Below are 139536 nucleotides of genomic sequence, written 5' to 3'. Positions count from 1 at the left end.
TCTCCTCAAGGATTTTGATGGATTCCTGTCTCACATTTAGGTCTTTCATACATTTTGAGTCTATTTTTGTGTGTGGTGTAAGTTTCATTCTTCTGCATATGGTTGTCCCATTTTCCCAACACCATTTGTTGAAGAGACTGTCTTTTTTCCGTCGGATATTCCTTCCTGCTTTATCAAAGATTAGTTGACCATAGAGTTGAGGGCCCATTTCTGGGCTCTCCATTCTGTTCCATTGATCTATGTGTCTGTTTTTGTGCCAGTACCAGACCGTCTTGATGATTACAGCTTCGTAATAGAGCTTGAAATCCAGAATTATGATGCCAGCAGCTTTGGTTTTCTTTTTCAACATTCTTTTGGCTATTTGGGGTCTTTTCTGTTTCCATACAAATTTTAGGGTTATTTGTTCCAGCTCTGTGAAAAAAGTTGATGGTATTTTGATGGGGATTGCATTGAATGTGTAGATTGCTCTAGGTAGCATAGACATTTTCACAATATTTGTTCTTCTAATCCATGAGCACGGAACTTTTTTTTTCATTTCTTTGTGTCTTCCTCAATTTCTTTCATGAGTATTCTATAGTTTTTTAAGTACAGATCGTTTGTCTCTTTGGTTAGGTTTATTTCTAGGTATCTTATGGTTTTGGGTGCAACTGTAAACGGGTTGGACTCCTTAATTTCACTTTCTCTGTCTCATTGTTGGTGTATAGAAATGCAACTGATTTCTGTGCATTGATTTTATATCCTGCCACTTTGCTGAATTCCTATATGAGTTCTAACAATTTTGGGGTGGAGTCTTTTGGGTTTTCCACATAGAGTATCATGTCATCTGCAGAGTGAGAGTTTGACTCCTTCTTTGCCAATTTGGATGCCTTTTATTTCTTTTTGTTGTCTGATTGCTGAGGCTAGGACTTCTAGTACTATGATCAAAAGCACTGGTGATCGTGCACATCCCTGCCGTGTTCCCGACCTCAGGGGAAAAGTTTTGTTTTTCCCCATTGAGAATGATATTCACTGTGGGCTTTTTGTATAAGGCTTTTATGTTATTGAGGTATGTTCCCTCTACCCCTACACTGTGAAGAGTTTTAATCAAGAAAGGATGCTGCACTTTGTCAAATGCTTTTTCTGCATCTATTGAGAGGATTACATGGTTCTTGTCCTTTCTTTTATTAATATAGTGCATCACGTTGATTGATTTGTAGGTGTTGAACCACCTTTGCAGCCCAGGAATAAATCCCACCTGGTCATGGTGAATAATCCTTGTAATGTACTATTGGATCCTTTTGGCTAGCATTTTGGTGAGAATTTTTGCATCCATGTTCATCAGGGAAATTGGTCTGTAATTCTCCTTTTTGATGGGGTCTTTGATTTTGGGATCAAGTAATGCTGGCTTCATAGAAAGAGTTTGGAAGTTTTCTTTCCATTTCGATTTTTTGTTGGAACAGCTTCAGAATTAATTCTTCTTTAAATGTTTGGTAGAATTCCTCTGGGAAGCCATCTGGACCTGGGCTCTTGTTCGTTGGGAGATTTTCAATTACAGCTTCAATTTCCTTGCTGGTTATGGGTCTGTTCAGCTTTTATATTTCTTCCTGGTTCAGTCTTGGTAGTTTATATGTCTCTAGAAATGCATCCATTTCTTCCAGATTGCCTAATTTGTTGGCATATAGTGGCTCATAATATGTTCTTTTAATTGTATTTCTTCTGTGTTGTTGGTTGTGATCTCTCCCCTTTCATTTATGATTTTATTTATTTGGGTCCTTTCTCTTTTCTTTTTGATAAGTCTCACCAGGGGTTTATCAATCTTATTAATTCTTTCAAAGAACCAGCTCCTAATTTCGTTGATCTGTTCTGCTGTTTTTTGGTTTCTATTTAATTGATTTCTGTTCTAATCTTTATTAATTCTCTTCTCCTGCTGGGTTAGGCTTTATTTGCTGTTCTTTCTCCAGCTTCTTTAGGTGTAGGGTTAGGTTGTATATTTGAGATCTTTCTTGTTTCTTGAGAAAGAGTTGTAATGCTATATACTTCTCTCTTAAGACCCCCTTTGCTACATCCCAAAGATTTTGAACAGTTGTATTTTCATTTTCATTTGTTTCCATAAATTTTTTTTCAAGATTTCATTTATTTATTTGACAGAGAGAGACACAGCAAGAGAGGGAACACAAGCAAAGGGAGTGGGAGAGGGAGAAGCAGGCTTCTTGCTGAGCAGGGAGCCCAATGCAGGGCTTGATCCCAGGACCCTGGGATCATGACCTGAGCCGAAGGCAGATGCTTAACAACCGAACCACCCAGGTGCCCCTCCATGAATTTTTTAAATTCTTCTTTAATTTCCTGATTAACCCATTCATTCTTTAGTAGGATACTCTTTAGCCTCCATGTGTTTGAGGTCTTTCCAACTTTCCTCTTGTGATTGAGTTCTAGTTTCAAAGCATTGTGGTCTGAAAATATGCCAGGAAAGATCCCAATCTTTTGGTACCAGTTGAGACCTGATTCGTGACCCAGTATGTGATCTATTCTGGAGAATGTTCCATGTACACTCTAAAAGAATGTGTATTCTGTTGCTTTGGGATGGGAATGTTCTGAATATATCTGTAAAGTCCATCTGGTCCAGTATGTCATTCAAAGCCCTTATTTCTTTGTTGATCTTCCTCTTAGATGATCTGTCCATTGCAATGAGGGGGGTGTTAAAGTTTCCTCTTATTATTCTATTATATCAAGATGTTTCTTTGATTTTGTTATTAACTGGCTTATAATTCGCTGCTCACTTTATTGGAGTTTAATGTATATATCAAAAAATAACATATTCACCTATTGCAAGTATACAATTCAATCATTTTTAGTAAATTTATAGAGTTGTGCAATTATCCAACAATACAGATTTAGAACATTTCCATCATCCCCAAAACTCCCTTGTGCTCATTTGCAGTCAGTTCCTACTCCCAGATCCAGATCAGGCAACTGCTGATCTACTTCTATCTGTATAGATTTGCCTTTTCTGTGTATTTCATATAAATGGGATTATACAATATATAGTCTTTTGTGTCTAGCTTTCATTTAGTATAATGTTTTTGAGGTTCATCTAGGTCATGTGTGTATCAGTACTCAGTAATTATTCCTTTTTATTGCTGAGTAGTGTTCCAGTGTGAATACACCACATCTGGTTTATCCATTAACCTGTTGATGGACATTTGGATTGATTCCTGGTTTTGGTATGATGAATAATGCTGCTATGAATATTCATGTACAAGTCTTTGTGTGGACATGTTTTCATTTCTCTCAGTAGATACCTAGGAATGGAATTGCTAGGTCAAAGGGTAGATTTATTTTTAACTTTTTTAGAAACTGCCCAACTGTTCTCCAAAGTGGCTGTACCATTTTACACTCCTATCAGGAATGTATGAGGGATCCAGTTTCTCCACATCCTTGCCAGTACTTGTATAGAACATCTTTCCCATTGAATATCCTTGTCACCTCTACCAAAAATAAATTAACCTTACATGTGAGGGCTTATTTCTGACTCTCAATTCTAGTCCATTGGTCTATACATCCATCTTACTACCCACACCACATTGTTTTGATTACTGTAGTTTTGTAGTAAGTTTTGCACTCAGAAAGTGTGAGTCCTCCAACTTAGTTCTTTTTCAAAAATTTTTTAGCTATTCTGGATCCTTTGTATTTACACATTGGTTATAGAATTAGTTTGTCAATTTCTACAAAAAAGGCAGCTGGGACTTCGTTAGGGATTGCGTTAAATTTGTAGATCAATGTGGGCAGTATTACCATCTTAACAATTGTAGTTTTTTGTGAATTTCTTAGGATTTTCTATATACAGGACCATGTCATCTGTGAATATAGTTTTATTTCTTTTCCAATGTGGATAACTTTTTTTTATTTTTTTACTTTTTGGCCTTGTCACACTGTCTAAAACCTCCGGTATAATGTTGATAAAAGTGGCAAAAGCACACATCCTTGCCTTGTTCCTATGGAGAAACATTCAGTCTTTCACCATTATATATAATGTTGACTGTAGGTTTTGGTTAGATATACTTTATCAAGTTGAGAAAGTCCTCTTTCATTCCTAGCTTAAGAGCTTTTATCATTAATGGATGTTGGATTTTGTCGAATGTTTTTTTCTACATCTATTGAGATGATCATATGGTTTTTGTCCCTTATTTTATTAATATGGTGATTTACCAGGGCGCCTGGGTGGCTCAGTTGTTCAGCGTCTGCCTTTGGCCCGGGTCATGGTCCTGGGGTCCTGGGATCGAGCCCCGCATCGGGCTCCCTGCTCCATGGGAGGCCTTCTTCTCCCTCTTCTGCTCCCCCTGATTGTGTTCCCTCTCTTGCTGTGTCTCTCTCTGTCAAGTAAGTAAATAAAATCTTTTTAAAAAAATTGTGATTTACCTTAATTGATTTTCAGATGTTAAACGGACCTTACACTCTTGGGATAAAGGCCACTTGGTCATGATATAGAATTCTTTTTATATATTCCTGAATTTTATTTGCTAATATTGTGTTAAAGACTTTTGTATCTACATTCATAAGGAACATACAGTTTCATACAGTGAGTTGGGAAGTATTTTCTTCTGCTCCACTTTATAAAAGAATTTGTGAAAGATGGGTACTATGTCATCTTTAAATATCTGATAGAATTCACCAGTGAAATATTCTGGAAATGATCTTTTTTTAACAGGAAGATTTTAAGTACGTACTATTCTTTACTTGCTATAGATCTATTCAGATTTTCTATTTCTTCTTGATTCAATTTTCATAATCTATATCTTGCTAGGAATTTGTCCATTTCAACCAAGTTATTGAATTTGTAATGTTCCCTTACATTATTTTTATTTCTGTAGGATCAGTAATGATTTTGTAATTTATATTTTCTTCTTTTTTTTATCTTGGTCAGCCTAACTAAAGATCTGTCAATTTTGTTAATCTTTTTCAAAAAATCCCAACTTTTTGTTTTATCGATTTTTGTCTCTGTTGTTTTTCTGTTTCACTTATTTATACTCTAATCTTTATTTTCCTCGTTCTCCTTGCTTTGGATTTAATTGGCTCCTTTTTCCCAGGTTCTTAAAGTGGAAGCTTAAGTTATTGATATGAGACCATTTTTCTTTTCGAATATAGGTGTTTAAAGCTATACATTTCCCTATAAATGCTTCTTTTGCTGCATCTCATAAATTTTGTTCGATATGTCAAATTTTCTTTTTTATTCAGCTCAGAAGATTAATAATTTTCCTTGTGGTTTCCTCTTTGACCCATGGGTTATATCAAAACGTGTTGTTTAATTTCCAAGTACTTGAGGATTTTCCAAATTTCTAGCTATACTTCCAATCCACTATCAATTCAGTGTTGTCTAGAATATTAATTTGGGACTATCGTGAATGTACTTCCTCTTTTTCCTTTTTTTAATCTTAAGTTGTTGTTGTTGCTATTGTTTAGATGACAGAAAATTTTACCAATGTATCAAATCACTCTTACTCTATATATTTCTTGCAAAGTCTCTTGGATTTGTGTCTCTTCTTATTTGTGTATTGCCTCCAAAATGTTTTAAACCTTTTTTTACTATGAAAGTTTCCAAATTTCCAGAAAAGTAGAAACGATAGTACAATGAACAGCAATATATCCCTCCACTTACATTTAACAATTGTTAATGTCTTTTGAACAGTTTGCTTTATATATTAGTTTAAACCATCTGAAATCACTCCATTTATCTTTTCATGTGTCCTTGCCCCCCCGCCCCCGAGTTGTTTTTTGATGTGGGTCTTCTTATGGTGAGCATTTTGAGGTCTGGCTGCCTGAGAATTTTTTTCACATATGAATGACAACATGGCTGGATGTAAAATTGTAAGTTCAAAATTATTTTATTTGAGTACTTAAATATTATTCCACACTCTTCTTACACCTCGTGTTGCTGCTGAGAGATCTAATGTCAATCTAATACTTTTAGAGTTTTCTCTTTGGTGTTTTTAGATTTTACCATCTGGTATCTTGTGTGGGTTTTCCCTTCTCTCCTTTATTTTCCACTCTACAGCCCTTTCAACCTGAGGTCATTCATCCTTTTTATTTTTTTTAATTGTATTTATTTATTTGATCATTTGTCCTTTTTAAACCTGAAAAATGTGCCTGTTGTTTCTTCAAATATACTCTTCTATCCCTTTTCATTTTTTTCCTTCTGAATTCCTGCTATGGATGTAGGCTTTCTACCTCTACCTTCCTTATCCTAACTTTCAGTTTTTATCTCCTCAGTCTTTAATGCATCCTTCTTGGAGTGTTTCTCAATATGATAATCTCAAAATAATTTAGTTTTCATCTGTTATATATCTCACTTATTGTGTTCTTTATTTCATTATTATCTTCTTCATACCTAATATTTTCACTTAGTTCTTTTAAATTTTTCTTGTTTTTGTTTTATACTGCTAATCTTACTTTTGTATATTTATAGAGCTGATACGAAATCCTTGGTCCACGTGTACTAACACTCCTGCCTTCATCCTCCTGTTTCTGATGTTACACCTGGTGCATTTTATTTTCCTTTGGTTTAATTTTATGCTTTGAGTGTCCCACTAGTTAGGCTTGTGAGCCCTTATTCCCTGAGGGTATTGTCTACTCGGCTCCATACTGCCTTTTGGGGAAGGACAGAACGCCACTCAGTATCTGTTAGGCTGTCAAGTTCAAGGAGAGAACAGGGACTCAGATCTGGAGTGAAGCACCGCAGGTATCACGCAATCACATGGCATCCCTTCTGCTTGTCTTCACCTAGCCAAAAACTCCTTGGGTCTTGCTTTTACTTTCCACCCTGCCCTGGAAGGAAGCTGCCTCCAGGGTTTGGAAGGGCCAGCCTGGATATTTAGAAGGCAAAGGGTGAAGGAGTGAGGATATACTCAAAAACAGTTGTTCCCCTAATTTATCAATTCTTGACCCTGACCGGGCTTTCATGCGGCTCTGAGTTCCTCCCCATGGACACCCTGACCAGTGGCCTAAGCCACTGCCTCTGCAGTTCTGCAGTGAAAGGCAAGCCATGTCTGTCCAATGCAAAGGTGTGGGAGAAGCAAGAGGTGAAAGTCCATCATTTTTCTTCTATCCTTATGATCACTGTCACCGCTGCCTCAGGCTGCAGCTACTCTACACACACACACACACACACACACACACACACACACACACACACGCAGACACACACACAAACCACAAACACATGCAATCTAGTTCTAAACAGCCTTTTAGCTCCCCAGGCATTTCGTCTTTGTTGTTACTATTTCCTGGATTTCGCATTGCCCTCTATAATTCCTCCTGTGTTTAGTTTGGGGAGGAAGCCAGCAGCCTAAATGAATTCTCATTTTGGCAGGAACTGGAGCAGCCAAGAGATGCCTATTAGTCAACTCAAAGGAGAGATAAACTAGACCTTTGGATAGATAAGGAAGAGAATAGACTGGGCCTAGAGATACGTATTTGAGAGTCGTCAGGGCATATGTGCTTTTTCAAGCCATGAGCCTGGATGAGATCTCCTGGGGAAGGATTGTAGATATACGAGGCACCTTTTGAAAAATATACCCCTTACTGTAAATAAAAATTTAGATCTGGCTTGTGTATCAATCTCTTATCAGTGTGGTCAGTGTGAATCAGTCCTGGTGAGACTGTTCACTTTGGGGACCCCACAAAATTCAAGTGTCTGGTCCAGCAAATCTAAAGCTCAGACTCTGACCTCTAGGGTCTCCATGGTCATGTACCATCTCCTGTCTCCACCACCAGACTCCCTCTGCTGATATTTCCTGTAAAATTTTAACTTCCTGAGATAATGTGAGTAGAAAAAAGGGTGTTTATGAAAAAGTTTTGGCAAGTCACAGGTTCTAAACAACTGTAAAATACTAATCATTCTAACTCTCTCTCTGAGCAGGGAAATAGGTGCTCCCATTATCACAAGAAACTCAAGGACTTCAGGAACAGCCCACTCACAGGCTGAAGAGCTAGGAATCCGGGGATGGCAGACGGAAGAGCAGTGCCTGTGTGTTCTAAGTGATTGGGGGTGGGGGTGCCCAGGAGTTCAGGCACTCTCCAACTCAGCCAGGAAGTTAACCGAAGGGTGAGGGAAGGCAGAGGGAAAGGAGAATGTACAAAGACCAGTGAGTAGGGAGGCCAGAGACAAAAGCCGAGAATAGCTGAGACCTGGTAGGAAAGGGAGGACACTCCAAATCTTAAGATCTCCCAACATAAACCTTCACTACTCTGTGATTTCCTAAACAGACCTTGTCCCCCAACCCACACCATCAAGCCCTAGCTGAGTTTTGGTCATGATCAAAACCAACCCACTGTTGAAATCACAACCTCTCAATATCCCACTTGACCTCCCACCCCTCCAGTTTTTACACCCTTTGTCTCACAACACTTGCTCTTCAATCTTACTGAGGCTTCTAACCCCTTGATGACAGTGCACAAGTACTGATAGAGCATCTACTATGTGCCAGGCATGGTATCAGTTGCTTTCTTTCCTCATTCCCTCCCTTATTCAACTAGACTCAACTGGACTCCAAGTGGCATCACTTTACCTGTCTCTGCCCATCCTCTCAACCTGGCCCCTCAACCTCCTCTGCACCTGCCCCAAACAAGGGAGCAACATTCAACCACAACGATCCTGCACTGCAAGGCTCATTTACCAACACACACAAGGCATCACACATAAGCACACACACTCAGATAAATGAGCCACTAATGTCCTGGAAGAATATTCACAGGCTGCTTCCTGAACAAATCATCCTGACCCATCTACCGTTCTCAACCTGTTCCTGATCCTTCAGACTCTGTCTCTAGTTTCCTGTTTTCCTGTTCAGAACCACAACTCACCCTTCACACCTGGTTCAGGCAGATAGCTTCACTCCAAAACACCATCTTATTTAGAACCTTTACTCACCTGCTCCTATTTGCTGTCTTCTCTGCCCACCTGCCCCTCTTCACAGGTGCCCTTCCCATCTCGATGCTCCTTCTGGCCCTCTCCTCACCCCTGTAGCCTGCCATCCACCTCACCAGCAGCTCTTCCTAAAGTCACCAATAGCCTCTGGTTGCCAAATTCAGTGGACTCTGCAGTCCTGCTGTGGCCTCTCTGAGGCATTTGACACTGTAGACAACTTCCTTTTTAACAGGGAATTTACAGAAGTCATATGTAAGTATATTCTCATTGTACCAGAAAAAAAGAAGAAATCAAACCATACCAATGTATATAAAGAGTAAAACTCAGCCTTAGCCCTCACCCCTACTTGAGCTTCCTCCTGCCCCCAGACGTTAACTATTATTAACAGATTGCTGGGGACTCTTTAAGGCCTGTTTCTATTTATTTGCCTCCATATATATTGACTTGGACTATTTCTTTTCTTTTTTTTTTTAAAGATTTTATTTATTTATTCATTTTAGAGAGCGCACGAGCACACCAGCGGGTTGGGGGGGTGGCGGGGGCGGGGAGGGAGAGGGAGAATCTCAAGCAGACTCCCTGCTGAGCGCAGATCCCAATGCAGGCTTGATCCTACAACCATGAGATCATGACCTGAGCCGAAACCAAGAGTCGGACGCTCAACTGAGTCACCCAGGCACCCCTTGACTTGGACTTTTTCTAACATATAAATTGGATCGTGCCACATAGAGTTCTAGCTTGCTGTATTCATTTAACTGTAGTAGCAATTTTCCATGTCATTACACGTAGATCCATCTGTTCTTGATTTAAACTATTCCATAGTGTGCCATTGTACCGATAATCCATCGTTCATTAAATTGTTGCCCTACCAATGAACATTCAAGTTGTTCCACATCTGAATTCTACAAATTGTGCTGCAGGCTCCCACTTGCAGGAGTATAGCCTTCTAGATACTGAAGAAGGGCCCTCCCACTACTAAATAATGAGAGGCCACACAAGACATGATGTTTTTGCTGGGCTCACCGGAAAGGAGAAAAATCTCGAAAAAGAAAAAAGAAAACAAATAGAAATATCAGTTATATACATACTCTTCTCTCAATTACATATAAATTAGGCACAGAAATAAAAGTATAATCCAGTGTCAGTGGAAGAGATCAGAAAAATAGAGAAGACTGCAGCCCATGCAACACACTTGAGCAGGGAGAAGCAAGCCATAGAGCTACCACAAACCAGCATGAACAAATCTCATGACTGTGAAAAAGCAAACTGCAGAAAAACACCTTCAGTGTGACTTATAGAAAAGTCAAAATTAAATAGAACAACATATTGCTTAGGAATGGGTACCAGGTTGGACCATATGAAACCACTTAATACGTATATGGTAAACTCTAAAGAAAAGTAAAGAAGTGAAAACACAAAAGCCCAAACACCTTAATGTCCTTGGGAATGAAAGGGGCTGGGATCTGGAAAGAGCAGCAAGGATTTCAAAAGCTGTGCTTTACTAACTGGGTGGTGGATCCTCTGATGTTCATTTTGCTTTTATTCCTTGCATTTTACACATATGTAATACATATTCTTCTGTATTTAGTCAGTATTTAATAAGGCCATATATTTAAAAGAATGAAAGGAAATATATTTCAGTGATATTCGGTGCTGCATTATGGGCATTTTGACTAAATGTGATTTTTCTCCCTCGTCTATATTTTTATACGTCATAAACGTTTTGTACAGTGAACATATATCACTGTTATCACATATATCAGAAAAATGTCTCCTAGCCGAGTTGGAAAGTTGGCAGCAAAAGGATTAATGTTTTCAGAAATGAGCCTCATATTGGAATATTAAAAAAAAAGAAAATTTAGGTGAGATGTTTTACTAGCCTTCATATAGAAGAAGGCAGCATGTTTTGTTTTGTTTTGTGTGAGGGTGATGATATCTACTACCTACATTATTGCAGTGATCCCAAAGTGATGACACTTTGAAAATCTTACATAGTATTTATAAGTATTGATTATTACTATGAGAAATGAATAAAAAAGACTAAGCAAAAATTGTTCAGACAGAATTTATTGAGCATTCTATAACAGTAAGACTTGGGAGATTTTGTAGATATTAACAGGATATAGTATAATACCCTCCTCTAAAGACTTAAAAATAATTTATTATGGACAATTTCAAACATACCCACAGAGCACATGGGTGGCTCAGTCATGAAGCGTCTGCCTTTGGCTCAGGTCATGATCCCAGGGTCCTGGGATCGAGAGCCGCATTAGGTTCCCTGCTCTGCCGGAGGCCTGCTTCTCCCTCTCCCACTCCCCCTGCTTGTGCTCCCTCTCTTGCTGTGTCTCTCTCTGTCAAATAAATAAAATCTTAAAAAAAAAAAACCCAAAAAGTGGGGAGAACAGTTTAATGAATTCCCATATGACTATTACCCAGATTCAACAATTACCAAAATTTTGTCAAACTTGCATCATCTTTTCCTTGTGTGTGTGGTATATTTTGCTGCTGCTGAAGTATTTTAAATAAATTCTACACTTAATGCATTCTAAAATATGTAATGTTTTCTTATATAGACATAATTCCATTATCACATTTAACAAAATTAACAATAATTCCTTGGAATTCCCTAATACTAGAGTCATATTCAAATTTTCCCAGTTGTCTCAAAAAGTCTTTTGGGAGGGGCACCTGGGTGGCTCAGTCAGTTAAGCATCTGACTCTTAATTTCGGCTCAGGTCGTGATCTCAGGGTTGTGAGATTGAGCCCTACATTGGGTTCCACGCTCAGCAGGGAGCCTGCTTAAGACCCTCTCTTCCTCCCCATCTGCCTCTTCCCCCACTTCCTCTCTTTAAAAAAATGTATTTTTTGGTAGTTGGTCTATTTGCATTAGGACCCACATAATGCATTTGGTAATTGTGTCTCTTAAATTTCTCTTAGTGTGGAGCAATCTCTCTTTTTTGTTGTTTTTGTTTATACATTGGTTTTTAAAAAAGATTTTATTTATTTATTTGTCAGAGAGAGAGAAAGAGCACAAACACAAGCAGGGCGGGAGTGGCAGGCAGAGGGAGAAGCAGACTCCCCGCTGAGCAAGGAGCTTGATGTGGGACTCGATCCCAGCACCCTGGGATCATAACCTGGGCCGAAGGCAGATGCTTAGCTGACTGAGCCACCCAGGTGTCCCTGTGCATTATTTTTTTAACTTTATAAATACCATGAGAAAGACTTCATCGTATTCATTTTATGTGCATAAAATAATTTACTTAAGCATTCAGGGTATGATGAAGTATAATCTTCCTCCAGTTTTTCATTGATAAACACCGCAATAAAAAAAACACTTCATTGAGTACATTGAATATTAAACACAGATTAGAAACAGCTTAAAAGAGAAATAGTAAAGAAAGAGCTGAAGGAATTACTTTAAACACAGCAAAGAGAAACAGGAGAAGAAAAATGTGGCAGAAGATGTAAGAGCTATGGAGCACAGAATCAAAGAGCCTGTCATTTGTCTAATTGAAATCGCAGGGGGGCATTATGCAAAGAATGCAGTAGAAGCAATATATGAAGAGAAAAAGGAAGAGTATTTCAGAACTGATGAAATAAATGAACTCACAATACAGGATGTACCATATAATAGCAAACAGGATAAATAAAAAGAAGTCTGCCCCAAATGCTTATAAGGAAACTGAAGAATACTAAAGACAAAGGGAGAGTTGTAAAAAGCAGCCAGAGATTAAAAATTCTTTTAAGTTCAGTTAAAAACCTTTGTAATCTTAAAATTAAATTGGAAACATCAATATGAACTCATGGCTTACTTTTCTTTCTAAATAATAGGTATAATAGGTATTTTCTAGCTCTGTTCTCTGTAGAAATGACAACCCAGTAGCAATAAGTACCCTCAACAACCAAAGTTTGCTCTTTAAATACCATTTCTCACTAAAAGGAACGAGGGCTCCCTGGAGAAATGGCTGATGCCAGTTCTAGGGACAGGAAATATACAAGATGAACCTGGGAGATTTCACTAACTTATAAAGTAATAAAGTTGTCAATGACTAGCAGAGTAATGTTAAAAGGACACAGGAGCCAACCTGAAGGAATACTGGCTAAAGATGGGATAATCTCAGCATCAAAAATAATAATAAATAATAATGACTGCATATTAAGCACATGAAATATACAAACTTCCATAATTTGATAATCTCACACACACCCCCTCATTAATTACCTTGATACATCAACTGCATTTCAATCAAGCAGTTGATGAAAAGTTTCTAACAGGTTAATTCCATCTAGTAAATGGAGGAGGAATGATAGAATTAGAAGGAAATCACAATTTCACACCCTCTAATTCAGTAATGGATGCATTTAACATCAAAGCTCAATAACCCAAACACATGTGCCTCTTAGCATAATGCAATAGGAGTGCCAGCTATGACAGCATTTTGCCAAAATAATTTAACCTAAATCTAATCAAGGATCTAGATAGAACTACCAATTTATGGGAAATACAGGAGCTAGAGGAACAAGTGAGATGACATCATGAGGAAACAATCAGATAAATCCTGACTCTTGGGATATTCCAGAACACAAGTGGCCTATTTTTATCAGCAAATGAACGGCACAAAAAAGGAGGTGGAGTGGGGCTGTGATCAATGAAAAGAGACTTAGCAGACATACCAACCAAATGCACAGTGTGGATTTTGTTTGGATGCTGAGTCAAACAAACCAACTGTAAAAAGACCTTTCTGGAACCATCAGAGAAATTTGAACATGCCCCCTGTGAGGAATTAGATGATATTAAGAGATTAACATAGAAATAAAGCAAAAGGTCCTTAGCTATCAATGACACAATATGATCTGTATATATATCTGGAATTTGCTTTCTTTTTTTAACTTTTTTAAGTAATCTCTACACCCAACGTGGTGCTTGAACTCACAACCCTGAAATCAAGAGTAACATGTTCTACCAGCTGAGCCAGCCAGGCACCCATGGAATTTGCTTTAACCAGCTGAGCCACCCAGGCGCCCTATTTTTTTTTTTTTTTAAAGACATGGAATTTGCTTTAAAGGCTCCAGCAAAAACAAAACCAAAAAATGCCCCAGGGAAGGGGAGGTAGACTAGAGGAAACACTGTTGACAAAATATTGTTAACTGTTGATGCCAGGTGCTGGGAATGTGGAAGTTCATTAAACTCTTTTCTCTACTTTGGGGTACGTTTGAAATTCTCCATAAAAAAAAAAAAAACTTTTTAAAGGCCATCAGAAAGGAAAGTCATATCACCTACAAATAAACAACAATTAAGCTGACAAAGTTTTGTCAACAGCGAGAGTGGAATAGAGAAGATAGCAAAATAATATACTAAAGGATTAAGAGGAAATAACGGTCACGATAGAATTATATATTCAGCAAAACTACCTTTGAAGAACTAGGTGAATATAACAAAAACTGAGTTTAGCACTAGTAAATCTGTACTGTGGGACTGCTAAAGAATGTTCTTTCAGGAAGAAGGAAAATAATCCTAGAAGGAAATCCAGAGACTCAAGAAGGAAAGGTGAACAGAGAAATTGGTAAACATGTAGGTAATGGGGCCTGTATAAAATAATTCTAGTAATGCCTAGTTCATGGGGTGTAAAAACAGACTTAAAATACCGAACAATTAACAGCATCTGGGAACATGGGGTGTCTCTTCATTTATTTTGCTTTTCTTCTTTTCTTCTTTTAAGCATTGCTTAAGAGTTGTCTTCATATGGGTGGTGCACTTTTTTTTTAAGATTTTATTTATTTATTTGAGAGAGAGAGAGAGAGAATGAGAGATAGAGAGCACGAGAGGGAAGAGGGTCAGAGGGAGAAGCCGACTCCCTGCTGAGCAGGGAGCCGATGCGGAACTCGAACCCGGGACTCCAGGATCATGACCTGAGCCGAAGGCAGTCGCTTAACCAACTGAGCCACCCAGGCGCCCCAGGGTGGTGCTTAACCAACTGAGCCACCCAGGCGCCCCAGGGTGGTGCACTTTTCAAAAAATTAATTTAAATCCTATAGTATTTCTTATTTTTTATTGTATAAAATATACACAACATAAAATACCATTTTAACTATTTTAAGTGTAAAAGTACTGTATTTTATAGTTTCTAGTTGCTATTGGAAATAGCATATTTTGATTGACATTTATGTTTTTAATCACTTACTACTGGTATGTGGGAGAACTGTTGATTTTTGTATGTTGATTTTACATTAGCCACTTAATTCTCTTGTTATAACAGTTTTTCAGGGACATCTCTTTTCTAGCGACATAATAACAACAACTGCAAATAATGATATTCCGGTTTCTTCCTTTCCAAAAATTACACTTTCTTTTTGTCTTGTCAAAGTAGCACAACAATGCTGAAAAATGGCAGCAATAAAGGACATTTTTGTCTTGGTCTTATATTTTATAGGACTGCCTTCAACATTTTACCATTAAGTTTGCTGTTGATTTCTGGGAATTTCCTTTTGTTAAGGAAGTTTGGGTTTTGTTTTTTTTTAATGTGTTGTCTTTCTTTCTTTCTTTCTTTCTTTTCTTTTCTTTTTTTAAGATTTTGTTTATTTATTTGACAGAGAGAGACACAGCGAGAGAGGGAACACAAGCAGGGGGAGTGGGAGAGGGAGAAGCAGGCTTCCCGTGGAGCAGGGAGCCCGATGCAGGGCTCGATCCCAGGACCCTGAGACCATGACCTGAGCCGAAGGCAGGCGCTTAACGACTGAACCACCCAGGCGCCACCTTGTGTTGTTTCTATTAAGTACTTATTAGCACCTCTCTAGCTAAGGGCCCCACCGTCCCCCCAGCCTCTTGGTTTTGTCTCTCTTTTCCCACTCTCTGGACCATACATCATAAAGATCCTGGGACCAGGCTGGCAAAGTCTCTTCTTTAGAGGGTTGGCAACAGGGACACTCCTACACTTTAAAATTCCCCCATCCCTTGCATCCACCACACTGTCCCTTGGTTATTCTACAATCTCTCTGAATATGTCCACTCTCTCTTTTCCCAGCCCCTTAAAAAACCCTGACGCTCCCTAGACCTCTGCCTTTGGTCTGCCTCTTGCTCGTGCTCTCTGGACAATCTCAGCTACTTCAGGCATTTGCACCATTGCGATGTGACCCCAGATCTGCGTATTTAACCCCAATCTTCCCCATAGCTCCAGAACTGTATACTACTAGTTGCCCAGTCAGTACACATCTCCCGCAGGATGTCCCTCCGACCTCACAATCCACAGGTTCAAACTCCACTCGCTTTCCCTGACCATCACCGCACCTCTCCTCTCCTGTATTCCTGAGTTTGGGATGTCATACATGAGAGAAGCGTGGAAGTCAGCTCATTTCTCCCTCATACTTGCTCCCCACATTCTGTAGCTTCTGCGAACCTTCCCCTCAGAGCTTACTTCACACTCCCCGCCCCGCACGGAGCAGAGCCGAGCTGAGCGCGCCCCCTGCCGGTAATTTTCAGAACTACAAGCCCTTCTAGCGGCTGCTCTCCCAGAGTGGCTGGCCTGAACAGGGCTTCTTGGACTCTAGTGTTTCGGCGGGATAAGGTAGATTTGCCCCAATCAGCAAGGCTGCCCTTTGGGGAGGTCGGCGAGCAGCGAGGATATTAGTCATCCCCTCCTCTCCCAGACGCTGGCCATCCTCATTGCCCCCATATTTCCACACAGCCCCTCCACCCCTTTCCCTCCACTACTCTTCCCTCCTGTCCGGGTTCACAGCCAGGATGGGATCTCAGGAAGGCAGGAGCCCCTCTTCTCTTGGGCTCAGCTGTCCCGAGCCAATGTAAGGTAGACGTGCATCCTGCTGGACCAGACACTGGACAGGGATGGATCTCATCTTGCTTTTCAGTGTTTACAAAGAAGTGCCCCTTCCGATGCAGCCCTGAGGATATGCAGCTTCAAAGGCACCCCTTCCCCCTGAATGGAGGAGGGTGGGGCTGCAGCTCTGAGAGGGGAAGCCCTGTGCCAGTTTGAGAGCAGGCTGGACTTCAGGCTCCCTAGCATGTTGTTAAGGTGTCCTGGGTTCACAGCTCTACCGCCTCCGAGGTCCCACAGAGTAATGGAGAAACAGAAATAACAGATATCAGAAGCTGGTGGAGGGAGGCCAACAGTTTGAGTATCGTTCAGAAAGTGGGATCAACCGGGCACGGTGGTTGGTTAAAGTCATTAAATTAACATGAATTGAATGCTCCCGAGCGTCCAGCACTTTGCAGAGTCCGAGGAAGAGAGGGAAGTAACTCCCAAGTTCTTCATGTGTGAGAAACTGCAGTGGGGACAGGGAAGAAGAGACTGAAGGGACTAGGGGAGGGAGATGATGGGCCTTGCGTGGACAAGCCGGGGGGAGCGAATGCGGCATCCAAGTGAGAGGCCCGGAAGGGAGCTGACACGAGCGTGGGAGCTCAGGCTCAGCCTCAGACAGCTGAGGAGACCTGGTGGGAGCCCTCAACATACAGGGGTAACTGCAGCCGAGGGGTGCGTGAGTGCCTCAGGGAGGGGGTGTCGAGTGAGGAGAGAAGAGGACCAAGGAGAGAGAAGCCCCAGGAGCACTGGCTCTGAAGGGGCCACAGAGGAGCAGGCAGACGGGGAGAAGGGGAGGAAGTGTGTGGAAACCCAGAAGAGAGAGGGAAGGGGCACCAGCAGGAAGTCCTAGGGCAATAAAGGACCCAAGAAGTGTCTACTAGACTTAGCCACAGGAGATGGGCAACACTTTTGCTGAACGGACGCCAGCAGAAGGTGTACTACAGTGGACCAAGAGTTTGGGGGTGAGGAAAGGGAAGCTATAAATGTAGGCATTGTTGGGGAAAGAAGAGGGTTGTTTGTTTTAATGGGAAAAACCAGAGCAAGGTTTGGGAAGGACTCAAGGAGTAGAGGTTGAAGATAAAGCACAACAGGGAGGGATAGAATAGGAAAGATAACAGGTGGCCCCAAACAATTTGAGCAAAAGTAATCTGGTTTGAGATGGGATGGAATCACTTAAATAATCAAAAAAAGGATTGGTTATGTCATATAAATGTCTAACAATATGGGATTTATTGCAAAATAATTGTCCAATAATAGGTAACTAATTGGAACAAACACAACCTTTAACAACATAATTTTAAATGTTTTGTTGTGTTTTCTTATCATAAAGTAATACATACTTATTTCAGGAGAAATCAGAATATACCACCAAATAAAGGCTCTTAAAAAACACCCATAATTCCACTCACCCAAAGTCACTTATACTGGTATTTTTGGTCCCAAATCCTTTTCTATGCACATATCATCATTCTGCAAGAACTCGGATCATAGCATGCGTATTAGGGTGTTTTATATATCTCCTGCTGTGGAGCAAATTACCCCAGTTCTTAGTGGCCTAAAACAACAGATATTTACAGTTAATCCTCATTATTCATGTATTCTGTATTTGTGAACTTACCCACTTGCTAAAATTAATTTATAAGCCCAAAATCAATACTTCAAATGCTTTTGTGGTCATTTGCAGATAGGTGCAGAGCAAGGAGAAATTTAAGTTGCCCTATACTCACGTTCCCAGCTGAGACTGAACAAGGTGATGCTCCCCCTTCTTGTTTCAGCTCTCATACTGTAAACAGGTATCCTGTCACAGTCTGTTTAGTGCCATGTTTGTCACATTTTTGTACTCTTTATTGATTTCCAACAAAATAGCCCCCAAGTGCAATGCTTAAGTGCCACCTAATGGTCTTCAGCACAGGAAAGCTTATAGAGAAAATATATGTTAGATAACCTTCGTTCAGACATAAGTTATAGTGCCGTTGGCCATGAATTCAATGTTAACAAATCAACAATGTATATTAATGTATATTAAATATGGTGTTCTTACACATAAAACAAGGTTATGTACTGATCAGTTAAAAATGTGCCCAGAGGCTAGCAAGAACCTAACTGTGTATGTCCCCTGGGAGTAAAAATTTCACTATTTGAGAAGTCAGTGTTCTTGGTGACTTCATGGAACCTAACTGCTGGGAAAACAAGCATCAACTGTGTTATCTCACAATTTCTTTAGGCCAGAATTTGAGAAGAGCTCAGTGGGGGAGGTTTTGGCTCCTGGTAACTCACGAGGTTGCAGTCAAATGTCAGTGGGCACTGTGATTTATCTGAAGGCTTGTCTGAGCCTGGAGGCTCTGCTTCCAGGATGGCTCCCTCGCGTGGCTCCTGGTAGGAGGCCTCAGTTCCTTGTCTCTCCAGAGGGCTACTTGAGTGTCCTTGTGACGTGGCAGCTCGATTGCACCATGAGAGCGGGGGGGGGGGGGGGGGGTGGCCTGCAATGCCATTTATGCCCTAGTCCTGGAAGTCTACCCAACACCACAAGCAAGTCCCAAAGTCCAACCCACACTCAAGGGAGAAGAAAGTCCCACCACAAAATAGATCTGAAAAAAATACAGAAGACACTAATAGTGTTCGTTTCCGGTGAGGACAAGAACTGGGTGGCTGGGAGATGGGAAGTGGAGGGGGGGTTTACTTTGTATCCTTTTTATCCTTAGACTGTTTAACAATGTAAACCTATTCATTACGCAAACACAAAGAAATTGAATTTTAAATGAATTCTGGACTACTCTTTTTTTTTTTTAATAAAATAGTTATTCTGTTCAGCTTGATTTTGGCCAAACTGGTTTCAGTCGAGCATAGTTTCTACAATGAGGTCTCTGGGAAGACAGGACTAGCCGGAGTGAGAGCAGAGGCTGAAATTCATGCTAAAGAGGAGGGAAGAAGTTTTGGGGCAAGCGTTGAGGGTATTCCCTTTTTAAGGTAGTATTTTCTCTGCGATGTGGAGGACTTTGGAGGAGGTGGCATTTACCTAAGCCATAGAGGACGGGATAGATGTGCCATGGTTGAGATAAGGGGCGATGGCACCCCCAGCAAGGGAATGTGTGAGCCAAGACGGACATGTGGGAATGAGAAGACACACCAGAACAGCTGGAGGTTTGCGTGCACATGGGGTGGGGAGGGGATGGGCACGTTGGGCCCAGTGTGTGGAGGGCCTTGAATGGCAAGCCTGGCATCAGGCTCTATGTAGAGGCAATGAAGTCATTTGTTTGATCAGAGCTGTGGTGTAATTAGAGCAATATTTTAGGAAGATCAGTCTGTGAGCTGAGTGACAGTTGGATTTGGTAAGGTCTGGGGGCCAGATGATCTATAATAAGACAATCTCAGTGAGTAAGGAGGTATAGTGGTGCAGTCACAAGCACAGACTCTAGACTGCTGGGGACCAAACCCTGGGTCCACCACTTCCTAGACGTGTTACTGAATCTGAGCTTTAAAAGGCTAATGGCATCTTTCTTATAAGGCTGTGCGAGGTGTACACTGGATCGGTAATTCTTGCACAATGCCTGGCACATTGCTATGGGAAGCACAGACCTGGGGCGTGATTGATCTTGAGCTTAGAAGAGGAAGAACGATGAGAAGGGCAACTTTTGGTGACTAATTAATGGAAGAAAAGAGTGAGGGGATACCGTGTATGTCTGTGCATGAGAGGGGGACACAAGGTCTCCCAGTTTCCTAGCAGCATGGCAGACCCATAAATAAAGCCAGGGCAGGCAGGTGAGGACAAGCTTTGGAGGGTAGTGAGATGCTATGTTAGGTTTGGGGTGTCGGTTTCACAGTGTGGGCAGGATTTGACAACTGAGAACAGAGGTCAGGACCGCAGATGTAAAGTGGGAGCCACCTGGAAGCAAGTGCGGCTGAAGATGTTGGGGGGCAGGAGAGAGCCAAGTGGATCCTGCTGAATGACTGCAGCAGGGCCGGGTGGGGGTGGGGAGTGGAAAGAGGAAAGAGACCATGGGAGAGGTGGGGAACCAAGAGAGACCAGAAGCCCTGGAAAGGAATATTTCAAACAGAAAGATGGGGGTCAGGAACACTGCCCGTCTTAGAGAATCTGGGAGGATGAGGGGTGAAGGGCCAGTGGTGGCCTTGGGGAGAGCAATTTCCCTGGTGGGGTGGGGGCACAAGCCATAATGCTATGGGTCAAGGAGGAGGGGAGGAAGGGAGCAACCGTGATTGGGGTGCATAGTATTCTTTTAAGAACCCCACCTGGGAGTTATCCTGTAGTTGCGCTCAACACTGGCACAAGAAGCATAATCATGGATGTTCATGACAACATGGTAATTTCAAGAAAATCAGAAGTCCATATGTGTTTGCTAAAAAAAAAGTATGGTACATCCATGTATGGAATGCTATGTAGCTACAGAAGAGAATGAGGCAGAAGTATATGAATTAAGAGGGTATAATCCTCAAGATCCATTAAACAAAAAAGGCAAAAGCAAATTATGTGTATTATCTGATCATTTGTGTTTTTTTTTTAAGATTATATGTTCTCTCTCTCTCTCTCTCTCTCTCTCTCTCATACATGCACTCACACGCACACACACACACACCCTTTCGGAAAAACACAAAGAAAAAGGTAAGGGAGGTTGCCCGGAGAGCCCGAAGACTGGGAAGGAGATTTGCTGTCTTTATTTTTAAATAAATTGCATATGACCTAGCAACCCCACTCCTAGGTATTTACCCAAGAGAAGTGAAAATTTATGCTTTTGCAAAAACCTGTACACAGATGTCCAAATAGCAACTTTTTAAATTATAGCCACCAGCCAGAGAGTGTCCAAATATCTATCAACCTCTAAGGGATATGCAAGCTGTGGTCCACCCATGCGGTAGAATTCGACTTAATGGTCAAAAGGAAAAAACTGTTAACACATGCAACAACATGAATGAACCTCCCATGCATTCTGCTGAGTGCAAGAACACAGATTTCAAAGGCTACGCATGCTCTAGCATTCTAAATACACAACATTTCTGGAAAAGGTAAAACTTCAGGGAAGAAGTACAAAGGAGTGATTATTAAGGGGTTGGGTGTAGGGGAAGCTGATTAAAAAGAGACAGGAGGAAATTTTGTAGGGTGATGGGAGTGTTCTATATCTTGGCTTTGGTGGTGGTTACAGGGCTCTCTGCATTTGTCAAAACTCATAAAACTATATACCAAAAAGTATCAGTTTACTGTATACTGTATCTGTTCTGCCCTTTTGTTTGTCTCAACTGACCTAATTCCAAAAGAAGAAACACGGCCATTCAGGTTACTTTTAATACTTCTGGATGCATTTTCAGGTTTCTAAATAGACAGCACCATGCCCTGGTATTTGGCCTCGGCCCAGTGGTGGCTGAGATAGGCCTGGCTTGGGGTGTGCGTAGGAATGCAGGTCACAGAAAGGGCTTTCGGGAGGGAGAGGGGTGCATCAAGGGGCCTTTAGCTGCGCTGGAGAGGGGAGGAGGGAGGCTGGCCAGAGCCCCACACCCGCTGCGGGGGGAGGAGGGCCCAGGTGCGGACGAGGCGAGAGGCGGGAGCCCCACTTTCGGGGGGGGGGGGGGGAGGGGGCGGGGTGTTTGAGAGGGCAGGGTGAGCTGTTCTGGAATCCACTGCGGGTGTGTCTCCCACCCCGCCCATTGAGGTCAGGGGGCGGGTGGGCCTGGCTTGGGGGCCCATGATGGCACAGATAGGCCTGGCTCTGGGGGTGTGTGGGAGTGGGGAGTCGGGGGCAGCGGCCAAGGCCCCAGGGCACAGTCACAAGGGAGTGGGAGTCGTGGCTTATCAGCCCCATCAGAGCCCTCCACATTCCAACTCCCCTCACCCCCACTGCTCCAGCTCACTGCCCGCCAAGGGGAGAGGGTGGAAATGGGCTCTCCCAGATTTCATTCATTTCTGCAGGCAATTGACCTCTAAAGCACTTCCCACTGGCCCCACCTCCATAGCGGGAGCAGTCAAGAGGGAAAGCGGAATAGTAAAAGCCTACACTTAACCACTGGCACTGTTCTTAGGGCTCTGTAGGTATTAAACCATTTGATCTTTACAGTTTGAGGGAAGGAGGTATTTTTATCTATGCCCATTTTACAGATGAAGAGACTGAAAGGCAGAGAGATTAAGAAACTTGTCCAAGGCCACACAGCTAGCCGTGAAGACTTGGGTTTTGAACTTGGGTAGGATTTGATTTCCATCTTTAAGATTGGCTTATTCCAGTGGAGGAGGTCTCGCTTGTGGAATTTTTTGGTTCTCCCTTCCCTTCCTTCCTCCCTCCCTCCCTTCCCTTCCTTCCTCCCTCCCACCCTTATTTCTTCCTGTTTTTCTTGGGTGGGTAGTAGGCAATGGTTCAGTTCTGGTTCATAATGGTTCAGTTCTGGTTCATAATGGTTTAATTCTGGTTCATAATGGTTCCAAGACAGAACTGTGGGCTGGTAGCAAGTGCGGCCAATGCTGCCTTCCCATGGTCCTGCCAGTGAAGAAAATCTCTCCCTGGGGGAAGCGGTGCCTGAGGGCTTGATGGCCAAGCCTTTCCTAAGAGACCCATCAGTTTAGGCAGTGTTTTCCAAACTAGCTTGGAACCCATTAATACTCATGAAACCTATTTGGAGGATCACAACTAGTATTTTTAAAGGAAAATTAGAAAAGAATAGAAAATACTAAGGTGCAGGATATGTACCAAATGCAAATATCATTTTGTGGAATTTCTATTTCAAATATATATACATGTACTGGGATCTGCTGAAAATCAACTTCTCATTATGACAGGAAGCCAAAATGATTGGAAAATACTGACTCAAGAATCTATTCCCTAGGGTTAAGAATCTATTTTCTTCAATTTATCATAACTCCTACATCCCCCTCTGTGCCATTTCTTTAAACATAGCTATTTTTTTAATTTCTAACAGTATTCACTACATTTTTTTGTTTTATTTTTATTATAGAAGTGATAGAAGAATACATTCTGGTTGTCCAGCATTTCAGGAGTGCAGAGTAATAGAACACTCGCCTCTCCTCACTCCACTCGGGGCACAGGGCTCACCCCTGGGAGCAGTCTGGTGTGCTTCCTTCTGGTCTTCTTTCATAGATGTGCAGGTACATGCATTCACGTGCATGTTATTTTCACTTATACTAAGTTAAACTATATGCACTGGTATTGGCATTTTTTTTCCACTTATCATATCTTGGAGATCTTTTGCTGTCCATTCCACATAAACTTATTTCATTTCTTTTAAGGACTGAGTGATATCCCACAGTATGAATGAACCATAACATACTTAGCCTCTCCCCTGTAGGCACCTTACTCCATGGCCTACCGCCCCTCCTATGAGCTTCAACTTCCCTATTATATGCACCCTCCTGTCCTTCCCTCCCCAGGGCACGTGTCTCCCTCATCCGGGCCTGGAAACACGGGGCAGCACCCCCAGCCTCCTGGTTCCTCCCTCCAGCCCCTTCTGTGTGGGTATTGGCCAGGCCCTGGCTGGCAGCAGCCACGGCCTGGCATGAGGAAGCCTCCAGGACTGGAAGACATTTGCTAAGGATGCTTAGCAACACTCTGAGTTAATTATTTAATTGGGTGAAACATCCATTAGGGAGGATTCTCACTTTCCAGACAGCCTGTGAGTAAACATGTCGAGAAGAGAAGAGAAGAGTGAGGTGTTGGCGAAAGCTGCCATTCACCCTGGCTCCTCCCCCACCCCCCACTCCCCAGCGGGGGAACGGGACCCTGAAGGACTCTGCCCAGATGTTTCCCCTGGCTGGGCCAGAGCAGGCTGGCCTCTGAGACAGCCTGTGTCCATGAGGAGGGAAGATGTGGCTCAGGGCCCCACTACTGGCACGGCCCGTATGGGGAAGGTAGTGTCTGGAAACCCACTCACACCAGGTAGCTCCGTCCACCGGGGATTTAATTTGAGAACCCAGTTACAGGAATGTTGGGAGAACGGAAAAGGGGAAGGTGAGGCAACTTCAAGGCAAATACTTGCAAGAAGCTTCTCCCCCCCCACCCCGGAGCCGGGCAGTGGACCTCCAGGTCAGAGCTATCACTTGGAGGGGCCAACAGCTGGGAGCTGGGGCCATCTGTGGGCAGTGTCTGGCAGAAGCCAGTGGCACAGATTAGATGCCACTGTGAGCAAAGAGAGAGAAGACAAGGAGAAATACTCTGGCCTTTCCTTCTTCCTGCCCTCCAGTGCCTTGCCCTGGCTGAACCCCACAGGAAACGAGTGGGCAGGGCAGCCTGAGACATATGACCCACAGCGGGGGCTCCCTGCATGCAGAACAGAGAAGGGGAAGGGCAGGAAGTGAGTGCCAGTGCAAACAGGCAGTGACCGGCACAGGAGCTGGGCAGCTCAGAGGCCGATCGTGGTGCTGGCTCTGCTGGTGTGAAGAAGCTTTCTTTAGGAGAAGGAGATGTAGGTTAGGGGCTACGCTGTGGGTGTCTAGGAGAAAAAGAAGGCCTGGCTTGCACTGGTGCCCATCAAGGCTCTGTGTAGAAAACCCCTCTGGGCATTTTAACCAAGGAGATATCCAATACAGAGAATCAGGCGCTTTCAAAATTGTTGGAGGGGCCAGAATAGCAGGTTCTAACCTGAACATCCAGGAATGATTTCCAGAAGGATTCTGAACTGACCCCGGTGGCACTACCCCCTCTGAAACCATCCCTTGAACTATGGATTTGAAGCCACTGTATCTGCAATACAGAGATCACAAAGCCAGAGTTGAGCCACTACTGCCATTGTCACCCCTGTCTTTGCCTTGTGACACCCAGAAGCTAGAGGATGGATCCTGGGAAGTTGCTGCAGAAAACAAACAAACAAAGAACTAGAAACAACCAGAGGCAGGAAATAGCCTCGGCCTCATACCTCCCTTCCAAATATCATGGTATAACTGACGGGTGGAATCCTTTTCACGTCCAGAACCCTAGCTGCAAGGGATTCTGGGAAATGCAGTTTTTCATTTTCCAACCTCTCCAGCCAAAAAGGAGGTGGCGTGGGAGGCTGAGGGAGCCCATCATCAGCGTCCACCACACCACTTGGGGAAAACTCAGCCAGGTGGAAGAAATGGTAGAAGACTGTGGGGCCCCATACATGTTGGGGACTCCAAATGGCACAACAGTTCTGAGAGGGACAGCTCACCCTTTGGGCTCCCAGAGTGGTAAGCTAACACATGCACATTTTAGAGGGCTGGCCGCCTGTGCCAGATCATTCTGCCCTCCCATGCACCTCAGGGGACAGGGCTGAGTACGTCCCCATTAACTCACAGAGAAACGGAGGCTCAGAAATAACCTGCTCAAGAGCACACGCCCATAAAGGGCAGAGCTGGGCAGAGAGCCAGGCTGCTTGACAGCAAAGCTCTTTGGCTGGGTATGAAGAGAGGGATGGAAACAGAGTAGATGGGGGGGGAAATGGGGGGGTGGCAGGAGGGGGCTGAAGGAAGAGCCTCCAGGTGAGGATCCCAGCACGAACAGACACACTGAAGGGTTTGGGCATAGTGAACATGGCCCACTGGGAGCAGGCGGTGTGGTGGCGAGTGGGTATTTTGAGGAGGAGGGCAGAGAAGGGACAGGCCATGTGTGGGAGGAGGCTTCCTGCTGCATAACACCATGAGGGACACTCAGTGGCCACAGAGGGAAGGGGAGCTGCAGGGCCTGGTACAGGGGCAGGAGCCCATGGGAAAGGGGCCGGAATGCGGAGGCAGGCACTGGTGAAGGAAAGAGCAAGGCCAAGGCCAGAGGAGAAAGCTGAGGCTCAGGTGAGCACCAGAGCACGGAGGGTCCCTTGTCCAGCTGGGAGCTGTTTTCTCCACCACCAAGTAAACATCATTTCTGGGCTGGAAAACAGCCACCATCAAGGGGGAGCACCGCTGTGCCGACAGCTATCCAGGAACTGAGGGTTCCTGCCTCATTCCTCCTCCAGAAAGCCTGCTTAGATTACCTCCACCCCGCAGTCCTGGAACCAGGGCCAGTGGTATGGGTGTATGGCCTGCACAGTTGCCCAGGCCCCATGCTCAGAAGGTTCTCATGTTTGGTTTAATGCTCTGCCATCCCCATCTGGAAATTCTCAAAAATTTTTTAACCAGGGGCCCTGCATTTTCATTTTGCACTGGTCCCTGCAAACTATGAAGTTAGTCCTGCCTGGAATGAAGAATAATTTAAGAAAGGTGTCCATGCATGATTCCTGGGGATGGGCAGTAGGAAGCTCCCTCTGGACCTTGCAGGGAGGGTGGGTTGAAGGCCTTGAAAGGAATTCCTCCTGTTGTTTGGATTTCATGTCTATACCCGATTCCTGCACCTCACACACACCAGGCATAATCCTTTATAAACCTGTGTGATTTCCCCATATCCTGGGCCCAGCCCTGCTGTAAGCTCTGAGAAGCAGGGCCTGTGTCATCCATCTGTTTAGTGGGTGTCGCCCCCACCCTTGACCCCTCTGACTCCGCAAAGGGCCATGCACATAGTGGGTGCTCCATGGGGCTTGCTGAGCTGATCGGAAGGCCAGGCTGGGATCCCGGGTGGACAGACAGGCCATCTCCCATGGTCCTCTTCAGCAGCCTAGGCAGGAGCACAGGGAAGTAGGGAGGGAGAGTGTGTGTGTGTGTGTGTGTGTGTGTGTGTGTGTGTGTGAGAGAGAGAGAGAGAGAGAGAGAGAGAGAAGGAGGGGGCGCATAAAACAGAAACAAATAAAGAGTTCAAATGTGAAACGATTAAAAAAAAATAAATCGAAGGGAGTGAGATAAGGCAGTGGAGCCCCTGCTCCCTAGTTAACATTCATTGGATTGAATAATCAGCCTTCATTATCTCAAATTGTCTGCATATTTGCCCTCAAAATGCTAATTTACAGTTGGCTGGGAGCAGTCTCGGCCTATTTTGACTAAAATATTATTTCACTTTATTGAGCATTGTTCTTAGCTGTCGGGCATCTTGCTTTGCGAGGGAAAGGAGGGGAAGAAATAGAGGGAGAGAGGAAAACATTTTCTATCAAAGCTCTGCCCCGCTCAAGTCTGATTATGGGCTCCCTGTTTTGCGTAGAAATGGCATTTCTAAGCCTCCAAGTAAAATTAGAGTCTTTATCATTTTCTTTTAGGGGACAGACAGTTTATCACTAATCTCAGAGAAGGAAATAGGAGAAATAATTTTTTTGTTTGTTTTACTGAAGGGGTGAAAACTCCTGCTCATCACTCCCCCGCCCCCCGCCCCCCCGCCGCCCAGTGCTGAGGCAGCCAGGTCCTCCTCCATGTTCTTCTGACCTCCAAAGGCCTGAATTCTCTGCCTCTTGCCCTTCTCTATCCTCCAGGCCCCAGGGACCAAAACAATGGTCACAGGCTACTCCTCACAACAGCTCTGGAGTTTGGCTGGAGTTTCCCAGAATCTCAGCTCTGAAAGTCTATAGATGTCAGCTCCATATTTAATTCTAGAATTTAGTTAGAAAGGCATAGGCTTCCTTGGAGCTAAAAGTCCATAATAGTCCTTTCAAGTCTTTGTTCACACACGAGCACAGTGTTCCAGACGGCAAGATGGGGCTCTGGGCTGGGTTTTCAGTGTAGGGATGGGCTGCACTGAGCCATCCACATTCTCCACCCCCACCCCCACCTCAGTGTCCCTGTGAATGGGGACAGGAACTAGCATGACCCTCATCTGGGTCAGCCCAAGGCTGGGCCAGTTCTGTGTTAGAGTCATGGGGAAAAGAACCTTAAAATCATTTTATCCCAACCCCCTGAATTGGATGACAAAACTGAGACCAGGAAGAAGTTAGTAGTCAGAGGTTACAAATCTAGTTCTGGGTCATCTTGGTGACTCGGATTACTGTTTGGAGGCTTCTCTCCTCTACCAGACTCCTTTCTGAATGCTCTTTTTGGTCAGCCATCTTTCTACTTTTTTTTGTAGTCTCTTCCCTGTCATAGTTCTTCTGTGGGCAGTGAATGGCCATTCTGGCACTCTGTGAAGCGATAAGTTTACAGATTGCTGGTACCTTCTACCCTGCTTTCACTGTGAAGGCTAGCCCAGAAGACAGTATGCCCAGCCAGCAGGCCTCCAGCTATCCTGCTCCAAAGCCATCCCCACCCCAGTCAGTCAAGCCTTCCCTCTCCTCCAAAGCCCAAGGAGGACATCCTCTTTTTAGCCCCTGAAGAAGCAGAAGTTGCAGGTTCCCAGGCCAAGGCCCAGGGTCACTGTGTACAGTTGGGCAGGTTGTACATTGCACAAGGGTACCTGGCCAGGTGGGGAGAGGGGCTGAGATCCAGCTCTTGCTTTCTTTACTGAGTCCTGCACCCAGCAAGACATGGAGCTGACTCTGCCCGGAAGGATGCCAGTGGGGCCAGCCATAGAGAGCTGGCTCACTTCTCTGCCCCGCCTGCCCAACCAGCTGAGCTCAGCCTTCTCCCAGCACTCTCTCCTTCTGAATTGTGCTGAGACTGAATGTGTTGCCTGGATTGAGATCCAGACTTGACATGTCCTGTCCCCTCCCCTGCCTGGGATCTGTGTGGTGCAGGGGGCCTTGCCCTCTGTGTTCAATAGGATTGAGACGTCCAGGCGCTGCCTCTGTCCACTCACGGCAGCCAGCACTTGTCCCAGCCTGGGTTTCCCCGCGCCCTGGTCATAACAGTTACTGCTGTCCTTCGGCTTCCTGACCTCCTGAGTCACTGGACTCCCAGGCCCTCCGTGCATGTCTCCCTAGCCAGCCCACGCATGGGACAGCAGCCTCTGCCCAGGCATAGGTTAACTGGTCAGGGAATATCATCAGGCATTTTACACAGAAGTTTTCGGAAGGCAGCATCACAATACAGCCTACAGGCACAACAGCCACCCACATGCACACAGAGCAGACATCACATACATACATCCCAGCCGGCACTGCACACACTGTGCAGACACACCCCACAGATACCACTTACCCTCACCCTTAGCAAACACTACAAACACACAGACAGAACCCAAGAGATACTACTTACACGCCCACACTCAGCAGACACACACAGCCAACACCCCCCGCCATACCAACCTACACTCATATCCAACAGAATCCACACACACCCTCCACTGACACCACATACACACACCTCCCCAGGCACACACACAACCATACACAGCAGACTCCACACACGCACCCCCAGCAGATATCACATACACGCCCACCCATTCGCACGTGCTCTGTCACATTCACTGGAGTTGGTGGCCATGCACCTGGTATGATATGAGAAAGCTGAGAAGCCCCCCCAGCCTACACCTGCACGCACGAGGCAGGACTGCACCCTCATAATTTGCCTGATGCGGTTACTAACCATGAGGAGGAGAGTCCCCTGCTTCCAGGACGCAGGCCCCGGGCTTCAGCCCAGCTCTATCACGGTAGAGACATGTGACCTGGATCACCCTCGCCTCAACCAGAAATAAGGCATGAGGACTTGTCCAGTCTTCAGACGGGCGTGAGGGCCCCGGGTGCTCACCGTATCGCATACATTGGGTGCCACCCTGGGCTGAGTGCTGCAGGCCAGATAAGGAATTCCGGGCCAGCCTTGCGCCCTGTCCTCAGGGAGACCGCGTCTGGCTGGAGAGAGACGCAGGGCTTAGTAACAGAGGATGTGAGAACAAACATACACCAGTTGTGCAAATTCACGCTCAGACAGAAGGCCGGAGGATTAAATGGGGTTCAAGGTAAAGCAAGCAACCCCGGGGTGGCCACTGCAGCTGGCCATGTCCAGAGGGAAAAATACGGACTTGGGGGGAGGAGGGTGGAAGATCCTGGGTCATTTATTCATTCATCAGCAAATTATTTATTCCGCATGCACTGACTACCTGGGCACTGTCTTGGAGGAGTGAGATCCCTGCCTTGGGCAGCTCTATCCCAGCTGGGAGAGAGTTGGGACCAACCAGGCAACGAGTGAGGGTGATGTCAAGGTGGTGTCAGGCTAGGAGGCAAATCAGCAGGTAATGGGCAGTGACTGGGGCTCCCTTTGGCCGGGGCAGGGCTCCCTTAGGGCAATGAGGGCAGGCATGAGTCCAGGGTGAGGCAAGGAGGCCCTCCCTCTTGGGTGCTGACCCTGCTTTTGAACAACGTTGAGAGGGAGCGTCTCCTTAAATCTGTGCCCTCTGTGGTGGTGCTTCACTTGCCTCACCCCAGTCACAGCCCTGTGCAAGGGTGTTAACAGGAGGGGAGGCATGTAGGCATGAGGTGCTAGGTCACTGTCCAGCCCTCTTACCCTGATTTCTCTCCTCCATCTCTGCTTCTGTGTTCATTCCTGCAGCCCTCTATTTACCCTGGCCTGGCCTCTGCCCGCAGCCCTAGCTTTCCCTCCCTGGGCCTCAGGGTGTGGAGGAGGCCCCGCTCCCTGAATCCCCTAAGGACTACAGCAGCAAGACTTGCCCCCACACAGAGAAGCCAAGCTTTGAACTGTCAGCTTAGGTCCAGGGAAGTCACTCAGAAGGCCAAGCCTCAGTTTTCCTGGCCTGGGGTGGCTGTTCTGGGAGAGAAAGAGGTGCATCCTGGAGGCCTGCATGGGAGGCTGGGAAGTGAAAGGGAAGAAAACTCACCCCAGCTGAGAACAGTCTTTCCCTGGGGGGGGCCATCACGCAGGCTTCAGTGGGTTGCCCCCAAAGGCTCCCATATTACCCTATTTCTCTCTTCCCCTGCACTGGCCTTTCTCATTAGGGATTTGTAGAATAGGCCATGTCTATTTCAGCTTGGAGCACTTGGGGCTCTGCACTCCATCTCTACCACCATGTTCAGTGAATGAATGACGGAATGAAGCCACTGCGGGGCCCCGGCCCCTGTGGACGAACCACAGAAAGCGGGCCCTGGCCCCCGCAGAAGCACTGGGAACCTGACAGTGGTTTGGGGTACATAGGGACTTCCCAACTCCCAGCTCCACAGCGGGCTCTCAGGGGGTCAAGTCCAGCCAGTCCCCTGTGGATCCTCCCTCACCAAGCTTAGAACAGGATGGTCTGGGGGTCTCGCTTCCCCAGCCTGGGGTGTGCCTGGGCAAGTTTGCAGCTGTTCCCCTCCTCTCTCTCTCTCCCCTGGCAACCATCGATGCCCTTTCCAGGGACGTTCTCCGCCTCCAATCCAGACGGCCCCGCTGGAGAGGGGCTCCGGGGATGCGGGGAGGGACGGGCGGGGAGAGGGTCCTGACTGCCTCCTAGGCCCAGGGTGCGGAGCGGGGCGCCCCTCCCGGGACTGGGCTGAGCCCTGGGCTTCGGCGCTAATCAATGGGCCGCAGCCGGCGGGAGGGGCTGGGCAGGAGGATTAGGGGCGGAGAAGGGCAATTACCCCCGATAGGCCGCGCTCCGGCTTTCCTCCCGCGGTGCGGCTCAAATGCCACATTTCGGATGCAGCGCCGCGCTCGGCCTGTTTGCTCGGGGAGCCGGGGCCCCGGGGCAGGAAACCAACTCGCAAGTGTATCGGAGATTAGGGCCCGCGGCGGCGGGGGCGGACGCTGGGCAAACACGCGGCGGCCGCCTCAATCCCCCGTCCTCGATTCCGCCCGCGGCAGTGCCGGCCGGGCCGTGACTCGGCTGCGTGCGGCTGGGTGGCGGAGAGGAGGTGGGGGGACCTTTGCGCCCGCCCCAGGAGAGGCCTCGCCGCTCCGAGGAGACGGGCACCGGGCGAGGGAGCAAGGCATTTTTTTCTTCCTTCCAATGTTAAGAATTTTGCACCCTTTCCTTAATGAGCGCACACGTGGAGGACCAACTCCCGTAAAAGCTGGCTTGGTACAAAAGGTCATGGTGCGAGGAAGGAGAGAGAGGGCACGGGAGGGAGAGCAGGCCGGAGAGGGGTCACGAGGCAAGGAAAGGGCGGAGGAAGGGGAAGAGGGAAGGCGAGAGGGGGAAACCTAGGCACGGACGCCTTTAGTCCCTCTGACCCTCCTCGATTAGCCTCCCAGGACCGGTTCTGACCCTCCCCTCTCCCTGCACCCCTAGTTCACCGTCTGCTTGCTGGGGTGAGGAACCCCTGGTTGGGTTTGGGGAAGGAAAAAGAGCCAAAGGTGGGGTTGTGAAGACGAGAGTGATGGGCCCCTCACCCGGGGGCTGGCCGCTTGGCGGCAGTGCCAGTGGTCCCAGGGCGGAGCAGCCCGGGGCCCGCGCAGGGCGGGACGGCGCCCCCTGGTGTCCAGGGGACGGCGCTGCTTGGCGGTGACCGCCGCCCCAACAGGCTTCCAGCAGCCCCAGGGGACATGTCCAGAATCTTAAGCCAGATCTTCCGGGGCCGCAGAGGTTGGAAGGACAATCTAGGACTCCCGAGCAAATCCTCTCCTGGGGTCCATAGGACACCCCCACACCAGCCTCTGCTACATCCCCAGCTAGAGCTCCTCCTGCCCTGCCCACCCAACTCACCCTCAATCTGTACTCTTTCCTGTTGCCTGAACAGACTGATCATTCCTACAAATGCCTTTGCTCAGGCTTCTCAGAGGGTCCAAATCCTGCCCACTTACCAAGGCGCGAGTATGTTCCAACCCTTTCCTCCAGAAAGCCCTCCAGGGCTTCTCCAGCTCAGAGGCTCTTTGAACCAGTTCAGCATCTGATTTGGTCTTAGGATCCCTCTGTGAGGGGCCTTAGCCATCTGTCTTCTCCTTGAAAGACAGGTTATATGTTTTGTTGGAACTGGGGATAGAATTTCCCTCCACCTCCAGACAGATGCTGGAGCTTGAAAAAACAGTGGACAGTCCCTGAGGCATCTGTGTCCACATGGGCCACCTGCCCTCAAGAGTGACACAGTTCCCCTCCCAGGAACCCTCACTGGTGCCTCACTCCAACGACTGGCTCCTCTGCCTCCAGGCCCAAACTGCTTTGGAATCGCTGCTCTTCTTGGAGGTTATGAAGTCCTTTCTCATGCCGTTGACATTTCTGAATCGAACAAACAAATCCTCTTCCCTGACCTATGTGCCCCTTTCTCTTCACCCTCCCCTAAGGTTTCTTAGTGACCTGCTGGGACCTCCAGAAGTGACCAGTCAGGCAACTACCAGTTCCAAGAGTTGAAGTGTTCTAGCCTCACCTCCAGAGAGGCTGTGGCTAAACCCACCAGGAACTAGCCCTCACTGTGGGTGGACATTCCAGCCAGGTAATCAACTTGTGGAGTGCAGTGCAGCAACATCAGCCAACATTCACATGAGCCTCTCTCTCATCCCAGAAGGTGCACATTTAAGAATCTCTCCTAACGAGTAACTTGCAGGGAGCACAGCGCCCGTAAGGATGCTTGTCATGAGGTGAAATGGAAAACCATTGTAAGGTCCATCAGTGGTGGGCTGGCTCAGTTAAGTATCTCAGTACGCTGTACAATCATTTATTAAAAGTGGGCCAGAGCTGGGGCACCTGGGTGGCTCATTCGGTTGAGCATCCAACTTTTTTTTTTTAAAGATTTTATTTATTTATTTGAGAGAGAGAATGAGATAGAGAGCATGAGAGGGGGGAGGGTCAGAGGGAGAAGCAGACTCCCTGCCGAGCAGGGAGCCTGATGTGGGACTCAATCCCGGGACTCCAGGATCATGACCCGAGCCGAAGGCAGTAGCCCAACCAACTGAGCCACCCAGGCACCCCGAGCAACCAACTCTTGATTCAGCTCAGGTCATGATCTCAGGGTCATGAGATCGAGACAGCATCAGGTTTTTCACTGGGTGTGGAGCCTGCTTAAGATTCTCTCTCTCCCTCTGCCCCTCCCCCGGCGTTCTCTATCATAATAAATAAATAAGGCAGAGTTTTATATATTATATATGTATATATATATATATGGACACTTAGTATGTCCAATGCATACTAAGTGAGAAATAAAGTAAGTTGAAGAATAGTGCTATTGTTTGAGTCAATGATTTCTGTAAAGTCATTGTAATAAATATGTGTGTTAGTTTATGTACAGAATAGAAATAAACTTGAAAAGTGATTATGGGAGGGCTTTCATTTTCTTAATGGTAATTTCAGTATTGCTTTTTTTTATGCAACATGTATATATTAGTTTTAGAATCAGAAGAGAACCTATACTGTCAGGACAGAGGGACCTTGGACACTTGAGGCTGGCAAGGGTTGTGGTCTGGGAGCAGGAAAATGGGTCCCCTATGGGGCACTGCCACTTCCCAGCTGGGACTGTGTAGGGTAGGGGGAGGGTTGCTTTCCCTGTCTGCACCCCTCCAGAGTCCAGAGAGGAATAAGACGAAAAATGAGGTCTTTTTCTTTTTGACATTTGGGGATCTCCTGCAGTTGACTCTACATTACACTCTTTCGCCTGGGAGGTGGGGGATGCTTGTTTCTCCCCCGCAGTTAGAAAGTGTTGCCGCCACCAGCAAGAGAGCAGCGGTGGTCGGCGCCCACACTGCATCCCTTCTTCCCCTCCCCACCCATACTCTACTGCCCCAGCGGGACACAGAGCCGTGCCCCTACTCCTCGACTCAGGCTTCATTTCCTGGAGCTTCTGAGGGGTCTGCAGACCAAACTGATCCTAACGTTTAGGCTCCTATATAAGGGGCCTTGCCGCGTCCCGCGCCCTTTCCCCGGCTGCCCAGACACCAGAGGTCGGGGTGCCACTGGCAGCCAAGGCACTGGCCGTCCGCATCACACGGTCTGCGCGCGCCCCCTGCTGCCTGCCGCGAGAGACGACACTTTCCGTCTGCCCCGCCCTTCAGTCCGTAGGTTCCAGGAGCCCCCCACTCTCTCACGTCGTGGGGCGTTCTCGAAGCCTCGCTGGGACCATGCCCAGGAGGGACAGGCACTTAAAAAGCAAAATGGTGCCTCCATGAATGGGATCAGCACCCCCTGAGGCTATCATCTCATTTCACAAGAGGCCTAAGTGACTTTCCTGGGTCTTGTCACACAGCAAGTTAGATATAGGACCTGACCAGAGTCTAGGTTTCCTGACAGCAAGTCCAGGCCCCTACAAGCTACTGCCGGGACGGAGAGCTTAAATTCTCCAGGGCACTGTACGAGGAGCTCCGCAGAGACTGAGAAAACTGGGTCCTGCTTCCCACGAGCCTCTAGCCCCAGAGTAGGTGCAGGTGCACAAACAGCCCAGTGACCAGCATCGTGCACCTATCTGTTCTGTCTCTGGGCTGAGCCTACTCAGGCAGTGAGCATTGACAGGACCCTCCCCAGCACCAAGTCCAGGTGTGGTCCCAGCCCGCAGAAACACCAGCCCAAGAAAGCTCTAGACACACCCCCAACCCCAGGACTGAGGCTGTGAGTTACCTGAGGTCAAGGCCAGAGGAGCTTGGAGGCAGGAAAGAGCGCCCCTCTCTTCGGTCATGTACTAGCTGCATCATCTGGATAAGTGGCTTACCCTCCTTTCTGAGCCTTGTGTTCCCTATTTGTAAAGAAGTATTGATTTTTCACGGGTTGTGATAAGGATTCCCTGCTATGATTTTGCCATATCCAGCACATAGCAGATGCTCCATACATCCCTGAAGGATCTCCAGTCAGTCCCCAGAATGACCTCAGTGTGGCCATTAACCCAGAACAGCAGTCCTTTGCAGGACTGTTTGAATAACCAAAAACTGGACACAACCCAAATGTCCTTCAACAGTATAAATGGAAAAATTGTAGTACCTTCGTCTTTGGAATACTCTACAGCAATGAAGAGTAACAAACCAGGGCTACATACACAAAACTTATAACCATAGTGCTGCGTGAAAGGGACAAGCTGAAGAATGATAAGTACGGTATGATGCTACATATCTGAAGTTTAGAAGCATGCAAAACACCTCATGCTATATGTTGCTTACATATAGCAACACTTACATAAGTAACTGTGGAGCAACTGCATGAGACCATGAATGGAAACGATAACCCCAACTGGAATGGTAGTTAACTCCAGGGAATGGGACTGGAGAGAGGCTCAAAGGGGTTGTGTATGTGTCTACAGACACATGTGCTTTAAAAAAGAAAAACTGAAGTAAGTGTGGCAGGAGCTACAGTAAAAAAAGTTGGATGGTGGCCTCTTAGGTATTTATCGTGTTTTTATCCATAATTTTCTTAGAGTTTGAAATATTTTATTATAATTTTGTAAATGGAGGGGAGGAAAACAATTGCTTACCTAAAATTAAGCCCTCTGATAACCTGCTTTCAGGAGCTCAGCCTGCTCATCTCCGCACTTGACCGTTCTCCTCCATCTTTCATCTCATGCACTGATGTTTTTCTTTTCCAACTAGAATCCACATGCATGTGACCCCCAAATCTACGTCCAGCCCAGGCACCTTCTTCGATCCAACACATTGTCCGGTGTCTCCACTGGCCTGTGTTTCTCAGACACCTCATTTTCAAGACATCCAAAACTCTCCCCTCCAATTGCAGGTTGCCCCACAGCTATAAAGACGTGTGGAGAGAAAATACACACCCAAGCATCTTGTTGAGACTTTTGAATGCTGATGATAAGGAAACAATCTTCCAAGCTTTTTCAACAACAGAGGTTTTCTACAAATAAAAATTAACCTGACAACAGACTTTCATCCACAATGTGAAATTCTAGAAAACGGCTATTAGAAACAATGAAACTTCTGCACATACAGCACCAAAGAGAGACCTTTAAAATAGTTTTGAGTAGAAAAAGAAGAAAAGGAAGGGAGGGAGGGAGGGAGGAATATATACACAACACTCTTTATATAAATTTAAAACATATATACAAAACCACCCTACATGTTTCACATGGATCCATAAATAATAACAAATAGCAAATACATGAGAGAGAGGCTGATCGGGGTGGGGGGGAGCTGGCAAGAGACAAAAAGAGGAATGGGGTCTGGATGGACCTCTGAGGGTAATGGCCATGAAGGAGTAGGAGAGTCAGCTCTCTGCTTCTGAGGTCTAAAAGCAAAAAAGAATCATTAAAAAAATATTTTTTGAAAAATGATATTAAATGCAGAAAAAAGATTGAGAATCATTGGATTAAATGATAATGCGAAGTGACAGTAGGGAGAGCTTGTAAGAACTTGAATTCAGGTACGTAATTTTGCTTAGAAAAGTGATGTTTCAAGTGATATGTGATGTGTTTGGCCCAAATCAATCCCTACCCAGAATTCCCAAGGAAAAAGCTGACACCCTGGTGATCTTGAACCAGAAACTCAAGCTCATGGCAGCCTACCTGGCTCCTTTTTTTGTTCTTTTTTTTTTTTTTTAAGATTTTATTTATTTATTTGAGAGAGAAAGATAGCGAAAAAGAGAGAGAGCGGGGGGGGGGGGCGGCGTGGAGGAGCAGAGGGAGAGGGACAAGAAGACTCCACACTGAGCACGGAGCCCCATCCCACAAACCCGAGATCATGACCCCCGCTGAAATCAAGAGTCGAATGCTTAACCAACTGAGCCACCCAGGTGCCCCTACCTGGTTCCTTAGGGGCCCTGAGAGGAGCACCTAGCCAACGGGGAAGACACTAATCAGGCTGATGAGCTGTTTCTTGCCCTGCTCACATCTCCTTCCTGATACCCACACGTATGTGTGCACAAGCCTCTGTTCTATGCCAGGAGCTGTATCTTTATTACTCATTTTAGATTTCACTAAATCCAACAAAGTGGGCTGTATTAGGTGAAGCTGATATCAGTTACATTCATTCATTTGGTTTATTCATTTAACAAATATTTGTGGACTGATCATTCTGTGCCAAGCTCAGTTTCAGGCACAAAGAGAAAAAGCAGTAAACAAAGCAGATAATCTGTGTCCTTGAAGAGCTTATATTCTTGTTGAGAGAGATAATAAAAATAAGTTAGTAAAATACACGTTTGCTGGATGGTGATAAGTACTACAAAGAAAAATCAAGCAGTACAAGGAAATAAGGAATATAGGACAAGGCAGAGAGAGTCAGGTCAGGGAAGACCTCATTAAAAAGGTGACATTTCAGCAAGGACCTTAAGAAGATAGGGAATGGGGGCGCCTGGGTGGCTCAGTCATTAAGCGTCTGCCTTCAGCTCAGGTCATGATCCCAGGGTCCTGGGATCAAGCCCCGCATCCGGCTCCCTACTCCGCGGGAAGCCTGCTTCTCCCTCTCCCACTCCCCCTGCTTGTGTTCCCTCTCTCGCTGTGTCTCTCTCTGTCAAATAAATAAAATCTTAAAAAAAAAAAAAAAAGGAAGATGGGGAATGCGCCCTACAGATATCTGGAGGACAAGTGTTCCAGGCAGAGAGAACAGAAGTGCAAAGGCCCTGAGGCAGGAGTATATTTGGCCAAGGGAAAGCCAGAGGCCGGTGTGGTTGGAGCAGAGTGTGTGCGTGCATATGGGGAGGGGGGTATTGAAGAGTAGTGGATGAGATTAGAGAAGTAAGAGTTGTCAAGGGCCTTGTCAGCCCCTACCTGGAATGACCTGGGGAGTCACTGGAGGATACTGAGCAAAGAAGTGACATACTCTAACCCGATTTACCAGAACTACGCTAGCTGCTGGGTTGAAGACTGGAGAGGGGCAAGAAAACAGCCAGGTAGCTACTGTAGTGATCCTAGCCAGAAACATGAAGCTTGGCCCACTGTAGCATCAGTGAAGGTGGTTGGATAAAGTCAGACTCCGGGTCTATTTGGAAGGTAGAGTCTTATGAGAATGACGCTGATGGATTGGATGTGAGGATGAGAGAAAGACTGGACCCAAAGCTGGCTGCATTTTTTCGCCTGAGCAGCTAGAAGGAAGAAGTTGCCACTTTCAGGGATGGGAAAAGCCACAAGGGGAGCAGGATGAGAACAGATGAGGAGGCTCCCTCTGTGACTGTGCACATGCCTGATGGACGCCTAGGTCTGTCTGACTTGCAAGCCCTTTCTTCTTTTGCTCCCCCACACTGCCTCCCCTGAGAAAAGGCAAAGCAAGCAGGGTCTGTCCTTGCCTCCTCTGCCTTCCCCCAGGTCAGCATATTCTGGGGAAATCATGCCTTCAAACACTGGGCTGTAGTTAGTTTTTAACCTGCTGTGGTCTGTAAGTTGGCTGCATCGTCAAAGATTCGTCCATTTAGTGAACAAGCATTATGAGCTGTCATTGTTCTTAGCCCGAAGTCTGGCCTGCCACTCCCCTCCCGTCACAGCTCTCCCATCCTGAGAAAGAGGCCACGGGATGTGTTTTGTCATCTGCTGTCATGTAGCTAACCACTCCCAAACTTGGTGGTTCAAAACAACAACTACTGTATTTGCTCACAACGCTGGGGGTCGGGAATTTGGGCAGAGCCCAGCTGTGATGTTCTGCTTCATGTGGTGTCAGCTAGGATTTCTTAGGAGGTTGCAATCGGGCTGGCTCCACAAGCGTAGGACCTAGGCAGCTGCACCAGGCCCCACACTCAGAGAGGCCCTGGGGTTGATCTAATGCTCTGCTGTTGCTATTCTTGAAATTCATAATCGTTTTTGAACAAGGGACCCTATGTTTTCATTTTACAGTGGGCTTCACAAATTGTGAAGCTGGTCTGGATTGCTATCAGATGCCTGGGACTGGAGCATTCTGGATAGCTCCATTCACAAATCTAGGGTCTTGGCAGGATTGGCTGGAAGGCTGGAACCTCTCTAAAACTCTCCACATGGCTAGTTTGGGCTTCTTCAATGGAAGCTGGATCCCACAAGTGAGCATCCCGAATGGCAACGGGAAGACTTCAGATCATAAGGCCCAACCTCAGAAGTTCCACAGTCACTTTCCCCACATTCTATAGGCCAAAACAAGCCAGAGGGCTAGCCTCGATCCAAGAAGAGTGGCTGGGGACATGGCAAGGCCTCCTTATAACAGATTATGTGGGAAGAAAGTATTATGACACCCATCTTTAGGAATATACCCTACCATAAGATATGTGTGTCCTGTCTGCCCAACAGGCCAGAGGAGGATGTGTTTTCTGCTTCCGCTCCTGCCCTCTCCCTCCCTGTGCCACACTCCCAACTGGAGCTAGCTGAATTGGTTTGTCTTAGATAGGGCAGGGATCTGTTTGGTCCACTTAGACCCTGAAAATGACTAGAGGACTGGCCTGGGCCAGAGAGTCTGTGAGGCCTGTTGATTACTTACCAAGTAAGGTAGTGGGAAAACGGTGGGCTGGGTGAACAGGTGCAGGAAGCTTGGGTTCATGGTTCTACCCCTTTCCCTCTGAGCAATGAGGACAATTGGAAGGAGGAGTCCAAAGCAAGTATAGAGTCTTGCTACTCCAAATATGGTCCCCAGACCAGCAGCACGAGCTTCACCTGGGGGTGTGTTAGAAACGCAGAAGCTAAGGAACCAACTCGGGCCTACTGAGTCAGATCTACAATTTAACGAGACCCCAAGGTGACCTGTATACATGTTAAGGTGTGAGGAGCTGATAGACTCTGGAACAGCAGTTCTCACCTTGGCTGCCCAGTTGGAATCGCCTGGGAAGGTTTTATAAGTCCTGATGGCCTGGCCGCACCCCAGACCAACTAAATCAGCATCTCAAAGTGGAACCTGCATTAAGATGTTTTGCTCCTCACTAGACAGTTTCCGTGGGGAGTGAGGAAGCCAAACTCCAAGCCCTTCCTGAGTCAGGACTCCGATATGCCTCTTCTCTGGAAAGCAAGAAGTCAGGGCTGAGCTTCCTGTGAGGTCCAACCCTCCCTCTCCTCACCAGGAGCTGTAGACGTTCATTTTCCCAGATTATACTCCAGACCCTGCAGGCTCTGGGTTCTGCCCATGTTCCCCCTTCCCACGGCTATCCCTATGTGTGAAGCCAGGACTCTAAGGGGCAGCTCTCCATGTAAGTGTGAACAGCAAACAAATCAGTCTGGACACAAACAAGGCACTTCCTAACAGGAACCTCAGTTCAGTGCTGAACAAACAGGCAACCAGAGCCCCCGCCCCACTCCCAGACCTCCAGCTGGCAGCAAGGCTCAGCCTCTGCACCTGGCCTGGAACGTGAGCTTTCCTGGGACTTCCAATGCTCCCTCCCACCCAGTTCTCTCCCAACCTGTCCCCAACCCTGGACTCAACCTCCCCCAGCCTTAGTAGGGTGTGGCAAAAGCTTGATGACAACCCCAGAAACCCACCTGTATGGATGAGGGGAGGTCTGGGCTGGTACTGCAGAGCCTGTGACAAGTCTGTTTTCTCCCTGCCCGACACCACCCAACATCTACCTGAAGACTCACACCATCACATCTCCATTTTCCTTTCTTCTGAGCACAGAAACCTCTTTCTAGATGGTTCTCTCATCCTCTCCCCTCTCCAACTGCATTGGCTTACAAGACACTTGGAGAGGTCACACACACTATAATCCAGTTCTTTTTATGTCTTTCCATTTCAACAATGCCCCTGAGTTTCTCCATCCTCAGATTGGGTTCTAATGCCCATGATGCAGAGAGGCGCTAAAGACATGGGCGGTGACTTTAAGAAAAAGAACCAATACCTTTGTTTGGTGTTGGAAGTTCCATCAGTTATGAGCAGTTAAAGCAAGGTAGTCCTTAAAAGAATTTATCCTCTTTCACACTCTTCCACTACAACGCTATCCCCCATTCACCCCAAAGGAAAAAGAAAAAAATCTCACCCCAAGGGCTATGGGCAGGGAACAGAAATCAATTCAATGAAACTCGATTTCAACCATTTACATTGACACCCTCATCACGGAATTTAGAGTCAGATGGACCTGGGTTTGAGTTCAGGCAGTTCACTAGCTGTAAAACAGACCACCTAACTCTCCAAGATGCAGTTTCCTCCTCTGTAAAGTGGGAATAACAGCATGGCTGTGGGGATCAAGAAGGCAGCATCAAGGGGCGCCTGGGTGGCTCAGTTGTTAAGTGTCTGTGTCTGCCTTTGGCTCAGGTCATGATCCCAGGGTCCTGGGATGGAGCCCCACATCGGGCTCCCTGCTCCGCGGGAAGCCTGCTTCTCCCTCTTCCACTCCCCGTGCTTGTGTTCCCTCTCTCGCTGTGTCTCTCTCTGTCAAAGAAATAAAAACCTAAAGAAAGAAAGAAAGAAAGAAAGAAAGAAAGAAAATAAAGAAAGAAAGAAAGAAAGAAAGAAAGAAAGAAAGAAAGAAAGAAAGAAAGAAAAGAAAGAAAGAAAGAAAGAAAGAAAGAAAGAAAGAAAGAAAGAAAGAAAGAAAGAAAAGAAAGACAGCATCAATATGCACCCTGCACAGAGCCTGTGGTAGCACAAGATCTGATAGAGGACCATCCCTCTTTCTTGGCCATTTCTTCAGAAACTGGAGGAATAAGGAAGATACAGAATTCAGTTCAGCAAATAGGTTTGTGCTTACTACGTGCTAGGCACTGTGGCAGGCATGGCTGCTGGCCAGAATGGCAGTGGAGATGCTGACTTGGGTCTTGGGTTGTCACGGGGGGTCACAGGGGCATGGTGTAGCACGAGCTGGAGCCTGAGTCCTGGACCCAGTTTTCCCTTTTGTGCAAATCACTCCCCCCTTGTTTGGGCCTCACTGTCCTTCCTTTTCAGTACAAGAAAGGGCTTTGGCTAGTTTGCTGCTAAGCGCCCAGCTCTAAAGTACTCTAAGCGGGTAGAAAACATACTAGTATCACCACATGAGGCTTGTTTGCCCCAGTCCTCATCCTTCCTCTCTGATAGTTCCTTCTTCCCTCTGTCTTCACCCATCCTTAAAGCTGGGAGGCCCCAAGAGGCCCCTACTAGCTAGCCCTTCTCTCTTCTCTCCCAGCATTTTCTGTCTGCCTAATCTCACCTACTCCTTGCCTTCATAAGCTTCCCTCTCTTTGAAGGTTATCTGCAGAGGAAAGTTTCCTCCAAGGAGCCTTCCTGGATCTCTGAAGTTATAACTACTCTCCATCCTTCCTACTCCCATAGAATCTGCCCCTTTAGTCTGCCGGTTGTGAATCACCCCGCCCCCCGCCCCCGTCATGAGATTGTGAGTTCCCAATGGGAAGAAACTGCATTCTTCATTCCTTTGTACCCCTCATTAACCCAGCACATAAAAAAGGCCTCAAACAAATAGATGTTTGTTAACTTCAGTCTAATTGAAGAGCCCAGGATTTCAGAGAAAGTCTTAAAAGCAGCATACATAAGAAAAAGTTAGGAAACAGTAGGTAACTGCAAAGTGCAATGTGTGCTGTCCGCATACACAGCGCCTCCCCTGTGTCACTGTGCATCCCGGCGAGAGAGGAACAAACAACCTTGTTTGCTCTTGATCTGTCAGGAGCAAGGGGATGCAGGAGGGGCAGAACAGGTGTGGGCTGGAGGGGAGGCAGCGGGGCAGGGGGAGGGGTGTGGGGTTTCCCTACGGTAGCCCCAGGCCCTCTCATCCTGTGGGCTGGGCTTCCCTCGGGCCTGATGTGCGCGGGCCCTGCATCGCAGCTCCAAAGACCTGCGCTTGCCCCACTTAGCACCTTTCTCCGGGATGCAAAAGCCACCCTTCGGAAAGATAAGAGAGGTGGAGAGACACCCTGCAGAAGAGAGGGCAAAAAGGAGAAAAGGAACAAGAATTCTTGAGGGTGTTGGGAGAAAGGGCAGCAAAGGGGCCCCCACAACACATCTTCTCCAACTTCCTAGGTGCCAGTGGCTCTAGGACCCTGACTAGGGTGCAGAATGTTGGTGTCTACAACTGTGCTTTCCCCCTCAATCCGGAGCAAGAAACCTGTTCTCTACCTAAGTGACATAATCCAAGGGCCAAGCCTAGCGGTCAGTAAACATCAGCAATTAGTGTTATTACCCTTTTCCCTCCTTTTCCTCCTTCTACACTTCAAACCTATAGGCAAGTATAGAGAATAACAAAAAGAATATCCATATGCCCACCACTGCATACTTTATCAAACATCTATACTACAGTTGTTTTAAGAAATTAAATGTCACAGGGGTGCCTGGGTGGCTCCATCAGTTAAGTGTCTGACTCTTAATCTCAACTCAGGTCTTGATCTCAGGGTCATGAGTTCAAGCCCTGAGTTGGGCTCTGCGCTGGGAAGAGAGAAAAAGAGAGAAAGAGAGAAAGAGAGAAAGAGAAAGAAAGAGAGAAAGAGAAAGAAAGAGAGAAAGAGAAAGAAAGAAAGAAAGAAAGAAAGAAAGAAAGAAAGAAAGAAAGAAAGAAAGAAAGAAAGAAAGAAAGAAAGAAAGAAAGAAAGGAAGAAAGGAAGGAAGGAAGGAAGGAAGGAAGGAAGGAAGGAAGGAAGGAAGGAAGAAAGGCGGGCAGGAGGAAGGAAGGAAGGAAGGAGAGAAAGAAAGGAAAGGAGACAAAGGAAAGAGAGAAAAGAGAAAGAAAAGAAAAAAGAAATAAACTGTCATAGAAAATGGGCAGCCTATGTGCCCTTCCTAGTCCTTTTCCCTTCTTCCTCCTCAGAGCTCATCCTTATTTTTTTAAGATTTTTATTTATTTGAGAGACAGAGACAGGGAGAGAGGGCGAGCACAAGCAAGGAGCAGCAGAAGGAGAGGGAGAAGCAGACTCTCCGCTGAGCAGGGAGCCCGATGTGGGGTCAATCCCAGGACCCTGGGATCATGACCTGAGCCGAAGGCAGACGCCCAACACACAGAGCCGCCCAGGCGCCCCTCATCCTTATTTTAATTGCCATAGTTTTCCTGCTCAGCAATCTTTATATGCTTATATCACATATTTATGCCTTAGGTTATCCATGTTTTAAACCTTTTTATGAAGAGTGTAGTGGCTTTGTAGTGTGTCAGCTTAGCTAAGCTAGGACTACATTTCCTGGAATTTCCTTCGGTGCATGGCTGTGGGCTAGGGCTGGCCACAGGAGAAATCTGCAGGATACTTGGCAACGGGAGTGAAGCCGCAGCTGCCTAGCTGCCTGTTTACACCGCGTAAGGCAGGCCCTGGGGTGGCTCGTGCATCATGACAGGTTTGCTGGCTCACCTTGCTGATGGGGGAGGTGGGGGGAAAGCAGCTGGGCACAAAGCTCCTTTATTTCCCATCAGAGCCTCTTCAGTTTCCCCAACTCGGGCGCGAGGTGCGGATTTAGTTCTAAAACAAAGGACCAGATTCTTCTGCAGGTCACCTGCATGAACAAAGCTAGAGGCTTACAGATAGTGTGAGACTGAGGCAGTTTCCAGCTCTCTCTTGCTCTTGCTCCTGGGTTCCAATTTGTCCTTGCTCCCCCACTTCACATCCATCCTTCCTTGCCAACTGCCTGTCCCTGGATTTAGTCCCCAGCCCCAAAGAAGTAACAATCTTATATAACCAGCTCCCACATAATTGGGTACAAATTCCCATGATAAAGTCCTTATTCTTTGTCATTCCTAGTCATCCTGCTTCTCAGATCAGATCCTGACTAATCCAGAATATGCTCCCAGACATGGTTTCCAAGAAGAACAGAACCTTAGTGAGTGGTGGGTTCTCTGAATTTGGTCTGGATTATAGAATTGATTCTGTGATCTAAATAGATTTAAAGGCATAAATGAGGGCGCCTGGGTGGCTCAGTCAGTTAAGTGTCTGCCTTCGGCTCAGGTCATGATCCCAGGGTCCTGGGATCGAGCCCCACATCAGGTACCCTGCTCAGCAGGGAGTCTGCTTCTCCCTCTCCCTCTGCCCCTCCCCCTTGTTCGTACGCACTCTCTCCCTCTCTCAAAATAAATAAATATTTTTTAAAAAATAAAGGCATAAATGACCCCTTACCAAGGATTACCAAGGGTTACCAGGGGTACAGGGATCATTGGTACTCCATGTCATAGAACGGGAGAAAAATGTTCTTTAAGTGATCACCTGTAGACAATTGTAATTTGGTGCATATTGAAGTCAGTGTTTTGATTGACTATTTGCTTGAATATAATTACAATAAGATTGGTGGATTGTTAAAATGCCCTGAAGAATTTGGGGAAAGAATATGATGAGTCAGGGCTTTAAATTCCCATCTCAAGGTCTGTGTAAGGGACCTGAAAGTTTCTATGGCTCACCAAAGAATTCCTTTTACAGCAAATGAGGAGCAACAATGGGCTCAGGCTCGTGGAATTTACTGGTCTTACCATGTTCCTCATCACCCTGAAGCAGCTGGCCTGAGGGAACAGTAGAATGGCCTTTTGAAGCCTCGGTTATGGTACCACCTGGGTGGCAACACCTTGCAGGGCTTGGGTCATGTCCTTTGAGATGCAAGATATTCTCTCAGTCAGCAACTGACATATGTTGCTGTTTTCCCCAAAACAGGGATTCATGGATCAGGAAGCAGAGGTTAGAAATGAGAACAGCTTCCCTCAATATAACACGTGGGAAAAAATGCTGCTGTCTCTGAAATGTTGGGTTCTGCTGATCTAGAGGTATTAGTTCCCCAAAAAGAAATATTTCCACGGGGAACACAGAAGTGGTTCCACTGAGCTGGACGTTGACACTGGACTTGCTACTTTGGACTTGTCTTGCCAGTGAATCAACAGGCAAAGAAGGTTATTATCCTGCCTGGAGTGACTGTCTTGACTTCCAAAGGGGAGAATGGGGAGTCTCTTGGTATTCCCATTCCTGTGATTAAAGTCAATAGCAAAACTACCACAACGCAATATAGGAAGAAGTGTTAGGGGTCCAGACCAGAAGCCAAGGTCACCTCACCAGGCAGGGAGTATGAAATGGGAAGCGGAAGAGTATTTATAAATACCAGCTAAAACAGTTGCGGAAGTGAGGATGAAACTTTCCTTCTTATTTCGATGTAAATATTTTTCTGTTTTAATAAAAATATGTCCTTCCCCTCCCCATTCTTCTTAAAAATAATTTTTTAAGATTATTTGTCAGTAATTAAGTTACAGGATATCACAGCAGAAATGTGACTCAGCTAGAAGAGAAATGAACATCACCAAAGTGTGAATCAAGAGACTTTGTAAAAAAAAAAAAAGAGAGAGGGAGAGACTTTGTATCTTCTCTGGGTGGGGAGCATTAAGAATACTTTTTCTTTCTCCATATGGATAACCAGTTGATCTCACACGTTTTCATTGTGCAAGGGATAGATGCATCATGTTAAGCAGAAGTGCAAGTTTGCTATTGTTTGCTTTCAAACTTTATTTCAAAGTTAAGCATAGTGAAAACGGGTATTTGTGGATGCCAAGTTGACCAAGGATGGACTATGGTGGCTTTGTATAGTGTCAACTTAGCTAAGTTGAATCTCACTTCCTAGAATTCCCTTTCCTGTATGGTTCTGGGCTAGAGTTGGCCACAGAAGAAATTTGCGTGACATTTGAAAAGTAGAAGTGAAGCAGCCATGTTTATTCTTGGAAGGTAACTATAGGGTCAGGGCTCTCCATTCTGTTCCACTGACCCATTAATAATCTATCATTATTCTGATATCACACCATGTTTATCACTCTAGCTTTATAAGAAGTGTTGATATTGGGTAAGGAGAGTTTCTTCATCTTAATTCATTTTATTCATACTGTCCTAGATATTCTTGGTGCTTCAGTATATAGTTTTTGAATCAGTTTGCCAAGTTGTGCAATTCCATAAATTTTAAAAATTCTACTTGCATTTAATTTTAAGATAATTTTGGGAAGAATTGTCATCTTTTGACATTGAGTCTTCCCATCCATATATTCAGATCTTATTCTAAGTCCTTCAATATTGCTAATCTTCTCTTTAAGCATTTTACACATCTCTTAAGTGTATTCCTGTGTATTTTATAGTTTATGATGCAGTTACAAAAGAGAGATATTTTCAATTACATTTGTTAATAATATTTACCTTTACCAATTCTTATATATTGATCACATTTCCAGAAATCTTTCTCTGTGGATTTGCTTAATTTCTCTGTAGATAATCATATTGTCTACAAATTCTTCCAACTCTTATTATCTTTCTTTTTGTGGCTTATTGTATTGGCTAAGATTACCAGTACAATGATAAATAGACACTGTGGTAATGGATATACATGTCTTATTCCTGACTTTAATTGGCACTGCTTCTGAAGTCTTATTTTTTTTTAAAGATTTTGTTTTTATTTATGAGAGAGAGAGAGAACACAAGCAGGAGGAGGGGCAGAGGGAGAAGCAGACTCCCCGCTGAGCAGGGAGCCCGATGTGGGGCTCGATCCCAGGACCCCGGGATCATGACCTGAGCTGAAGGCAGATGCTTAACGACTGAGCCACTCAGACGCCCCTGAAGTCTTATTTTTAAATATGATCCTTGCTATAGGTTTTTCTTTTTTTTTAAGATTTCTTTATTTATTTGACAGAGAGAGACAGAGAGAGCACAGGTAGGGGGAGTGGCAGGCAGAGGGAGAGGAAGAAGCAGGCTCCCAACAGAGCAGGGAGCCCAACATGGGGCTCAATCCCAGGAACCTGGGATCATGACCTGAGCTGAAGGCAGACGCTTAACCGACTGAGCCACCCAGGCACCCCTTGCTATAGGTTTTTTATGACTATCCTTTACCCTTTAGTTTGGTAAAAGGTGTACTTTTTAAATGAGTTGAATTTTATAAAATGTTTTCTGTACCTATTTAGATTATTATATTTTTTCTTCAATTGTTTATACAGAATACTACTTTGATGACTACCTTTACCCTTAAATTTACTAAAACTTTACTTTTTTTTAAAGATAAAACTTTACATTTTTAAATTATTGTAGAAATTGATCAAATGTTTCTTCTGTATCTATTTTTTTCCTTCTGTAGCTATTAAAAGTGTTATATATTTTTCTTTAATCTGTTAATATGGTATATTCCTTAAAAGATTTTATGATGTTGGGGTGCCTGGGTGGCTCAGTCATTAAGCGTCTGCCTTCCGCTCAGGTGGTGGTCCCAGGGTCCTGGGATCGAGCTCCACATTGGGCTCCCTGCTCCACAGGAAGCCTGCTAAGCAATCCGTCTCCCACTCCCCCTGCTTGTGTTCCCTCTCTTGCTGTGTCTCTGTCAAATAAATAAAATCTTAAAAAAAAAAAAAGACTTTATGATGTTGAAGTTCCTTACCTTTCCAGGACAAACCCTATTTGAACATGACTAATTATTTTTATATAAACTGCCAAATTTGAATTGCTAACATTTTATTTAGCATTTTAGCACCTTAGTATTTTGGATAATTGGTTTATGATTTTAATCTTGTAAACCATTTTTTCTGGTTTGAATATCAAACTTAACACTATCCTTAAAAATGATTTAAGTTAAAAAAATGATTTGGGTAGCCTTCCCTTTTTTCAACTCTCTGAAAGAGCATAAAATCAGGACTACTTGTTTTATAAAACTATTGGAACTGGATTATTTTTTGGGAGGAGGGGAAGTGGTTCATAAAATGTTAATTACTAATGAACAGTTAGTGGTATATTGTTTTCTATTTTTTCTAAAGTCAATTTTGACAATTTATATTTTTTTAGAAAATTACCTTTTTCATATAAGTTTTCAAGTGTATTGACAATGCTATTCATAATTGCTTACAATGAAATAATCTTTGTTTACCACCTTACGTCATCATTCCTTATAATTTTTATTATGCCTTTTCTCTTTTTACTCTTGATAAATCTTGATAGTGGTTTGCTGATTATATTATCTTTTCCAAAGAACCATTTTGGATTTTGTTCATCTTCTCCACTCTACTGTCTTTTTCTATTAACTGTATCAATTTTTTCTATTTCATTACTTTTTGTTTTTATCTGCATTTTTCTTCTATTTTTTTAAAGATTTTATTTATTTATTTGAGAGAGAATGAGATAGAGAGAGAGCATGAGAGGGGAGAGGGTCAGAGGGAGAAGCAGACTCCTTGCTGAGCAGGGAGCCCAATGCGGGACTCGATCCCGGGACTCCAGGATCATGACCTGAGCCGAAGGCAGTCGCTTAACCAACTGAGCCACCCAGGCACCCTTTCTTCTATTTTCTTTAACTTTTTCCCCTCTTGGTTTTTTCCCCACCTACTTATGTTCAACAGAATTCATTTTTTGCTACTCATTATTTTTATTGTTGCTTTTTGTTACAGAAAATTTTTTTAAGATTTTTATTTATTTATTTGACAGAGAGAGACACAGTGAGAGAGGGAACACAGGCAGGCTTTCCGCGGAGGGAGAAGCAGGTTTCCCCCAGAGCAGGGAGCCCCATGCAAGGCTCAATCCCAGGATGCTGGGATCATGACCTTAGCGGAAGGCAGACTATTAACAACTGAGTCATCCAGGTGCCCTGTTACAGAAATTTTTAAATATAAACAAAAGCATAAAAGAGTACTATAATGAAACTCCATGCACTCATCAGCCAACTTCAACAATTTCGATTCATTGTCAGTTTTGTGTTGGTCAATCACCCACCCCAGATTATTTTGAAGCAAATTCTGACACCATATATTTTCATGTATAAATAGTACAGCAGGTTTTTCTAAAACATATGGTATTATATTTAACCTAAAAAATCATTATCATACCTTTAAAAATACCATTATAATGCCTAAAAAAATACACCAATAGTCTTTATTTTTTTTTAAAGATTTTATTTATTTATTTGAGAGAGAGAGCACATGAGAGGGGGGAGGGTCAGAGGGTGAAGCCGACTCCCCACCGAGCAGGGAGCCTGATGCGGGACTCGATCCAGGGACTCCAGGATCATGACCTGAGCCAAAGGCAGTCGCCCAACCAACGGAGCCACCCAGGCGCCCACACCAATAGTCTTTAATGTCATTCAGTTTCCAAGACTCAAATTTCCTCAATTACCTCATAAATACTTATGAAGAGACATAAATAATATGTCTCTTATGACCCTTAAACTATAGGTTCTCTCTTCATCTTTGTTTTCCTTCCACTTTATTTATTGATGAAGATGGACAGTATGTCAAACGGACTGTCCCATGGTCTGGATTCAGCTGATTGCATCCCCGCGGGGTTTAACATGCTGCTCCGGCCACCATATTTCCTGTGAATTGGGAGTTAGAGCTAAAGACTTGATCAGATTGAGATTTGTGATGTTAAGGACCACAGATGATCAGGGCCACTATACCTTATGTGGTTGCTCTCTGTCCTGTCATTTTGGTTGTCTGAAGTTTTTTCTCTAGCAGATTCTTCAAGCAGAGATTGTGGGAACAGTATTTTCGTATTTTTTTTTCAGCCCGTCACGAAAACATCTTTAAGAGCAAATTCAAGAACCACGAAGTTGGGAAAGCTAACCTGGCCTACCATCCCCTTCTGGTTTAGAAGCACTCATCTCATTTAAACATTGGCTAAGGTTCACTTCTATGTCTACAGAAATGATAAAACTTTCCACATATATACTGCCCCCCTTTTAAAATCCTTTGCTGGTTTGGGGGCGCCTGGGTGGCTCAGTCAGTTAAGTATATGACTCTTGATTTGGGCTCAGGTCATGAGCTCAGGGTTGTGAGATCGAGCCCCACATCAGGCTCCATGCTGGGTGTGGAGCCTGCTTGGGATTCTCTCCCTCCCTTTCCCTCTACCCACCCATCCCTGTCTAAAAAAAAAAAAAAAAAAAAACCCACAAAAAAATAAAACACAAAAAAACTTTGCTGGTTTGGAAGCATGGATCGTATTAGTCTTTGTCCATGAACTTTTAAAAAGATTTTATTTTATTTGAGAGAGACAGAGAGAGCATGAACGGGAGAAGCAGATTCCCCACTGAGCAGGGAGTCCGATGCGGGGCTCAATCCCAGGACCCCAAGATCATGACCTGAGACAAAGACAGAGGCTTAACCAACTGAGCCACCCAGGTGCCCCCATAAATTTTTAATATACAATCTTAACTGTTATTTTTGCCTACTAATAAATAAAATTAGTCAATCACCTTAACAGGCCGCTGTTTAATATGCTCAATTTTATTATTGCTGTTGAAAGTTTAGTTTTCTAATTTAAAAAAATAATAATTGATAGTTGATGAAAATTTATTGCCAAATTAATAGATCTCTATGCTTATTTTTCTTGTGCCTCCTGAATTTTGTTTTTTCTTGCTAACCTACTCTTTAATATGCCTCTTATAAGGAAGGGTCTTTGGGTAGCCAACCAAGGCTGAATACTATTCCACTGTGTGTGTATAACCACATTTTGCTAATCCATTCATCCATTGATGGGTACCTGAGTTGTTTCCATGCTTTAGCTATTGTGAATAACACTGCTGTGAACACAGATGTACAAATCTCTCTTCCAGACTCTGCTGTCAATTCTTTTGGGCATAAACCCAGAAGTGGAATTGCTAGGTCATATGGTAATTCTATTTTTGAATTTTTGAGGAACTGCCATACCGTTTTCCACAGCAGCTTTACCTTTTACATTCCCATCAATGGGGCACAAGGGTTCCAATGTGTTGATGTTCTTGCCAGCACTTACCGTTTTCTGGTTTTTTTGGTAGTAGCCATCCTACTGGGTATGAGGTAGTATCTCATTGTAGTTTTGATTTGCATTTCCCTAATGTTTAATGATGTTGAACATCTTTTCATGTGGTAATTGGCCATTTGTACATCTATGGTGAAATGTCTATTCAGATCCTTTGCCTATTTTTTAACGGGGTTGTCTTTTTATTATTGAATTGTAATAGTTCTTTATATATCCTGGCTATAATTGGCTTATCAGATATGTGATTTGCAAATATTTTCTCCCATTCTGTGGGTTGTCTTTTTACTGTGTTGATAGTGTCTTTTTTTTTAAGTTTTCATTTACATTCCTGTTAGTTAAAATACAGTGTAATATTAGTTTCAGGTGTACAACATAGTGATTCAGTACTTCCATACAATACCCGGTGCTCATCATGACAAGTGCATGTTGATAGTGTCTTTTAATGTGCAAAAATTTTTTAATTTTTAAATTTTAAAGTCCAATTTGTCTATTTTTCCTTTTGTCACCTGTACCTGTAGTGTTATATCCAGGAAGTCACTGCCAAATCCAATGTTGTGAAGCTTTTGAATCATGTTTTCTTTTTTTTTTTTTTTTAAGATTTTATTTATTTATTTGACAGAGAGAGAGAGAGTACAAGCGGGGGAGCGCCAGGCAGGGGGAGAGGGAGAAGCAGGTTCCCCGCTGAGCAGGGAGCTCAACATGGGGCCTGATTCCAGGACTCTGGGATCATGACCTGAGCTGAAGGCAGACGCTTAACGACTGAGCCACCCAGGTGCCCCATAAATAACATGTTTAAAACAAAAACAAAACAAAATCAAGAGTTGGATACTTAACCAACTGTACCACCTAAGTGCCCCAGAGAGCTTTCTTGTTCCTGAACGTAAATATTATATAACTATAAATTTTCCCCTTAGTAGCATTTTCACTGAGTCCCATGAGGTTTGGTATGTTGTGTTTCATTTTTTTCATCTCTAAGTATATTCTTATATCCCTTGTGATTTCCTTTTTGATCTATTGTTTGTTTAAAAGTCTGTTACTTAGTTTCCACAATTTTGTGAATTTTCCAGTTTCCCTTTTGTTATTGATTTCTAATTTCATCCAATTGTCGTTGGAGGAGATGATTTGTTAGGGATCTATCTTTTAAAATTCATTGAGACTTAATTTGTGGCCTAACATATGGTCTAACCTAGAAAATGTCCCATGTGCACTTGAGGGAAAAAAAATGTGTATTCTGTTGTTGGGTAGAATGTTCTGTATATGTCTGTTAGATCTAGTAGTTTTATTGTGTTGAGTCCTCTGTTTCCCTACTTATCTTCTGTCTGGTTGTTCTATCCATTATTGTGACTGGGGTACTGAAATCTCCAACATTTATTGTAAAACTGTGTATTTCTCCTTTCATTTCTATCAGTTTTTGCTTCATATATTTTGATGGTCATTAGGTACATAACTGTTTGCATTAAAATTCTTGCCATATTGAAATTTGTATTAATTTAGAATGTCCTTCTTTGTCTCTTGTAACCTTTTTTGATTTAAAATCTATTTTGCCTGATATTAGTATAGCCACACCTGCTCTCTTGGTTAATATTTGCATGGAATATCTTTTTCCATTGTTTCACTTCCAATCTGTTTGTGTCTTTGGATCTCCAGTGATTGTCTTATAAACATAATATATTTGGATAATTTGCTTTTATCCATTTGTAAACCTCTGCCCTTTTTTCCCCTACATATACAGTAATACTTTAATCTTCAGGCACCAGGCCAAAGTGAAGAGGAGTTTTGCAAAAGACTAGGCACTTCTATTCCCCTACCCTTTGGGATAACAAATATGAGAACCATCCTTGTGAGGTGGTATCTCCTGATGGAGGGGACAGAAGTTGCTTTCACCTCTACTTTCAGCAAAGGGTACTTGTAGCTTCGGATGGCAGGTGTCAAATTCTGTAATACTTAACTTTATTTTATAAATACAACAAATGTAAAACTAAATAATGATGATATGGTATTTTAACCCAACCCAAATAGAAATTTCACAATTTGATAAGTCTGACTGAAATAAATGTTCAATACAGATAATACAAACTAATAAAAAGATCTGCCAGCAGTGAAATGGATAATAATAGAACAGAACATTACATTTATTTACACTGAAATCAAAGGACAGCAAATTTACAAAGGATACAGAGAATATGTAGATCTCACCTCTACAAAGAAGTAAACTAAGACTCAAATGATTAAGTGATGGAAATAGCTTAACGCAGAGAAAAGCTTGTGTCAAACCCTAGTTTTGTCTTTTCCCAGCTGCATGATCTTGGCTCTTGTTAATTAACTTCTCAGAGTTTTAATTTCTTCACCTGTACAAGGTAAATGTATTATCTAATTTACAAAGTGGCTATTAAGATTAAATATGATAAAATACCCAGCTCAATTTCTCAAAGCCTAATAACTGCTCAGTAATTATTATAATCTTATCCAAAGTCACAAAACCTACTGGTAGAGCTGGTACTAGAACCCAGGTGTCCTGTTGGTTAATGTGCTGCCTTTTCCAAGGTTGCACTGTTTCAAGGCTTACATTTAAGTCATTTTATTTTTTTTTAATTTATTTATTCATCTGAGAGAAAGAGCTCTTGTGGTGGGGAGGGACAGAGGGAGAGGGAGAGAATCTCAAACAGACTCTGTGCCAAGTGCATAGCCTGAAGCAGGGCTCCATCCCATGGCCATGAGATCATGACCTGAGCCAAAACCAAGAGTTGGTCGCTTACCCCACTAAGCCACCCAGGCATCCTTAAGTCATTTTAATTTTTTTTTAAGATTTTTATTTATTTGACAGAGACACAGCGAGAGAGGGAACACAAGCAGGGGGGCAGTGGGAGAGGGAGAAGCAGGCTTCCCACCGAGCAGGGAGCTCGATGCTGTGGTTGATCCCAGGACCCTGGGATCATGACCTGAGCTGAAGGCAGACGCTTAACAACTGAGCCACCCAAGTGCCCCATCCCTAAGTCATTTTAAAACTAAGGTTCAATTCCATTGGTATACATATGGATGGACACATGCATATGACTTCAACCTATTTGTATTCTCTCTGGAGGACATAACTAGATTAATTTCAAAGTTGACCTTTGATAATTAGTATTATGTTCATACATGAAGTACAGCACATTAATAGATCATTATATCAGTGAATTTGTGAGTCTCAAACAAGAAGTAAGGGAGATCCTATGAAGAAATGCTCATGTGGTGCTCTCCTCCCTACATAGTACCCACCCCCCCTTAATAAAAAAAAAAAAAGTTGCTTTTCTCCAGTTAGACATGGTAGACCATATTCAGTGGAGTATGTCTGACTATCCTTGGGGTAAAAACAAAGAAGTTCTTTCTCATTGGATGGGATACACTCTCTGTCTTTTGGTTGGAGAGTTTAATCCATTTATATTTAAAGTAATCACCAATAAGGAGGGACTGAGGTCTGTCATTGTGCTATGTGCTTTCTATATGCCTTATAGCTTTTTTGCCCTCATTTCCATCACTACTGTCTTATTTTATGTTTGGTTTTTTTGGTTAGTGAAATGTTTAAATTCATTTCTCATTTCCTTTGATGTATAACTATTTTCTTTATGGTTACCATAAGGATTACATTTATTTATTTATTTATTTATTTTTAGATTTTTTATTTATTTATTTGAGAGAGAGAGAGAGAGAGCACAAGCAAGGGGAATGGCAGGCAGAAGCAGAAGGAGAAGCAGGCTCCCTACAGAGCAGGGGGAGCCTGATGCGGGACTCGATCCCGGGACCCCGGGATCATGACCTGAGCCAAAGGCAGTCGCTCAACCAACTGAGCCACCCAGGCGCCCGAGGATTACATTTAACATCCTAAAGTTATAACATTCTAATTTGAATTTATACCAGCTTAACTTCAATAGTATAACAAAAACTCTGCTCCTTTACAACTTCATCTCTTTCAGTTGTTGTCACAAAATTACATCTTTATGCGTTGTGTGCCCAAAAACATAAATATTTTATTTTATTTTATTTTTTTAAAGATTTTATTTATTTGAGAGAGAGAGAATGAGAGATAAAGAGCACGAGAGGGAGGAGGGTCAGAGGAAGAAGCAGACTCCCTGCTGAGTGGGGAGCCCGGTGGGGGACTTGATCCCGGGATTCCAGGATCATGACCTGAGCCGAAGGCAGTCGCTTAACCAACTGAGCCACCCAGGCGCCCCCAAAACATAAATATTTTAAATACATTAGTTTCTTAAGTTATGTAGAAAGCAAGATTTGGAGTTGCAAACCAAAATTACAAAAATACTAGCTTTTACATAAAATAATTGTTTTTTCTTTAAATGTATCTATCTCTTAAATCGTGTAGAAAACAAAAAGTACAGGTACAAACCATTGTTACAACTAATTTTTAAATTTTTCTGTTTTTTAATCAATCAATACTTTCCTTTATAGCTTCAGATTTTGACTCATCCTTTAAATATCTTTTCCCTAACACCTACACAAAAATAAATTCCAGACCTAAATGGAAAAGCTAAAATAACAAAGAATTAAAAAAATAATAACAGAATATCGTCATAACTGGGGCAGGCAAAAGTTTCTTTTTAAAGGACCAAAAACAGATCATTAAACTTAATTAAAATTAGTAATTTCTGTTCATAAAAAAACCCAGCAACAAAGAATGAAAAGGCAGGCCACAGAATGGGAGAAGATATTTGCTTCTCTGTATATTGCAACAAGGAACTTGATCCCAAAATATCTATATCTATCTATATGTAAGTCATCTTACAAATAAAAGATAGTAACCCAACACAAAAATAAGCAAACTACTTGAACAGGCACTTCACATAAAAGAGGATATCCAAGTGGTTGATAAGTTTATGAAAAGATGCTGAACATAAATAGTATTCAGGGAAATAAATTCAAATTAAAACCACATTTTGCTAAACTCACAAAGCTAGCAACTTTGCTAACCTCTCTTGCTCTATTTACTTATGTTTAAATTGGGAATATTAATGTCTATCCTCAGGAATTTACAGTCTGAGGAGGAATAAGTGAAATAACAGAAAACAGATAACTATGTACTGAAATACAGTGAATCATGGACTGAAAATCCAGAGCTAGAGGGGTGCCTGGGTGGCTTAGTCAGTTAAGCATCTGCCTTCGGCTCAGGTCATGATCCCAGGGTCCTGGGATTGAGCCCTATGTCAGGCTCCCTGCTCAGCAGGGGAGTCTGCTTCTCCCTCTGCCTCTCCCTCTGCCCCTGCTCATGTGCTCTCTCTCACTCACTCTCCCAAATAAGTAAATAAAATCTTAAAAAAAAAAAAGAAAATCCAGAGCTAGAGATACAGCGACTATATTCTTTACCAAAAAATCAACACAAATAGACTTAAAATGTTCTTAAGCCTTCCATCTTAAAAGTTTTATCTTATTCTTTGTCAACTCCCCCTAATTCCAGGGTGCTTGCTCCTGCCAGATTAGCGCATTGCGAGTCTCAGTGCATAAAGTGACATAGCACTTTATCTTGGCCTTATAAATCTGTTCCCATCCTTTCACCTAACCCTTTTAAGAAGCTTAGCCCAGCTCATCTACTAATGTAAATAGCCTCTCTCCTCCTCGTAATGGTTACCATTTAGCTAAAAACACCATCTCATTTACAATCCCATCAGGTGAGTATTATTTTCTCACCGGAGAGATCATTCCCATTTTACAAGACATTGGAGGCTTGGAGTGAATAATCCACTTATCTGAAGTTACAGAAATGTTCAGTGACAAAGCTGAGATTTAAAGACAGGTTTATCCAACTTCAAAATCTACGTTTTCCATCAGTGTGCTCCACTGACCTCCAACAGCATGAGCTGTTACTGTCTTTGTAAGTCTGAAGAGGTGGGTCCTCGCATCCCTCCTAAGAGGCATGCTGTTGGCACCTAGGCACTGCCATCTGCAGCAGGGGGTCCTCGGGGTGGCACAGCCCCACCCTCTTAGAGGAAAAGCTCCTTAAAAAGAAATATGTTGGGGTGCCTGGGGGGCTCAGTTGGTTAGGTGTCTGCCTTTGGCTGGGGTCATGGTCTCGGGGTCCTGGGATCGAGCCCTGCATTGGGCACCCTGCTCCGTGGGGAGTCTGCTTCTCCTTCTGCCTGCCGCTCCCCCTGCTTGTGCTCTCTCTCACACTCTCGCTCTCAAATAAGTGGGAAAGGAAAGGGAAAGGAAAGGAAAGGAAAAGGAAAGGGAAATATGTTGAGAAATGGAGTGGTGTGTGTAGGATTTGGGAGTCAACAACTTTCACTTGATCCCCCCAGTGGCTCCTCTTCTGAGTTTGCATCCCACCCACACCCGTTCCCCAGAGCTGTCACTGGTGTCTCCTCATCTCTGACCCAGCACCCCCTGGGCAGACCATAGTAATCCTAGACCTAGGACTAGCTGGGCCACCCACTGATGATTTCACCCACAATCTCAGGTTCCAGGCTGCCTGGGGGGTTTGTCCAGAAGGTGGGGCCAGTATTTGTTGAAGTGGGAAGGAAGGCAGGGCAGGAGGCTGCTTTACCTCAGCCAGATTCCTCTAGTCCCTACCTGGCAGAGCAGACAGGGGCATGTTGTGTCCCAAACAGCTGATGCCTATTGACAATGGCATGGAACTGCCCTCGACCCGATTGAGTAGTTTCAATGTTAGCAATTAATGTGAGGAGGCAGAATGCAATAGGAGCCTGGGAAGCAAGAATCCCTCTGAGCGCCACAACCACAGCACAAGGCTCACCATGCACCAGGCTAATTATAAAGGCTTTACATGCGTTAACTCACGTAATCTAATCCGCACAGCAACTCCACGAGGTAGCTACTAGTATCACCCACTTAACCGGTAGGGAAATACAAACAGTAACTTGTAGTTTGCCCAAGAACAGCTAGTAAGTACTAATTATTCATCTGTAAAACAGGGATACAAATGCCGGCCCTAAACCTACACAACTCAAGTTTTGTACACAACTCCTATGCATTGGTAATAAAGAGTATTTCTTAATCTGGAACCGTTACTGTTTTTCCCCCTTCCACCTTTTGGGATATAGGAAAGATTTTTTTCCAGTGGGGCCCAGGTAACGTGGGTGCAGAAAGTTCCTGTAAAAAATCCAAAAGAAATTGGTAACCATGTTGGTGTCTCCAGGCAGGGGAAACTGAGTGGCTGGGCGGGGGGTGGGGGGGGGGTGGGGGGGGTGCCGGATGGGAAATTTACTTTTCACTGTATTTATCAAGATATTTGATAATTAAATAATACATTTTTTTTTTTTTTTTTTTTTTAAAAAAGGTCTGCTTAGTCCCAGGTGCATCTGGCCGGGGCTTCTGCTTCAAAGATGGCGCAAGGATAAGGCCAGGCCTGACGGCGCCCAGTGGTGGGGTAGCTCGCCCAAGATCACCAGCGAGCCACAGCGAGCTCAGGATCCTTTCCTGACCGCACCAGGGTGGGCATTTTAAACGCGGAGGGACGAAGGGAGGGAGAGAGTGCCCACCTTGACTTGGTGGCGCACACGGGCTTTGGAGGGTCGGGGCCCAGCCGCACGCCGGAGGCCCCCCTCTGCGCGGCTGGAATGAAAGGCCGGCCCCCCGCCCCGCCCCTCCGCTCCCCGCCAAATTTAAGAGCCCTCGCCCAGCGCTGGGGCTGTTCCTGGCCAACAAGTCTCTCTCCCTTAGTGCGGGGTGCTCCCCCTCGCCTCTCGCGCTCCCCGCACGGCTGCCCACAGGCCCTGGCTCCTCTCCCTGGGCCCGTCCGGGCGGGGGCCGAGCCATGCCCAGCCCGGCGCCGCGAGGCCGCCGGCCGCCCACTCCCCCTGGCGCTCGGGACCAGCCCCCGCGCTCAGGCGGTTACCCCGCGCCCCAGCACCACCCGGCCGGCCCAGGCACACCCCGCGCTCCCGGGCGCCTCGAGTCGTCCTTCTCCGTCGAGGCCATCCTGGCCAGACCCGCCCGCCCCGCGCCCGCCGTCGCCGCCCCGCTGTCGGTTCCGGCCGGCGCCGCGGTAAGGCTCGGCACGGCTCCCTCCCGGTTTCCCGCGACGTGGCTGCCAGCCTACCTGGGCGTGGGTCTCTACCAGCCGTGCCCCCAGCCGCCCGGGCCGGGGCTCCGCGTGGCTCACTTCTGCGGCCTCCAGGGCCTCGGTGTCACAGGTACGAGGTGCCCGGGCGCACACGACCTGGGAACTGGGCGGGGCGGCTGTAGCGTGCGGCAGTGGGTACAGGGTAGAGAAGTCCCTGAGTTTGAGAACCACGCACGGTCGGAGTGGGAAGGGGCCCTATGACCCTTGACCTTGCCGTGGAATCCGAGGCCGGAGGGGGACTGGCAGAGACCAGACCGCCGCCGCACGAGGCGACCGCCGCCGCACGAGGCTTCCGCCGCACGCACGCTGCGGAGGACGGCCGGGGTGTGTGTGAGCGCGGGTGCGGAGCGGGACGTGCGGGTCGGTCAGAGGGGGCTTCGGTAGGCCCGGCCCGGGGGCTGGGGCTGCAGCGCGTCCCCTCAGAAGGGATTTATAGAGTCTCTCGCCCCCTCCACACCCGATTCGGATAACGCTTGGTAGCGCAGACTCCTCGCCAAAGCAGCTCTCTTCCCAAACGAACGGCCCCGTCTTAGCTGGGAGAAGCGGCTCCTGCGGTGGTGAGGCTCAGCGAGGAGCCGTTAAGGAGCTGACAAATGCCCAGACCCCGGTGCCGCCCGCACGGCTCACGTCCGTGGAGCTTAGGCTCCACACTGAACTGCTCTGAGCCTGCTTGCATATAGCGCTCTTAGAAGGGGAACCTCGGGCTGTGGGGCGCAGGCACTTAAATCCCAATGAGAATTTAACTGTTGACCTAACCTTCTCCTCTAGCATTAACACCCACCTACGGGAGTTTTGGCCATTTTTGGCAATCTGATTCATGCTTCCCCACCTCCCCTTGAGGAAAACAGGAGCAAAGTTAGTGCAAGCCTCCAAGATCGATGTAGCACAGTCTTACTTGGTGCTTACTCCCTGGGCTCTCTCCCTTCTGCATTTCCATCCCTTTCTGCTGGGCATTCTCCACCCCACCCCACCCCCATTCTAGGCTCTCAACCCCATCTGAATTCTGCCCACTGCATCTGAGCGATATGCGCATAGCTCCAAGCCAATTTTCCCTAACTTCCTCAGACAGCTGAGCTCTGAATTGCAGTTTACTGCTTTATATTACAGTGATCTCATTTTCAAGTTAGTTTTTGCATAGTTATTACGTTCATACAGTTGAAACTTCAAAATGTTTATGAAGTTAGATGGAGAAGAGTTTCCCATAACATTCCTGTCTCCCAGTCACCTGGTTAACCCCATCCCCCAAGCAGCCAATGATACCAGTCTCTATTCTTGCAGAGATATTTTATGCATTTGTGTGTGTGTGTGTGTGTGTGTGTGTGTGTACACATATGCTCTTTAGGCTTAGAGCTGGCTCACTGCTCAGGCCTCTGGGGCATCTCAGACTGGGCTCCAGCAGAGGAACTTCAGGACACTGAGAGACCCCAAAAGAGGGTTCGGACTATGTTTAACTTGAAGCAGCTGGAAGAGTTGGAGAACGTGTTTACAAAGCAGCACAATCTTGTGGGGAAGAAGAGAGCTCAGCTGGCGGCCCAGCTCAACCTTACGGAGAATCAGGTGGGAGCAGGGACTCCTGTGGGACTAGGGCTATACCTGGGGGCCAACGCTGCTCTCCAGAAGGCCCTGGATGAGGTTGGGGGGAAGACATGGGCCTTCTTCCTCTGTGCCAGGCCACTGGGGGAGACAAGCCCTAATCACTAACACACTCCCTACATGAATGAGGAAAATAGTCCCATTTGAAACCACATTATGGGAACAACACACATTAATCCAGATATTAATCTAGAACTTTGTTTGCATGTTAAAAAAGGAGGTGATGAAATTCTGTTCAAGGGACTAAATATTTTTTTAAGATTTTATTTATTTGACAGAGATAGCAAGAGCAGGAACACAAGCAGGGGGAGTGGGAGACGGAGAAGCAGGCTTCCTGCTGAGCAGGGAGCCCAATGTGGGGCTCGATCCCAGGACCCCAAGATCATGACCTGAGCCAAAGACAGACGCTTAATGACTGAGCCACGCAGGCGCCCCTAAATACTAAAAATAATAAACATTCACTTGACCTCCATATTCTCCTCCAGCCACTACACCACTTTTCTGCTCTTTTCATGGGCAGACTTCCCAAGAACTTGTTATAGCCCCTGTCTCCATGTCCTCACTTTCCATCTATGTACTCATTCCAATATGAATTCTTTCCCTCCCATTCCATCAGAACTTCTCAGGATCTCTTAATGACCTCCATGTTTGCCAAAGTCAGCAGATGCTTTCCTTTCCTTATCTTACTCCCCACTTAGTACAGTTGACTACTCCTTCTCTTATTGACACGCACTTCTCTTGGCTTCTGGACACTGCATTCTTGGTTTTCCAGCTCTCTGGCCACTTCTTTGTCACCTCTGTTGTAGGGTACTCTTTGTGACCTCATATTTGTCCACCCCTCCAGCTGATCTCATTTAATCCCATGGTTTTAAATACCATTTATAAGCCAACAACTCCCAGGTTTGTACCTTAGCTCACTCCCTTTTTTTTTTTTTCCTCCCCTCTCTCACATGTACATCTACCTAACTTCTTGAGGTCTCCACTTGGATGTCTTCTGGGTAGGCATTTCAAACTTAAGTCTAAACCTCAGTTCTTGACTTTTTTTCTCTCTAGATCTGTTCCTTTCCCTACTCACAGCCCCACCATCCGTCCGGTTGCTCAAAATACCAAGTCATCCTAGATTCCTCCTCTCCCACTTCCAATCCATCACCAAGCCTTGTCACTTGTACTCAAATACAGCTGGGATCGCTTCATTTTTCTCCATTGCCCCTAGTTCATCCCGGTCCCAGCTCTTTTTGGATCATCGCAATAGCCTCCCAGCTGTCTCTCTGCATCCCCTTTCATCCATTCTTCACAAAGCAGCCTGGTACGCAATTCACTTGAGGTGCAAACAGGACTATGTCACATCCCACTTAAGAGCCTCAAAGCTGATACTCCTTACCCATAGCCTCCATGGTCCTGGGTGATCTGGCCCCTGCTGACTTCTGTCCCTTTCTTCCCCATCTCACTCTCAGATACCTCAGCCTCTTTTCTGGTCCTCAAACACCCCAAGCTTTCCTACAAGTTGTCTCCTGATCCAGCCTGCTTTTCTCTGTCCGCATTAAACTGGTCTCTTACCCTTTGAGCCTCAGCTTAAGTGCTGGTTCCTCAGGGAGGTTCAAACCCCCATTTGTGTTTTTGTTTCCATGTTTGTTATTTGTCTCTCATTTGTAAGTTCCATGAGGTCAGGGACCATACCTCTACTGCTCACCCCATATCACCATCACCTAGGATGGTGCCTAGTACATAATAGGAGCTCAATAAATATTTGGGTGAACAAATGGTGTCTGAAATTCTAGGGAAGGGTGTCTTGGAGGAGATGCTTCTTTTAGAAGAAAGAACAAATGTGGGCCCACAGAGCAGTGGGCACTGTGGAATAGGGGAAACCGTGGGACTGCTGGTCACATTCTAATCTCTGATCATTGCCTCTGATTGTAGGTGAGGGTCTGGTTCCAAAACCGCAGGGTCAAGTATCAGAAGCAGCAACGGCTGAAGCTGCCAGCTGTGTCTGCCATGGCTGCCTTCCAGGATGAGCCCTCCAGGAGCTCTGACGACAGCATCCAGAGAGAAGACACTGAGTCAGGAGTGGACAGCTAAGGACTGGGACAGAGGCTCAACCTAGGCTGTCTGGGAGCTAGTTCTTCTTGGGGGACTCACTAAAACTGAGCCTTTTTTCTTCATCTGTATAATGGGTGCACTGACAACTTCGTCCTCCCAGAGCCGACAGGATGTCTGTAAAGTTGTTACAGTGTGCCAGGCCCAGGCCTAAGTGTTCAGCAAGTGTTAAGGTTTCTAGGACTCACCTAGAGGTGGGTCCTGTGGGTGTGGTGCTTGCACCAGCACTGGCCTCTCCAGGGATTAATCTTTTCCTGCTCTGTGGAGAAGAGGCCTCCTTGAATCAGTGTCTGGACCTAGAAGCCTCCTCCCCACCAGAGATGGTGAAGTTGAGAGCAAAGAGGGGGGAAAGGTAAACCAGTTAGCCTCCTACCCCTCAGAGTTTCCCAAAGTTTTGTTTTGTCTGAACTGTTACCATTTTCAGGAGCTCAGCCCCAGCTGCCTACTTAGGAGCAAACATGCTACCCTGACTACCATCTTTTTCCCTCTAGCTACCCACCTTGGCACCTCTCCATCATTACATAAAATAGAGCACTTTGGCTCTGTCTTTGTCAAGGCAGGCATTTTGTCACAGACTCCTGTATTTCCATGAGATAGTTATAATTTCTCCCCCTTCAAGACCCTAACTCATGGTTCCCTTTCCTTCCCAGGAAGCTGCTCAGTTTCTAAGAAGCCTGCTGATAGCCTACTCCTGTGAGGCCAGTCACCAGCAATTCCAGAGCTGATTTTCTTTAATGCTCTACATTCCTGGGCAGGCCTCTGTTGACGGTATTGATAATCTAGAATGGCTTCTGGGTACTGAAGTGAGCTAGTGAAAGGTCTGCCCTGCCACCTGGTGGTGGGAAAAGGCACGGTCCCCACTGCTGTCTGCAGTGTTCTGAGGGAGAGAAAGGCAGGGAGCAGAGGTGGCCTTGGAAAAACCACATGCCTCCAAGTGGTGGTAGACCATCCTCTCCCAGACACTAGGCCACGGGCTTGAGGGAGGGCGGGGTCCAGCTTCAAGAGCCCTTCTCTCTCCCAGTCTTCAGGGAAATCCTTCCTAATGCTGGACCCAAAGTCAACTGTTAATCAAAGGGATCCAGCTGCATCTGCCTCTTCCAGCACCTGCCTCTTCAATTGACTCACTTTTTAAAAATAAAACAGTTAAGCTATTCAGCAGTTACTGGACTCTACCCAATCCCCCGATGTCTCCGTGAGACCATAACAGAAGCAGATACATGTCCTTTTTCAAGTAGCACAAAATCCATTGGAGGGCAAGGAAGCAAGGCATGGTGGTCAGGCTTGGCTGTGGGGACAGATGCTAAAAGTCAGTGGTTTCAGCTATGTGGGGTCCTGAATGAACAAGCCCCTCTCCTGTTCCCAGGACAATGTACACATGCACACTCCTGCATACAATTTCAGGGGTCCTCAGACTTGAGGTCCACCGTGTACCCCCTAACACCACCCCTAGGCTGCAAGGTCCCTATGCCCCTGAAGGGTCTGAGAGAAGCACAAGACCAGCTTGAAGGCCCAAGGAAAGGGGAATTCTTGCACCCGACCGAGAAGGATGGATAGGTGCAGTAAGCTAGTCCCTCCTTTCTGGTAGATCAGAGAGGGTAGAAGTCGGCCGGCTGCTGTCCCCACCCCAACCTCCGCCCCGACACACACACACCCCGCCCCCGCCTCGGCTGGGTCCAAAGAGTGCTTGACTCAAAACGGGCCAATGGGTGGACAGAGACAACAGGGCACATAAACACGAAGTGGACAAAGATACATCAAAACTATACACACACCCATAGGCTATGATACACAGGTACGTACGAAGACACGAAAAACCGCACAGATGTAAAAACACAAAGGCAGACCCAGCTGCATCCAGCCACCGAACCAATCGACCTAAACATGTAGATTAGATTCGGACTCGCTAGGGCGCAAACCCTCAAAACCTCAGACACACACGCCGGGGGCGGGGCCGGGAAGGGGCGGGGCCTCCTGGGTCGAGGCGGGGTCAAGGGTCAAAAGGCGGAGGCGTGCCCAAGATGGCGGCCTCCATGTGCGACGTGTTCTCCTTCTGCGTGGGCGTGGCGGGCAGGGCCCGGGTCGCCGTGGAAGTCCGCTTCGTAAACAGCTCTAAGGTGAGGCTAAGGCGGACCCGCCGGGAGCCCCCTACCCTGTCCGGCCTTGGAGACAGCCCCACGGGATCCCAGGCCCGAAGCCTAGAAACTCCTCTGCAGCTCGGACTCTGCGGCTCGGTCCCTACTCGCGGCCCGGGGGCTCCCTGTCTGTCCCCGCGCGCAGGCTTCCGGGGAGGTCACGCGGTGGACCGGGGGCTCCGAAGTCTCCGTGCGCGCGCCCCCTTCCCGCGGGACCCGGCGCGGCAGCCGGGAGCCCTGCACCCGTTGCTCCAGGCGGGGCCGGGGCGGGGCCGAGGGGGGGGTGGTGCCGGGCTTTTCGGGCGGTGCTGGGGGACTTTGCTGCGGGGCCGCAGGTATGGTGGGCGGGGATACGCTGAGCAGAGGGAACTGAGGTACAAAAAGGCCTGGGTCCTCAGGGAACTTTCGGAGTGAGATTTGGAAATGGGGTGTGGAGAGAGGCTAGGACCCTTCACGAAAGGCCTCGGAATGGTAAGGAATTTGAAACAGAGCTCGAAGCCCGTGGGAGCATTTGAAGCGTTTAAACAGAGGAGTGACATGATTTTGTCGTTATACTATTTTTGTTTTGTTTTGTTTTGGGTTTTTTTGTCGTTATAGTATTATGTTTTAAAAGTTAATTGTAGAAAAATGCTAAAAATGCATGTAAGGAAAGAGAAGGTAAGAATCACTCATAATCCTATACTTATGCAAATATGTGGACATTAAAATTACAATTTTAGAAATCGCTGTTTGATGCAGCAGTAAATCAACGTCAATAAACCTATTTCTAAATATTTTTAAGAGCTGTTTCAGGGGATGGCCACAGCGCATTCAACCAACTGCTTATTTATGGACTTTTATGTTGTATTTTATTTTTCATCCCTGAGGTAAAAGGTCTTGGAGCTCAATTTCTGTGCACACATCCTTTTGTTCTCTCCAGCAGAGTATTTTTTTTCCTAGTTCGCTTTGCCAAATTATATGTGCAAAATGGTATTGCTTTGTTTTCATTTACATTTCTTTGTTTCCTGAGGAGTTTGAATAATTTATCATGTGTAATGGCTGTGTGTATCCCTGGTCCCCCCCACAAGATGTCAGCCTTCTAGTCAGTCATCTGCTTCCTGCTCTCCCCAACCCAAGCCTTCTTTCCACTCCAGACACATCTGGAGCATTCCTCTCCTTCCATGATAAAGCAGCTCCCCTTTATCCTTGGCCTCCTCAGCCGCTCACATCTCTATCTGCACACAGGCCTCTGGTGTTCTTGATCTGCTCATAGTTTGATGGTGTCGGGGTTCCATCACTCCTAGCACGCAGAGATAGTCACCTTCCCATGCACTGCACCCCCTATCTCTCAGCCCCTCCTCTCTTCCCTTCTTCCTCTCACTTCATCCCTTCAGCCCCTCTGCTTGCCCAATTGTCCTGTCCCAGCCTTCTATCAAACCCCACCTCTGGAAGAACGAGCTGGCCAGCCTCTCCATGCCCACATCTGATCTGAAGCTGGAGAAGATCACATACCCACTTAGACATGGTGACAAGATGGATTGTCCCAGGCTTTTTGCATCTGTATTCATCAAGTGAGACTGGGTCTGTAGGTTTTTTCTTTGTGCTATCTTCCTCAGGTTACCACATCAGAATTATGCTTGTTTTTTGGTAAAATGGAGAAGCTTTCCATTTTTTTCTCTGTTACTGAATAGTTTAAATAGCATGAGAGTTACTTATTCTTTGGCTTGAGAGAGGTGGCTCATGAACCATATGGACTAGGGGCCTCACATGGTTGTTTGGACTATTTTCTCTATTGCTTCTCTGGATATTGGCAGGAGTGATCTTTCAAAAATTTACCAACTACTGTGCCAGGGACAGGACCAATCAGAACATGATAGTGTCTGACCAAAGAGGATGGATGCCAACCAGAATGCCATACTGGTGTGGGTCAGGCATATATCGGCACTGCTTCTTTCTCTAGGCTTTCTTCCTTTTGAATTCAGTTCTGGTAATTTATATTTTCCTAGAAAATCATCCATTTAGTAAAGCTTTTAAAATTTACTACATAGTCTTAGAATTTTGCACAAACTTTTTTCTAAAACTTATTTTTCAAGTTGGAACTATCTTTGCAAGTTTATGCCCTTTGCATTCAGGTTCACTTCTTTCCAAGCCTCTTGGTAATATTAATGAGAGCTGCTCTTCTTGAAACACTCTTATGTTTGGGGGATGAGTGGTTTTATAAAGGAACCAGCTCTGATTCTGTTCCCTTTGTTTTTGATTACTAAATATTTTCTGCATTTCGTCCTCTGGAAAGAGAAAGACATCGTTGTTTACCCAGCGTTGAGATTTGAGATTGTCCGGGATAATGTGGGTCCATGATCATCTCCCTTTGTCCCATAGAGGAAGGCTATCTTTTCGTTTTGCTAGATTGGGTCCAGTGCTAAAAGGCATGGAGGTGGGGTTCCAAGAAGACACCCAAGGGTACATCAACGGCTCTGCCCAGGGGTTTTGTTCCAGCTGTCCCACTCTGTGGTTGGAGCTCCCAAAGTTGTTCAGGGTTGAGATCTGTAGCTCATGGGTTGCTCAGGGCCATCCTGGTCTACACATCGCTGCTTCTCTGACTTTGGGAGGTGCTGCTATCTAGCCACAGTGCCAGTGCTAGAAGGAAACAGGGAGCTACCTGAGAGGCCACATGACGGGATGATTTACCGCTGTGTCAATCAATCCATCCCTCCCTCCCTCTCCTTCCTTCCTCTTTCTTTCTTTCTCTTCTTTCTCTTCTTTCTTTCTTTTTCTTTCTTTCTTTCTTTCTTTCTTTCTTTCTTTCTTTCTTTCTTTCTTTCTTTCTTTCTTTCTTATTCTCTTTCTTATTCTCTTTCTCTTTCTTTCTTTCTTTCTTTCTTTCTTTTTCTTTCTTTCTTTCTTTCTTTCTTTTCTTTCTTTCTTTCTTTCTTTTCTTTCTTTCTTTCTTTCTTTCTTTCTTTCTTTCTTTCTTTCTTTCTTTCTTTTCTTTCTTTCTTTCTTTCTTTCTTTCTTTCTTTCTTTCTTTCTTTCTTTCTTTCTTTCTTTCTTTCTTTCTTTCTTTCTTTTCTTTCTTCTTTTGTGACAGTTCAGTGCTGGCAAGGGCAGCAACCCTCTTCTCTAAGTGAACCGTGGGAGTAAGTGCCCCAGAGGGCCAGTAACTGCCTGGGTCCTGAAGCTGTCTCCTGAGTCCCTCTGCACCTCTTCATGTCTTATGTGATGTGTACAGTGCTTTAGACCAGAGCTCCTCAGACTTTAATGTGCATGTGAATCACCTGGGCATCTTGTTAAAATGCACATTCTGCTTCAGCAGGTCTGTTTGAGGGGGGTGGGGAAGGGGGGGCTGAGATTCTGCATTTCTAACAGTCTTCCAGATGATGCCCATGCTGCCCATCCATCACGTCATTTTGAGTAGTAAGGAGCTAAAGCTCATAAGGTACATTCACCTGGGCTGAGGTGCATCCTGGAAACTACCTGGTAGGTATTACGATAATATTTTTCATATACAAAACAGATGCAAAGAAACAATTGGCTCCAAGGTCACAGCAGGTAGTATTAGGGTTGGTGCTAGGATTCGTCATTCCTTTCAGTCATTCCTTTCCCTAACACTGAAAACTGGCTGGGTCCTGTGAGTACCCCACGGACCAGAGAAATACGGCACGTTCTCCCCCAAATTAGGCCTCCCTCTTCTGTGGTACAGGAGCCTTCTGCAACCCTGAGCAGCAGCCTCACTGCCAGGATCTTGGAGGGGCACATGGGTGACACCAAGAAGACTGCCCTGTCGTTACCAGCTCCCGGTACAGGAGCCTCGGCGCTCCTGCGGCCATTCCAAAAATTCTGCTCCTCTGGCTGACAATGGTGGCTCCCTCCCCATCCCAGTCCCTCTGCTCTGAACAGGCTGAAAGAAGTGTGGCTGAAAGTAGGTCAGAGCTGCACTTCCAGAGGAGGCAGTTATGGAGGGTGCTGACTTTGCTCCATGAACCCTCCCAAGGCAGAGGCCTCTCCTGAGAGGGAGGCGTGTGGGGGGTGATGCTGGGCAGCCCTCCGGGAGCCCTCGGAACTGGGTCCTTTCTCCCCTTATGGCCATCCTGTTCCTTCTGTGCCCTGGTAGGGAAAAGGGCTGTTTGCCACACAGCTGATCCGGAAGGGGGACACCATCTTTGTAGAACGGCCCGTGGTGGCTGCGCAGTTTCTCTGGAATGCACTTTATCGCTACCGAGGTAAGCACATCTCATCCACTCCTCCGGCTGCTGGGCCCAGCTGCCTTTGTGCATGGAAGACAGTTACATTAGCTGATGGCCCTGGGACTTCAGGTGTTGGGAGAAAAGTTCATCTTCCCTTGGAGAACCATGCCTGAGAACCATGCTTCTCTCTAGTCTCAAGGCATTTGGGGCTGGGAGTGAGCGGTAGAGGGGCTCTTCCAGCCTGCTCCCTCGGGGGGCTGTCGCTCAGGTGGAACTCAGTCTGAGCCAGAGTATAAGGGCCTGGGTGTCATGCTGAAGGGCTCTGTGCCGAAGTGCAGCCCTCCACCAAGAGGAGGCCACGTGGGGTCAGAAGCAAGTAGGATGCCCTTAGCTTTTCCAGCCGCATGCTTTTTTCACACAAGCTTAAGGCTAGAGACAAATATGAAAGGAGGGTCATTTGGCTGCAGAATGTGGGGAAAGTGCAGTCTGGGGGCTAGGAGGGAAGCCCCACAGACTAAGCCCCACTGGGAAAGGGGGGAGTGCCTGACAGAAGGGGTGGGACTCCAGAGAGGGAAGAAAACCAGTCTGCCTTGGAATGCATGTGAAATCATTCACTCATTCTCTTCTTTAACACAGTCGTTCATTCACTTACTTCCCAAATGTTCGTTGAGCACCTGTGTGCCAGCCACTATTTTTAGCCCTGGGGATACTGCTGCGAACAAGATAAAACATGGCCCCTTCTCTAAAGACACTCACATTGTCCTGTGTGGCTCTCTCCCTCAGCCTGTGATCACTGTCTTCGGGCACTGGAGAAGGCAGAGGAGAATGCCCAGAGGCTGACTGGGAAGCCAGGCCAGGTTCTGCCTCACCCTGAGCTGTGTGCCGTGCGCAAGGACCTCCACCAGAACTGTCCCCAGTGTCAGGTGAGCATCCCTGGGGAGTGCACCTGGAAGGGGGCAGGGGGAGGGGTCTTAGCCGAAGTTCTCTGTGAGGAGACGGGAATGACAACAGACCTGCTCATGGCCCCTGTGAGCCATGATGGAGGGGAAGACACTCAGAAGGCTCCGTTACTGTTCCGTTGTTCTGTCCTTCCTGTCCCAGTCCCACTGTCTAGAAAATAGGTCTGGTGTGAACTTACCCTCTTCCCGGGAGCCTGGCAGGGGCTCTTCCCTCTACCTGAAAGCTCTCTCCATCCCATAGTTTAACAAGGCTGGGTGCCCCTCTCACCTGGTGCACTGTGTGCCTTCTGCTTTCGTGATGCCACTGAGCTACTGCTCAGAGAGGGAACGCAGTTAGCGGAGGCGAGCACCACTGAGGGACATCTGCGCCTGCCCCCATGGCCAGATCCTAGGGTGCTGACCTCCACCCACTCCACCAGGTGGTGTACTGCAGTGCAGAATGTCGACTGGCAGCTGCTGAGCAATACCATCAGGTCCTGTGCCCAGGGCCCTCCCAGGATGACCCCCTGCATCCTCTCAATAAGCTGCAGGAGGCCTGGAGGTAGGTACCATTTCATTTCTTCTTCCCTTTATCTTCCCTCTCTGCCTGCCTGCCTGAGACCAGCAGACGCAGTCATCTTTCTGAAATTGCCATCCCGCAGGTTTTTCCTCCATCTTAGGGTTAAACAGAGGTCACATCATCTTCAGTGTGAGCCGCCAGTCCCACCACCCTCAGCATTTTACACACTCCCAGGAAGAGCCCCATTGCGCCCATAGGGATGTAAAGGCCTAACCACGTCCTTGCCAATGACTTCCTCTCTTTGGTTATGAAGGGAGTGGGCTGGAAGGATTCTCTGTAGCAGTCAGACTGGGCTTCCCTGAACGCAGCTACTAGGGAGGGAATTTCTAGGCGAAATCTTTTTCTTTCTCCCCAGGAGTGTTCACTACCCCCCTGAGACGGCAAGCATCATGTTGATGGCCCGGATGGTGGCCACGGTGAAGCAGGTGAGCCCACCCGGCCCTGCCAGGGAGGCCGGTTCTGACTTCGTTTGCCCCTTGGCCTCAGTCTCCCCCTCACCTCGAGAGGGAGTATTGCTTGGATGCAGAGCTCCCCCTGGACTGTGGAAATATCAGTAGCAGCTAACCATAGGTCTGGCAGGAGACTCTGATCTAGGAGAGGGCGTCCTGTGCGGTAGCAGGTCACGCACTCAGCTTCCAGGTGCCACTTTCTCAGGATCGTGCCTCGTGTGTCAAGTGAGAGGAGCCGCTCCAACCCCTTCTATTAACATTGAAGCTCCGCAGCCTCATCCTCCTGTTTCTGCGAGTGGTGTTGAACCGGCTAGCCTGGCCCAGCTGGGGAGATGGTTGGGTGCGGGTTCGGGGGGCGGGAGGGAGTCTCCAGGCCGAGGAAGGGTCTATCGAGAAGCTCATGTGTGCTGGTGTTTCCCTGATGGCCGGGGCTTCAGAATCACAGGCTATCCTCCCACCTGGGCACAAGGGGCAGCAAGGAGGCGGGTGTCCCTGAGTCCACGCGTGCACATGTATGCACGCACGGGCATAAATGAATGTGACTTTGAAGTATATTTGTTCTGCTGCAGGCCAAGGATAAAGATCGTTGGATCAGGCTCTTCTCCCAGTTCTGTAATAAAACAGCCAATGAGGAGGAGGAAATTGTCCACAAACTCCTGGGGGACAAATTCAAGGTTAGGCTTCTCCTGTGATTCCCCCACCCCCAACAGCCTTGGATGTTCTGTGGCTGCCTGACAGGAGCTCCACATTTGGTCCCTTCCCACCACAGGAAGAGGTTAGAGCCTGGGGCCAAAAATCTATTCAGAGGGCCTATATTCCTGCCACTGTTTAACTTAGTGACCTAATATGGACCAAGAGTTGAGAAGTGGGGTGATGACAGAGGAAGGAGAGGTTGGGTGCCCTGACATGGTAAGGCGGAATCTCATGATAGGATAGCAACGGGCAAGTCAGTTATAATGGAAAACAGAGGGCTGGGGGTCCACAGGGTGAGGGAGCAGCGTGAAACAGGATTTTAGCTGCCAATGTGCTGAGTACCCGCTCCCACCCAAAGATAACACGTTCTCACTGAAGACAGCAGACTTCCATGCAGAAGCTGCCTGAAGGTACAGGCAGGGTTTTCAGGGCAGCTGGGGTGGGCCTTCCTACATTCATTCTGAGGAGAGGAGGCGGGGGGTCAAGCTGGTCCAGAGGCCAGGTCAGGGAGCCTAGAAGATGGCGGTGAGGACAGACCTTTCAAGCCACATTGCCTCAGCCCTCCTGGTACAAGCGCTGGAAAATAGGGAGCAGGGGCGCCTGGGTGGCTCAGTCCTGAGGCGTCTGCCTTCAGCTCGGGTCGTGATCCCAGGGTCGTGGGGTCGGGCCCCGCATTGGGCTCCCTCCTCCGCGGGAAGCCTGCTTCTCCCTCTCCCACTCCCCCTGCTTGTGTTCCCTCTCTCGCTGTGTCTCTCTCTGTCAAATAAATAAAATCTTTAAAAAAAAAATAGGGAGGAATTTGGGGTTCGCCACCCTGGGTTGGAACAATCCACCAGAGTGCTAAGGTTCTTTGGAAATAAAGACTCTGTGGGCTTCCTTTGCCTTCAGGGAAAGTTCTTCTACAGAGCTGGCCCTTTTTCCTTCCCTCACCTGGTCTTCTGGGCCCTGCCTGGGTGCTAATGGCAAACCCCCACGTCTCTCCCTGCTTCCCCTAAACTAGGGCCAGCTGGAACTTCTGCGGAGACTCTTCACAGAGGCCCTTTATGAGGAGGCGCTTAGCCAGGTAAGTGTGGGGAAGGTGGGACCAATGGCCTTCTACTCATTCCAGTTCTCCAGGAGCAAGCAGGTCAGCACCTCCTACTTGGAGAACTGAGCCAGAGCTGACTTGGTATGAAGTTTGGATGGGACTGACTCACAGAAGACTTCCCGAACAGAGAGTTGTATCAGGAAGAAAAGCGAGTGGTTATAACCCGAGCACTCATTTTTCTTTCTCCCCACAGTGGTTCACACCAGATGGATTCCGGTCTCTCTTTGCTCTTGTTGGGACCAATGGCCAAGGAATTGGGACCAGGTTAGGAGAGAATGTTCCAAAGCTATTGAACTTGTCCCTCAGGGCTGGGGTGGGAGATTGACAGAGGAAGGTAGCACACCTCCTTTCAGGATTAGGATGGGGTAAGGTATGATTCTGTGGCCAGAGAGCTGGACTGGACACAGTGGTGGGAGTCAGAAGGACTGAGGTGGTAGAATTTGCTCTTGGGAGCCCTTGGTCTTTTGGGGAAGATGGGCCCCTTCCCTGGAGAAAGACGTGGGCGTAACTTGCCTGGAGGTGGAGAGCCCTGTGAGCCAGGCCTCCTCCTCTCCACCCATGGATGCCTGGGACCCCCAGCTCCCTGAGCCAGTGGGTCCATGCCTGTGACGCTCTGGAGCTGAAGCCTCGGGACCGAGAGCAGCTGGACGCCTTCATTGACCAGCTGTACAAGGACATCGAGGCAGGTTGGTGAGATGGAGCCTTGGTCTCACCCAACCTCAGATGCCCCCCAGTCAGACACACGGTCTTCCCCTGAGGGAGTTCTGACCTAATGGATGGGGAAGATAATCTCTCTGGACCTATGGGAAGCTTCAGATCTATCCACAGGACATGTAGATAAGCCATGACCCTGAGATCCATACAGAGGCTCGATGCTGGGGGTGGGGGTGCTGGATGAGTAGGGTAATATCATGTACAGAAAAGCTCGTGCCTCCAAGAAGCGAGTTCAGGTGAACTGGTAGTGACCAGGTGGCAAGACAATAGAGCCAGTGCTACCCTCATAAGCCTAGGTTCCTTTGCCCCCCAATAACATCTGCATATTACTGTCTTACAGCAACTGGCGAGTTTCTTAACTGTGAAGGATCTGGCCTCTTTGTGCTTCAGAGCTGCTGTGAGTCCCGGTATTGAGGAGGGGTGGCCCCTTGTAGGCTGATGGAGAGGAGTCTGGGAGCAGGATTAGGTCTGAGCTTCCTTGGGGATTCTCCTGGTCCTTTTCGTGCCATCATTTTCTCATTCATTCATTCACTGGACTTAATATATGTGTATACCTAAAACCTTCTAGTGGGCCAGGCCCTGTGCTAAGGCAGGACACAGAGTTTTGATTATTGCAAACGGAAGCCTTGGTTTTGCACCACCATTGCCCTGTCAGGTTTGGGAGGGGAGCGTTGTGAGGGCCTGGGAGGGCTAGAAGGCAAGTCTCCTTAGCACCTGACAGGGAGGGGCAGAGCCAGCTCACACCATTGTCTTTTCCAGATCTCAGCCTCTCCCACTCTGGTTTCCTCACTGTAAGCCTCCCTCCCAGGCCATGGGGCCACTCTGCCCCTCCCAAACTGGGCTTGCAAAGGGCCTGGCTCAGCTGTGGCAGGACTGAGTTCAGTGGTCAGGCATGGCCATTCCTTTCACAGCCCCATCCCTCCCTTTGTGGGATACTGGAAACAATGGAGAATCAAGTTGCCCAGGGCCAAGGACAGCAGGGGCAGGGATGGCAGGTGGGAGGGGGTGGGAAGAGGGAGTGCATTTGTACCTGTGGTCTTCAGGAAAGAGCACTGGACGGGGAGTTGGGAAACTTGGGGCCAGGACCTGCATGGCCCTAGCAGGGGTCAGAGAACAAGGAAGGATGGGAGCCGGTGCTCTGCAAGGCTGTTATTTTTGTTAGTCAACAGTCCTTATGACTTGCCTCTCATGACCCAGGTAACCACAGCTGTGTCCCCAATGCAGAGACCTCCTTCCCAGAAAACAACTTCCTTTTGCATGTCACTGCCTTGGAGGATATCAAGCCAGGAGAGGTGAGGGGGCTAGGACCTGTGGGGGGTGGGGGGGCGCTGGGAGCAGCAGTGGCTAGAGCCCCAAGTTCTGGCTGTTTGGTTGATCCCCACGTGCCCCAGGGCAGGCATCTTTTTACCCATGATTATGCTCTAGCCCTACCCTACCCCCCAGTTCTTCAAAAAATAACCAGAAAGCCTCAGAGCAGTGATAGAGAGACTATATGCCCAGCTTCTTCTTCCTAGCCACCTTTCAATAAATCCACAGCTTCTAAGAAAGCAAGAGATGGCTCTTTGTGGCTTAGGCTATGGTGTATGTGCGTGTTTGGGGGCTGTTAGCACAGTGCACAGAGCCTTGGTTGACTCTTCTTCCAGGGCAGGTAGCACCCTGTCAAGATAACCTCTGACCCCAGCCACAGACCTTGGCCATTGACTGCCTGTAACCATGGCCTGAGGCTACCCACAGTTCCCTCTCTGTCTCAGACACAAGTGGTTTGAGCCTCTTGGCGGTGTGCTGAGGGCACAGGGAAATGGATGAGGGCCTGGCTCCTGGGAGGTGGGGCAGCAGGTGGGGAGACCCTATTCCCATGTAAGGGAGAGCACAGGCCATCAGACCCCACCTCTTCTGTGCCCCCCAGGAAATCTGCATCAGCTACTTAGACTGCTGTCAGCGCGAGCGCAGCCGTCACAGCCGCCACAGGATCCTCAGGTGCCGGCCGGGGCTGCGGTGGGCAGCTGGGCGGCTGGGCTCCCGGAGGCTCCATCCTTGTGGCTGCCTGACTTCGCCCTCCCCACCCTCTCCTGTCCCCTGCAGAGAGAACTATCTGTTTGTCTGTTCCTGCCCCAAATGCCTGGCAGAGGCTGATGAGCCCAATGTGACCTCGGAGGAGGAGGAGGAGGATGAAGAGGAGGAGGAAGGAGAGCCAGAAGATGCAGAGCTGGGGGATGAGATGACTGATGTGTGATGTCACCCTGCCTGGAAGGGGCCCCTGCCCCAGACCCTGCAGGAAAAGGGGGCCTCCCTGCAGAGAGGAGGCTCGGAAGGAACTCCCCACTCCCCTTGCCTGCTTTCTCCACACCCCCCTCCCCCACCCCCCGTTCCAGCTCTGTTTCTGCCGGAGAGTAGGACGGAGGCTGGACCCTAGGCCCTAGGCACTCACCTCCCACCAGACCTCATGCCCTGGACACTGCTGCTGAGTGGCTCAGGCTCTGCGCTGTCCCCGAGCCTCTCAGAACTGCCCCCGCACAACATGCGTGCGCGCATACACACACACTCCAGGTGTGAGCAGCTGCAGCCAAGGTCAGGCCCTAAGAGCGTTTCTTCCCCTTGGCCCCATGGCCATGCTTACCTGTCCACCTGAGGCTTCACCCCTTTCAGCCTGCTACAGACGGGATAACAAAAGGGCAATCTGAGGACAGCCTGCCCGCACTGAAGTGAAAGGAGGGGGGTGACCTGCCTCTACCTTCTTCCCTGCCTCCCACCGTTGCAGCTGCTAAGGCAGCTGCCTCCTGCTAGCACTGCTGGGAGAGGCAGGAAGGAGCAACCTGGCCTCCAGAGCACCTCCCCTGAGGCTCTGTGCCAGGGACACTGAACCAAGGGGATACTTCCTTCTGCCCACCTCCTCCCCCCCACTATTTGGACATCTGGGGGAGCGGAGATTAACCCCTTCCCCAGACTCCAGAATCTCTGTACCTTGTGCCTTGCCTCTCAGGCCCTGGCACAGTGGCTGGCCACATGGGGTGTGAAGAGGCCTCTGCCTCCCTCAGGAGGGGCATGTGGGGGATCATCATCCCTTCCTCAACACTCTTTCCCACCGAGGACTCCAGCAGCTTGGCTGACACTGGGGCATGACAAGCCTGCGCTCCTTGTTTGGATGCTCAAAAGGCTTCCCTGGGACCAGTTTAACATAGGACAGTGAGGGGCTCTCCTGGCCTCAATCTCCATCTTTAGGGTCTCCAGAGAGGAACATTGAAGTCTTCCAGAAACCTAGAGGAGCTGGGCTGGATATTTTGACTTAAGCCCTGACTGTGTCACCCTCACTCCCCCCACCCCGCCCCCGATTAGCACCACCCCTCACTCTTGGGTTGGATGCTATGAGAATTAAAGCCCATCACTTGCAATTTCGTCGCCTACCTTCCCTGGGTGGGGGGGGGGCGCCGCATCCCCCTGCTGAGGGATCTCTGGGAGGGCAGGTGCCCAGCCCATAGGCTGTCTTAGATCATGATTGGGTGGCGCCCCACCTGTGCGAGGCCTATCCCGGGTTCTTACTCCTTCACAGCAGTCAGCACCCCCTCCCACCCCCGCCTGCCCACTGTCCTCAATAAAGTGTGAGTGGTGATAGGCCTCTGCGGGAATGCTTTGTGGAGAAGGATTCGACAAGCTGCCTGGGGCCTGCAATAGTCACGTAGGTGGTGCAGAGGCACGTAGTTTTAGACCAGGTGATGGCAGGAGATGGGAGCTGCAGCTCCTCATTTTGGGCTCCTCTCTGCACTCTGTGCCTACATTCTGCTGCACAAATGTTTCTAAATGCCAGGAGCAAGGGTCTTTTGCAGTCTAGTGTGGATCCCCAGGAGCCGGCTATCAGAGGAGTCTTCTCGGGACCGACCCATGGCTTCCTGAGTTCTTGAGCAGGAAGCAGGCTGTACTGGGATCCAAGATTAGCAGCAGCCCAAGCACTGGTCCTAAAGGACCTTGGGTAAGTCATTTACCCTCTGTGGGCCTCAGTTTCCTCCCCCTCAAAATAAGGGCATAGGACCAGATGAGTATGAAGGCCCCTCCCACCCATGTGCTCTTATTCTAGGACACAGTTGTGACCCTGATGAGAGGCTTTATTGCTAAAAAATCAGTGAGGGTTTATTAATTCCTCAAACACCAGCAACTGCTGTGAAGTACACTGAGGAGACCCTGGGAAGGGGAAGCTGGAGCAGGTGGGAATGTGACAGGTCACAGGTGGCTCTCAGGCCACCTGCCTTTAGCCCCTTTTGTTCCAGACTCTAGCCAAGAAGCTCTGGGGCCTCTTACTCTTCCCATAGCATGAGATGTTTGGGGGCCCTGAGGAAGGGAAGGCCCATGCATGGCGTGGCTTTTAGCATAGCCAAGGCCTAAGCCTTTTTCCTCTACCCAGCTCCACCTGTCCCCAAGTGCTCTCCCCAAATCCCAAAGAGCAGAATTCCTGGATTTTCCTTTCCCAGCCCAGAGTTGTTTTAAGGCTGGTATGTGGGACCAACTCTTCTACCAGAAGGTCCAGGGTGGTTGCAGCAGCTCAAAGGTGGGGATGCTGGTGACATTGACTGGGATGGAAATGATGGCCCATGGCAGCCCATGCTGTTCCAGGGAGCGGCGGATCATGTAGCTGGGAGGGCATGAAGAGAGGTAGGTGGTGATGGTCACTTTCTCAGCACCCCATCATGCCCCACTGTCCCCATCACTCTGGGAGTTCTAGAGCCCAAGGACTAGGCCCTCCAGCTGGGGCCCTCCAACTTGTTTGGCCCAAGGACTCTTGGCCCTCCAACTGAGGCTTGTGGGAAGGGACTGGTGATTTCCCTTGACCTCCCCAAGTCATGGCACCCAGCCTGGTGCTGATACAGCCAGAGACAAGGAGCCCTCACCCATCTCGGCCGAGCAGGAAGAGGGCAGGGATGTCAGCTGTGCGCTGGGTACTGTCCTGGATCATCTCCACGTAGAAGCTGTCATTGTCAACTGCATTGTCAGAGATGATCACTGCCCGCCCGCCGTGCTCCTGCACCACTCGGGTCTTGGAGAGGAAGGAGCAGCCCCTGGAAGAGGTGATGATGAGAACAAAGGAAAGGCAAGGTGCTAGCTAGCCCTCCTCCAGACTGTCAACACTGGAAGGATGAAAGAAGGACCAAGGAGAATTTCTGATAAATGGCCAAAAGGCATGGATCATCTTAAGACGTTTCTTAAAGACCATTAATAACAGCTATTTCAGAGCACCACCACCAACACTGATCTCAGAATCTACCCTATACCTGCCCTCCTCTGGTGCCTGTCTCTGTCCGCTCCTTACCCTCTCTCCACCAGAGCGATCTGGTCCTGGATGAAGAAACCGTTGCTGAGCTCCCCACAGGCCTCCGAAGGTTCTGCAGGGACAAGGTGAATCTGCTCATACCTTGTGTGCTGAAAGACATTTAGATAAGTCAGAGTGAGGAGACATGCCAGTTTTAAGACTAGGCTGATAGCCCCATTCTCTTGGTTCCTCACAAAGTGTGAAGGGAACACGGAGTGGTTTCTGTATGCTGGGCACTGAGGTATTTTTTACTAAATTCTCACAAAGCCTTATCTAGTTGTCCCCCTCTACCCTTCCTTTCTATGAGATACGTAGGGGAGTTGCTACGGACCCAGAAAGGGGAAGTAACCTGCCTTAAGTCACATAGTGCAGACAGAGCTAGCCCTTGGTTTCTCACTGTTTCATGACCCCAAAGAAGACAGCTAGTCTCCCTGTCTGGTGCCCAAGTCTGTATTACATCCAGAAGGGTAGCTAGCTGGAAACCCTTTCTCCCTGCACAGCAGCCCCAGGACAGAGCTGCATTCTGCACCCTTCCCTGTCCCAGCACTCAAGTATTGGTTGAAGGGAGGAGAGGGTCACCTTACTTAGTCGGATGGAGGTGGAGACGGAGACAAGATCAGAGAGAAAAGGGTCTCCCTGAACTTACAAAGATACCACCAAAGTCCTTGGCAGGTGTGGCTGTGAAGATGTATCGAATGTCTCCAGGACTCAGCACTTGGAAGTACAAATAATCATGGATGCGTAAGCCTGAAAGATAAAGAGTACAGGTGAGAAGCTTCCAGGGAACAAGCTGGTTCAAGTTCAAATCATGGACCCCTTGTCTTCAATGGGGCTGGCTATAGTCTGGCCTCAGGGACCTAGCTTCAGCCAAGTGAGTCCTCCAGGTGGGTGAGACAGATGGTCTCTGCCCTGGGGAGGACAGAGCTGATGCAGAGAGGGTTAGTAACCCCAGAGAGATCAGCTGCAGCTGCTGCTGCACAGGGGGGCCAGGAAGATGACAGCCTTTGTGTTCTCTCTCTCAGGTTGAATCCATCTTTGCTCTGAAGTGGACCTGAGAGTTTCAAGGTGGAGCTGTGGTGGCTTGAGTATAAAACGATTCTCACTAGAACTTCAAAAGTTCACTCCGGTTCCATTGCCATGCCCCCTGTCCAGCCACTATCATTTCTTGCCTTCACAGGTCCAGCTTCTTAACTGGTCTATCTGCCTCCATTCTTGCTCTCTACCATCCATTCCCCCAAACAACAGCCAGGGGGCTTCTTAAAATATCGTAAAGCAAATATGACGAGGTCACCAGGCTCCAGTACCCTTCAACAACTACCCTTTGTGCTAAAAATAAAATCTGAAGTTTTAACTGTGGCCTGCAGGATCCTCTTCCATCTGGCCCTTGGCTGCTACAAGCTCATCTACTCCTCCCTGGCCTCCTTTCAGTTTCTTCACTTCTGAGTCTTCTTGCAACTGTTCCCTCTGCGTGGGAGGCCTCTTCCCCTTACCCCACCCCAGCTCTACCCCTTCACCTGGCTGGCTCACTCCTACCCATTGGTTAGACCTAGCTGACATGTCACTTCCTAGAGAAACCTTCTGCCCTGTCACTGCTCTCCCCCATGCCCCTTCAAAATCAGCTTTTTCTCCATTGACACTTTCAACATAATTTGTAATTATACAGTATGCGTAATTTTTTTTTAATGTCTGTCTCCTCCACTAAGGCAAGAACCACAGTTTTGTAGCTTAGTTTAATGCTGTATCCACATTATGTAACAGAGGCTAGGATATGTGGGTGCTCAATAAAGGTTGTTGAAGGAATGAACAACTATTTTCAGCTCCATTGCACTGAGGAAGAGAATTTTCAGAACAACCAGATTTTTCTGGGGTTTGAGATCTTCTCTTCAGCACCAAAGTTTAATATTTACCTGGATTTGAATCCCTGGTTTCCTTCAGCCCAGAGAGATTGAGGAATGTGGAAGTGTGGAAGCTGCTGCCACAGGTCAAGCAGTCAGTCAACAAACTATCAAGCCGCTACTGTGTGTCAGGGTTAGGACTGCCTGTGGCTTTAGCTGTCCTTGTCTCTTGCCCAAACACAGCCACCATATAGAGTCCCACTGGCTTGGCACTGGACTCTATAGCCTTTTATCCTGGGAGTGGGGACTTCCCATCAGATTCAGATACGTTCCCAAGAAGCCTTAACACTAAAATCCTCCTCCTTCCCACACACTTCTTTGCCTGGCCTTTGCATCTGCTGATCTGTGTAAACCAAGTGTGGGTATACCTATGTGCCCATGTGTGTGTATGGGTGTGTATGTTTATGTGCCCCTTCAGGTGCAAACAAGTTGTGTGTGTACGTGTGTGCCTGTACATGTGAGCCCACGTGTAAGAATGTGTGCTCCTGTATGCGTACGTGAGTGCTCACATACGTATCTCCAGCTTGTACTATCTCTAGCTGTCCCTTGTTCCTTCTGGTCGCCCCTTCAGCCATCTGGGTCGGCGCTACTGGGGGCGTGGAGAGGAGTCTTGCTTCGACGTGGGGAGCTGAGGACTGAGTCCAGCGTCAGGCCATGCCCTGCTCATGTCGCTGGGGACCAGCAACACACGCAGTCCAGTCGCCTATCCCCAGACCTGCCCTGCCCCGAACTCGCGGGGTCCCCAAGGTGACCCGTGACTCCCGGCCCAACACGAGAGCGAGCTAGAGGGCCAGCCCCGCCCCGCCCCGCAGCCCCGCCCGTTGCCGCTCACCGTGGGCCGCGACGCACGCGGGGAGCCAGAGCACGAGACAACACCAGCCCGCGGCGCCGGGGACCATCTCCAGGACCCGGCCCGGCGCCGCGCTTCCTCCAGCCGCCCCACCGCGCTGGCTCGCTGGACTTCAGCCTGACAGCTGCTCCGGCCTCCAGCCCCCAGACCCGCTCTTACCGCTGGTTGGCGGACGGGACCGAGGCCCATGGCTGATTGGCTCTGATGCCTGTTCGTGTAGCTACACTTTCCGCCTCTGCGCCTTAGCCCACTTCCTATTGGTCGAGAGAAGTGGGGCCGAGGGCTGATTGGTCTAAACTCTTAACAGCAACTGCCGCCCCTTCCCCCCCCCCCCCCCCGCCGGCAACCCAGCCCCAGCATTTCTTAGTTTGGATTCGATTGCAGGGTCGCGCGGGCTGGGGGGCGGGCGGGGGAGGAAAGCGAACTGGAAGTGGGCACCCCTCTGGACTCGCTTCAGCCGCTGCAAGTCGGGGCCGTCAGCTGATGCGATCTCGGCCGGATCTTCCCTGCGGCCGCCTAGCAAGACGACGATTTGCTTCTCCCAACTGTGCTTTACTCTTCCTCACCACCTCTTTGGGAAGGGCGTTCGTCTGGCGCCCAGGTGGTCTCCCGCGACCTCCGCTCCTCTCGTCCTCTGCCCGGTTCCACAGTGCCTGCACGCTCTCTGTCGGTAGGCGCTGGGGACGCGGCTTAGTGATCCCCTCCCTCGAGGAGGCTGTGGCCAGCGCAAAGCCAGAAAACGGGCATTGGGGCCAGGTGTCGGGTGTCCACGCCGGCTTCTCTACTACTTAGCGTACAACTGTGACCTTGGACACCTTCGTAACCTCTCAGCCTCAGTTGCTTCATCTATAAAATGGGCATGATAACAGTACCAACTCGATAGAATTGGAAGGGCTTATGAGATCTCTCACCAGGTGCTTATTTAACGTAAGCCTATCCCATCGTCAGCGTTTAATAAATGCTTGTTTATTGTATTCCTTGGTCTGGCGTTCGGGGTGAGGGGGGATGGAATGAGGGTTAGTGGGTAACGCGGGCTCAACAAGGATTCTACATATTCAAAGAGGAAAGCACAACCAAAATCCGGCAACCCTTAGGTAACCAACACTTATCGCTAGAGCGCCCTACGACGCCCAGCCTCTGGTCCTTCTAGCCGTGTCGACTTTGTGGTAGCAAGCCATAGAGTGGCGGAAGTGGCTCCTCCCCTTCCTCTCTCGAGCCAACGGCTTGGCGAAGCTTCTGGGGACTTCTGTGGCGCGGGGGATTGTGGGGCTGCTGGGCCGCCCGGACGCGGAGAAGGCAGGAGGAGTGGCCGGCCGCTGAATAAGCTTTCAAGATGATGGTGAGTGGCGTTTCGCCTATCTGTCGCCATCCGCTGCTATCCGGTCCGTCGCTGGCGCCGCCCGGCCGGGGTCGGTCCCATAGGGCCCTCCGCTGCTTATTGACTCTGTCTTTGCCTGGACCTCCTGTCTACGGACGACCCCGGCCCGCAGCGGCCTGGCTCGGCCCCAGCACGGAACTGGGGCCCTGGGCGAGGGCTTCGTGGGGCCGGAGAGAAGGCTTTGGTCTGGCCGGCTGGGGACTACAAGTCCCAGGCTGCTTCGGGTCCGCGAGCCTGCTTAGGGGACCGGATATTTGGAGCCCCCCACAATCATAACCTGTGTTAAACGAGTGCGACTTGAGCGTGCATGCATACTGGTCAGCGGGTGCGTTGGGAAGCGTGGGATGTAAAAACGTGTGTTTCGTAGAACGGGCTGAGGCAGCATGGGGCTCAGCCATGGTTGCTCGCGGGTCCCCCAGCCCGCCTGCTGTTGCGTACTGGAAACAGACTTGGCTTGTACTTTAACACTCAGTCGTTCATTCCTTAAGGAATGCCTACTGAATGTCATGTAATGCCAGCTGGTTGTTGGGGGTGCAGCTCCTCAGCCGGGAGAGTGGACAGGGCACATGGGGACACTACTTCAGAGGTGGGAAGACCCGGGCTCTGACTCCGACCTTGTCTGCCCTTCCGGATTTGGCAGCAGACCAGGCTTTTCTAGTTGGCCATCTAACTCTGGGTCTCCTTCTCTTGAATTAGGGGTGTTGATGAATCCCGGAGGCCCCCTGTAGCCCTTCTGCATTATCCCTTTCTGCCACGTCAGAGCTGTAGATGCCTTCCATAGATCCCAAGCCTGTTGCTGTCTCTTGAGTTGCTGTTGAACAGGGCCAGCTTTTAAGGGGGTGTCTGAGGCAAGACCCTGACTAAGATACTGCTCCCAGTGGTGCACTTGGCAGTTCACTCATTCATTTCGGTCTGTCAATCGGAGGAAGTCCTCTGTTCTTTTCTGGTCTTCTGCTGCTGCTTCCTGTCCCAGTAGATGTCAAACTGACACCTATGAGGTGTTCATTCTGTTACCAGATGCCCCGTGAATCCAATGGTACCCACGATAGAAGGAACCTAGAATTTATCTGTACTCTTTCTCCCCTTCACACCTCTAGTACTGCCCTTTATTCAGTCCCTCTTCGGCATTACCTATTCTTGAAGTCGCCTTCATCTTCTGTGTAGAGGCAGCAGAGCCCTTGAGGGTAAGGGCTCTGGAGCACACTGGATGCCTAGGTTTGTAAATAAGCTGGGCCACCTACTAGGTGTGTGACTTTGAGCACGTTATTAAATGTCCCGCCCTCAGTGTATTAAGGGGATTCTTTGCGCTAATACATATAAAGCGTCCAGCATGTAGTAAGCACTCAGCAAATGTTAGCTGTTCTGCTAGGTGGTGGTTGTTTGCTTCCTTTCCTCCCTGTAATCTGTCATGCTGACAAGGCTACCTAAGAGTTTTGGTGGGTATTCAAAGAACTGAGGATCACAACCAAGGTTCTTCTGTCTGGTGATAAAACCCTTCACCGAGGGGCTCCACCACACTTGGGTTTTTCCTTAACTGACCCCTGCTCTGTTTCCTTGCTGTGTAAGTTTTTAGGGAGGATGAAGATGAAGATCATTAAGCTGAAATTCCAGAGCCTTCCATGAAACCCTTGGCAGATTACTGGTTCCACTATTGTTTCTTTACTTGAGTAAAAATGAGTGAGATTGAAAAGTAACTTAGAAAAGAAGCTGGACTTTCCATGGCAATGCATGCCCTTTGGGAGCTAATAGAAGAGGACCCATCCTGCTTGACCGGGCTTGGCTCAGTCCAGCTCTGCCATCTTTCCCTTCCTTTAGGATCCCTCCTCTATTCAGCCTGCCATCTCTATAAGGCCTGCAAAGCATAGGGAACGTGGGGACTATGATCAGCTGCTTCTGAGCCCTACTTTGTACTGAAGAATTCTCTGTGGATTTAGTGTGACCATACTGCGAGTACTTTTCCAAAAATTGGAAGCCAGTGCTATATCATGGCTTGTATCAGACACTTACAAGTATATATAAAGTTGAATTTTCAGTATCAAAAGCATATTGCATATTGCTTCATATGTGGCCAAAGCTAGGCACTCCACAAATTGAGACAACTATAATCCTTACCTTTGGGAAGCTCATACTTCAAGATGGCTGGTGGTATAAAAGTTGTACACAAGAGGAAGCAGAGGGAATTATGGAATCCTCTGTTCAGGGTGCCCCTAGTAGCTGCTGTTGAAAAACATCTTGGAAGAATTGGGGCTTTGATGAATTGCTCTCCTGGTAAGAAAGTGTTTTGTTTTGTTTTTTACTTTTTTAAAATATCTTCATACACACACACACACACACACACATTTCATTAAGTAAACTCTGCAGCCAACATAAGACTCAAACTCATGACCTTGAGATCAAGAGACACATGCTCTACCATCTGAGCCATGGTAGGGGCACTTGAGTGGCTCAGCCATTTGGGCATCTGACTCTTGGTTTCAGCTCAGGTCATGATCTCAGGGTCCTAAGAGAGCTCTCTGTGTGCTCCCCCGGCCCCTGTGTACACGCGCATGCATTCTCTCTCTCTCTCTCTCTCTCTCTCTCTCATGTAAATAAATAAAATCTTAGAAAAAAAAATGGGGCGCCTGGGTGGCTCAGTCAGTTAAGCCTCTGCCTTTGGCTCAGGTCATGATCCCAGAGTCCTGGGATGGGTGCCCTTGCCCTCCCCCCACCGTGGGGATCCCCACTCAGCGGAGAGTCTGCTTCTCTCTCTGCCCCTCCCTCTGCTCATGCGCATGCTATCTCTCTCAAATAAATAAAATCTTTAAAGAAAAAAAAAAAGGAAAGTGCCAGGGTAGCTCTTGGAAATAAGCATACAGTTTGTGGAGGTGGAGGTAAGAACAAGCCTTCACAAGCATTGTTAAGTTATCCTACCCTGGTGGTAGGAGAGGTTGGAGAGGTAGGAGGTTTGAGAGGTCAAAATTTGTTGAAGGCAACAGGAAGAGCTTGAGATCCCAAAGTTAGTTTTTGGTTTGAAGTGTAAGACTATCCATGGCAAGGATGAACCGAAGAAGCTTGGGGGCTGCCATGAGGAATAATTTAGCAGGACTGGGAGAGTGTGGGGCCTTTGGCGGGACACCTTTTTCCTTACAGAAGGTGTAGGAGGCCTGAAAGAATGCTGGGAGTGTAAAGAAGCCATTTCTTGCTGCCAGACCTGGGACACTTCTGTGAAAGGGAAGGAATTTTCCCTCTGGCCCATGCCTAACCCCGGATTTAGGGGGTTATCTGACAGGTATTCTTTTTTTTTTTTTAAAGATTTTATTTATTTATTTGAGAGAGAGAGAATGAGAGAGAGAGAGCATGAGAGGGAAGAGGGTCGGAGGGAGAAGCAGACTCCCTGCCGAGCAGGGAGCCCGATGCGGGACTCGATCCCGGGACTCTGACCTGAGCCGAAGGCAGTTGCCCAACCAACTGAGCCACCCAGGCGCCCTGACAGGTATTCTTAAAAAAAAAAAAAAAAAAAGTAACGTATATGTTTATTGGGAAAACATTGAAACAATATAGAAAATACACAGTACAAAGCATCAAAACCCCCTTTACTCCCACTCTCTTATTCATTAGAGTTTGTTGCGCATCTTTCCAGCCCCCTTTTATGCATTTACATATTATATCCTGCCTCCTGCTTTCTCTCTCTTTATATTTTACCTAGATAAAGTGTGAATCAGAACATGCCATTCCTCTGCTAAAAGTTTTTCCAGGGCTTCCTTTTGTAGGAATAAAATCCAAACTCCTTACCATGGTCTACAATTGAGTATGCGATCTGGTTCTTGCCTGCCTCTTCAGCTCTATTCCAATCTTCCTCCTGCCCACTACCGTCCAGCCTCACTGGCCAAAGGCGTTGCCTTTATCAGGAATTGCCCAGCAAATACGGAGTCAGCCTCATGGGTCGCTAGACTTTCTGGTGTGTGAATCCTTGACTCCTTATTGTTGGATCGAGATCTCCCTGTGCTTTTGTTTCCTTTGTCTTTCCTGCTCAGACACCTGAAGTACCTGTAGGGGTGGACTGGGGCAGTGGCTTTCAAACTTCATATTGCAATCCGGGGTAAGAAATAAATTTGAAGTCATAGCCTAATAGTGCACACATAGCATAACAAGTTTTGAAACAGCACCCTTACCATATTCAGTTTCACACATACAAAATAAACTCACAAACACAGGGAAGACTGATTCTGGTTTATGAGCTCATCTCTGAAGGCACAGGTTTTGATGGAAACTCTGGTTTGCTAACATGAAGAATTACTGTCTGCTAATAATGGTCACTGAAGCAAAGGTCTCTAAGCAGGCTTTTAAAATAGGCAAGGATCCCTGTTTTCCCAGAGGTTCTAAGGCAGGTCTGCAAATTAAGCCTCTGTAGGAATAGTGACTGTTCTGGAGGCTAGCATGCAAAATAGAGAAAAATTTCTGTGGGACATTTGATTGGAGACTGGTCACAGGGAAGCGCTCTGGAACTAGCATGAGAGATGGAAACACTGTTGTATGAATCAGATTTGTTGTCATTTTGTGAAAAGGCTGTTTCTTGGCCTGGCTCCTTCCATACACTCCAGCTAAGCATAGTTAGTAAGGCTGCTTGCCTGGGCATCTCCAGGACACCACCTGAAGCTGTTGGTGCCTCGTGTTTTGCATCAGTGCTCCATCAACTTCTCTAGGATTGAGTTGTAATGCAGATAAGTGGTGGTTTTGCTGGAGGGTGAACACTGAGCTTCTTCCTCCTGTGCTGTGACCTAATTCTTCAACACAGGGAATAGTGTCAGAAGTTGAAAAGGGTATGCTTATTCCGCTGAGCACTGGAGAACACAGTATTTGATTTGTTCTTTTAGACTAAATCATGCTCCTCATACCATTTTCTAGCACACCTGCAGGGTATGCTGTGGTCTTGGCAGTATCTCTGGATATAGGGGCTGGTTAAGGAATCAGTGTGGTAGATAGTGGGAATATGGTTTTAAAAAGCCTCCAGAGGGTTGTGAGATCAAGCCCTGCATCAGGCTCCGTGCTCAGCAGGGGGTCTGCTTCTCTCCCTCTGTACCCCTCCTCAGGTGCATGTGCGCACTTGGCGCTCACTCTCTCTTTCCAGTCTTTAAAAGACTTACATATATTTCTGTTATGGGAAAGTATCCTTTCTCCTCCCTCCTTGAAATTCATTGTAATAGATGATTATTAAAAGTGGTCCATTGCTCTTCTCCAGCCCACACCAGTTATCCTGTTGAAAGAGGGGACTGACAGTTCCCAAGGCATCCCCCAGCTTGTAAGTAACATCAGTGCCTGCCAGGTGATTGCGGAGGCTGTAAGAACCACCCTGGGCCCTCGTGGCATGGACAAGCTGATTGTAGATGGCCGAGGTAAGTCTGCAGGGTTCCTCAGGCCACGGTGCAGGAGAGGAGACTCCTGGGGAATGTTTGGGGCTAGCAGAGGTTGGCATCACAAATGCCACTGCTTTTAAGATCTCTGAGGGATTGTTCGCTGTGAAACAGTTCCATTTCATACTTTGTCCTGAATGCTGAACCCTATGGGAATATATGGGAGAAGTTGGGCTCAGGAGTCTGTTGCTTCTTAGAGGCAGCCTGGAAACATGAAATAGAACCATATGAGTTGCCTGTGGTCGTTCCCATTGTATCATGTCCCCAAGACAGAATTCCCCCTCATGTTGCAGTGTATTAGCTGACATGTGAGATGTTAGGGTATCAACTGTGTCAAGAATATCTAAATGGTTTCTCATTCTCATTTAATTAATAGTTCCTACGTTCAGTTTGAGGTGTGCTAAATGCAGTTCAGAGAAAATCAGGAGCTCGTGATCTTTGGAAGCTTGTGATTTTAGGTGGCCCTTTGTGCACAGAGCTAAGTCTATAAAAAGATCAGTTCGCATGTGCCATGATCTCTCTCCCACCCCCATAAAGTATGCGTGGGCTCCCAAGTCCAGCTGGGAAAGGGGTCTTTAAATTTTTACTTTTTGTTTTTCCTTTTAAGGCAAAGCAACAATTTCTAATGATGGGGCCACAATTCTGAAACTCCTTGATGTTGTCCATCCTGCAGCAAAGACTTTAGTGGACATTGCCAAATCCCAAGATGCTGAGGTGGGAAAATCAAGCATATGTGTTTAAATAAAGGTTGAAATACATGCTTGCTTGCTCCTTTGCTTTTCTGTCTTAAATTTTTTTTATTTTAACTCTGAAATTATGATTTCACAAGTAATACATACTTGTAAAATATTTAGATGGAATTGACAGTCTTAAAATTTATACTATTTCACTGCATGTAGCTGAGATCTTAGGACCAGGCTCATGTACTGTCATTCATATCACTGACACAGTAAATAATTTAATCTCTCATGTGTTAGTCACCTTATGAGATGGGCCTGGAAACTTTAACGTTTCCAGTTTACCTGTTGTTGTTTTTTCCATGCTGGTAAAATATAGATAACATAAAAATTTATCACCTCAGCCATTTTCAAGTGTACAATAGGATGGCATTAATCAGTCTGTCTTAAAACATTTCTAACATTAGGGGTGCCTGGGTGGCTCAGTCCATTAAGCATCTGCCTTCGGCGGGTCATGATCCCAGGGTCCTAGGGTTGATCCCTGCATCAGGCTCCTTACTCAGTGGGAAGCCTGCTTCTCCCTCTCCCTCTGCCTGTCCCTCGTCCACTTGTGCACTTTCTCTCACTATATTTCTCTCTGTCAAATAAATAAAATCTCCTAACACTAGAATCTTGATAATAAATGTTGAGAGGAAACAGGCTTGCATTTTAGAGTATTACAAAGATGTTCTGAAGTTATATAAAAAGGTTTATTAGGACCCAGTAATCTATGGAACAGTATTGCTTGTATAAAATTAAAGTGAGAGTAGTCTGGATTTGACCTGTTACCGTCTTCAACAAGGGACTAATACCTTTCTGGCCAGGAATTTGGCAGCTTAAACCTTTTACCACAGTAACACTTTTCCCCCCTTGAAAATCCCTCACATTACACAATGGACATAAGTGAGTTGAAAGTAAATTTCTGCCAAATCAGAGGTGAGCTGGTTTTAGCTCTTATTCTTTTTCTCCCTCATTAAAAATAGGGTTTAGATCCCATTGTAGAAAATGACTATGTTAGAAAGGTTAGCATACTAGTGATCTGCCTATTCCAAACTGTTTAAAATGTAAAGGACTTTGGCTGGTCCTGGAAGGTTTGTTTTAGTGGGATTTGGCTGGAAATTATCTTTTTGTAAACTCTTATAGTACTTTGTACTCCTTAAAGAATATTTGTTTCATGTCTCTTACTACCATGGTTACTTAAGACGTGTAAGCATTTTATTATAAGTGTGACTGAGACTATCTTATTCATCACGCCTATGTGCAATAAATAAGTTCTTGGTTAATCTGCTTATGTGATTTATATCCTGAGGAACTTTGAGTGTCCAAATCAGCCCTCTTTGAAGAATGGGCCTGGCTGGGGAATTAATACCGTAGCCCAAAGCCATTTGATGGGATGGATACCTAACTACCATCACCTTCCTTGTACTTGTTGCCATCACCTCTGCTTCCAAAAAACACATTTCACACCCGTTTAAACAGTCCCGTAGGTTGCCTAAAAATGGCGTTTCAGGCTTTATCTCTAAACATGAGAAAATGTGAATTTCCTGTCATCCTCTTCCAGGTCGGTGATGGTACCACCTCAGTGACTCTGCTGGCTGCAGAGTTTCTGAAGCAAGTGAAACCCTACGTGGAGGAAGGTTTGCACCCACAGATCATCATCCGAGCTTTCCGCACTGCCACCCAGTTGGTATGGGAATATTGGCTACCTTGGCCTTGTGCCTGGGTACCTTCATGTTTCTCTTAGGATACCTTTAGCGGGGTATAGGGAGACTGGTAATACGGTTTCTTGGACGTTTTCTGACTTCTCCCTACGAATCTCAGTTCTACCATTCAGTAGCTATCTCTTTAAGCCTCAGGTTTCCTGATGGGCTCAGTAAGTGAGAGCTGGTGTTTTTTGATTTTTTTATCAAGTTCCTCATGGCACACATCGTGAGACCCTGCTTTTATTGATCTTTGACCTTCATTCTGTGATCTTGGGCAAGTCAATCCCTCTAGGCTTCACTTTCTCCCTTTACTGTCTCTGTTTCGGGGGCATGTGGGTGCCTCAGTTAAGTGTCAGACTCATGATTTCAGCTCAAGTCATGATCTCGGGTTTGTGGGATCAAGCACTGGGTCAGGCTCCACGCTCAGTGGGGGGGGTCTGCTTGAGATTCTCTGCCCCCCCCCCAAAAGTTATTTACTATCTATTTCAGGTTGGTAACTTTAAAATGAGATCATATATGAGAAGTGCTTTTGAAAAGATACTAAGTTTAACATACAAATATGTTGCATAACACATCTAATTAATATATAAAGCGCTAGAAGTTGTCATGGGTGTTTTCCATAAGCCAGAAGGTTTGGCCCAATCTAGCGTCCTAGGTTGTTTCCACTCATTTAATTTAGTGTGTTCCCTGCATATTCAGAATTAAATCCTGGAAATACCCTGAGAATTCTTCAGAACTATACTATACCATACCTCTGCCTATACCTGTTTGTCACTGGGAGTTTTCTAAACTGTAAAGATGTGTGTTTCCGGGCAGCTACAAGACTTAGAAGTGTTGTTTCAGCTGCAGAATGGGAATGTTTAAGATTTGGGAGTAAACAATAGAGAGTGGCATGAGAGACTGGGACCACCTCTCCAGTTTGCCTCTGACACCAGAGACTCACTCGGCTTCTATTGTTGGCAGGCAGTTAACAAGATCAAAGAGATCGCTGTGACCGTGAAGAAGGAAGATAAAGTGTAAGTTTTCGGTGGGCTTTGTCAACCTTGACTTTCTGTGGCCAAATTGGACGTAGAAGTGTGTTGCCACCCTGTATGGGCCTGGGGCTGTTTGGCTCTTGCCAGACCCTTGGTTGTGCCCCAGCTCACATAGCACAAAAGGGGCTGTACACTGTAGTTTTAAAGTTGTCACACATGAGGTCTCTGACTGCAGTCACCATCTGTCAGAGAGAATCTGTCCTAAAGATGTGGAAGATGAAGTTGGTGTGGGCTGAGTTTAGAGACCAGAACAGACACCTGCTCCACATTGCAGTAGACTCAGACAAGAGGGGCTTTCCGGGCCTGACGCAGGTCCCACCCGTCCTTATGTCCCAGGGAGCAGAGGAAGCTGCTGGAGAAGTGTGCCATGACCGCTCTGAGCTCCAAGCTGATTTCTCAGCAGAAAGCCTTCTTCGCTAAGATGGTGGTGGATGCGGTGATAATGCTCGACGATTTGTTGCAGCTTAAAATGATTGGAATCAAGAAGGTGCAAGGTGGTGCCCTAGAGGTAAGCCTGCTGCCGCCTCCCTAGGGAGGCTCCTGCTTTCACATGGATTCTCCAGACAGGTTGGTATAGGAGGTAAACACTCGTTCCAGGTGTTGAGAGAATGCATGTTGGGCTGGAAGTCAGACTTGAGTTGTAGTCCCCATGCTTTCGCTACAGCCTGTCACTACATACATTTTGTAATTTCTCTGGACCTCTGTTTACTTGGCACAAGAGCAGATTGAACTCGTTGATTTTTAGGATCTCAGTGTGATGTGGAAGGGGGTAGCGCTAGCTCCACCTGATAAATTACTTATGACCCTCTCAGTTAATCAATCTGAGAAGTACTTCTCAGTCCACTCTTTTCCAAGGGACGCGCCAAGCTCTCCTTTTTATTCATTTATTTTGAATAGGTGATACATAGTTCTAAATGTATAAAGGGGCCTAAAGATAAAAATAAATGTCCCCTGTATGGTTCCTGCCCCAGATACAACCACTATTAAGTGCGTGTGTGCGCGCACGCACATGTGTGTACACACATGGCGTGCAGGTGCTTCCCGAGTTATTCTATGAATTTCTAAGTATATATGTAAATAGTGCTTTTCTAAACACAAGCATTCATTTATAATACACAGTGTTGTAACTCACTTTTGTCCATTGAACAACATATTTTAGAATTTGATCCATATTAGCATGTGGGGCTTTTAATTCAGTGCTGCATGATAGAACTGTCTGCGATGGTGGGACTGTTAGATGTCTGTGCTGTCCATTTTATGGTAGCCATTAGCCATATGTAGCTACCAAGCCCTTGAAATGCAATTAGTACAACTGAGGAACTAAGTTTTTAATTTAACTTTTATTTATTTAAATGGAAGTAGCTTTTATTTATTTAAATGGCTCATGGCTACTGCATTGCCCAGCATAACTGTAACTTGTTCTTTTGTAACACAGTGGTATCTGTCTGGAAGCCTTTTTTGATGTTGTTATCTCCGTGCCCTTTTGGCCCTTCTCCACTCTGGCCTGCCCTACTTCTTTACTCCACCTTCGTGACCTGTGATATAGACAGGGCAAGACCGGCCTGAAATATTATATGCTGGCCTGGCCCTTCAGTTTTTTTCTTTGACTTTTACCCTTCCAGATTACATCCCCACTCTGTTCTCCTTCCTCCTGTCTTGGCACATGTCAGTAGACTGAGGTTCTCTCTCTTCTGTAATAAAGCTGTGAGAAATCTGAAGGTCATCTGAGCAACTCCCTTGTCTTTGGCTCCTGTACTGCTCCTTTCTCAGCCCACCATGGTTTACTGACTTTGTCTCTACCCACTGCTTTGGTAGCAGTCGCCCATCTTCTCACGGGCCTTCCTATTCCCCTAGACTTTTGAGATTAGATTGGCATTCACTCAACTAAGGATCAAAATAATAATTTTATCTGGTGAGAAAGCCAAGGGCTCCAGCCTACTTTTTCCTTAGGCTGTCCCATATTTCTTAAGTGCATATAAAACCTGACACACAGAATTCAATAAATGGTGGTAGTAATTATTTACTTATTCTCAGGATTAACTGAGAACTTCCTGATCTGTATCTTCAGTCCTTACCTCCCCTTTGAGCCTCATGCTCTTGTATCCAACTGGTGCTGAATGCCTCATCTCAGTGCTCCAGACCTGTAGCACTTTCTGTGTTCCTTGACATAGTTGGTGTCTCCACCGTTGACTCAGTCACTCACACACCAGAAATCCAGGGTCATCTTTACAACTGCTCAAAAAATAAAAATGAAAAAACTTTCTCCGAAAATCTTTACAACTCCTCACAACCTGTCAGTCACCATTGTCTCATCTTGCCTGCCAGTTTACTATTTACTTCTGCGAACTCTCTTTCACTTACTCTCAAGACCATTGTCCTGGCAGTGGCCACCCTTCTTCCAGTCTTGGATCCCCTCAGTCAGCCCTATTTTCTGTTATTAAGGTGAAGTTCCACAATTTACTACCCTGTGGAAAGCCTGTTGGGGTTCCACATTGTATACAGGATGAGAGGCAGGCTTTAGCAGAGCCTGTAAGATTCTCCTGCACTGACCCCTGCCCTCTGCTTTATATTCCTGCAGCTGCCAATGGCTTTGCATTCTCTGACATCACCACACTGCCTCTGTGGAACATCTTTCCCTTTTTCTGTTTGAGTTCTGCTTATGCATCTTTTTTTTTTTTTAAAGATTTTATTTATTTATTTGAGAGAGAGAATGAGATAGAGAGCATGAGAGGGGAGAGGGTCAGAGGGAGAAGCAGACTCCTTGCTGAGCAGGGAGCCCGATGCCGGACTCGATCCCGGGACTACAGGATCATGACCTGAGCTGAAGGCAGTCGCTTAACCAACTCAGCCACCCAGGCGCCCTTCTGCTTATCCATCTTGATTAAGCTGAGGCATCACCCCCGTTAGGATGCTGTGGATTTAAGTGATGCACAAACATGTTCACTGGTTACTGCAGTATTAGAGATTAGCGCTGGCAGAGAACAGAGAGGTCACTGAGCTGAATATACTCTTTTTTATCTAGTGGGAAATGACTTGGTCATTTAGTAAGAAAGAGATCTGGGTTCTGAACCCAAGTCTTTTGATAGTGCTGAAGTCAGTCCCAAGTGCAGCATGCTTTCTTGCTATTCCCTACTATTAAATCCAACCCACAGGAAGCTCATGTTCTGAGGGACTGAAATGTAGGACGCCACAGTTGTAGCTAGGGAACTGTACAGGGAGTTTCTGACCCTTTGCATCCTGGGAAGTGGAAGCACCTGGGCTCCTGCACACAGGTCCCAGTGTGTGTGCGCGCGTATGCAGGACAGATACAGAGGGCTGTGGGGAGGGCGTCCAGTAGAAGACTGGGTGGGGGGTTGAGTTGGGATTGAAGGGGGAGGCATCGGGCAGCCTGTGCCTTATTCATAAATGCCCAGTCCCATTCCTGGCACTGGAGGCTTGCATTCAGCATTCTCGCTTGGCTCCTGCTTTGGAGGTCAGGCTCAGAGGATGGCCCATACAGCCCTTTACCATGCTTAGTCTCTGCAAAGGATTGATTTCTTTCTACTGGAGGGACAACCAAAATACGTTTTGAATTTTTCCCAGCTTTTATGTAAATGAAAAGGCTTTGTTGTAACAGCAAAGTAAAGACACATGGTTAACTCTTTCAGGTTCAGGGGAATGGACACACGTTAGCCTAGTACACCACTGGCTTGATTTCCTTTCATGCCAGTACCGAACTGTTGACTGTTTGTTGTTTTTTTTTAAACAGGAGTCCCAGCTGGTAGCTGGCGTCGCATTCAAGAAGACTTTCTCTTATGCTGGGTTTGAAATGCAGCCCAAAAAGTACAATAATCCAATGATTGCCCTTTTAAATGTTGAGCTTGAGCTGAAAGCTGAGAAAGATAATGCTGAAATCAGAGTCCACACGGTTGAGGTAGGCCCCATCAGTTGGCAGTGGCTGGGGAACGGTCAGCTTTCTGGGCTAAAGCCTTGGGTCTTTGTGGCCATCTTGGGCCCAGCTCTGTTTCTCAGGCTCCCTGTGAACTCCATTCTCCTCCTGGCCCCCTGAATATGCTGCTGTCCAAGTACCAGGCCCACTTCTTTTCCCACTCTACTCTCAGAGTGACCTGAACCTGAAGAGATTTGGATAGGGAAGGCCTGCTGAAATATTGTTCTCTGGCCCCAGGGAAGGGGCTGGCGGTGGCCTTCCACCTGTACACCGAGCCCAGGATTTTGAGTCCTCTTATTTGAGCAGATAAAGGCTCTCCTTCTACACTGGGTCCCACGCTATAGGGACAGGTGTGTTCCCATCACTGATAATACCAAGGCTGTCTCTGGAAGTAGCCATGTCACCCAGCTATAAGCAGGTGCTATTAGGTAATGTGCCCCCAACACGGAATGGCCTCTGGGGGAAGGGGTCTTGTTGTTGGGAATTCCATGGGAACAGCTTCTCAGAGGAATCTAGAACTCTGTGAAGCTAAACTATTTCTTAAACCTTGGCATGCCGGCTCTGGAGGAACGCCCGGTCCTGGGGTTATTTTCTGTTTTGGTGTTTGAAAGTTTTAGGTGGTTCCTAAGTTACCGTATGGGGTCCTTGTTTAGTTGGACTGAGGAGAGGCGATTCTGGTTACCCTTGTTAATTCCCAGATAAATCAGCATATTTGACTTCTGCGGGGAGGTATAGTTTAGCCTACCATCTATGCTAATCTCTCTCCAAAAGCATCCTCATCCTTTCCTGGGTCTCTTCAGGATTATCAGGCAATTGTTGATGCTGAATGGAACATTCTCTATGACAAGTTAGAGAGGATCCATCATTCTGGAGCCAAAGTCGTGTTGTCCAAACTCCCAATCGGGGACGTGGCCACCCAGTACTTTGCCGACAGGGACATGTTCTGTGCTGGTCGAGTGCCGGAGGAGGATCTGAAGAGGACGATGATGGTAACCAAACATTCGTGTGCTGCTCCTTGCCCTTTGTGGGCCCAGAGGGGTTTTCATTTACTCCCGGTATACTGGAGTGCACTCTCAGGTTGGCATGTGACTCTAGGCCTGTCTTTGCTTTTTTTGGCCTTGAAGCACTCCAGTCCCCGTGTGTCACGTGCTCAGTGTAACTGAAACGAGTCAGGAAATCTAATTTGTGAGGGTACCTAGTAGTAATGCCATGATCAGCCATATAAACTCAAGTATTGGTGTTTCCAGCCAGGTTTCCTCCTTTCCTTTTTGAGCATCTCACCAAAGACGTGTTAGGTCCAAAGCACCGATCCTAACTAGTTGTTCAGCTCAAGGCACGCTAGTTTGGGGGAGTGGGTTTTGGGTGAAGTAAAGGGTCCCCATCTCCTTTTAACTAGGCCTGCTTGCCTGTCATTTGTCTTTGTTCTGTTTTATTTTCCCCTCTTCCAGGGGGTAAGGGTGAGAGTGGGTTATCCAGGGCAGGGGGCTCTGGGGCACTGTGGCAGGATTTAGCATGAGAATTGGCTTTTGAGGCTAGATGGCACAAAGCTCTCTTCAGGCTTCACGTGAGCCTTAACTGCCAGATGATCTCACCGCCTTGTGCTCATTCAGGCCTGCGGAGGCTCCATCCAAACAAGTGTGAATGCTCTGTCGTCAGATGTGCTGGGCCGCTGCCAGGTTTTTGAAGAGACCCAGATTGGAGGCGAGAGGTAAGCCATAGGCCTGAGCTGCCTCTTGGCCGAGCTCACGGGACCTGCCTGAGTCTGGCCTTCTGCCATCTTTTGGGGGGTGGTAGACAGCATGTGCTACTCTTTTTTGAGGTCTCACCTTTTGGGGTATAAATAACTCAGATACGAAGTATTTCGAGAGGGAAGGAGGTCAAGTTGGGTGTAAAGTCTGACTCCACATTATTTTATGCCCCAGGGTTACAGCCCCAAACCTTCCCCAAAACATGTCTATGAGAGTGGGATTAGAAAGCCCTAGGGAGGAACAGAAGAGCAGCTGCTGAGCTGGGAGGATGTGGTGAGGTCAGATGCAGCAGGTTGGCAGCAGAAAGAAGTTGACATGTATGATTTGATCCTGGGTGTAGGTACAATTTCTTCACTGGCTGCCCCAAGGCCAAGACTTGCACGATCATCCTTCGTGGTGGTGCTGAGCAGTTTATGGAGGAGACAGAGCGGTCCCTGCATGACGCCATCATGATTGTCAGGAGGGCCATCAAGGTACTAGGCTGGGGGTGTCCTGCCTCCCCAGCTGATAAGACCCTGGATTTGTGTGGTGATTTCTTCCCTGTATAACCTGTCTTCCCTGAGTTGCCTCACAAGTCATAAGGAAATAGCCTCTCAAAATAGGTCAGGCCACCTTAAAGGCTATGACTTGTGAGCCAGCGGGGAAGCTGCTGTTGTCAGCCATCCCAGGGACTGTACCAGTGCCCTCAAACTACAAGGTGACCTCAAAGATGGTCAGGAACCAGAAGGTTCACTGGATTGTAGTTGGGATGTGCTAGATGAGAGCTGCATCTAGGCTTCCTGGGTTTTGGGATGTGGGAGGAATGAGGAATCACTCCGTTTCTGTGCTAGAGGGCCTGCTGACTGGCTGGTCCAGCTTGGCTGTGGCTGGAGCTTGGACCAGGGGCCTCTTAGCACTGAGAGGTGGGTCTGGTCTCTGCAGAACGATTCAGTGGTGGCTGGTGGCGGGGCCATTGAGATGGAGCTCTCCAAGTACCTGCGGGATTACTCAAGGACCATTCCAGGAAAACAGCAGCTGTTGATTGGGGCATATGCCAAGGCCTTGGAAATTATCCCACGCCAGCTGTGTGACAACGCTGGCTTTGATGCCACAAACATCCTCAACAAGCTGCGGGCTCGGCATGCGCAGGTGGGTCCCTCTCCTTGGGGTCCAGGGATGGGGTGCGTGGGGATAAATGTTCGGTGTGTGCCGCGCCTACTCAAGCTCTGCGTGTTGGGCCCCAGTGACAGGGCTGGAAATGAACCCCGTACCAGCTAACTGGGCCTCTGAGGGCAGAGAGAAAGCTGCGGTGCCAGGACTGGAGCTTCCAGGGCTTTCTTCAGTGCCTGTACCGAGAGTATGGTCCCGCTCCTCGCAGTGCCATAGGAGGAACCAGGGGGACCCTGCTGCCGCCTCCCTGGAAGCACATGCTGACCCCATGTATGGCTTCCCCAGGGTGGGGGTGAAGCGGGCCGGAGCCCTGCCAACCAGCGGCCCAGCCACAGCTCTACCGCCTCTAGGTTGGGCTCTCTCTGCAAGCTTAATTTGTTATTTGCTGCTTAGCAAGTATTTGTTGAGAGGGATTTGTTAAGTGCTCGGCACTGTGACAAAAGCACTCAGTGAGTGATCTTGTTTGTGACTTGTGTGTGAGGGCTTGAAGCACCTCCATTTCCTCATCTGAAATGGAGACTGACGGAAGCAGTGAGCTTAGTAAGGGATTAGAAAGTGTTCCTCTTGAGAAATACACAGTCCTTAGGGTGACCTGAGGATGGGGCCTCCCCAAAACACAGCACATTGCCCGGAAGAGGGCCCAGAGCTCTTTTGTGAGCAGCATGTTTAGGGTTTGAAGGGGTGGGTGTGAGGGGCATGGGTGGGAAGACGCACACGCCCAGGTTCCTGGTGTGACACCAGGCAGATGCCATCTTCCTTGGGGAAACGCAGGCAAGTTCAGGAGAGTGAGGTTTCCTAACGCCCGGAGTCTTTTGGAGGATACGCGAGAAGAAATTTGAGAGCAGTTGCCTATTAACCTCCCCTCTTTTCCTGTTCTGTCAGGGGGGCGTGTGGTACGGAGTGGACATCAACAACGAGGACATTGCTGACAACTTCGGGGCCTTCGTGTGGGAGCCAGCCATGGTGCGCATCAATGCCCTGACCGCAGCCTCTGAGGCCGCCTGCCTTATCGTGTCAGTAGATGAAACCATCAGAAACCCTCGCTCAACCGTGGACGCTCCCCCAGCTGCGGGCCGGGGCCGGGGCCGGGGCCGCCCACATTGAGAGGCATCTGCCCCTCATGCGAGTGGCTGGCAGGCTGGCCGCAGGGTACACTTACTTTCCCTGTCTTGGTCCGTTGGTATTACGAGGAAAGGGTAGTGATTGGTCCACTCTGTTCTCACTGGAGGTTATTTAAATAAACGTAAGACTTAGAATTCACTTTGCAAATTACTTGGGCACGGGAGTTCTACTTGGAAATGCCTTGACTCCAGCTCAGGATTTTACTTTTGTATGTACTCACCCACAGATAGAAAAATTTTCTTCTTTCCTGTTGGGCTCAGTCATCAACAGCCTCTGGTTGTTATGGCAGAGTATGGGTCTGCTCTGCAGGTGGGGAGCTCCACTTGAGGGGCCTCCATCCAGAAGTTTCACTTTGGGGGTTTTCTTTGTCCCAGAAGTGGCTAGGAGATGTGGAGTTCCTTCTTTTTCTGATGTCATCTTATTTAGCCCTGGCCTCACCAGGCACTGCTTCCAGGGTTTCTATGGGTTTGAGTAGATGTGTTACATTACCTTGTTTGCTCCTTCCACCTCCATACTCTTGGCTCAGTCTTTGGTCTCTTCTTTTTCAGGATCTCATGGTTGAGGGCTCTTGGAGGAATGTTCTAAAGAGGTCACATCCTCTTGAAATTCTGTGGTGATTCCTTAGAAGTCCATTGAGGAGGTGGCTGAAGGAGCACCCACCTGGTCTTGGTTCAACCACTAATGGTCTTGGGGGTTCCTTTTGCTTTCTTCTGACCAGTGGAGGTTTGGAGTGGCCAGCACAGATAAAGTGGAAGTCAGCAGGATCTGACTGCCATCTCGTTCACACTAGTCCTGAGAGCCGGCCTGTAGCTAGCTATCGTTAGTAATTGTTGAAGCTGGAGGTGTGACTTTCTGACCTTCAGCCATGGAAGCTTTAGTTGCCTGACACTGGGAGGTGATTAAAAAGAAAATGTCTTGAGTTTGGCCCACTCTTGGTTAGAGGGACTCAAGCAGGATGGGGTGGTGGGCAGGTCCAGACTGTGGAGTCTGGCATCCCTTCTAACTTGACAGTCTCTGGGTAAACTAACTTTTCTGAACCTCAGCTGCCCTGCCTGTGTGGGGAACATAAGAACAGTTGGCTCAGAGTTGTGGGGATGAATATTCATCTTTTTGATGCTAAAACCACATGCAATTTAAGCCCAAGCATCTGGTCTTTTTTCCAGACCTGAGTAATCTAAACAACAGGGCAACCTCATTTGGCAAAATGGGGGAGTTGAGGCCAGAAAGAGCTTCCTACGGAGGTAGCCAAGCCACTGAGGGGCCAGGCAGTGCCTTGGTGCTCCTGCTGGACTTGCCCTGGGGTTGTCCTTAAAGATGGCCTCCCTGGTTGAGAGTCAAAAATGACAACCTAAGGCTTTTTGTCTTTGTGCAGACACCAAAAGAGTGAGCTCTGGCAGGGACAGCGATGTCTACAGCCCTGAGACAGGTCTTCCTAATGCTTTATTCACTGTTGATGCCGTTGAGGTCATCCACCCACTTCCTGCCTCAGTGCACTTGAACTGCAGAAAGGCTTGGTGACACAGACAGACAAAAATATGGCCATCTACCATTTACTTCCCTGGCAGATAATCCAGTTTCACCATCTTTTATTGGATACAAAGTCATAAATTCTCTGATGCCCATGTGAGTCCTTTTAAATACATACACTCAGGTACATTCGGCAGAGGGCATCTATGGGTGAGGTGGAGCAAAGTGCTGGGATGGTGACGCCTGGTTGGGGGGGAGAGAAGTGGGGCCAGGGAAGGCCCCCTGGGGGCTGGAGGTACAGGCACCACTTCAGAAACAAAACCAAAAAAAAACGCTCTCCACCCCTCCGCCTGCTGTGCTTGGGGTGGGGGAAGCTACCCTCACGGCTCAGGCTCATTGCAGCCTGGCTGTGCAGGGAAGGCAGGCCTAGGGGCCGGTTGAGGAGGTCCCTACTAGCAGTGCCCACGAGAGCCAAGCCTCCTGGTGCCAGTCATGAGGCAAGCCTCAAGGTTGCCTCGGGCCTCTGCACTTGAATGCAAGACCCCGCCAGGGCAGAGTTGAGGCCAGGCCAAGCCCCACTGGAACTATGCCAGCAACGGCAGACAAGGCTTGGGCTTGTGGTGGGGAAGCCTGCCTGATTGTCAGGGCAGTCTTGGGACTGGCCAGGGTCCCGGGGGGTTAGGGAAGGAATAGGAGCTGGTTGCCCTGGTATTCCGGTCTTCACCCAATCCTAAACCTTACCCTCAGGCAAAAGCTGCAGATGAATACACTTGTCCGGGAATAAATACATACACACGATACACAGCAGTATATACAGAAATGCAGGCCTGGAACAAGGCTGGGTGAGAAAGCATAACTACCAGGGTTAAAGAGAGAAGTGCCAGGCCCCTGGAGGAGGGACTGATAGGCTGGACAGATCAGTTTGAGTTAACTCCTCTGGGCAGGGGAGGACCTGCCCCCACTCGCCATCTCTGCTGTCTTCATCCCAAGCCCCCAAGGAATTGGGTCTTTGGCACCAATAGTCCCTCTGGGAAGGTCTTCAGCCTAGCACCTTAAAGGGACTAGGGCCTGGGCCGCTTCCCACCCGTGGCCCAAAGGACCAGGGCAATAGGCAGGACCCAACGGCAAAGGATGGAGCCAAACCTTGGAGCAGCAGGCCTTGGGAGGGAAGTGGCTTTTTGTTTTTGAAGCGCTTCTTGAGGGGCTGGCTCAAACCGCTCTCACGGGACCAGGAAGTCCTGGGCTGCCTTGGTCCCTAGGTGGTTTCTTGGCCAGTGGAAAGCCACAGTTCTGGGCAGCACCCTTCCTCTCTCCCAGGGGTCAGATGTATACAGCGTCTCCTTCGTTCCCTGCTAGTGCCATGGGGAAGCAGCCCAAAGCCTGATGAAGTGCTCAAGCTGAGTGTGCCAAGCCTCCCAGATGCTGGGTCCAGGCCATATTGCCGGGAGAGGTGTAGGGACACCCGAGTGCTGGTGCCCATGGGACCTCTACATGTGCCTGGGACCCCTAGAGCAGGGCCTGCTTCGATTTGCTCTCAGATACTCCTCTCCTTCGCATCTTACTAGGTGTGAGATACAGAGGTGGAAGCTCCTTTGAGTGAATGAAGGATCAGGTGCTTCAGGAATGGCCAGACCCTCCATCCCCGTTACCCATCCTCAGCCATGCTCTGTGGTTGCCAGAGAAGTGAACAAATGGAGCATCCCTGCAAACAAGCTCCCTGTACAGCAGCAGGGCTCATCCCCCTGTGAGTCAAAAAATAGCTTCGAGTTGGGGGACAAGGGGCCCACACCCTGCCACTTCTAGGCATGCATGAAGTCCAGCCTGCGTGAGTCTGTGAGTCCCCGTCAGCAGGGGCTGGGGCCGATGCCATATGTACTCCTACACATCCTTCACACACTCAGCTGGGAGGTACAGGGTGGGGACTTCTGGCCAAACTTCCTACCAGTGGGGGGGGGGGGGGGTGGCCTGTTCACTCTTCTGCCCTCAGTGCTGGTGGTGCTCAGGGCTGTTGCACCAATGAATGACTGAATGAATGAATGACTGGGTGAATGAACCTACTCCTAGAATCAGTCCTTTCAGCACTGCCTTTCTCCCACTCTAGCTCACTGCCCGTGCACCCTGACCTCCTTTTCCAGGACTGATGCCAGACATTCCAGTGGGTACCCACCCAGGGAGAAATTGCCCAAAGTCTTGTGTTTAGGGATGGAAGCTTTCTGGGGCAAAAATCCCTCAGTAAGGCAGGCTCAGGCCAAGCAGGGCATCCCTTTGTGCTTTGTCCAGGAGATGGGGAGGGCAGCACCTCTGATCCTAGGGTCTTGAGCAGGAGCTGTAGAGGGTATAGTTGGCAAGGCAAGACAGATGTACCCAGGGCACCCCCATATCCCTTCCAGGCCCCTGGAGGACAGAGAAAAGTTGTGCTTCTTCCTGCAACTCCTGGGGACAGGGCCAGGGAGGTGGAAGCCAGTGGGGCCAGCTGCTCTGTGGGGGGGGGGTGCCACTCAGCCAAAGCTTTGTGCAGGACTGGACAGGGAGTTGCCAACAGGACACCCTTGGTATTTGGGGTCTTCAAAGGGCGAGGCCAGAAGGAGCTGGGACAGAGCTGCATGTGGAGTTAGGGGAGCTGGATACTGAGCCTGTGGGGTCTCAGTCTGAAGGACTCATTACAGGGTAACCCAGGGCTGGGTCTTGATGTCCAGGATGTAGCAGAAAGGTCCCTGGAAAGGGCTGAGAAACGAGAAGTCCAGCCCCAGCCAGGACCAGCAGCCTAATGGTTAGGGCAGAACTGGCCCCTGTATAGGAAATTAGGAAACCCTAAGATGGATCAAGGTTAATGTTTGAAAGAATTTTCCAAGTGAATGTTAGTGGGACCCAAGGCCTCTACACCACTATGGGAGTTCTGAGAGGAGGAACTGCAGAGACCTGAGTCTTTGGGAGCGTTAGTGCCAGAACCTGGTTTTACCAGAACCGTGCAAGAGTCAGTGAAAAACCCCATTTGCATTCTGTGGTTTCTAAGCCAAGTGGCTCTGGCTCAGGCCCCAGCACCGTGCCTAGGCAGAAGCACTCCAGCAGAGCCCACAGCCCATGGGGCCCGTGAAGACTGAGGAGGGAAGCAAGTCTGATGAGGCTGCTCTTCCTCTTCTTTGGCTTCATGGGTGTGGTTCCCTACCAAGACCACGTTCTTCAAGCAAGCTAGCCAGACAAGGAAGCAAACCAAATTCCCTCCTGGCTTCCTCCAGGCCCCAGCACAGAAGGCAGTGACTCCCTGCCACCCACAGTCCTGGGGACCCAGAGGCCATTAGATTCCTGCCCAAGCACCAGAAAGACATTTCTTGAGGACAGGAACTGCTGCTCACTGCTGCTAAGGTTTCCCAGAGCTAGGACCTTACCCCTCCAGAGGCTCAGGATCGGTGGAAGGTATAGAAACATGCACCTTTTACCTCTGAACTTAGCTCTGGTGTGTCATGAGGGTTGTGGTGGCTGAGAGGAAGGGTCTTGTTTCTACAGCAATAAAAACTAGGTTTTCTCTACTTGGCAATATCCCCCCTTTGAGAGTGGTGGTTTCAATATCCTGGGGAAAAGTTCTGGATGAATGTTTTGCCATTCCAAGCCCATTCCCACTACCTTGCTGCACCCCCGCCCCCCACTTTTGGCTGACCACATTCCCAGACCCATAGGCTTATCTGTGTTACCTCTGGGGAACGTGGACCCAGAGCCTAGGCAGGATGTCTGAAGGGGATGCCCCACAGAGGGCTGGAACAGGGCAGGAGGAAAAGAGCCCTCCTTGCCAAGTCTGAGCTGCTTTGGGGAGCCCCCTCTGGCTGGGGCCTAGCAGAGGCCCCTGACCGGGAGGCTGGGCCTCAGGAAGGGGGGGCCGGCCCCGGTAGCCTGAGCAACCGAGGAGCCACTCCGTGGTTGCAGGTCCTGAGGGCGATGACACCAGGTGCTGGTGGTGACTCAGCTCCTTGCTGGCGGTGCCCAGAAGGATGCTCCAGTGGGGGTGGGGTGGGGGGGGTGGAGTGGGGGTCGGAGGGCAGCTTCTGTCCAAGCCCCTGCCCTGAAGAGGCAGTGCCCAGGGTCAGGCCTGTTGCTCCACGGTCCCAGGAGGAGGACAGGAAACTCAACCCTTCCCTGGAAACCAGGGATAACACTAGGCCTCTGAAGGTCTAGTCCAAATCAGGGTCCCTCTGGAGGTCCAAAGAGAGTGCCCTGGTGTGGGGCTGGCAGGGGCCCTGCCGCCCCCCACCCGGGTTAGCAGCCGCCGTCCACCTTGATGTGCAGGATCTTAGAGAAGCCGGGCCTCCGTCGTAGGGCCTGTAGACCGAACCCTGGGTTAGTTCCCCTTGGGGTCAGGCAAGTGGGGCCCTCCCATTACACACCCAGGTCACCAACTCCAGCCTAGGGATGTCACCTAGGGTCTTGGGTGGCCTAAGAGCCAACTCCTCACCTGGAGTTTTGTCACCATATCCTCAAACAGCTTCTGGGCCTCGGGACTGCTGGGCTCTTTGAAATAATCAGCAATCCCAATCTGGACCACAATGGACTTGAGGTTCCGGCAAATGCCTGAGAAAAGGTGGGTAATAAGGTGATGGCTGGGCAATGGGACTGCTGCTTCTCCTATTACTACTTAATGAAACCAGAACCCTACAGAGAGATGGCCACGTGCCAGGCACTGGGCACCACGTAGAGGAGAGCAGGCCTGTGGCACCCAGAGGGTCAACCAGATGGGGGTTGGGGCCGGGGGAGGAGGGCAAGGTCATACAGCAGAGGCTGCAGTGGACTCTGGGACGATGAGTGGGCAACAGCCAATTGTGCAGAGGCTCTAGGAGCTTCCCTGGCAGAGGGGACAGTTGTACCATGGCCTGGCCATCTGGAAATGAATTCAAGGACAGAGTGGCTGGAGTGAGGCTATTGGGTCTTCTCTGGAACATGGAAGAGGGGAGACAGGCAGCAAACAAGTTGAGAGCAGAGGGCTTAAGGGACCAGATGTTGCCATGAAGGCAGTGGAGGAGGAGGAAAGTCAGGAGGCTGAGAGGGTTCTGGAGGTCATGATTTTGGAGGCTGAGCAGTTAGTCTGGTGGTCAGTCCAGGGCCAGGCCATGAGGCTGAAGGGGAGGGAAGAAGAGGGTCCTGGAAACAATGAGATTGTCAAGGAATCTGCAGGGCTCAGGACTTAGGTGTGACCAGGGCCTCAGGAAGGGGGGGCCTGCCCCAGTAGCCTGAGCAACTGAGGAGCCACTCTGTGGTTACTGCAGGTCCTGAGGGCGATGACACCAGGTGCTGGTGGTGACTCAGCTCCTTGCTGGCTGTGCCCAGAAGGATGCTCCAGTTGGGGGGGTGGAGCGGGGTTCGGAGGGCAGCTTCCTGAAGGAGTGTGAGCAGCCCCAGCTGGGCGCCCATGTCCTCAGGGAAGGTGGAAGAATGGTCAGGAGTGGGGCAGGTGGCTAGGGGTTGGTGGGGTCAGAGGAGGCATGTTGGAGTCTACAGTAGCACGGAGAGAGGGGTCTTCACCCTGAGAATGGTCCTGGCAGGGCTCATATACATTATCTCATTTAACCCTCCCACCCATTCCAGAAGGTCCGCTTAGAAGATGGGGATACAGAAGCCAGAGAAGTAGAGTAACTTGCCCAGTCACACAGCTAATAAGCAGTAGAGCCAACATCGAGACCTACATCAGTCCAGCTCCAGGACCTGTATTCCTAACCCGTCTGTTCTGCCCCTGCCCTTGGCCAGAGGCTCACGAGGAACAGGTCATATCTCGTATCTCCCATGGGGGTTGAGCAAAGGGCAATAAAGATCTGTGGAACTGAACCATTTGGACCAGTGCTAGCAGGCCTCGAATGCCACACTGGCCTCAGAAGACCCTGGTGGCGAGGCTAGGATTAGCACCCTGGTCAGTCTGTCCCCCACGTCCACCCATGCTGGTGCTTGCTGACGAGAACAGGGAATTGCATATGCTACTTGCTGACAAGGCATGGTAAGAGGGGACAGTGGACACCCCCCCCCCCCGCCGGCCGCATTCCCATTGCTCACTGTTGAAATGCAGCAGGGCCTTGGGGGTGACGGGGGTGGCCGTGAGCACCAACATCTCCAGTCCCTTCAGACCCTCCCGGCAGACCTCAGCTGCCACCTCCTGGGTGATCTCCGACACATGGTCCAGCTCCAGGACCTGCAGCCGCATGCAGTTTCTTGCTAGGAAGAGAAGGAAGAGGGGAGGTCCTGCTGACAAACTCCCCAGGTCGCCTCCGGCCCGGTGCCTCCGAGCTCCTGCCACCACCCAGGCCGCAGCCTCAAGCCCCTCTGGGATTCCGGTGTCGCACCCACGCCTGCTTCCCACCACCCTCCGCCCCAGTCCCAAGGAAAGACTCACCAAGTGACGCCAGGCCCTGCACCCCACAGCCAGCACCCCCAACCCCCAGGGCCCGAAGGTGCGGCCAACAGCGACCAATCATCTGCAGGCAGCGGTTACTGAAGCGCGTGGGCTGCTGGCTGGAGAATGGGGCAGAGAGAGGGCTGTCAAGGAAGCTTCTGGTTGCACGGCACCCCGAACCTGCTCCTCTTTCATGTCCCTTGTTCAGGCTGGGGCCCCACCAACCACCCAGCTGCTCAAGTTAGAAACCTGGGATCATCCCTGACCCTTCCTTACCACCTGCCGAGACCTACAGATTCTGATTCCTGAATAAGTTCAAAGCACAGTTCACACCACCATCCATATTCATGTGGATTCATCTAGTCTCTGTGCCAATTCAACCGGCACGGTGCTGACAGCGAGCCACTCATTCTATGTTCTCTCACTCAGTCATTCAACAAATGGGCCTCAAGTGTCTACTAGCACCAAGAATAACCGAGCTGGGCCCCGGGGACACAGTGGTGACAGTATAGACGTGGTCCGTGCCCTCAACGAGGGGGGCGGGGGAGGACACAACATAACCAGTCTGATGTGATCCTGTCTTTAAGATCAGAAATACTGCAAAGGCTTCCCGAGCACTTCCTAAGTAAAATGCAAAAATCTGACCCCCTTACGCAGGACCTTCCTAACCTTGCCCCCACCTTCCTCTCCACACTCATTGCTCCACCCTGCCCATCACTCACACCAACCCGGCCATTTCCCTGAACACCTCGTTCCTCAACATTCGCCCAGGCAGTGGGTTCCTGGTGTCTGCCACGCACCTGGTACCAGGGATATGGGAACGGACATTCACAGCCCCAACCTGGAGAACTGCTAGTACCGCGGAGACTCAGATATTATTGCAAAACAAACTACAGCAGGTGTCAAAAAGAGCGGAGGCACCACAGGAATGGGGGCAGGGGAGCAGGGACAGATTCCGCCAGGTGGCAGGGAAGGACATGGGATGCCCCGAGAGGAGCTGTCGTGCGGAGAGAGGCCTTGGAGGACAGAGTGCAGGGACAAAGAAGTCTGGTTTGAGGAACACCAAGTTGTGAATGAATGATCTGGATTCTCCGACAACCAGCTCTTTTGTGTATGCTACATCGACCTCCCTGAACGGCCTTTCACGTGCCAAACAAACGTGGCTATTTCTAGCTAGTGTTGACTGAACACTTATATATACTCTTTATAGACACATCTCATCTGAGCCAGCTACGGTCCCACTAAGGCTGAAAAATCTCGAATATCACCTTCACTTTGCAGTAGAGAAACTGAGGCATGACTGGATTTCTCTCCGTCACACTGCCAGTGAGCCAGGACATCACCCCAAGCCTGATTTTGAAGCTCTGCTCCCAACAGCTAAATACACAGACTGATGAATGTGAATCTGTCTCCCCAGCCAGCTTTTGGAATGGCCCAGATCTGCTCAGTCCTCAGCCAGCCCCGGCTCAACCCCTGGCCCCTCCCAACCCCTGCTGGGGCTCACCAAGGGTGAAGTGGCGCCACCTGGAGGGAGACAATCTCTCTGCAGCCTGCGCCCAGGGCCCAAATGACCTCATGGCCCACGGGGTCTGTGGCGCTCCTGTTGAAAAGAAAGAGCTGGGACCGCCCACCCTGGTGGCTTCTGCTCCCTGCCCTTGGACCAGAGGACTCTTGGGTCCCCTTGCCTGAGAGCCCTGGGGGAAAAGTATGCAGACCCCAGGGACCCGCTCGGCCGGAGGTCCAGAGGGTGTGGACTACCTGTAGGTGACCGCCTGCAGGGCGCGGCAGTAGCAGCTGGCCAGCCAGAGGGAGCGGTCGGTGAGAATGTTGGGACAGTGGGAGATGCGCAGGATCAGCAGATTCCCCCCCGCCGCCTTCAACAGGGACTCCAGCCCCGCCTCGAGGCAGCCCCTGGGGATGGCCAAGAGGTCAGGGCACCGCTTGTGGCCACTCCCTCCCCGGGGAAGCACCGTCCCCCCCAGAACTCCAGGTGTGCACGCAGTAAGACCCCCCCCCCCCGGCCCACCCACCACCGCCTCACCGGGTGCTCCGCGCGTACTCTTCCTTGCTCTCCTTCTTGCCCCGCTGCCGGGGCTTCAAGTTCTGCAGGGTCAGCGAGTGCGCCTGGGTGCACCACTGAGCCAGCATGGCCAGGAACTGCAGGGAAAGAGGGGTTGCCTGCCGATGAAGGGGCCTGATCTTGGCTGGCTGGAGGGAGACCCCATGAGAGCATTTGGGGGAGCGAGGCTGAAGCTAGGGTGTTGGAAGGGGCGCAAGGGCCAGACCTCGAGGGCCCAGATTCTGCTGGGAGAAAGGTGGGTTCACAGCAGGGGCGGTGGGCGGGGACAGGCACCTTGGAACAGACGCGGGCGTTCTCGAGCAGCACCCGTGTCCAGACCGCGGGGTGGCGAGCCACGAAGCGCCAGTCCCGGCAGACCTCGGCCGCGTGCAGCAGCGTGCGTGTGTCCAGGTAGGTGAAGATGCAGAACAGGGCGGCTCGCATCTTGAGGATCTCCGGGCTGATGACCTCGTTGGAGCAGGAGGGGCTGCCCCTCTCCGCTCGCCGACCCCGCCCACTGCCTCCCTCAGGGCGGGCTGCACGGTACCAGAGGGTCAGAGATCAGTGTGGAGGGTCAAAGGCCAATGTGGGGGTGTGGGTGGGGAGGTGGGGTAGGAGCCACAGAAGGGACAAGTATGAAAGACCCATGCTGGGGGACTGGTGACTTGGGAGGAAGGACAAGGGGCCTTTGCTTCCCCCTCCTCTGCACACCCCATCTCTAATTATACACATTAGAAAAAGGTGAGCCTTCCTCAAGTAAACTGTCTTTTTAAGATCATACATCCTCACATTGTCCAAACTCAGCCCCTAGGCAAAGCAACTGAGTCAAGTCTAGGAAAGGCAAGGGTTTGGAGGGTGAGGGTACAGATGGATAGAAACCCAGCCTCTGTGAAGAGAAGGCCAGGGCGAGGCTGCCCAGAACGGTCACTCAAGAGCAGCCATGCACCTGACCTGAGCCCTCTAACCTCCTGACCCTGACCCACCCACATATGCACATGGCCTTGTGCATATACAGAAGGGGGCTCTCCCTGCTGTTCCAGGGACTTCAGTCTGCAGTTAACACTCAGCTACTCTCCCGTAAATGTCAACAACGAGCCATGTGAATGGACCCCCTGAGATGTGGCATCCTTGTGCAGTCCCCACCATGAGCACCCCTGTGCTGCAGCACTGCTCTGTCTCATGAGTTCCTTGCCCAGGCTCCCAGGGCACTTGTAGGAGAGTTTGTCATCCTCACAGCAGGAAGTCTGGGACAAGGGGAAACAGGTGCAGGAGCCCAAGAGATCTACTGCCCCAGCCCTGTGTCCCCTTAGAGGGCCCAGCGCCAAAGAAAGACTGGCCCCTCTGGCCTACCCTTCCAGGACTCACCTGAGAGCCGGCAGCTGCTCAGTGGCCCAGCCAGAGCAGGCCCAGGGCGGGGGGCATCTGAGGGGCCCTCAGCCTCTGACTCCGTGGTTCGGGAGCCCACGTCCGAGACATCACCCTCCTCCCCCTCCGTGCTGTGTCGGCGGGGTCTGCGCTGCCAGTTCTGGATGGCCTGGCGCCGCAGGCCTGAGCTGCGAGGGGCCTGGGTGCGCTCCGAGCCACCGTTGGCAGCCTGGGCCCGTGTGCCCAAGCCCCCAGGGCCACTGTCCTCGGGGGCCCCCTCTTCTGGCCGGGGTAGCTCCAGACTGTCACTGTCATAGCAGCCTGAGCTCTGGGATGCAGCGGGGACACGGCTGGAGGCCCTGGGGTGGGGTGGACCAGACGGTGAGGAGTGAGGGGCACCAGGTCTGCCCAAAGTCCCCAGGCCACCCCTACCGAGGGCAACCCCCCGCCCTACTTTCCAAGAGCCCCCTTCCAAGAGTGTGGAAAGGCAGACGGAGGTGACCCGAGGAGTATGGGGAAAGGAGAAGGAGCCAAGGCCCCAGATGGGCCAGCCGTCCAGGGGGCCGGTGGGTCTTTCCAAGGTGAGGGTGGGCTGTGTGGGACGGGCCAGGCCCGAGGCTTACCCTGTGCTGGGAGAGGAGCCATGCCTCGACACGGCGTATGTGCTAGGCATGGCCAGGCCCGCGTGGTGTTCTCGCTGTGGGCCCCCAGAGCGGGAGGGAAAGGCGGGGCATGGGGGCAGCAGAGGAAGCAAGAGGATGAGAAGGAGCAGGAGAAACAGGGCACAAGATGGAGAGAAGAGAGGAGGGAGAGGAGAGAGAAGGAAAAAAGTTGGGAAAGATGGACAAATAGACAGACAGACAGCCCAGAAAGGCAGGCTCACCAGCCCCCTCCCCACACCCACCCAGCACCCCAGACCCTGGCCTGTGGCTCCTGGGCTCTCATTTGGGCAGAGAAGGGCCCCTGAGCACCAGGGGAGCTGGATCACACCTCACTGGCTCACGGCCTCAGGGGCCCTTCTGCCCAATCAGAGGGGCACCCCTGTTCCTGGACCCCTCCTTCAGGCCCAGAGTCTGCTCGTGGGGAAGAGCCAAAGAAGGGAAGCATGGAGCATAACAGGGGGACGCTAGGCCGTGTGCGCGGTGGGACTGGAGGGGGCAGGTGGGCGCTCACCATTCTGCCGGGGCCCCGGGTAACAGGCCCAGCGCCACTTCCTCCCCCTCCGCGGCCCAGGCTGGCACTCGGGGTGCTGCCACAGCTGCTGCTGATGACCTGCAGCTGCCGCTCGGCGCGGTCCGCACGCTCCAGCAGCTCCTCGATGAACTGCTGCAGCCGCAGCTTGGCACTGGCCTCCCGCGCCGCCGTCTCCTTCAGGAACTGGTCAATCTGCACCACCTCCCTGGGCCCGGAGCAGTCTTTCAGCCCCGTGCCTGGCTGCCCACCCACCCTCTGGAGGAAACCCTGAGCGGGAGGGAGAGACACGGGCACAGCTGCCCGGGTTGTCTGCTCACGCCCACGTGGGTGCCCGCAGATGTACAGGCCCGGGCACAAGGTCCCCCACCAAGGCACACACAGAAATGCAACCGTACACCCACCCCGGGTCACACACTCATGCCCCACTGACCCAGGCCCGACGCTCCTGCCAGGCACCTGTACTCCCCATGGAAACACTCTGTCATACGCAGTCACACTCAGAGCCGCCTTCTCCGTCCGGATACACTCTTGGGCACACAGCCACACACACTCATGTACACGTGCTCATGTCATGTTCACTTGCAGGCATACACACAGTCTGAGCCAGGTACAGTTCTGCTCACACATTCCAACACACACACACACACACACACACACACACACACTTTCAGAAACATTCTCAGATGCAGAAATCTCAGGGAAGTACACACAGCACACTTCAGAGTCACTTGAGCATTTACTCCCAAATGTATTCACATTCAACATTCACTGAGCACCTTCCAGGTGTCAGGCACTGTTCTAGGTATTTAGGGATACAGCTGTGGATAGACTAAGGAAAGCTCCTGCCCCCATGGAGCCTATATCACAATAGGGGGTAGATAAATACCATCCATATATTTCACCATTCTACATTTAAAGACCAGGGAAATAAGAAGCCAGCAAAGAACGCTGAGAAGGAGCAGACAAAAAGGAGAGTGTCCTGGAAGTCAAGTGAAGAAAGTGTTTCAGGGATCAGCTGTGTCAAATGCTGCTGATAGGCTGAGGTGATGATGAGTGGGCCTTGGTGACATGAAGGTCATTGGTGACGTGGAGGACAGTGGTGGTGGTGGACATCTCTCTAATCAGAGGGGATTCAAGAGAGAAAGTGGAGAAGGAAATTGGAGACAAGGAGTATAAATTTTCATAGAGTTGTTCTGGAAGGAGAGAAAAGAGGCAGTAGCCCAAGGGGGCACTGGGGTTATGGTGGATGGGAGAAACAACCTCCTGTTTGGTGGCTTTCAGGAATGATACAGTTGGGGCGCCTGGGTGGCTCGGTTCTGCTTCTCCCTCTCCCACTCCCCCTGCTTGTGTTCCCTCTCTCGCTGTGTCTCTCTCTGTCAAATAAATAAAATCTTAAAAAAAAAAAAGGAATGATACAGATGACAAGGAAAATCTGATGATGGCAAAGAGGAGAGCAGAATTGTGCCACGTCTTTGAGTAGGCAAAAGAGCAGAGGATCTGCTGCCACAATGCAGGGGCTGGCCTTGGCTAGGGAAAGAGTTTTCACGGGCAGGCATGCGAGCATACTTGCATGTCTTCACAGTCCCAAACACATACCGTCATGACGCTCTTGGCCCCACACACACCACCATCACATGCTTTTGGCCACAGATGCCACAGTACAAAGCCACGGCCACACAGACACACACACACAGCCACACTCAGTCCCACTCAAGGTGGGGGCAGCGGCAGCGACACACACGGTCACTCAATCGGGAACATTCACGGGCACACCCGCCCACAGGGCCCTGCGGGCCACTCACTGCTGCTTGCGGCTCAGCTCCTGTTCCTTGTGCACCAGGTCCTGCTTGAGCGAGGCCAGCAGCTCCACGCTCACGTCCACCTGGCGCGAGAGCTCGGATGCCCGCTCCTCCAGCTCCTCCTTCTCGCGCCCCAGGCGGGCGCTCTCCTGCCGCGCCGTCTCCAGCTCCGCCGCCTTGCGCTCCAGCTCGGCCTGCAGCCGACCCACCTGGCCCGCGATCTTCTGCTCCACCTCCTCGCTCAGCCGCTCCAGCCGCCGGTCCACCTCCAGCTTCTCCAGCGCGCGGATCTTGAGGCGCGCCAGGCCCTCCTCGTAAGCCACATCGGCCGGCGAGGGGGACGCGGGCGAGGCGGAGGCGGGCCCGGGGCCCGGCCCCGGCGGCGGCGTCGAGCAAGCCGAGGAGGCCACGGACTTGCGCGCGAACAGCTCCCCCAGCGGGATCTCGATCTCGCGCAGCGCGTAGCGCGCGGCGGCGGCGGCGGCGGCGGCGGGCACGAGGCCCGGCTCGGCCAGCTCCTCGCACGGCAGGCTGGCGGGCACGAGGTCGCCGGCGAAGTGGGCGAGGGGCGCGTGGTGGTGATGGTGGTGCAGCAGGTGCGGCGCGGCGGGCGATGGGCCGGCCGCCTGCTCCTTGCCCTGGAAGGACGTGCTCTCGAAGACCTCGCGCCGGGCGCCGGGCACGGCCAGCAGGGCGGCGGGCTCGGGCGTCAGCGGGAAGCCCGAGGCGGCGGCGGCGGCGGCGGCCGCGGCCGCGGCGCCGTCGCAGATGCTGTTGGTCTTGGAGAGGATGTAGAGCGTCTCGTACGTGTGGCTGTACTCCAGGTGAGCACGCAGCGACGACAGGCTCCGGAAGCGCTTGTGCTCCCCGCAGCGGGGGCAGCGGTATGGCAGGTCCAGCGAGGCCATGGCCCCGCCGCCCCCGCGGCGCCCCGGCTCCACCGCGGCCGACCCCGCCGGTCAGCCGGGCGCGCTCATGGGGGGCCGCGGGCGAGCCCCCCTGCGCGGTCAGGAAGGCTCAGGGCGCCGGCGGCCAGAGGCGAGGAGGCTGGAAGAGAGGGAGTAAGCCTTAGGAGGGTGGTCTCCCCCGCGCGTGAGGAAACTGAGTTCCCCAGGAAACTCGCGCCCATAATGGAGGGGCGAGGGGATCCCAGTGGCTTGACCTCCCAGAGGGGGCTGGCCTGCTCTGGTACCTGCGGGAGGGCCTGTACATGTACGACAATGAGAAAGAATGAGAATTCTTTAAGGGGGGAAAAAGCATTCATTATACTTATAATACTTCCAACCTATATTCCAACTAGACATAACCCAAGTGCCCATCACCAGTAGACTGGATGAATTGTGATATGTCCGTAGTGGAATTTTATCCAGCAATAAGGAAAGGAAGCACTGGGACATGCAACAACATGGATGAATCCATTCAATATTACGCTGCATAAAAGAAGCCAGAGCAGAGTGCACACTGTAGGATTCCATACATACGGAGTTCAAGAACAGACTAAATTGATCATGACATAAGTCAGAATAGAGGTTACCCCCTGGAGACTATAAACTGAGAAGGGACAGGAGGGAACCTTTTGTGATGCTGAAAATGTTCTAGATCTTGATCCGAGTGGTGGTTATACGTGTGAATACATATGTAAACAATCAAGCGATATATGTAAGGCTAGTGTACCATATGTATTTGGCTGTATGTATCTTACATCTGAAAAAAATCCTTAAAGGAAGATGCTTACTTCCATGTCATGCAAACCATACCCATCAGACAGACTGGACTGTTGGTACCATGTTGCAGTGACTAAATTGTCACCTCACCAGATGATACCCGTGTGCGTGTCACTGTTTATTCCTGTCCTGCTTCTGTACCTTCCCATCACTGCCACTCTAGGCAGGTAGGTCCTTTTTTAGAGTCCTTTGCTAGGTCGATCTCCAGTAAGCGCCCTGCCCCTTTGTTCCAAGGGCCACCATATTTGTCCTCTTCAGGCCCCTTCTAGCACAAACTACCACCCTTCCTGACATCCTACCCCCGGTCACCCTCAACTTCCACTGCCCCTCCTCCCTCATCTCTGGCTTCTGGTCACACCTCCTCTGCCTCGTGGAATCTCTACCCCATTCATCCCTACCCTCCTCCTCCTAACTGCCAGCCACCCTCCGCTGTCACGGTGCTCCTCTGGGTCACAGACCACCTGCTTATCAATCCAGTTGTCATCAAGACTCTTCACCCAGTTGGTCCCTTGGCTGATACTACTGACCACTCCATCTTCCCAGGCTGCCATGAAGCCGCCCGTTTGGGTTCTCCAACCTCGTCTTCCTACTGCCTTCTGAATCTTCCCGATGAGAGGTCCACCCTGACACCCTCTTTGCGTCTGCCCTCTCCCTGGCAGTCTGGTTTGCTCCCACATGTTCACTCCCAGCTTTAAGCCATTGACTCTCAGCTCTGCCTCACCATCCTGACCTGCTCTGGAGTTTCCTTTGCCTTCAGGCATTTCCACGTGGAGGTATGGGTGACTGTTCCCTTTACCAGCCCAGCACCCAGTCCTTCTCCTGGTAAAATCACTCTGCTTTGACCTTGGAGAACCATTCTTCCTTCCCCACTTTCTCAGTCCACATGGCCTGAGTGGGGGTTGATGGTCCACCCCGGCTCTAGGGGTAAGAAAGTGATACAGACCTGACCAAACAGAGTCCTGGGATGGGCAGAGATCACCCAAGTTGAGTCCGTGAGGCATTCCTCCCTCCAGGACTTCTCTGAACCACTGGGGAAAAGCATCCTCTTTGGGCTCAGGTTTCTAAGCTAATGGGGCAGGCTAGAGCTGCAAGTGCTATCTTTGCCTCTTTGGGGAGGAACCTCCTGGGAATGAAGCCAATGCAGAGAAGCAGAACGGATACGGAGACAGAGGTTTCTCACAGACACTGTTTGAGATCCTGGTCTAGTGCGTGAACCAATCCATTCTCTTCATTGCTTAAGCCATTTGGAGTTGGGTCTGTGGTACCTGCACTAGAAAAAAGTCCTAACCCAGAAATTAGAATAAGAAATGGACTTTTTTAAAAGGAATAGACCCTAAGGAGGAATAAGCTAAACTAGGAGGGGAAGTAAGATGGTACCACCTCCCCGCTCAGAAGTTGGTGAGCCCTGCTACCCAGCAGCAAAGCAGCCGATGAAACTCTCCCCCGGTCTCTGGAGCTCAGATGATGTTCCTACCTGGAACTTTAGGGGGCCTGTAGAAAAATGTCACCATGTTGGGGTGTGGCGTCCCCCATGGCCTCAGTAAGGCCCAACAAGAAAGAGACACACTCCGGCTGAAAGGGGCACCTCTGAAAGCAGAGAGGAAGAAAATGCTGCTTTGCTTAGAGAGGCGCTTTCTGCCTGAGGCCAGTAATCCAATATGGCTGAGAGATAATTAAGAGCCAGTTCTCTGCTTCCAGCTAAAGTCAGCTCAAGCAAAGACAGGGAGGCTGGAAACACAGAGAGAGACAAACCTGGGCCCTGACAGGCTCTTGACTCCTCAGGCCCTTCAAGAACCCCTCCTGCTGTGCCCTCCCAGCTCGACAGAAGCAACCATTGCTTTCACCAAAACAGCCTTCCACTGCCTTCCACTGGGGTGCAGCTTGAGTGGGAGGGGGCAATGAACTCTGCCTCCCACCCTAGACGAAGGGTTTGCATTGCCCTGCGGCAGAAGCCTAGCCAGAAGCAACAGAACCATGGGCTCCTGGGATGGGCAGAGCACCAAGGGCTGCTGCTAAGAGACAACCCCTGCTCCCCCCCGCCCCCCCCCCCAGCCCCGAACACTGTCACCAGGGACTTGATTCAAGAATTACAACTTCCAATGAGGTCTCTAGTTTGGTTAATGGCTCTGGGGATAACTGAACGTAAATTGACTGAAAGCTTCCTAATGATTAAGGGGATCGTATTGCCAGAAAAACCCACAAACCTGGAAAACAAAGGCCAGGGATTACTCAGGATTACTCATTACTCCTAATGTTCCCCACCCCTTAAACCTGCACCAGTGGGAGGTGAGCCCCCAATGCCCCTTTTCTGCATGGCACAGAGCATGAAGGACAAGGGAGGCTCTTGGAAATGGCAGAACCAAAGCAGCCAGAAACAGGAGTCAGGGAACCCCGTCCTCACCAACTAGTCAAGCATGTGGACCACATATGGGTCTGTGACCACTGACTGTTTCTCCTCATCTCCCCTCTTCACCTGGGAGGGTTTTGTACGTTCAGCTATCCGATCTTTCCTCCATCATAGTGTGGCCATAAGCTGAAAGACCATGAGGGGCTAGCTCAGTACCCTCCCAAAGAGACAGCCCATCACCAAGATCTTGAATTGGGGCTGGACGTGCTAAGTGGATGAGAAGTTGGAACATCTCCTTCGGGAGATGGGACAAGTGTATTTTAAGTTTTGTGAGGGACAGTTGTGTTATGATAAACAGAAGCACTTTAAAAATTGTACAAGAAGCAGGATCTGTGTAGATCTTGTTCAGGGGTGGGATGCAGTAGACATTTATTCATTTTTGCTGTTCAGCTCCAGTCCCCCTTTGTGGCTAGACCCGGTTTTCCTTTGGAGAACTATTCCCCCCACTTTGGGTTGGGCTCAGAGGGGAGTGCCTATAACCTCAGCCTGTTCATCAGTCACAGCGATCACTCATCCTGGGCACATTTCCCACTCGAGGCCGGTACAGCCCCTCCAGGACCTGTGCCCAGCTGGTAGAATGTGAGCCTGGAGCGGCTCGTGGCCATTTCTGTCCTCCTTGGGCAAGAAGAACACAAAGACTCCTGATGACCTCTCTTGAACATCCAGATCCAGATGTGCCTGAAACTTCAATCCAGGACTTGTCACTTGTGAGAGGCAGCAAATTCTTTTTGTAGCCCAAATCGTTTGACTTGGTTGCCAGTCACCAGTAATGCAACTCTAGACTAACACAATGACCGCCGGTGTCAAAAAGCAAATCTTGGACTTGCCCTCACCCACTCCCTGTTTTCCTTCAACGGTGCCACTGTCCTCCCAGTCACACCACACCACTGGCCATCTGGACTTCGCTCTCCGCTCACCAGCAAGGCCTGTTGACTTTTTTCTTCAGCGGTTCTCCTCTCCTGCTCTGTGCTCTTCCTCACACCCAGAGAGCTGGCCCGGGCTTCAGCTCGGGGCCCTCTTCTGTCCCCTATTAGGCACCAGACTCCTCTGTCTACAGACCACTCCTGCTCCTGCTCTTTCAGTGGCTCCCAGCATCTCCCAACTGCAGCCCAACTCAGCCTCACCTTTGGCCTCACTGGACTCTTGCCAAGTTGAGAGTAAAACGTGTCCTGGCTGTTTTACTGGCCTTTCTCTGATTACTATAGCTGGATATATTTTTTACACATTTAGCAGTCGTTTACATTTCTTTGGTGACTTTGCCTATGCACTATTTTGCTCACTTTTATATTGAACATTCATATTTTCTGAGTGACTTTCAAAGGCTTTTCCTAATATCGATCCCTTGTCATTTATATGCTACAAATGGTGTTCTCCAGTGTGTTGATTGGCTTATTTACAGTCTTTACTGGTACAATAAAGCTGATAGTTTGCTTCAGTAAAAATCTTTAGGATTTCTGATTTTGTTATCATGCTTAGTAAGTCCAGCCCTACCTGAAGACTATATAAACAGTTATATATGTTTTCTTTTTGTACCTTGCGATTACCTTTTTTTAAAAGTCTAGAACAATTTTTTAAATTAAGGGCCTTAAACAAATAACCATAACACCATAAAGTGACAGTGACTTGGTAGCATGCAAATACTTCAAGCTGTATGGTTTCCTTTTATACGGTGGAGTTTTAAAATCCAAAAATTTTTGGTATGCATGGTGAGACAAGGATTTAAAAAAACACAACTTTTTGTTATGGACATTTTCACACATATTCAGAAATACAATATGATGCTAAACTCCTATGTACCCATGATCCAACTTCAGCAGTGACCAACTTACGACAATTCTGTTTCATCTGTACACCTGACCCCCTGCCTTGCACTTCCCCCACCCCCACCACTGGATAATTTCAAGCAAATCCAAAATTTTGTATTATTTTACCCAAAAAGTACTTTAGTACCTATAAGAAAGGACTTAAATTTCTTTTTAAAAAAAATACTTAGTCACTATTTTAACATCACCATCATTTAGGTATATTAAAACCAAAAAGTAGCCTCAAGAGGTAAATCCAGAAGACAGTTCTCTGAAAAGACCAACAAAATAAATTCTGGCAAATCTGTTCAAAGTGCAAAAAAAAAAAGAAAGAAAACAAATACATAACACTATGAATGAGAAAAGGGATACAACCACTCACAGAGATTTTTTTTTTTAATTACTAAAATGCGACCAGGTACAACTCTTGGCCCAAATTTTTGAAAATCTGGATGAACTGAATATTTTTCTAGGAAAATATGAATTATCAAAATTGACTCAAGAAGAAAGGGAAAACCTGAATAGATTAATAACTATAGATAAAATTGAAGAAGTTGGCAAAGTAACCAGAGATGTTATAAATAGAATTCAGCTCACACACACATAACTGTTCGGGAACTGTTCTGTAACGTACGGTCAGCCTGGTATCAGGGCACCTGTGTGTACCTACCCATTCCAACTAAGTGCTGGTCCCTTCTGTGGGGGCACTTTCAGGGCATCAGAACCGGCCAGCCTTTCCCCTCCACATAATACTTTTGAAGCATCTTTTTCCTGCCCAGCACCCTGCTAGCCAGGCTCTGAGAAAGGGGAAAGTCTGTGTGTGGATGTGCAAGGTAGAAGAAGGAAGGGGCTTCTCAGGTCCAGGTGGCTCTTCACCTGAAGCCAGCCTGCCCCACAGTTTCCCTCCATAGGCTGGAGCAGAGGAATGACTATGATTCATTCTTAGGAATATTTTTGCCTAGATGTATACACTTACTCAGCATGAGCATAAGCTTTGCTCGAATGCAGGCAAGAAGGTGATAGAGGGAGGGGGAGGCAGAAGAGGAAGAAAAAGAAAAATAGAAGTGTTGCCTGTTCAAATTCGATCACAGTCCTGTATTATTAGTATCATGATAAAACAGTTGGTGATTTTCCTTTGCATTCTAGTCTCCCCAAATCAGCAACCTCTAAGACCAGCCCTAAGACCAGCTTCCTTTTTCAGCCAGGACCTTCCCTCTTCTGAAATGCCTATCTCATGTCTCCTTTCTTCTAAGTCCAGCTGAAGGTTTTCATTGGGTAGAAGGATTCTCCAGGCTGAACCAGAGGTATTGACTTTTTTTTTTTTTTAAGGTTTTCAGGTCTGTGAGTCTCATCTCCTCAAACAAGGCCAACCATCTCAAGATGTGTGTCTTCTCTGGCTCCTGTCTACTGTCACATTCTCATGGACTCTGCCAGAAACACAGAGAATCTTGCGCTTTCATGGCTTCCACTACCACATAGGCCCTGAGAATTCCTGCAGTGGACATTCGTATTTTTATCTGCTCGGCAAGCCTTCTTCACCTTCCGGTGATACAACATCTCATTCTTTCTCTGGTAAGCTGCCCCTCTCCACTCCCTGTTTCTGACAGGGCTGCATGACCCAAGCCTGGCCAGTCCTGGCGCCCCCATCTCTTTGGCCACAATGAATGACCCCAGAAGGGACACATTCCTCAAGCTGAGCCAACAGAGAATGTAAGTGAAAGATTGAGGAGTCTCTTGTTCCTCTGGGATCCCATGCTAGGATGATGAAGCTGTCTATGGCTTTGTGTACCCTCCACCTACCACATGGAGAAAGCCCATGTGTGGTGGGGGGAAAATTATGGCAATAGAGTGAAGCTGAGCCAAGAGCTGGAAAGAGTCCTCACCACATTTTTGAGAACCCAAGTATGGTCATGTCCCCAACCCACTCATCCCCCTTCTTTCCAATTATTTAAGTTGGTATACATCCCTTTTTGCAGGAAGTAATTTGAATGGGATTTCTGTCCCTTGTGAGCAAAAGTCCTAACATTCTCGCAAATTGGTATTTCTAGCCTAGAATTCTCCCGAGCTTTACTAAAGCATGAATTGATTCATGTTACATTTATTGAGTCCCTGCTCTGTGCCATGAACTGTATCAGGTGCCATGCTGGGTATGTTGAGGACACGCAGACCAACAAGATCCAGATCTTGCCTTCAAACAGCTTGTGGTCTCCCGGGACAGACTGAGGTATTAGATGATACAGTCATGAAATTAATGCTATGTAAGAACATGGGATTCGACACTCAGCTTGAGGAATTGCGGGACTGGGGAGCCCCCAGAGGTGGTAGCATCTAGGATGACTCTGGAAGAGCAAAGTAGAGTCAGGGGAGGACGTGTAATTATGAGGTTGGGGGAGGGGAAGAAAGGAGAGTATCATGATAAAACAGTTGGTGATTTTCTGAGCATGGAGAACAGGATCCACAAGGACAAAAAAGCATGCCTCCCTCTGGGAACTAAAACATAAGCTCTGTCCCAGTCACTGCTACTTTCCCAGCATTTCCAACACTGTGTGGCATGGGGTAGCTGCTCAGGTAAGTGTTTGCGGAATGAAGGAACGGCCAGGACTTAATCAGAGGTACAACTGAGAGAACAGCCTACCGAGGGTCAAGGTCAGGAAGAAGGCTGTTAGAAGTAGAAACTGTTAGCCAAGGCAGTGGGAGCTCAATGAGGAGAAGAATGGATATGGGAGCAGCATAGGAAGGGGAGTCGAGAAGGCTTGGTGACAGAATGATTGTGGCTGGTATTAAGTGGAGTGAGGATCAAACTCAGGTTTGGGTTTTGAGCATCTAAGTAGATGGGGCTGTGGTTCAGTTAGGAGGAAAAGTGAAGCAAGGCAAGTTTGGGGGAGAGATCAATTTGGTTGTAGATTCCATGAGTTTGAGGTTCCAGTGGGCCCTGGAAGTAGAGACAGTCAGTACATAGTTTGTGACACGGAGCCAAAAATACAGTTTTGGCACCTTAAGCATAAAAGTGGATGAGTAGGATCAGGGAGAGGGTGCAGAGAAAGGAGAGCAGCGGAGAGGTGAATCCTCAGAGAGGTGGAGGAAGGAGAAAGAACCAAGAAGTTCCTAAGAACCAGCAGAAGCAATGGCAATTGTGGCGGGAAACCTTTGGGAAGAGGGGATGTCAAGGAGGGAAGGAGTGGGCCGTAGCGTAAACAACAGAAGTTGACAACACAAGTCAGAGAAGAGGAGCAAAGAGTCCACTGGGGACTTCAGGGAGCCCCGCTTTGATGAGCCTGGCCGATGGGGTTGAGGGGAGAGTGAGGCAGAGACAGTGAGTGGACACAGGAAGCTCAACTGTGAAGTGGGAAGAGGCAGTGTGAGAGATTCCAAAAGGAGCGTTCAAGATGAGAGACACCTGAACACATTTAAATGCTGCTTAGAGATAACCTAATTCTAATCTATACCGTCACTTCCACTAGCTCGAGGCACACATAACCCAATGCCTTAGACCTGACATTTAGAGCAATTCTTTTTTTTTTTCTTTTTTAAGTGCTCCTAACAAGCAGCCTGTAGAGAGGGAGAGGATGAAAAGGTTGATATTTTAATGTAGGTGGCTCAGAGCTTAATATGGCTAATAATGAACTCACAATACCACGATATTCACCTTCAAGACTGCTTCTTTCTCCTGTTTCCCATCTTAACCAACATCTTCATTATCTACTCTGCACCTTGGATGCAACCCCCCAAGGCATCTCTGAATTCTCAAAGTCCCCCTCAGACCTCATCAATCACTACTTTTTGTAATATTGCCTTCTAAATATTTGATTCTATTGCCTCTAGTCCCTACCCCAGACCATAATTACCCCCTTCTATCTGGTCTGCTGACATTATTGCTAACTGTAGTCTCTAACTCCGCCAGCTTTCAATTTTCATGTTTTCTGCAAATACAGATCCAGTCTTACCACTCTTCTTCTCAAATAAATCTCTGAGGGCAGGCCATTTTCTGGGAGGTAAAGTCCACCGTGCTTTGACTGCCCCCAAGGTGGGCCAGGACCCAACCACCACTCAGCCTTGCCAGCCTAGCGTTTGCATCTGCTTCCCATGTGCATCCTTAATGGGCGCTGTGGGGCTTAGCTTCCCCGAGAAGTGCCATGTGCTGTCACACTCTTAAGTCTTGGCTCATGCTGGTCCCTCTTACTGGGATTCCCTTCTCCGAACTGTGAATTCTGCAGGCCCAGCTCAAATGCTAGCCATTCCATGAAGCCTTCTTCTACTCCCTCCTTCAGCTCAAATCACATCCCAGCATGAATCACTCCTTATCACAGCTCTTCACATATGGTAACAGGTGTCACATGCTGGATGGTCATGGACCTGTTTGCACATCAGATCCCACCCTATGCAGACACTGGAGGGCAAGGACAATGTAAATGATTCACCTTCACACCTTCCTCCCACACAGAAGACATCAGTATATCATTCTTAGAGGAATCACACTGAATAATGGATGAACTGATTGATTTCATGTAGCCAAAGTGATTTCTACCACTCATTGTCATGGAACTGGATGAATCTGGTTATAATTAAGTCAATCTAAGAATCACCTGGAATAACAAGTGCTTCCCTGGCTCTGCTTACTTCCCACCCACTGGGAAGTAAGAACCTGCTGTGTCTTCTTGACTCTGTCACTCTAGCAGAGCTCCACAGTTTAGGGCTTCTCTGCTTCATTCTAGTTTATCCAACCAGCAGAAAGATGTCAAACAGGGGCACCTGGGTGGCTCAGTCGGTTACGACTTGATTTTGGCACAGGTCATGATGTCAGGGTCGTGAGACCAAGCCCCTCTATGGGCTCCACTCAGCGGGGAGTCTGCTTGAGATTCTCTCCCTCTCCCTCTGCTGCTCCCCCTGCTTGTGTGTGCTCGCTCTCTTCTCTCACAAATAAATAAAATCTTAAAAAAAAAAAAAAGATGTCAAACACAAGGGTCATGCCAGCCACTGGAGACACAAAGATGAATAAGGCAGTCACACCCTCAAGATGCTTACAGTCTAATAATCTGAACAGTGAACATTTACCTACTAATTATTCTGGTCAGATACCACGTTTCTCATTTAATCCTCAGTGCTGCCACGTAGGTGGTATTGTCTCTATTTTAGAAGGAGGAAAGTGAGGCTCAGAGTGGCCAAATCACTTGCCCAAGGCCAGGAAGTGACTGTAACAGACTGTTGCTTTGATGGCATCCCTGGAACCATGCCTCCCAGGATTCTTGCCCTTATGGGGTCCCCTCCCATACTGACTCAGAGCTTGGCCGTGTGACTTGTTTTGGCCAATGGGACATTAGCAAGCCTGATGCAGGCAGAGGCTTGATAAGCAATTGTACCAGAGGGCTTGTCCTCTTGGAATACTTCCATTTGGGATTCAGCTGCCATATAAAAAACAGGCTAAATTACTGACTGATTAGATGCCACATGTAGAGAGACCCTGGAGGTTGAAAGGCCATCCTGACGTTCCCTTTCAGCCAGTCCCTCAACTGAATGCTGCTGAGAGGTGCCGTGTGAGCCCACAGCCACAGCCACAGTCATGGCCAACCCACAGACCATGAAAAATAATACATCACTGTTGTCTTAAGCCCCTAAATTCTGGGGTGGTTTGTTACACACCAGTGAATGAGTGGATAGGCTAGGATTTGAACCAAGTACTACCTGACTGACTTCAAAACCCATGCTCTCAGTCTTAACATATGTTCCTTCTGATTGGGAGTAGAATGTCACACCGACTCTACTCTCTGGCCCACAGTAGCGCTCAATAAATATTTGTTGAATGAATGAATGAAGGTAGTGGTGGGCTTCCAGAGAGGCAGGAAAAGTCCAGGGAACTCAAAGGCAGGATGGTAATTACCTTTCAACAACCATAACCCCCTTCCAGCCACAAATATTCCAAAAACAAAAATATGCTAGGCATCCCTAAATCTAGAAACAAGTGTGTGGATATCACAAAACTTCCTCTCTGTCTCTCTGTCTCTTTCTCTATTAAATTCAGGTCAGGCAAAATTGAGAAGTTAGCAGAGTTTGGTTTTTGATGGTCATTCTCCCTGCCTCTCAGGTCCTCCTCTACCTCTCACTTGGCCTTCTGGGACCAACAGCTCTTTCTCCCTCTTTGCATAAAAAACCACATGCAGGAAAGAAGCAGAGAAGGTGGAACTTACAGAAATGGGGTAGAAAGATTTGGTTGTTAATAGGTGGCTTTACAGGCAAAAGAAATGAAGCTCTAAGCTCGGTGCTTTCAGGAGACATCTGCCAGCAGGTGGAGGAGGTGTTCTAAGGATAGGGAGACAGCTGGAAGTGTCCCTGTGGATGGAGAATAAAGGAATGCCCCCTGACTCTCTAAATCCCTCCAAATCCCCCAAGAAGGAGGGGCTTCTGGCTCTCCGCACCTGGGGTTGTGGCCACATGTGTACCTCCCAGAGCAGTCACTATAGCCTATAGCTTATAGTGAAGACCCTACAGGGGTCAGTGCATCCAGTTCCCTGCTTCCTGGCAGCCCTGACTGCCTTTTCTGTTCTAAGCTCCCCTTCACTCTTGTGCTCCTGCAAACGCGCACACACCTCCCAAGGTCACACACACATGGCTCCAGCACCTGGATCCCACACCCAGAAAACCATCTGGGCCCCTCCTCACCGCACATTCAACCTAAGGAGAGAGCAGGCCCCACTCCTACTCACAGGCACACCATGGCAAGTGCACACAGGCGCCGTGTCACACACCCATGCAAAGCAATGCAGTGAGGAGCACACATCCAGACCACTGTGGACAGTCACCAACGGAGGCACTGGGAGATGAGGAGAGAGAAACATGCTTGCACACACATGCACACCTCCTGATCGTCCAGACTATCACACGTGCACACCGGCACGCACACAGACACCCAAAGCCTCCCACCCTCAGACTCCCGCACAGGTGCCCAGCCAGGCCTCAACACCAAGCCCCTCCCCCACCCCTTTTCAGAAGCAGGTGGAGAGGGCTGGGTTTTAGGGCTCTCCCCTTCCTCCTCCCTCCCTCTGGCCCTGCTCTCTAAGGTCCAGAGTCCCAGGGGGGTCTGGAGCCCGCCCCCGCCCTCCAACCTGGCTCGGGGAGCGACTGGCGAGAAGAGGGGGATGGGAAGCCTGGTCTCCAAAACGTTCTGATTTTAATTCCTTAAATTAACCCCTTCCTTGCCTCTGGCCTGGCCTGCCCAGAATCCCTCCCGGTCCGGCAGCGTCGTGGGCCTCCCGAGGGCTGTGGGGGAGAAGCAAGAGGAGGAGGCAGCGGCTGGGGTCCTCCCTGCCTTCTCTCTCCAGGAGCGGTCCCGCAGCGCGCCCATGACTCTGCCCTTACCTCCTCCACCCCGCGGCGAGGCCAGGCCCCGCAGCCCTCGGCTGGGGGTGCACAGGCAGCCCCCGCGTGCCGGGTCCAGATGCAGGGCCGCCCTGGGGCCTCGGATCTCGTTCCCCTCCGCAGCCTCGGGTGGCCGCCGCGGCTTGCGCCCCCGCCTCCCTCTCGGGGCGGGGGCGGCCGAGCCTCCCAGCCAGTCGCAGCGGGAGGGGCACACAAACCGGGTGGGGGAAGGATGGAGGAGGAGGAGGAGGGAGGAGGAGGGGGCTCGCGGCCCGAGGAAAGGAAGAGAAGGGGGAGGGAGGCAGCGAGGAGGTGGGGCGGAGCCGGCCCCTCCTTCGGGGCGGGCTCTCCTGCGAGCTGGGGAGCGGCAGATGCCGCCAGAAGCGGCTGCGCCGGGACCCCACGTTTTCCGCTGAAGGTGGCTTCGATGGGGGAGGGGTCCGCGGCGCCGTCCTGGGGGTGCAGGGACCGCTGGGCCGCACTCTTCCTGGGTCCGGGTCTTCCAGACTCCCGGCACCGCCCAGTGCACTCTCCCTGCCCCAGGCACCTCTTCTGCCCACCTTTAATTCAAATCTCTCAGCCCTAGCCCTACCACCCCGACTGGGCCTGCTTCCACTCAGGGCAGATCCCGGGGGCGTTGCGGGGGGCCGCTTCTGTGGGTCAGGAAGAGGGCGGGGGCGCTGCACTGCTCCTGGGATATGCGCCACGGTCACTAAACAGCCTCATGGGCCGCGCCCTAGGTTGTGCACTCAGCGACCTGGATCCAGCCAGATGCTTGGTCTCCGCCGAGACTGCTTGAGTCAATACCCTCTGGGCATCCCTAGGGAACCAGGAAAGCTGAGAGTGGTTGCTTTGCCAGGACTCAATTTTGCCCTTGAGGATACCATCGAGGAGAAATTGTCCCCATCACAAATCCCATCCCGGACCTAGAGCGGGAGAAAAGAGGCAGAGAGACAGTGGCCTGTGGCTTTGGTTCCTTCCCACCCCCACCCCCCACCACACCCCGACTCCCACCTCCCAACCCCCCTACCCTGCCTTGAACTTGGTTAGGAGAGAAGCCCAGCTCCCTAGGACTTGAGCATCTAGAGGGCTAGAGGGCCCTTGGCTTAAGGCCTATCTAGCCACTGAAGCAGGAACAATCTAGCTGTCCTAGGCTTGGAGGAAGTTCACAGGGCTGCAGTGGGGCCTGAGAAATCAGACATGGCCTTAGGGCTATCAAGCCCAGGGCTGCGCTGGGCTTTGGAGGAGGAAAAGGGGAGATGGAATTTCAGGCTGTGGATAGTACTTGGGCAAAGGCACAGAGATGAGCTCCCGCAAGGCCTGAGCACCAAGGCTATGAGGGGCAGTCTGGCTGCCACAGCACAGAAATCCAACATAACCCGAGGATTCTCCAATAAATGAGGCTGACAGGGACTTTTCTTGACCCCATCCTTCTCCTACTAATACAAAGGCATTGAACATTTACTATCAGGAAAGATAATTTGTAGACTTGTCTGGTGGCTTTGGGGGACAGGCAAATTTAATAAGGACTGAGGCGGGCACCTGGGTGGCTCAGTTGGTTAAGTGACTGCCTTTAGCTCAGATCATGATCCCGGGGTCCTGGGATCGAGTCCCACATCAGGCTCCCCCTGCTCTGCGGGGAGCCTGCTTCTCCCTCTGCCTCTGCCTGCCACTCCCCCTGCTTGTGCTCTCTCTCTGTCAAATAAATAAATAAAATCTTAAAAAAAAAAAAATAAGGACTGAGGCAAAATAAGCCAGTCAGGTCAAACTACCCTTCTCCCAACATCTTCTCTTCTGTCCCTGAGCTCCTGAATTTTTTTCCTCCTCCGGAAAGTCTTCTTTGATTGAGCAAGTGAGAAATCAATTCCTCTAAGACCTAAATGATAACAGCTTCTATTAGCCAAGTGCCAAGCATCATACTAATCATTTAATGTATATCATTCAGTTGTCCTAATAAATCTATCAAGTAATATTATGATTATTCCTACTTTGCAGATGAGGAAGCTAAAGTTCAGAGCCCAGTGAATGGCACAGTCAGGATGTGAACTCAAGTCAATGAACTCCGAAGTCTGCACTTAAACACAGTGCCCTCCTGCAGCCCCTTTGCTGTATTAAGCCTATTGAACCCTCACAGATTCTCCAAATCCACCTGCTTTTGCAGAGAACCAAAAATGTCCATATATTGTCTGGATTCTACCTTTGTTCAGATGATGTTTGTCTGTCCTCACTCTATGCTTCCTATGAATATGCAAAAACAACCCAGGGCATGCCTGTGTGTGTGTGTGTGTATGTATGTATGTGCTTTTGTGCATACGTGTATGCATGCAGGTACATAGCTGTGCATGCGCACATGCGTGCGTGTGTGTGAGCCCATGCATAGGTGAATGCATGCGTGTACACATGTGGGCATACAGTGTGCATGTGTGAATGTGTCTATTAGTGAATACACGTGTATGTATGTGGGTGTGTATACATGTGGGGGGGATATGCACGTGTATGTGCACATGCGCATATGTGTATATGCACGTGTGCATGTGCGCATGTGTGCTCATGCTACATCTCACAGACAACAGTTCCTGCTTGGTTGTTATGGGAACCACAGTTCTAAAAATGTTAAACTGAATCCCACTCCATGTGGGCCAGAGAAACCAAAAGAGAGAGAGAACTGAGTGGCAGACACATCTGGGGGCCCAGAGCTGAGGTACAGAATCATGGGCTCAGCAAGAATTGGACAGGCACAGACCAGCCAGACGTGTGGTCCCACTCAGGAGACCCCCATGGCTTGGATCAGGACCTCAGTCCTGCTTCTGCCCATCTCTCCCTCCTGATCTTTTCTCAGCTTCATGCTCTCCAAATACCTTCCTTCCTTCCTCGTTCCCCCTTTCTTTTCCTTTCTCCTTTTAGCACTTTAGACCTTTATGGAGGGCCAACCAGTCCACACAATAATTAAGCACTTAAGTGTGCTGGGTAGTAGGCATGATGATATGGAGTCCACACACATGGATCAGACATGGTCTCTGCTCTTCAAGGAGCTCAAGGGTGGGAGGATTTGGATAATACACAAGGGGAGAGGAGAGGAGAGGAGAGAGCCAAGGGAGAGAAGGCAGAGGAGGGTGGAAGATGAATCTGGATCAGATACGGAAGGCTTTAACGGCAGTGCGTATTTTTTTGTAGGAAAGTGGAAGCTGTGGTCATTTTGGGATACGACACCATGAATAATGTTTTAGGGAAGTTGTATCAGTAGTGAGGCACAATGTGGAACGGAGGGAGAGAGACCACAGGAAGCAGTTTGGTACAGTGCAGGCTTGTCTCAAACAGGGCACAGGGGCTGGGGGGATGAGGGAAGAAATAGCAGGCATTCTGGGTTGCTTTGTCAAACTCTCCCCTGTATCCCACTTCATCAAGGTTCTTACTACTCTTCCCTGTATCTCCACGGTCAAAGTCAGGACTAGGGTGACCTTTGTTACTGATGTACGTATTGAATTCTTCAAGTATACTGGAAAGGAAACAAGTTGGGAACCACCGGCCTAGCATATGGTAGGTGCTCAATAATACTTGTGGAACAACTAGATATGGGGATACATGCTGGTCTTGGAACTGGAAGGCCCAGGTTCAAGGCCCACTTGAGTCTCTCATTCTCCGTGTGCCCTTAAGAAAATCCCCAAATCTCTTGGGCCTCAGTTTCTTTCTCTATACATTGAGGGGTCAGAAAGGATGTCCTTATAAATTCCTTCCAACCACATGTTACGTGATTCTACGTGATCATCATAGCCACGGGGTTAGTGTATGTGCGGGCAGTGACACGGACCGAGAGGTGCTGGCAATAGGCACAGAGAAGATAAGCATGGGAAATATTTTAAGAGAGGAACCAACGTGTTCTAACTTAATTTTTTTAAAAAGATTTTTATTTATTTATTTGACCAAGAGAGACACAGTGAGAGAGGGAACACAAGCAGGGGAGTGGGAGAGGGAGAAGCAGGCTTCCCGCTGAGCAGAGAGCCCGATGTGGGGCTCGATCCCAGGACCCTGGGACCATGACCTGAGCCGAAGGCAGATGCTTAACGACTGAGCCACCCAGGCGCCCCATTCTGGCTTCATTTTTAATTAGTATTGTGGAATAGATAAACCAAAGACCTTCCTGCTACAGAATATGTGCACTGACTCACAACATATAACAGACCTCTGAAATGCTTAACCAAAAATGCAATAAAGGAAAGAAAACCTGGGGCACCTGGGTGGCTCAGTCGTTAAGCATCTGCCTTCGGCTCAGGTCATGATCCCAGGGTTCTGAGATCGAGCCCCGCATTGGGCTCCCTGCTCAGCTGGAAGCCTGCTTCTCCCTCTCCCACTCCCCCTGCTTGTGTTCCCTCTCTCACTGTCTCTCTCTCTCTCTCGGTCAATAAATAAATAAAATCTTTAACAACAACAAAAAAAGGAAAAAAAAATCTATATGGGCCAAAACTGGGCATAGAACTGGGAGACCAAGAAATGTAAGCATGGGATGTGCTGTGACTAACCCCAGGAGGTATGGGGAGGGAGGCTTATTGCTTGTCTGTGTTGACCTGGGCCCTGGTTGGGTGAGTTCCCTTGAGAATGTATAACTATATGAGTTAGAGTTTGAACTACATGATACAGGAAACCCAGGTTAAGAAATTAACATCGAGACTGATCTCCATTAGTTGGTACTCTTGAGATGCACGGCATGAGCAAACACAAAACTGCTCAGGAAAAACATACCCTCAACCCAGGCCACAGAGTATTATTGCCCAGGTAAACCCCCACTGAAGTTGAGATCACAGGCTAAAAATTACAATACATAAAAGGAAACAATGTACCATAGATGAGAGTAGATAAGATCCTGAAGAACTTCAGTAAGATCCAACCATTCTGAGTGAAGCCTGGATATAGGGGAAGGAAGGGTCAAGGGTGAATCCCACAGAAGAACTGTAAGTTATTTAGTGAGTCTAGGGGCCCAAACAAATGATAGTCATCATTAGCAGAAATTGAGCATATAGAAGAATGATACGGTTTTAGACAGATATATTTTATATGGCAGTGAGACACCCACATGGAGCTGTTCATTTATCTGACCAAGGAAGGAGCTACAGCTGGGGCAGATACTCGGGCTGGCTGGCTTAGAAGTCATTTATGCAGCAGTGATCGCTAAAGGCCTGGAAATGAATGTGCTTTCCAAGAAGAGTGTTGAAATGGGGAAGGTGAGAGCTAGGAACCATGTCTGGGAAAACACCCCCATTTCGAGGGCCAGATGAAAAAGAGGAGCAAGTAAGGAAGGAGCTCTCTCTTTGTCCCTGATTCTGCGTGGGTCTTGGGTTTGGGTAGATTTTCTGATTATTTGATTTAAATTCTTCCCATCTCTGGCCTAACATTCTCTTCCCTCACAATCCCTAGGGGAAGCTCCAGGAAATGGAACAATTTCCCTTGGGAGTACTACGAGGGACTTTTCAGCTGTGAGTTTTAGAACTAGGCTGGGCTCTGGCACCAGCACCACGACTAAGTCACTTCTGTTCAATTTTCCCGTCTGTGATATTTAGGCCGAGGTGTGTGTGTGAGGACAAGATGGGGCACAATAGAGCTGACAGTAGTTGATAGAATGATGTTAAAGGGGGTAAGGGTGGCATGGTTATACAGCACCTACCCACAGCTGTCTGCCCTTCTTTCTTTGCTTAGGTTGTATGGTTTGCAGCCAGTTGCTTGAAATCTGGGCCTTTGTGCTCTTTCTTACCCTACTCTGCATGAAAAGTGAAGTCAGGTGGTTCACGCCTATAAATGAAAGGTGTGGTCATTTAAATAGTAAGCTAATGAAAATCATCATTATCTTGTGTCTCTGTGAATCTACTGCTTACCTATTATGCCTGATGGTCCGGCATTTGAGCCTTTTTACAGGGTTAAACATTGCCCTCTGCAGGCTACTTTGAAAAGGTTAACTCTTCTAGAAGAGGTAATGTGGAGTCCTTTACCACAAATTGGTTTATTAGATAGAAGATACTCAGTCACATGAAAGCACTTAACACCTGGGGAGAGAAATGGGTGGAATTCTCTGACTTGATAATTTTGTCTCTGGTCAATTGGACTGTAGGGTGGAGGGTGAGCCTGTCTGACAATGAAGGAACAAAGAAGCCAAAGGATCAGAAGCCAGGTTGATCTGGCATCATAGGGCTGTAAGGCACTCTTAGCTCAAGAACAGCTCAGCCTGAAAGCGAAAAGAATGAAGCCTACAGACAGGCCCTATCCTTTCCTTAGCAGAGAGAAGTTACTGGGGAGGAGAGAGATAGGGTGCACAGCAGTTGGCTTGAGTCTGCTCAAGGTGGCCAGAAAAGCTTTTGAGTTGGGAGTTCAGGGAGTAAAGGGGACCAAGTTGCATCCATTCCCCATCTTCCCCATCACAAGATCATGCTTTCTTCCCTTCTAGCTCCAGACCCCCTCCCCAAGCCATGAAGGGTTCACCTGGAAGGAGAGCTAGGGAAAAGCGACTGTGGCAGGTGCATGGCTGGATAGTAAATGGGCTGCTGCCATCTGAACAAGATCCTTTGTGGGCAACTAACACGACTGTGAGAATCTGGCAAGCACCTTGCGTGGCTTGGCTCTGTCCATCCATGGTCTAGCTGAATGTTGAGTCCCATTTGGCCATGACAGCTTGTGCTTCTCATAAGGATGCATGGGCACTGGCTGGAGCCTCTGTGATACCCAGTACTCTGGGTGTTCCACAAACAGCACTGCCATACTTCAGTCTTCTGTTGCCGTGGCTACCGCCTGGGGCTCCCTCTAGTTGCCGAACCTATTTCACTTCTTGATAGGAAGCTTTTCCAAACGGTGCTATTAAGCTGAGGTGCCACCATTCTGGGGTTGGTAAAAGAGTACTGGCTTTGAAGCCAGACAGATCTGAGTTTGACCCTGTCTGTTCCTAGCCAGGTTATCCAATAAGTTACCTATTTTGCTCCCTCATCTTTGGAAATGGAATATACGCTGCTATTTAGGATTGTGAGGATTAAGGATAATATACGCCCAATGTTTAACACTTAATCATCTCAGTCACTCTCAAGTTTCAGAAACACTTTGAGCTTTTAGGTCAGTTGTGATTAAATGCATTTGTTAATTCAGTACATATTTATTGAATGCCTACTATGTGCCACAGTGCCTGACAGTAGCTGCCTAGTGATTTCTTCTGGCACATATTCCCCTGGGGGAGTGGCTGGGGGGAATGGGTCAGAAGCTTATAATGGCAGATTCAGTAAGCTTTTAGCACAATAATTTTAATTGCAAAAATAAACAGTTTTGTCAACTGCTCGAGAGTAGCGTCTGCTTTACAAAAATTAACAACAACAAAAGGAAATAACCCCAAAGCAAAACGTTACATCCAATGGCTGCTGGAAACGACATTGCTGTACAAAATCCCGCGCGAGACCGGCTCGGCGCTGCCCCAGCCTGCCTCTGGGGGGAGGGGGTCTAATGAGGGGCATGGGGCGTGCGCCAAGCCAGTTACAAAAGACTATCTTGAGTTCCAAGGAAGGGCCTACTCAGTGGGTGGCCTGAGAGGACTTCCCTCAAAGCGCGGCTGACGCGGGAGTCAGCGCCGGGGAACCGCAGGAGCTGTCCACGGAGCTGGTGCTGAACGAGGCGTGAACGGCGGGCACTTCAAGGGAACTGGAAGCCGGACCAGAAGCCGGCCCCGGGACGTGCCGGGAAGGGGGGTGGGGTGGGGGGGCGGGCCAGGTCGCCTCTTTCGTGCCGGGCGGCGGCGCCTCAATCTACAAACGCATTTCCCTCTCACAGGGCTGCGAAAGAGAGGCCCAAAGAGTAAAAGCCAAGGCCCTTGAGCCGCTCCTCGGCGCGCGCCTTCTGCTTGAGGTGCACCTTGCTGTGCCTTTTCTTCTCGTCACTGCGCGCGAAGCGGCGGCCGCACACGTCGCAGGCAAAGGGTTTCTCACCCGTGTGAGTGCGCACGTGTGTGGTAAGGTGGTCGCTTCGGCTGAAGTTGCGGAGGCAGATGCGGCACTGGAAGGGCTTGTGGCCCGTGTGGATGCGCAGGTGGCGGTTGAGCTCGTCGGAGCGCGCAAAGCTGCGCACACAGCTCTCCACTGGGCAAGCAAAGGCCTTGGCATGCGGCCGCGGGCAGAAGCAACGCGCGCTGCACTTGCCACCCCGGCGCCCCTTGCGCCGCGCCTTAGTGGGGGGGAATGGGGCCGGCGGTGGTGGCCCAGGAGGCTCAGGCACGCCACTGCTCCCAGGGATGTCTGCCACCAGAGGTTTCGGGAAGTCCGCCGCGGTGCTGCGGAGGCCCAGGGGAGAAACCTGAGCCTGAGTACCCGCCAGAAACTCTCCGCCGTCGCCGCTACTCCCCCCATCCCCACTAGGAGGGGTCAGGAGACCCGGGAGGCCCTCGGCCACCTCCCCTAAGTCACCTGCGGCCAGCGGGAAAGCGTCGTAAGACCCCGTGGGGTAGAGTCTGTTGGCGGGACCGGCCGGCAGCTCCGCTGGGCAGCTGATGGACAGCAGGTCTTCAATCTTGGCCCCCATCGAGGGGAAACGGGCGTCGGGGGCGGCCTGGTAACCTCCCTGTGACCCACAGCTCCCTGGGGCTCCAGCTGAGAGCAGCTCCCAGGAAGCGTAGGGGCCTTTGAAGGCCGAGGCAGTGTCCAGCGCGGGAGAGGCCGGAGGCGCCCGGAGGCCTGGCTTGACGTCGGGCGGGGAGAGCTGAGGCTCATACAGGCACTGTGAGGGGGCGCCTGCCGAGGGTGAGACCTCCCAGAACGCGTCTGGGAAGGCGGCAGCGCCCAGATCCGGGGAGTAAAGGTCCGGTGGACCCGGCAGCAAGGCGTCGGGGCCTGCGGGAAAAGAGGCGTCCAGCGGAGACCGGGATGCTGCCGCCTCAGGGCCGGGGAAAGGTGCCAGACCCAGGATGCCCGACATGAGGTTGAAGAGTGCCTCCGGGTCGTGCGGGTGTTCGGGTACTGCTTGGATGAAGAAGCTACCGCTGTAGCTGAGGCCAGGAGGGGGCGTGGGTGCAGGCCCCTCCAGGAAGCAGGAATCGGCTAAGTCCCCCCCGGCGCCGCAGCTGCTCAAAGCCCAGCTCAAGAAGTCGCCTGCTGAGGAGGGAGCAGGAATCAGCTCCGGGCACATCAAAGGGCGCGCCTCTGGAGTCTGCAAGCCCCTACCCACGAAACCCTTGGGGCGCACTGACACATAAAAGGTGCCTTTTGCACATTCTGATCCAGCCGGAGCCCGCATACGCCCCAAGACACACACACAAACATGCACACGCAAAACACACGTGCACAGGCAAAAGGACGCCCTGATAAACCCACAGGTTCCTGCGGAGGCGCTGGCGGCACAGTGGGGCTGGGGATGGGGGTGCGCACCCCAGGACCCCCAAGCCTCCTACCACCCCTACCCCCACAGCTCTATCGTCCCAGTCCCTGCCTGTTCTCAGGCACCATGCGCCCCCGCGCTGCGCCGCCGTCTGAGGACCCTCCGCCGCTCTCCTTACCTCCGGGGTAGCCGGCGGTAGCCGGCGCGTCCCTGCCGGGCAGCCGGGACAATTCGGTGCTGGGTTCCGCGCAACAGCCCTCGGTGGACTTGACCAGGAGCGCGTCGGGGCCGGAAAACTCGCTAAGGTGGAGCATGGCGCGGCGGCGGCTGCGGGGCGCCGGGGGCCTCGCCCGCTGAGCTTGGCTGCGAGCGGGTGACGGGGAGGCCAGCAGTTGGGGTGCCCTGCGCCTCACAGACCCAAGCACCCGGGCTCCTGGCTCCAGGCGCTCGCCACTGGGAAATGGGTCCGGGGGCCGAGGCGCCCTTGCTCGCCGGGACCGGCCTCGGGCGGCGGCTCCTCGCTTCTCCAAAGCGCAGCCGGGCTCCCCCGCTCCGCGGCCCCCCCACTTATATAGCAGCGTCCGCGCTGGCTCCGGGCTTCCGACTCCCCGGGCCACTGCCATTTCGGGAGGCCCCGGCCCTGCCGCCGTGACGTAAATGCCCAAACATGGACACAGGATGTGTGCCGGGGACTCCCGAAAAGGAAAGCTCGGGCTGTGACGTCGCCGCCGCCGCCGCCGGGCCCGCGCCGCTGCGTGCGCGCGCGCTCCCCGAGCGTGGAACCCCGTGCGCGCCGGAGCCGCCGGTGCGCCTAGCTGGGGTGCTGCGCTGCGTGGCGCCCGGCGTTCGGTTAGCGCCCTTCCCGCCTGCAGGCAGAGGCCCGCGGTCGGCGAGGAAAAGCCGCGCGGGCGTTGGGGGTCCACAGTGAGGAATTCGAATCCGCTCTGGGCCACTTTCTACCTGTGTCACTTAATCTCCCTGAATGGTCAATTTCCTCACCTGTGAAATGGAGCCACGTATATCTAACTTCATAAGTTTACTGTAAAGAGTAATTGGGTTAGCGCACATTAAATTCTATGCATGAGCACACAGTAAACTACAGAGATTCTTGCCATTATTCACTATTTGCTCCCACTTGTGTGGGTTTTTTTTTCTCCATTTTCTTAATAGTTTTTTTTCTTTAGTTTGTTCTAGGAAAAATAACTT

The 139536-nt window shown here is 49.0% G+C and overlaps 6 protein-coding genes across 10 annotated transcripts; 3 read left to right on the top strand and 3 right to left on the bottom strand.

The window, feature by feature from the left end:
* The first annotated feature begins 60508 nt into the window (after window positions 1-60508).
* NOTO (notochord homeobox) lies at window positions 60509-65662 on the top strand. 3 transcript variants are annotated; one of them, XR_003524794.1, is made up of 4 exons: window positions 60509-60887; window positions 62160-62374; window positions 64328-65272; window positions 65526-65662. XR_003524794.1 is itself a non-coding variant. In XM_027623120.2 (3 exons), the coding sequence occupies exons 1-3, from the start codon at window positions 60509-60511 to the stop codon at window positions 64484-64486; spliced, it is 753 nt and encodes a 250-aa protein (XP_027478921.1). In that variant the 3' UTR covers window positions 64487-65656. The 3 variants fall into 3 exon arrangements, 1 of the variants encoding a protein (XP_027478921.1); XM_027623120.2 differs by having other exon boundaries at window positions 64328-65656; XR_003524795.1 differs by lacking the exon at window positions 62160-62374 and having other exon boundaries at window positions 60750-60887; window positions 65155-65272.
* A 610-nt stretch (window positions 65663-66272) lies between these two features.
* SMYD5 (SMYD family member 5) lies at window positions 66273-79181 on the top strand. 2 transcript variants are annotated; one of them, XM_027622670.2, is made up of 13 exons: window positions 66273-66618; window positions 70727-70835; window positions 71583-71722; window positions 72178-72299; window positions 72673-72742; window positions 73336-73440; window positions 74460-74522; window positions 74740-74810; window positions 75126-75232; window positions 75601-75657; window positions 76458-76552; window positions 77167-77237; window positions 77343-79181. In XM_027622670.2, exons 1-13 carry the CDS (start codon window positions 66523-66525, stop codon window positions 77491-77493), a joined length of 1257 nt encoding a protein of 418 aa, XP_027478471.1. In that variant the 5' UTR covers window positions 66273-66522; the 3' UTR covers window positions 77494-79181. The 2 variants fall into 2 exon arrangements, with proteins under 2 accessions (XP_027478471.1, XP_027478472.1); XM_027622671.2 differs by lacking the exon at window positions 66273-66618 and adding an exon at window positions 66920-67107.
* Window positions 79182-79340: 159 nt separating this feature from the next.
* On the bottom strand, window positions 79341-83451 carry PRADC1 (protease associated domain containing 1). The gene is made up of 5 exons (XM_027622672.1): window positions 83284-83451; window positions 81203-81303; window positions 80557-80666; window positions 80138-80305; window positions 79341-79881 (listed from the first exon to the last, which is right to left on the bottom strand). Exons 1-5 carry the CDS (start codon window positions 83348-83350, stop codon window positions 79761-79763), a joined length of 567 nt encoding a protein of 188 aa, XP_027478473.1. The 5' UTR covers window positions 83351-83451; the 3' UTR covers window positions 79341-79760.
* Window positions 83452-84490: 1039 nt separating this feature from the next.
* CCT7 (chaperonin containing TCP1 subunit 7) lies at window positions 84491-101610 on the top strand. Its single transcript, XM_027623278.2, has 12 exons — window positions 84491-84640; window positions 89898-90051; window positions 90677-90783; window positions 92347-92472; window positions 93452-93504; window positions 93859-94030; window positions 97271-97435; window positions 98251-98439; window positions 99061-99158; window positions 99539-99671; window positions 100120-100326; window positions 101230-101610. Exons 1-12 carry the CDS (start codon window positions 84635-84637, stop codon window positions 101449-101451), a joined length of 1632 nt encoding a protein of 543 aa, XP_027479079.1. The 5' UTR covers window positions 84491-84634; the 3' UTR covers window positions 101452-101610.
* A 3270-nt stretch (window positions 101611-104880) lies between these two features.
* Window positions 104881-129265, bottom strand: FBXO41 (F-box protein 41). The gene is made up of 13 exons (XM_027624261.2): window positions 129004-129265; window positions 115724-116767; window positions 113901-114126; window positions 113351-113424; window positions 112728-113086; window positions 111657-111898; window positions 111345-111460; window positions 111062-111214; window positions 110808-110903; window positions 109304-109422; window positions 108967-109125; window positions 107381-107496; window positions 104881-107247 (listed from the first exon to the last, which is right to left on the bottom strand). Exons 2-13 carry the CDS (start codon window positions 116626-116628, stop codon window positions 107185-107187), a joined length of 2628 nt encoding a protein of 875 aa, XP_027480062.1. The 5' UTR covers window positions 116629-116767; window positions 129004-129265; the 3' UTR covers window positions 104881-107184.
* A 6994-nt stretch (window positions 129266-136259) lies between these two features.
* EGR4 (early growth response 4) lies at window positions 136260-138921 on the bottom strand. Of its 2 annotated transcripts, none has more exons than XM_027622797.1 (2): window positions 138509-138921; window positions 136260-138107 (listed from the first exon to the last, which is right to left on the bottom strand). In XM_027622797.1, the coding sequence occupies exons 1-2, from the start codon at window positions 138642-138644 to the stop codon at window positions 136789-136791; spliced, it is 1455 nt and encodes a 484-aa protein (XP_027478598.1). In that variant the 5' UTR covers window positions 138645-138921; the 3' UTR covers window positions 136260-136788. The 2 variants fall into 2 exon arrangements, with proteins under 2 accessions (XP_027478598.1, XP_027478599.1); XM_027622798.1 differs by having other exon boundaries at window positions 136260-138104; window positions 138509-138689.
* Window positions 138922-139536: the final 615 nt, after the last annotated feature.

The sequence above is a fragment of the Zalophus californianus genome, chromosome 8 (assembly GCF_009762305.2).
Source record: "Zalophus californianus isolate mZalCal1 chromosome 8, mZalCal1.pri.v2, whole genome shotgun sequence".
Classification (NCBI taxonomy): domain Eukaryota; kingdom Metazoa; phylum Chordata; class Mammalia; order Carnivora; family Otariidae; genus Zalophus; species Zalophus californianus.
This window is presented reverse-complemented; position numbering and strand designations above follow the sequence as displayed.

Bases quoted from the DNA above. Each gene is read 5' to 3' on its own strand.
- NOTO (XM_027623120.2), top strand. From the start codon at position 60,509: ATGCCCAGCCCGGCGCCGCGAGGCCGCCGGCCGCCCACTCCCCCTGGC. The intron at 60,888-62,159 runs GTACGAGGTGCC...TATGCTCTTTAG, and splicing joins CCAGGGCCTCGGTGTCACAG to GCTTAGAGCTGGCTCACTGC. The intron at 62,375-64,327 runs GTGGGAGCAGGG...CTCTGATTGTAG, and splicing joins TCAACCTTACGGAGAATCAG to GTGAGGGTCTGGTTCCAAAA.
- SMYD5 (XM_027622670.2), top strand. From the start codon at position 66,523: ATGGCGGCCTCCATGTGCGACGTGTTCTCCTTCTGCGTGGGCGTGGCG. The intron at 71,723-72,177 runs GTGAGCATCCCT...CCACTCCACCAG, and splicing joins AGAACTGTCCCCAGTGTCAG to GTGGTGTACTGCAGTGCAGA. The intron at 73,441-74,459 runs GTTAGGCTTCTC...CCCCTAAACTAG, and splicing joins TCCTGGGGGACAAATTCAAG to GGCCAGCTGGAACTTCTGCG.
- PRADC1 (XM_027622672.1), bottom strand. From the start codon at position 83,350: ATGGTCCCCGGCGCCGCGGGCTGGTGTTGTCTCGTGCTCTGGCTCCCC. The intron at 81,304-83,283 runs GTGAGCGGCAAC...TTTATCTTTCAG, and splicing joins CGCGTGCGTCGCGGCCCACG to GCTTACGCATCCATGATTAT. The intron at 79,882-80,137 runs GTGAGGGCTCCT...ATGCCCTCCCAG, and splicing joins TTCCTGCTCGGCCGAGATGG to CTACATGATCCGCCGCTCCC.
- CCT7 (XM_027623278.2), top strand. The intron at 90,784-92,346 runs GTGGGAAAATCA...ATCCTCTTCCAG, and splicing joins CCAAATCCCAAGATGCTGAG to GTCGGTGATGGTACCACCTC. The intron at 94,031-97,270 runs GTAAGCCTGCTG...TTTTTTAAACAG, and splicing joins TGCAAGGTGGTGCCCTAGAG to GAGTCCCAGCTGGTAGCTGG.
- FBXO41 (XM_027624261.2), bottom strand. From the start codon at position 116,628: ATGGCCTCGCTGGACCTGCCATACCGCTGCCCCCGCTGCGGGGAGCAC. The intron at 111,215-111,344 runs GTGAGGCGGTGG...GGCCATCCCCAG, and splicing joins GAGTACGCGCGGAGCACCCG to GGGCTGCCTCGAGGCGGGGC. The intron at 110,904-111,061 runs GTAGTCCACACC...TCTTTTCAACAG, and splicing joins CTGCAGGCGGTCACCTACAG to GAGCGCCACAGACCCCGTGG.
- EGR4 (XM_027622797.1), bottom strand. From the start codon at position 138,644: ATGCTCCACCTTAGCGAGTTTTCCGGCCCCGACGCGCTCCTGGTCAAG. The intron at 138,108-138,508 runs GTAAGGAGAGCG...CTCCCTCCTCAG, and splicing joins TACCGCCGGCTACCCCGGAG to CAGGCGACTTCTTGAGCTGG.